The following is a 144,179-nucleotide window of genomic DNA, read 5'->3' as shown; positions in this document are numbered from 1 at the left end:
AAATGCTCTCCCACTGAGAAATCTGACACCTGACCAGGTTCATTTCCCAATACCAAATCAAGGACAGCCTCTCCTCTTGCAGGCTTATCTACATATTGTGTCAAGAAACCTTCCTGAATGCATCTAACAAACTCCACCCCATCTAAACCCTTTGCTCCAGGGAGATTCCAATCTATGTTTGGGAAATTAAAATCTCCCATCATGATAACTCTGTTATTATTACACCTTTCCAGGATCCATTTCCCTATCTGCTGCTCGATATCCCTGTTACTATTGGGCGGCCTACAGAAAACACCCAGTAAAGTTATTGACCCCTTCCTGTTCCTAACCTCCACCCGCAGAGACTCCGGAGACAATCCCTCCATGGTGTCCACCTTTTCTGCAGCTGTGACACTATCTCTGATCAACACTGCCATGTCCCCACCTCCTTTGCCTCCCTCCCTGTTATTGCTGAAACATCTAAAACCTGGCGCTTGAAGTAACCATTCCTGTCCCTGAGCCATCCAAGTCTCTGTAATGGCCACCACATCATATTCCCAAGTACTGATCCATGCTCTAAGCTCATCTGCTTTCTTTACAACACTTCTTGTGTTAAAATAGATACATCCCAAGCCTTCGGTCTGAGCGCATCCCTTCTCTATCACCCGCCTATCCTCCTTCACACTCCGTTTCCTATCTTTCTCTATTTGAGAGCCAGATGCCTCTTCCCCAGTCTCTTCAGTTTGGCACCTGAGAACATTTCTATTAAATACCAACCTTTGATTTCTGTCCACACAAGCAGTCCTCACATGACCTTTATCCTCCTCCACCTCATCATCTGCTCTAACACTCCAGTTCCCCTCCCCCTGCAAATCTGCCTCATGGGGTAGCACTAGCTAACTTACCCACAAGCATGTTAGTCCCCTTCCAGTTCAGGTGCAAACCGTCCCATTGGAGAAGATCCCACCTTCCCTGGAACAAAGTCCAATTGTCCAGAAACATGAAGCCCTCCCTCCTGCACCAACTCCTTAGCCACATATTTAGCTGCATTATCTTCCTATTTCTAGCCTCACTAGCACGTGGCACGAGGAACAATCTTGAGACTGCAACCCTGGCAGTCTTGTCCTTCAACTTTGCACCTAACTCCCTAAGCTCTCTTTGCAGGACCTCCTCCTTCTTCCTATCCACATCATTGGTCCCTACAACATGGACCACGACATCTGGCTGCTCACCCTCCTTCCTGAGAATACTGAGAACTTGATCCGAGATATCGCAGACCCTGGCACTAGGGAGGCAACAGACTATCCGAGATTCTCGATCTCTCCCACAGAACTTATTATCTGTCCTCCTAACTATCGAATCCCCTATCACTACTGCTCTTCCCTTTTCCCTCCTTCCTACTACAATTCCATTATCTTCAAAATAGATATGGATAAAGATAGAACAGGTCTACAGATTAAAGTCCTAACCTGGAGCAGTGCTAACTTAGAGGGCATCGGGCAAAATCTATCTGGGGTCAATTGGGTGACTCTATTTGAATGCAATAGAACAGTTGACAAGTTGGAATCTTTTAAAAGAGTTGTGTCAGGATTCCAGGGGCAGCAATTTCCTGTTAGGATGAAAGATAGACATACCAAGAGCAGAAAACCCTGGCTGTTGAGAGATATCAAGGCTCTATTTAGGTAGCTGGGTATGAATGAATGCATCAAAAAATATAAATAAAGTTTAACAGCAAGATTAAGAGGGGATAATAAATGTATTTTCAGGCAGTATTAAATATAATCCTAAGAGGTCCTTCAGTTATATTAACAGTAAAAAGATTAATAGAAAAAGTGTAGGTCCTCCTAAAGACTATCAGGGTCATCTATGTGAGGAACTACATGAGATGGCTGAAATTTTTAATAACTGTTTCTCCTCAATGATCACTAAAGGGATATCATGGATGCCAAAAAAATGAGGTTAGTAAATGGTGAAGTCTTCTTATTATAAGAAGGTATTTGCAGACCTGAAGCACATTAAGACAGGTAAATCTGAAGGGCCTGACAAAGTGCATCCTTTGGGCCTTATGGGATGTCAGTGAAGAAATCATGGGGGCCTCTTGTAAGTACATTTGCTTTATTGTTAGCCACTGGCTCAGTTCCAGAAGACAGGAGAGTGGCTGTTGTTTGTACTATGTTTCACGAAGGGAAGTAAAGGAGACCTGGCAAGCCTGACTTCAGTTGTGGGGAAGTTTTTGGAGGGAGTTTAGAGGGGCTAAGACCAACCAGTACTTGGAGGGCCTTGGCTGTCTCTAATTCTTCTGGAAGAGAATAGATCATTCAGAATAGATATGGTGATGAGGAAGAAGATGGTAAATGGTTATAGTTCTATTCTCTGGCTGGAGGCCTATGATCAGTGTGACACCCCTGGACTCAGTAGTGAGACATTAATGGATAGTAGCTTTTCTTTATGTATGTAAGTAATTTGATTATGAATGCACATGGCAAGATCAGTAAGTATGCTGATGATATTAACTTGGTGGGGGAGTGGGGTGTTGTTGGTAGTAAAGAAGGTTACAAAGAGATGGTGATCAGCTAGGGAGATGGGCTAAGGAACGAAAAATGGATTTTAACTTAGATAAGTGTGAAGTCATACATACTAGACATACAAACCAGAGAAGCACTTATACAGTGAACAGCAGAGCCCTGACAAGTCTTGTGGAACAGGGATACTGAGGAGTGCAAGTGCACAGTTTGCTGAAAGTGGCCAAGAGTAGATAAGGTGTTGAAGAAGGCACTTAGCATGTTGGTCTTCATCAATCAGAGAGCTTACAGGTAACTACATTATGCTCAGTGGCCACATTATTAGGTACACCTGTACACCTGCTTGTTCATGGAAATATCTAATCAGTCGGTCATGTCAAAGTCAGAATCAGGTTTAATATCACTGGCATGAAATTTGTTGACTTTACTGCCGGAGTAAAATGCAATACATAATAATAGAGCAAAAAACTGCATCACATTAAGTAAATATACATTAAATAGATAAATTAAATAAGTATTGCAAAAATGGAAATAAGAAAGGTAGCCAGGTAGTGTCCATGGGTTCAATATCCGTTAAAAATAAGATGGCAGACTAGAAGAAGCTGTTCCTGAATCATCGAGTGTGTGGCTTCACCCTTCCTGATGCTAATAATAAGAACAAGGCATGACCTGGGTGATGGGGGTCCTTAATGATGGACGCTGCCTTTTGAAGGCATTACTCCTTGACGATGTTTTAGATATTACGGAGGTTAGTGTTCATGATGGAGCTGACTAAGCTAACAACTAAGTTTAGCAACTCAAATCATAAAAGCATGCAGACATGGTCAGGAGGTTCAGTTGTACAGATCAACCATAAGAATGGGGAACAAGAGCAATCTAAGTGACTTTGACCATGGAATGATAATTGGTGCCAGATGGGGTAGGTTGAGTATCTTGGAAACTGCTGATCTTCTGTGATTTTCATGCACAATAATCTCTAGAGTTTACAAACAATGATGTGATAAACAAATCTGTGGACTGCTGTGGATTGAGAGAGGTCAAGGGTTGAAGATGACAGGAAGGCAACAATAACTGTGTGTTACAATAGTGTAGCATGCTGTAAGGTTTCACTGCTAATATAATGTTTTTTCTGTAGCAGCAATGTTTGCGTTGAGTCGAGATAGCAGGGTTTTGGAATGTGGGGCTATCCAAAGACAGAAACTTTGTTCTTTCTTGTGAGTCCGGAAGAGAGGTTTTCAGGTCTTTTGCCAAGGAGAGATGAGGAGAGAAGACACAAATGGAAAGAGTTGGTAGGCTGATAGATGAAGTGGACTTGGAGCGAGGGCCTGAAGGTCAGTGACAATCGGAGGAGGTTGATGGTGGATGACTGGCTTATCAGTGAGCTCCAACATTGCGCATTAGACTGTTTCATGAGAATGGGCCCTTTTTCTTTTTTGAATTTTCTTTACTAACCAGATAGTCAAATTAAGAAACATAAAGCTCAATTGCTTAATGGCATATTGTGAACTGTTTGTTATCTCGGGGGACTGATTTGTAACAGGGGACACATTGCACAGCATCCACCCCAACAAGATTTCTTAAGTTTGGCCAGGCCGGGGGCTATCACCGTCGCTAACCAAAGCGAGAGTTACAATTGTGGGGGCTATGTTCAGGATTGATTCTGTTGGATGCTGTATGATTATCCTGAACAACGAACCAGTGGAGTCGATACTTGTACTCCGGATGAATTGTTAATTCATCAGTTAAATACTGTTAAGCTTGCGATTGTGGGCGGAGGTTTGATAAAATGACTGAAGCAGCTCTTGTTTTAATGCAGACCAGCGCTGAGGTAGCGGTAGCTGGAGTTGGAGATTTCAAAGACAGGTTCTATCATCTCTGAGGAATGAGGGGAAGGAGTTGTCAGATTTGGAATGTCTAATTAGTCCACGTCCCCCAATGAAGAGTGAAAATTCTGATTTAATATCCTCCCTTACTTCTCTGGCAAATAAATGGAAAAATCAGATTCAAAGTCTCAGCTACGGCAGGCTCTGCCTACTCTCCGGAATAACGCACACTCCTAAAGGGGAAGAGGAGTATGAGACTTGGGCAGAGTGGACCTCTCAGTTGTTAGACGAGTGGCAGTGCTCTGATATTGTAAAGTGACAGAGACTGGTTGAAAGCTTGAATGGGCAGGGTGCTGAGAGTTATGAAAGTCATCAGGTTACAGTATCCCATAGCAACAGCTGTCAATTACATGTGAGCACTGGACAATGCTTTTGGCCCGACTGGAAGCACAAAGAAGCTCGTGGTCGGGTTTCCGAACATGCGTCAGGCGAAGGGGGAGAAACTTTCTGCTTTTATTTTTTGGCTAGAAAGGCAGCTAAACTGCTTGTGGCACAGAGGGGTCAGTCAGGCAGCTGAGGTGGATCAGTTAAGAATGGACCAGATAGCCAGGGGTGCCCAGTCCCATGACCGGATTGTGTGGGGTCTCTAACAGTCTCGTAAGTTGCGCCCCCCTCCATCTTTTGTTGAGCTGATCAGAGAGGTGCGGGAAGAGGAGAATGTGTTGGAGGTATGGTGGGGCTTTGTCAGCCGGGTACAGTCCTCGGTAGTGGTCCCCTGTGGTGAAGTGACCACAGATAGCCTACCCCAGGGAGCGGTAGAGGAGACTGTGACAGTGTGGCAGAGCTCAGTACGGAGTTATGTCGGCTGTTATCAGCGGGTGTTAGCCACCCCCACCCCCAATATGATGGAGCTGATGGGGGGTGCAGAGTCCTCAAGGGGATGGACAATGCGGAGGGCTGCTGGCAGCAGGTGTCACGCCAGAAGGAAAGTGAGTCCCCGGGTATCTCAGCATTGGGAAAACCTAGAGGAGACCCAGCAAGGGAATGACCTGGTGTCTCTGGGGGAACACATTCCCAGCTATGTACCAAGGAACCCCTAAAAGCGAAAGGCCCAGTTCCTGAAGGCTTAGTGGGTCCATGCTCCAGTGTGTTGCTACGGATAGAGGGTATTTAGGCTAAAACCATACTCAACACTGGGTCGCACATCATGTTGGTGTACTGTTCATTTTACAGCCAATATCTGAAGCATTTACCATTGACACCATTCAGTAGACTAGAGATCTGGAGGCTTAGTGCTAGTGATTATCCATACGATGGTTATTGTCAGTGAAGCTGGAGTTCTCAGAGGCTGATGTGGGAGTGTCTGAGGTCCTCGTTACATTAGTGCTGGTTTGTCCGGACCCTGTTGAGAAGGGCAGCATTTAATTTCTATTGGGGGCCAATACCCCTCTTGTAAAGAGGCTCATGGGGGCCTGCAGGGAGAAGGCTGGCGGGAGCTTTCTGGGAACATTGCCCGTGCGCCCGGTGTTTCGAGCTGCTTTTGAGTAAGTGTGTGGCCCCACTGGGCCTGATACCAAATTTAAACGACGGACTGCATGGTTCGCCCAGTCGAAGCCAATGGTAGTATGGCCTGGGGAAGTAGTGAGAATGATGGAGACCCCCAAATTTCCCAGATTGCCTGAGGGTGAGGCCCTCTTAGTTGACGCTCTGGAAGACCACAAGGGGGAGTAGTGATATTTCCTGCCAGGGTACTGGTGAGGCCTGAAATGCAGAAGCCGTTGGTTGTAAAGGCAAGCAGGAAGGCAGTGATTGTCAGGAACTCTACAAAGAGGGAGGTCACCTTCAAGCGGGCGATGCCCCTGGTGCATTTATTCCCAGTGACGGTAATGTCTAGTGACCCTGTAAGACATGCCAGGGAGAAACTATTGGAAGAGGGGTGGAAGTTGACTGCTGAGTCATTCAACTTCGGGGTCTCCCCGGTTCCTGCGGGTTGGAAGAAGAGGTTGGTAGAGAAGATGTTGAAGCTGGAAGGTGTCTTTTCCACTGACACGTTTGATGTGGGTTGTTCCAAGAGCACTCGTCACACTATCCAGTTGACTGAGGATACCTCATTCAGAGAAAGGTTGCGGTGACAGGCCCCTGCAGAGGTGGAGGATGTTTGGCAGTACTTGTGTAAGTTGAAGGAAGCTGGGATCATCATCGAGTCTTGAAGCCCCTATGCTTCCCCAATAGTAGTGGCCCAAAAGAAAAATGGGAAGTTATGGATGTGTGTGGACTGAAGGACTCAGAACAGGCACGCCATCCCTGACCAGTATACTGTCCCGAGGATTGAAGATGTGCTGGCCTGTCTGAGTGGTGTGAAGGGGTTCAGTGTGCTGGACTCGAGGAGTGGATATTACCAGATCCCGATGAGTGAGGCCAACAAAGAGAAAATGGCACTTATATGTCCCCCTGGGATCTTTCCAGTTCGATAGGATGCCCCAGGGCAGCTCGGGACCTCCTGCAAAATTCCAGCGAACATGGAGAAGACAGTTGGGGATATGAACTTGCTTGAGGTATTGGTGTATCTGGATGACCTCATTGTATTTGGATCCACCTTGGAGGAACATGAAGTGAGGCTGCTGAAGGTGCTGGGCCACCTGAAAGCTGTCGGGTTAAAACTTTCCCTGGACATTTGTCAGTTCTGCCAAGCGTCTGTTAGCTATGTTGGGCACATAGTGTCACGATATGGGGTAGCTACGGACCCAGCTAAGATCGAGGCAGTTACCACTTGGCCAAGACCCCAGACTGTGAGTGCTCTGCACTCATCCCTCGGGTTCTGTGGTTCCTATCGGAGGTTTGTGAAATGCTACGTGAAAGTGAGTCACCCGGTGAATCAGCTTCTGTGTGGTTACCCTCTCTTGGGGAAGAAAGGGAGGGGTAAAAAGGACAGGAGGGTGGGGAGTACCTTAGCCCGTCGGAGCCCTTTGGGCCGAGGTGGGATGCAAAATGTGAGGAGGCCTTTCAGTCGCTGAAGGAGCTGCTGACCCAGGCGCCGCTGATGGCTTTTGTGGACCCCCGATTAACACATTTACTGCTCATAGGTGCATCCCGAGAGGGTTTGGAGGGGGCGACCTGTATTAGGATCAGGGCTGCAGGTTGAGGCCCATTGCACTTGTCAGCTGGAGTCTGTTGCCCTCCAAGGAAAACTAACCCATGCACAGGTTGGAATTTGTGACGTTGAAATGGATACTGGTGGATAAGCTGAGTGACTAGCTTTATAGGACCAAGTTTGAGGTGAGAATGGACAACAACCCCCTAACTTATATCCTGACCTCGGCAAAACTGGGTGCCACAGGCCATCGGTGGTTGGCAGCGTTGTCTGCCTATGATTTCAGCCTGAAGTACTGGCCGGGAAGCAGGAACATTGATGCGGATGCTTTGTCCCAACGGGCGCATGAGGGACTGGACAGGGACAAGGAGTGGGAGAGCATTCCTGCCCCTGGGCTGAAGGCCTTGTGTCAGTTTGTCATCACCATGAAGGCAGAGGAAAAGGAGGGGCAGAGGCGAGCGGTGGATCAATTGGGGGCTTCAAATGACGCCGTCCCCCAAGTTTATTGTAACCTGACTGCTCTGAAGACAAATCAGCTGCTGAACTGAGTTCTGGGGAAGTGGCAGCTGCTCAGCGAGATGCTCTGGGCATTGGGACCATTTCGGTAGCGGTTGAAAAGGGAGACGTGGCTCAGGCGGACAGGACAAAACACGAGTTGGTGCCTCCACTACTATGAGAATGGCCTCATTGGAGTTGAAGAAACAGATCTTATACCAGGTCACGTCACCCCCAGACCGACCCCTGCGTTGCCAGCTGGTTCTGCCCAAGAAGAATAGGAGGACAGCGTTCAAATCACTTCATGATGGTTCTGGACATTTGAGGGTGGAAAAGGCCTATGGATTGCTCAGAGACCGGTTTTACTGGCCCCAAATAAAGTCAGAGGTCAAAGAATACTGCAAGTTGTGCATTCACTGCATATGGTGGAAGACACTGGCTATGCGGGCAGCTCCCTTGTCCCACCTGCAGAGTGTGGGGCCTCTGGACCTGGTGTGTATGGATTTCCTGTCCATAGAACCCGATGCCAGCAACACAGTGAACGTCTTAGTCATCACAGACCACCACACCAGATATGCTCAGGCTTTTCCTACTGAAGACCAGAGGACATCTATGGTGGCAAAGGTGTTATGGGAGAAGTATTTCATTTATTATGGCCTTCCCAGGTGGATACATAGTGATCAGGGATGGGCTTTCGAGAGCAGACTCATCCATGAGTTACTGGGCATGCTTGAAGTTGAGAAGTCGAGTACATGCCCTATCACCCACAGGGTGATCCCCAGTTTAACCGGACCTTGCTAGACATGCTCGAGACCCTGGAGGTCAGCAAGAAGCACAGGTGGAGTCAACATATTGCGTATCTGGTTCACTGTTATAACTGTACACAAAATGAAGCTACTGGGTACTCACCATATTATCTGATGTCGGGCATGAGGCAAGGTTGCGTATTGACCTTTGTTTTGGGACTGACGAGGGTGACTTACCACCGAGGACTTATCTGAAGTATGAGTCTGGCATGAGAAGAGAGTTGAGAAGGGCTTATGAATTAGTCGGGGTCGTTGCTGCCAAGCAGAATTTGTTAGGTACAGGAGTTACCCTAATAAAGTGGCCACTGAGTGTATATGAAAATATTGAAATACAAAATGCTCATCTTACTGCCTACCCTTATAGCTCCAATATTTATATGGGTGGCCCAGTTATATATTTGATCAATAGTAATCCTTAGAAGATTGATAACAGGCTGCTTAGTGACGATAATAGTGTTAAATGTTAAACTGAGCTAATTAGACATTCTGCCTGGCGCTTGTAAGGTATGGATGTTACTTGCCCCAGAGCCTATGCAGGCACATTTTTCCAGTTTAGATGCCTGCAGCTACAACTTCACTGCTAAGTTACAAATGGAACCAAGCATAACCATTAGCGAGGTGTAATCATACCAAAGATTATTCTCTCACAATAATGATCTTCCCATTTTGTAGAGCTCATCAAGACTGTGCTAAGCTCAGTATCAGTACAAATAATGGGATAAACAACATAAAGAAAGGGAATAAATATCTTATTATAATGATGATGCACTTTATGTAAGCTAATTATGTAAAAGAATGGTGATAATTAAATTCTGGTAACAGCTCTTTTTTATATTGCTCTTTAGGGTTCATATAGAACATTTCATGATACATCAGTGTTTGGTAAAAAGCAAGCTTCTGTGGAGGAGATCTATATACATTAGATAATATAATTTGTGGCTCTGGGGATACATTATAACAAATTACTTTTGGTTTGAACTGCATTCGTTGCTCAGATCTTTGTCTTTTTTACATCACTGAATGCGGACATTTTACAAAGCTATTTGTATAAACGATGTAAGCAGATTGTTGGACACCGGTGATCAGTCATAGGCTTCATGTCATGATGAAGCAACTCCTGCCTGTTGAAGTTCTGAGCTTTTTCTGGCTGTTGACATATTAACCCAGTGCAAGATTTAAAGACACCTATGTTAGACTATTGCTTATTGACAAGTAGTAGTAATGCAATTACTCAAGTTGAGTGTAATATTCTCCTGAGGTGATATTCCCTTCTTAGAGAACACTTGTGTATTACTTTGTTTAACATGGGAAGGCTGGTGTATAGACAGCTTCCACGTGGTCCTAGACAGATCAAGGTCAGGGTCCAGAGGCATGGCATGCAAGACATCTAGGGACCCCTCACTACTGCAGCCTTCTTCCTCTTTCACTGCTGTTGTAATACATCATCATCTTTCACTAGCTTCACCGCTGGGGTCCTGGTTGGATTGCTGTTTGTCTGGAACCCCCTCCCTCCTCCTTGACCTTACTGCCATGGGTGACACAGCCAGGAGCTGAGCTCTAAAGGGCATCACTCTCAGGATCGCAGGAATTCTCAAGCCTCTTCACTACAAGGTTACAGTCCCTGGTGAAATTTAATGACTGCAGCTCTGTCTTCAATACAATAATTTCAAGCAAACTCCTAAACCTGGGATTCAAAACCACCCTTCACAACTTGATCCTCAACTTCCTGACCAACAGCCCACAATCAGCAAGGTTAGGCAGCAATGTTTCTGCCGCAATTATTCTCAGCACTGAGGCTCCACAATTGACCACTAATTGATTCCGTAATCATTCACTATTGCATGTTCAGATTCTGCTGTAACTCCAGCCATCATTTTGCAGAGCATGACCTCTGTAGAACTGAGTCAGAAGGAAATGGAGAACGCACTAAGATGATGTCAGAAGAACAAATGTTAGCAAAGCTAAAGAGCTGGTCACTAATTAAGGAAGGGGGTGGCACACATATGCATCTCCTGACATCAATAAGGCTAAGCTGGATAGAGTTGAAAGTTTCAAATTCCTAGAAGTGACCTGTTCTTGTCCAAACACATTGATACCATGGCCAAGAAAGTTCACCAATGCCTTTAATTCTTTGGGAGAGTGTGGTGAACTACATATACCTGTCTGGACACGCCCCCTGCTGACTGCTCCTGTGGCTCCTCCCACAGACCCCTGTATAAAGGCGATCTGAGGCCTGAGCCCGGCCTCTCAGTCTCCAGGATGTAGTATGGTGGTCACTCACTGCTTGTTCCTTCTTCCAGTCAATAAAAGCCGATATCTCGCCTTACGTCTCAGAGTGAGTTATTGATGGTGCATCAGAGAGTCATATGGGGTTATAGATTATTGTCAGTCAAAAGCCACTTCTGCTATGGCAGTCACTGATTGGCCTGTTTGAAGGAAGCAGCTCTTTCCCTTTGGTAGCCTTGTGTGCTATGGAACTGGTGTCTGGTTTCAGACACCTCTGGGGTATAAAAATAGCACATGCCAGAGGCTCACCTCATTTCTTTAATCCCTGGGGTCTGCTTCACACTGAGGTGGCGATCAGTGTTGAGGAGCCATTGGGAATGTATACTGCAGATATAGGAGGGCTTAGAGAAGTACCTGTTTGTTGAATGTTAGTTTTGCAGTTTGTGTAACTTGGGGGGACTTAGATGTTTGGTTGAATCTTTTACTGTTTGAAAATAAATGACTAATGTGCTTATTCATGATCAGTGTCTTCTGCCTCACTTACCAAACTTGTGCACCTGCTTCTTGGTAACAAGGAACCTAAAGAAATTTTGCATGCCTCCATCAATCCTTACCAATTTCTTTCAATGAACCATAGAAAGCATTCTATCTGGATGCATCACAGTTGTGTCATATGTGACCACAAGAAGCCACAGAGGATTGTGAACACAATTCAGCACGTCAGAAAAACTGGCCTCTCTTTCATGGACTGTGTCTATAATTCTTGCTGCCTCGATAAAGCAGCTAACATAATCAAGGACCACAGCCACCACGAACATTCTCTCTTCACTCCACTCTCACTGGGCAGAAGATACAAAAGTTTGAAAGCATGCAATGTCAGGCAGACAGCTTCTACTCCGCTGTGACAGGATTATGAAATGGTTCTCTAGCATGATAAGGTGGACTCTTGACCTCACAATCAACTTTATTACGATCTTGCATCTTGTCTATTTGCAATACACTTACTCTGTAGCTGTTACACCTAATCCTATACTCTGGGGAAAGGTTCCTTAAGGATTTTCCCAACCTAGTGTTGCAACATGAATGCTGATTTGTCCAAGGTGTGCCAGAGAGCAATTGTTTCTGGGAAACTTGATCAAATGACTCTTGGCAATGCACCCAATGAAACTTGGTGCAGGGGATATTGTTGGCATTGTGACAAAGTAATTCAGTCTGAAAAATATGATGTCCAATTTGCAGAATGATACACAGAGCCCTAAAATAGTCGTGATCAGTTTTTTTTCCTGGGTGGATCTTTGAAGAATGAGTATTTCAGAAAGAAACAACTTTATGTAATCAAATTTTTAGCCCTATGTTCAAAGTTCAAAGTAAATTTATTATCAAAATATGAATGTATATCTAACCATGTACTATCTTGAGATTCACTATTTTCTTGCAGGTATTCATTCACAGCTGGAACAAATAAATACGATAGATATAATGAAAAACACTACACACAAAGACTGTCAACAACCAATGTGCAAAAGAAGACAAACTGCAACTAAAAACAATCAGTAAATAAATAAATAAATAAATAAATAAATAGATAGATAAATAAATAAATAAATAAACAGACAGACAAACGGACAGACAGACAAATAAATAAATAAATACATACATACATAGATAGATGGATAAATAGATAAATGGATGGATGGATAGATAAATAAATAAATAAATAAATAAATAAATAGATAGATAGATAGATAGATAGATAGATAGATAGATAGATAGATAGATAGATAGATAGATAGATAGATAGATAGATAGATACTACTGAGAATGTGAGTTGTAGAGTCATTGGAAGTGAGTCCTCAGGTTGTGGAATCAGTACAGAGTTGTGATGAGTAGAGTTATCCATGCTGGTGAAGAGCTTGATGGATGAAGGGTTCATGAACTTGATGGTGTGAGACCTATGGTTGGCAGCTGCAAGAAGACAGCATGGCTTAGATGGTGGGGGGTCCTTAACAATGGATGCTGCTTTCTTGCGATAATGCTCCCTGTAGATGTGCTCAATGGTGGGGAGGGTTTTTTCCTGTGGTAAGCTAACAGAACAAGTCAAATCAGATATTTGTCCTCCAGTTTATGTTGGATTATTGATATTAGGTGATAATTAGAAATCAGTTAATTTAGTCAGCTGCAGAATAGCAGCCCAGCTGGGAAACATGTGTGATAGAACAGTGGTTAAGTTATGGGTCAGTAACCTGAGTTATCAACAATTGATTCACAAGGGTAGGCCCACATCCTATCATGGCTGCTGACAAATTTAAAGTAATTAAATCAGTCCAGAAATTGTTTTAACAGAAATCTGCTCTAAACATGAAGTTCTCAGACTGTTATAAAAACTCATGTGGTTTACTGACACCCACCTGCTGGTTGCCTTCCTTGTTTGGGCCATTGAGTAATTGAGTCACTTTGCAATTGTATAACACTTTGGGTTATGCTGCACTTGGAGATTACATGCAATTCTGGTCATCACATTATGGGAGTGATGTGGAGGCTAGGAAGAGGGTACAAAAAGGCTTATCTGCCTGGATTAGAAGTTTTGATCTATCAGGAGAGGTTGAACTGTCTTTTTCTTGTACATTGGAGGCTCAGAGAAGACTTGATAGAAGTTCAACTGCCATAAAGAGGATACAATCTGAATCTGAACTAGAAAGGTCAACTATAAAAGACAGCTTTACATTGAAAGTGGGTAATAGAAGATGCGATTTTTTTTTTACATAGAGGGTGGTAGGTGCCTGGTGCACACTGCTGGTGATTATGATGGAAGTAGATGCAATATTTGAGAGGCTTTTTTAGACATGCACATGAACATGCAGGAAATAGAGGGATATGGCCATGTGCAGGTAGAAAATATTTCTAAATGTTTAATTCAAATTGGCATCATGAGTGGCACAAAGGTTTGTGGGCAGAAGGGCCTGTTCCTGTGTTGGATTGTTTTATGTTTTAAAGAGAAAGACATTTGCTAGGTTTACTCAGTGTGGCCAAAGTGTGATTTCAGACCTATTAACATAATTGGATCAATTAATTTCTCAGCTGAGAAGTAACCAGGAATGGTCAATCTGTGAAAACAGCACCCTTATCCAGAGTATTAATAAATAAAATTTCAGCAAATCCTATAAATCATCCAGCTCTATCATCTCCCTTTAGTAAGATTTGGTCCTTTTTAATGTCAAGTTGAGTTTATTGTCAAGTGCACAAGTATAATGAGTTACAGGTACAATGAAAATTTGTGTCACAGGCATGTAGATTCACTCAAGTCACTAGTTCAACAGATGAGCTATGGTAATTAATGCTTCCCAAACATGTCTTATCACTCTTAGTTTGGAGTTCAGAAGCAGATTGGCAACCTTAATCAGACTATATCCCATGCATATTATCATAGATAGTCTATCAGTTGACCAACTAATGTGAAGTTATTGCATTACTGTATGGAATAGCCACTGCACAGAATTGGAAAAGGCTGCAGAGGGTTATAAACCCTAAAGGGAGACACTAGCCTCCCCAGTTTTAAGGACATCTTCAAAAGGTGATCCCCCAAAAAAGTCAGCATCCATCATTAAGAACCCCCACCACTCAGGATTTGCTCTCTTCTCATTACAAAGATCGGAGAGGAGGTACAGGAGCATGAAGACATACTCTCAACATTTCTTCTTTTCTTCTATCAAATTTCTGAATTGGCAATGAACCCATGAACACTACCTCACTACTTTGGCTCTTTTTGCACTACTTACTTAATTTTTTTAAATGTGTATTTATTTTAATTTATAGAATATTTTATGTATTATACTGTAGTGTTGCCACAGAACAACAAATTTCACTACATAGGTTAGTGGTAATAAACCTGATTCTCATTCAGATTCTTATTCAACCCACAAATCCATTTAAAAGTTGCAGAATTTTTTAAATTTTAAATTAAGAGCCCTCATATCCAAATTGCGTATGATTTGTTGCCTTTTAAATTCAGTAGAAAATAACATTATACTCTTTTCTCTGCACATCATCCTGATTTCTGTTGTTGCAATGCTGTTAACATCTTGTAGTGTATTATAGAGTAAATTGAATGACTGACAGAAGTAAATTTGACATCAATGCGGATTCTTTTCAAGGATTATTGTAAAACTGACTAAGATTGACATCATGTACAATAGCAAGAAATGCCATTTATAAAGAGGGTTATCAGGTTTCTGAATGTCCCACTGCTATGCATGCAATGAATATGTTTTGAATTACAGCCAGCGATGATCTGTAGACACTTTTGCCATCGAGTGGCTGCTTCCAAAATAACATGCACTGGATGGCAGTGGGACAAAATTGCTTTCCCCTTTGAATCCTTCTGTGTTCAGTTCAGCAAAAGAGCTTTTCCACTATATGTACAGTATGTAGCTATCAATCTTCTAGATTTGCCATTAAAAGCACATCAGTCAGTTTGTCTGACAATCAAACATTCAATCAGTTGATGGAACTGTTATCTGGGTAAAAGAGTGCCTTAAATGGCTATCTATTGTTTTATTTTCCATGGGTATCATTGCTTATATTAATATGCAGTCATACCCTCTTGTCTGTGTTTCATTAGAGCAATTGTTAATGTGCTTTTGTTGAACAGCTGCCAACAAAGTAATAGAGATCTGAGAGAGTTCACTGATTAGTTAAATCAGAATAATTGGTCTTACAGTCAGTGGCCACTTTATTAGGTATCTCCTGTACCTAATTAAGTGGCCACCGAGTGTACTTTCGTAACCCTCTGCTGCTGTAGCTCATCCATCTCAAGATTCAGCATGTGCATTCTGAGATGGTCTTTTCACACCACTATTGTAACATGTGGTTATTAGAGTTACTGTCACCTTCCTGTCAGCTTGAATCAGTCCAACCATTCTCCGCTGACATCTCTCATCAGCAAGGCTTTTTTTTCACAGAACTACTACTCACCGGATGTTTTTTCGTTTGTCACACCATTCTCAGTAAACTCTAGAGACTGTTATGAGTGAAAATTTCAGATCAGTTTCTGAAATACTCAAACTGCCCTGTCTGGCATAAACAATCATTCGACAGTCAAAGTCACTTAGATCACATACCTTCCCTCCTCTGATGCTTGGTCTGAGCAACAACTAAACCTCTTGACCACATCTTCATGCTTTTATGCATTGAATTTTAATATATTAAATATTTGCATTAACAAGCTGAAGTACAGGTCAACCTAACAAAGTGGCTGCTAAGTGTATATCCATAGGAGTTTAAAGGAATGAGAAGGAACATTGAAACTTTGTGATGGGACAGGACAAAACTGATGCAAGAGAGATGTTCTTGATGGTAGAAAAATCCTGAACCAGAGGTCAAGTCAAGTGTAGTTCATTGTCAGTTGTACAAGTACGGTGAGCTATTGGAAAAATGAAAACTTTCTTGCAGCGGTGTGCAGCCGTGTAGATTCAGATAACAGAGAATGTAAGATGCATATAAATTACACAGGTGACTGAAGGAAAATACTGCAAGACACTTGAGAAAACACACAATTAGAAATGTCCCTGGCAGTGTGTGAGATGGTCTGAGAGAACTGAGACAGAGTTAGAGTTTGTAGGTCAGTTCAAGAACCTGATGGTTGTACGAAAGTGGCTGTTCCTGAACCTGGTGGTGTGGGACCTGAGATTACTGTACTCCATGCCTGATGGTAATAGCGAAAATATGCTTTCCCTAATGGTGGAAACCCTTGATGATGGATGCCTCCTACTTGTAGCAGTGTCTCACACGGATGATTTTGTTGGTGGTTCACATCCTAAGGATGCAGTGTAGGCTATTTTGAAATAAGATGAAGAATTACTCACCCTGTGGGAAGTGAACTGGTGGAATCCTCCACCATAGAATGTAGTTGAGGCCAAATCATTAAACATATTCATTAAATATTATGAATGAAAGGAAAATGGAATGCTATGTGAGTGGAATGGTTTCATTCGATATTCGTACAGGTTAAAAGGTCAGCACAATTTCATGGGCCAAAGGGCATGAACTGTGCTGCAGTATTCTATATTCTATGTTCTATGTGCTAGGGGTTAGACAAGCAGTAATGATCAAAGAGATCAAGGGATTCAAGGGGGTTAAAAAACAGCAACTGGTCATTCAGTTCAGGTTATTATCCATTAACATGTTGAAAGGCCAAACAGGTTTCAAGGTGCAGGAGACCTACTCCTATTCCAAATGTCTATGTTTCCATGTTTCTAAGGCAATTTTTTGTTACCAGAGTTGGGCATGGGGTGAAAGGTGTGACTGAGGTTATAATAGCTCATTTATTGTACCAGAGATAGTAGAATTTTGTTCAGAAATCAAGATTATTTAAAGTGCGGATGCAATATCTCCCAGGGCAGTTCCCCAAGAAATGCTAAATATTAAATTCACAACGTAAAAGATAAGCTTTTCCTCTTGTAGCCTCTTTCCTTCCACCCCCATCATTTTAAAACCATGGCTCTTGGTCCAAAAATGTTTCTCTTTTTGCTTTTTTTAAACCAACCGTGATCTTTATCAAGTCTTCCCAAACTCCTTTGCTCCAGTCTAATTAATGAGCTGAAATCCTTCATCTCTTGAACCATTCTGGTGAATCATTTGGAAGCAGTCCCGAAGACATTCACAGCTTTAGGCTGTGAATTAACCAGAAATGGACCAAAACTTCACACAGTTTGTGGTGAACTACGTATACCTGTCTGGACATGCCCCCCCCCCCCCCCACTGCTGACTGCTCCTGTGGCTCCTCCCACTGACCATGGCTCCTCCCATGGACCCTGGAATAAAGGCGATTGGAGACACAGCCCCGGCCTCAGTCTCCAGGATGTAGTGTGTGGTCAATTGTTGCTTGTTCTTTCTTCCAGCCAATAAAAGCCTATATCTCACCCCACGTCTCCGAGAGTTATTGATGGTGCATCACAGTTCCAATATTTCTTTTTTACTTTTGAGGTTACAACCTTTGTGACGTTAAAGGAGTAAAATTTGGATTTTGAAGATTCTCAGGATGATTCTGCTATCCTGCAAGTTCATTTCAAGTGATTGGGATAAAGTCTTAGACAATAATATTTCAAGTTATACAGAAACTGTCTGGCATTTTGTAGGACCTAAAACAGAGTTGTCATATTATAAGTTAATAATCAATATTTCTCACAAAATGTAAATCATTCAATACTATCTATCTTTTAGTTACGTTGTAATTTGTTTTGAAGATATATATATATATGTGTGTGTGTGTGTGTGTGTGTGTGTGTGTGTGTGTGTGTGTGTGTGTGTGTGTGCATATATATCCAACAAAAGTTGTTTTACTACCCATCCCAAAGAAAGATCTTGCATCTGAAAAGATAATTCTTTGTCATTCTCCACAGAAGTTGCCTGACCTGCTGAGTGCTTCCACTATTTTCTCTTTAAAGTTCAGATTTCCACCTGGCCTTTCTGAAATTGAAGAATCAATCAAGTGTCACATTTGAACCAGACCAAGGAAGGATGGCAAATTTCCTTTCCTGGAGGATATTAGTCAAGCACCTTCACTCCATCGACTTCAGGCAGGACTTCCTGACAGCCAACTACTTTAATTCCAATCCCCATTCTCATTCTGACAAGTCGATCAATGACCTCCTCTACTGCCATGATGAGGCCACTCTCAGGTTGGAGAAGTAACGCATCATATTTAGTCTTGGTAGCCTCCAACCTGAAGGCATGAACTTTGATTTCTCTATCTTCTAGTTTTCCCTTCTCTCTTTTTCCTTTCCCCATTCTAGCTCCCCTCATGCCTGTTCTCTCCTCCTCACTTGCCTACTAATTCTCTCTAGTGCTTTTCCTCCTTCCCTTTTTCCCATGTTCCACTTTCATCTGCTGTCAGATTTCTTCCTCTTCATCCCCTTACTTTTTCTACCTATCACTTCCCAGCTTCTCACTTCATCCCCTCTTACCCACCCACCTACTGTTTCCTTCATCTGGCTTTACCTATCACCTTCCAGCTTGTACTGTTCCACCTCTCATACCTTCTTTTTCTGGCCTTATCCCCCTTCATTTCCAGTCCTTGTGAAGGGTCTTAGCTCAAAACATCAACACTTTATTGCTTTCCATATATGCTACTTGACCTGAGTTCCTCCAGTGTTTTGTATGTATTACTCTGGATTTCCAACATCTGCAGAATCTCTCAGATTAATAAATTAAATGCATTGTTTTATGACAATCCAATAGGTCATATTACTTAAATTAGCTTTAATTACAGTATTAAGTTCAACACTCCCCAACTTCTTTGCGGAGATTTGAACTCTCTTCTCCAAAACAACACTCTTCAATCCGTTCTGCTAGTCCTTTCACTTGACAGTTATACTATCCACATGCTTCATACAGTTGGATTAAATCAGGTTGAATTATTATTTGTCTGTCATCGTACACAGTTGCTGCAAGGATGAAGGGTCTCAGCATGAAATGTCAGCTGTTTATTTCTCTCCTTAGATGCTGCATGACCTGCTGAGTTACTCTAGCATTTAATATGTGTTGCTCTGCATTTACAGCAACTTCAGAAACTCCTGTGTTTATGAGTTACTGCAAGGCAGGGTTCCCGACCTTTTTTATGCCATGGACCAATGCCATAAGGCAAGGGGTCCATGGACCCCAGAATGAGAACCCTTGCTGTAAGGAGTACGTGGAACAACAGTAACCAGTGTTCACACTTGTACTGCATGTAGAAATGTGGATTTACAAAAAAACTTTATGTAAAGGAATAACAATCATTTCTACTTGGATGGCTATCAGTTTCTCCCATTAACGTCAGAGTAGCATTACCTCTGCACAACATACTGTGTGGACTGTGCATTTAGATATATTCACAAGGAACGGCAGACTTCCCACACTGATCTGGTATTCTAACTTACTGCTATCATCACCAGCAGATCCCTGTTGTCCAGCTGTAGTTCCCACTGTCTTGTAACCATCCAACCATTGGGAACCTCATGCCCCTGGATTGGATTTAGGGTTGGGTTGAGGCTTAGATGGTAGAGTGGTGCAGCTAGTAGAATTGTTACCTTGGAACACCAGTGACCTGGGTTCAATTCTGACTTCTGATACTGTCTATGCGGAGTTTTCCCATTCCCTCTGTGACCTTGTGGGATTCTTCAAGGTGCTTCAATTTGCTCACACTTGCCAGAAATATATGGATTAGTGTAAGGGTTCCCAAACATTTTTATGACATGGTCCCCTGGCATTAACCAAGGGGTACATTGCGCCCAGGTTAAGAACCCCTGGGTTAGTGTGTTAATTGGCCACTGTGAATTTTCTTTAATGTGCAGGTGAGTGTAGAACCAGAGGTGAGTTAATTGGAATGTGGGGAGAATAAAATGAATGAGATTAATATCAGTGTAAAATGGGATTTAATAGTCGAAAAAGACAGTGTGCTAAAGGATGTTTCTGTATCCCTCATGTTACTCTGATGGTTCTATCCGCCTGTTTAGACATTGAAATTGGCGTATTATCATCACACATTCTGAGATACAGTAAAAAGATTGTTTTGCATTCTGTTCACACAGATAAATCATTGTTCAGTGCATTGAGGTAGCACAAGGTAAAGCAGTAACAATGCAGTGTAAAGAGAAAGAGTAGTGCAAGTAAATGATAAGGTATGAGATCATAATGAGTTAGATAGGGAGATCACACAGGATTTAGATTTGCAGATAGATTGGAATCAGGTTTCAGATGGAAGTCATTAATTAGCTCAAGGAATAGTTAAACTAGTGTAGGACTGAAGACTGCAGTATATGGAGTTAGAAATCAGTGATCGGTGAAATATATCAGGGAGAGCTTTTCACTCGAAGATGGTGCAGGTATGGAACAAGCTGCCATCTGAAGAGATGAATGAGGGTTTGTTTGTGATACTTAAGGGAAGTTTGGATAAATACATGAATGAGAGAGATATGGACGGCTTTGGCCTAAGTGCGGGTCAATAGGGCAAGGCAGAAACACTAGATGGACCTGCATCTGTGCTGTAGTGCTCTATGACTACATCTGTCTGCTTGGTATCTGCTAACTTTAGAAGGACAGCATGTGCTGACCTGTACTGTTATAAAAACAACGTAGGACAGATGTTCAGTAGTTCCACTTAATGTCAGAGAAATGTATGATATACATCCTGAAATTCTTTTTCCTCACATCCTCACAACATCATAAATACATCTATTTTGTATGACTATTATACATATAACTCTCTCTTCTCTTTTACTTATCCCTAGAGAGAATTTGTAGAAGAATTTGATTGAGGATTGAGAAGGGTTTAGGTGAAGCTTTGATTTTAGGTCATGATGGGATCTAGTTAACTTTCTTCAAAATGACTCAGCGTCTCTGACGTAAATTATTCAACAGATGAGGCCTCCTAAACAAAGACCGGCCCTCAGTGGGAATTTGCTTAAAAGGAACAAATGTTCCTCTGCTACCTTTGATGTTATTTTATGCTTCCCACAGCCCTTTCAACCGCTATTCCATGGTGTCAGAAGGAAATAACCAGAAGTTATACAATGGACAATATAACACTCAGTGAACAGGAATGCTCCAAGCTCAGGAGAAACGTGAGTCTAAACAAATTAACTCCTTTTTTAATTACAGTTGTTTGAAACTATTGTAATGTAATTCTGTCCTTCTTGTCTTTAGAACAGTGAGATGACTAAACACTTGCCACAGGTCTGAACAAAATTTCAAATGAGAACCAATATCTCATTAATTGTCCAACAATACAACTCTTCAGGCCCAAAGTGCATCATTATAAACAACTGAGGCTATGAGGAATCAGAATCAGGTTTATTATCGTATGTTGTGAAATTAGTGGCAGCGCTACAGTATAAGACATAAAATTACCATAAATTACAATAATAAATAGATAAATAAATAAATAATGTGAGAGGAGAATAGAGTTTCAGATCCTGACAGCAGACAGGAAGAAGCAGTTCCTCTGACTGTGAACACTCTTGACCCTCTTCCCTGATGATACAAATGAGAAGAAAAAGAGATAAAGATTTTAAAGGTTAGCTTTATTTGACACATCAAGGCATACAGTAAAACGCATCATTTATGTGATATTAAATCAACAAGGGTTGTGCTGGGCAGCCCACAAGTGTCACTATGCATCCACTGCCAACTTAGCGTGTTCACAATTTACCTCTGGAAATGGGAGGAAACCCTTACAGTCAAGAGGAGAACTTATAAACTCCTTACAGACAGCAGCAGGAATTGAACCCCTATCGATGATCGTTAGCTCTGTAAAGTAATTGCACTAACTACTACACCACCATGGCACATTATAGATACCTACAGAAGAGGGTATTATATAAATGCATGTCTTCCTTTTTAGTCAAAGCAACCCACAGGAATATCAAAAGTTGCAAGTCAACTCAATGATCAAACCAACATAATGTCACCCAGTTTAGACATTGAGACTGTAGCTAACATTCAAGTTTAGAACCAGTCAGATACAAGCACTTCTTTTCTTGCTGCACCAATGCGATACTTAGTACCTACATTTCCTAGGGTGGTTTTTATCTTCCAGGCTGACCAGGCTCCAGAGTAGGACTGGGGGGCTTGCAAATGGACCATGCAGCTTTTATAAGGGATCCCCAGGCTCATGGACGGCTAAGTGTGTGGTGAAGCAAAGGAACAAACTCATATGTCCAGGAGCTGGCTTTGGCTAAGACCCAAGAACTGGGCCAACATTATGGATTGTCCCCAGCATCAGGCAGCAAGGAAAGAGAAATCAATTATTTAATGCTATCTGACAACAAGCCAAGTTCACGATCTAAAACAAAGACATCTATTCTATCTGATCTATGATGGATGGTTGGAAATGAAATGCAGGGTATCAGGAAGTATGTTGAGAGTTGGACATTCTTTAAGGACATTAAAGAAGTTTGCAAATTAAGATTCATTCATTATTTTGGATAATTGTCTTTTTCATCTATCTTAGAGGACCTGTACTGGACCCATCATTTTATTGCAAAGAAAGCATGACAGTGTCTGTATTTCCTCAGGAGTCTATGGAGATCGGCATTTCATCAAAGACTTTGGCAAACTTCTATAGATGTGTGGTGGGAAGTGTGCTGACTGACTGCATAATGGCCTGCTATGGGGACACCAAAGCCTTTGAGCAGAAAATCCTACAAAAGGTAGTGGATTCGGCCCAGTACATAATTGGTAAAGCCGTCCAAACCATTGAGCGCATCCACATGAAACATTGCTATAAAAAAGGAGAATCCATCATTAAAGATCCTCACTACCCAGGCCATGGTCTTTCCTTGCTGCTGCTATCACGTAGAAGTTACAAGTGCTTCAGGACTCGCTCTACCAGGTTCAAGAACAGTTGCTACCCTACAACCATCAGGCTCTTGAACAAAACGGAATAACTAAACTCATTCTATTTCTGGTGTTCCCGCAACCAATGGTCTCGCTTTAAGGACCCTTTATTTTGTTATTTCATGCTCTTGTCATTTATTGCTGTTTATTTATATTTGCCTTTGCAGTGAATTGTTCATTGATCCTGCTTACAGTTACTGTTCTATAGATTTGCCGAGTATGACCGCAGGAAAAAGAATCTCAGGGTTGTATGTGATGACGTGTATGTACTCTGATAATAAATTTTAATTTGACTTTGAACTTTTCTGCAGACTAGGCAGAACAATTTCCAATGTGTTTTTCTTATGTACTGCATATCAAAGCCATGTGAGCTGTCACGCCGAACATCAGGGTGTTCTTTGTCCCAGGCTCCGAAACACTGAGCAAAGAATCTGCTGTTTAGTGCTGTTCCTACTTTGGACTTGGGATGAAATGGCCTATGGCAGACACACCCATACAGAGACAGCTCCCTGTGTAGCTGATGCCAGCCAGCAATGTGATTCCAACACATACACACTCACACTCATTCAGGTGTACATACAACTATTCAGTCTGTGCAGGATTGACTGCCGTGAGCTGAGGTATGGTTTCAAGTCTAATCCTAGCATAGCACTAAGTTGTGGGCTTTTAGCTCAGTGTATGCGAACTCAGAGCAAAGATCACCCAGTTGTTTAGTCATACGCACGCACGCACTCACACTTGCGCGCACACACGAAGAGACTCACTTATATTCTCCCTCATAAACAGAGAATTGGAATCAAGTTTTATTATCAACATGATGTGTGATTTGTTGTTTTGTAGCAGTGCAGCGCAAAGATATAAAATTACTATAAATTACAAAATAATAGTGCAACTAAAGGAATGACAATTTCATGGGTTTGTGGACAATTTAGAAATGTGATGTTAGAGTGGAAGAAGCCATTCTTAAATCATCAAGCGTGGCTCTTCAGGCTCCTGTATCTCTTCCTTGATGGTAGTAACGAGAAGAGGACATGTGCTGGATGGTGAGGGTCTTTCATGATAGATACCACCTTCTTGAAGCAACACCTCTTGATGTTAGGAGAGTTCTGCCTGTGAAGGAACTGTCAGAGTCTACAACCCTCCACAGCTTCTTGTGATCTGCACATTGGAGTCTTCATTCCAGTCTGTGATGCACTGGACATCTGTAGAAAATTTCTTTGGTAGCGTACCAGATCGCCTCATACTCCTAATGAAGTAGAGCCACTGGAATGGTTTCTTCATGACTGTATCTATATGTTGGGTTCAGGATAGATCCTTCAAGAACTTGCTCACCCTTTCCACCGCTGACCCCTCAAAGAGGACTAATGCATCTTCTCCAGATTTCCTCTTCCTGAAGTACAAAGCCAGTTCCCTCATCTTGTTGATGTTGAGGGCAAAATTGCTGTGACACCAATCAACCAAATGATCTATTTTCTTCCTGTATGCCTCCTCTTTACTATTTGAGATTTTACCAACAACAGTGGTGACACTGGTAAATCTATAGATGGCATTTGAGCTGTGCTAGCCACACAGTCAGGAGTATAGAGAGTAGAGCAGAGGTCTAAGCATGCAACCTGGAGGTGTGTCTGTGTTGATTGTCAGCAAGGATGAGATGTTATTTGCAATCTGTACTCACTGTTATCTCCTGATGAGGAAACTAAGAATCCAGTTAGAAATGTTTAGCTTGGTGATTAATTTTGAGGGGATAATAGTATTGACACCAGAACCATGACTAATAAATACCAGCCTGACATATGTCTTGCTGTTGTCCAGAAGCTCCAAAGTAGAATGGAAAGCCAGCGAGATTGTGTCTACTATAAACCTATTGTGACAGTAGGCAAAATGCGGTGGGTCTAGGTCTTGGCTCAGGCACAAGTTAATTTCAGCCATGACCAGCCTTTTGAAACACTTTGTAATGTTAGATGTGGATGCCCCCAGTCCATATTCATCAAGACATCTCACCCTGCTACCCTGCTCTTCTTGATCCATGTATCAATGCTAACATACATATGCATATGGACACACACGTACATACTTGCATATCCCGACATGTAGATGCATGTATACAAACATGTAAGCACACACAGAGTCCATGAACGTGCTACATTATCAACCGAGCAAATGCAAAGCAAGCAATATCAATTTCCAATGATTTCCATTCTTTAACACCAGGAGCCAATATCAAAGCAGGCTCCAGCAGGTACCAAAGAGCATGAAATTATATTGTTCAGATGATTCAAAAATGCATTAGAAATCTTATATTTACAGTAATGGTGCAATTTACTGCAACTTAATGTTTTGAAAAGCCTGCCATTTATGCCAGCTCTTCCCTGCATATTACATAATAATGAGATATTAGGACGACCTGTTTGAGTGATTATGTTATTAACTGGCCTTTTTCAATCCAAAATAGAGTCATTAATCCAGACTTTTCATACGTTGTGGACACAATCTGGAAATTAATGGATTCCAATGATAACGATTATTTTATATAAAGCACTAGATTGTCCACTTGTCTTTTAAGAGTTTGATGAAGTTGCATAGGTGAATGTCAGTAAGCATCAAACAGGCTATCAGACAGCCTCCACCCTGAGATTTTCCAGTTAAAAGTGGGCATTCATCACTCTGCGTGATTCTTCAATGAGTTATCATTTTTGGAAATAGCTCTATTTCTAACTTTTAAACTCCTTTTCTTACCTTTTCAAAGTTTTTTTGAAGACCCTGATCTAGAGTTACACCCTGACTTCGATCCTTTGCAGGAATGGGACACGGTCTCAGGGCCTCACAACTGGCTGCTTTTGATATCCCAAGGATACAGCCTGGAAGACTAGGCAAATCTGTTGCAGTTGTCTATTGTGTCCAGTGCTCCATCTTCTATATTGGTGAGATGATTTGTAAATTGGGGGACCACTTCATTGAGCACCTCTACTCCATCAGCCAAAAGTGGATCTTCCCAATGGCCGAATATTTCGATCCCCATTCCCATTCCAACAGGTCGGTCCATGGTGTCCTCTTGTGCCAAGATGAGGCCACCCTCAGGATGGATAAACAACATCTTGTTGTCTGGGTAGCCTTCAACCTGATGGCATGAATATCGATTTCTCCTTCTGGTAATTATTTTTCTCCTTCCTCCTCCCCTTTTCTTCTATTCCCCACTCTGGCCTCTTACCTCTTCCCACTTGTCTATCACCTTCCCCTGGGTCCCCTCCTCCTTCCATTTCTCATATAGTCTATTCTTCTCCAATCCTTTACCTTTCCCACCCACTTGGCTTCACCTATCACTTCCTAGCTAGCCTCATTCCCTCTTCCCCCCCCACCTTTTTATTCTAGCATCTTCCCCGTTCCGTTTTGATGTTGCCTGACCTGCTGAGAATTTTGTATGTGCTGTTTAAAACTTGAGGAAAGCTTGACTTTAATGTCACAGTCTGTAAGCTGAACTTGAAATTAACGCATTGTTTGAAATACTTTCCTCCACTGGACCGTGTCCCAAATTAAAGTCAAATCTGAAGGATGACACATCTGACTGCAGCTGCTCATCAGGATATATGGGCAGGAAGGGCATTCAGATCAAAATCAGAATGGGACAAAATAGAAATCTCAGCAATGACAGGTTGCATCTGTGGGAAGAGAAACAGGATTACCCATTCAGCTTGATGACTCTTCATCAGAGCTGATGTCACAACTGTTCTGACAAAGAATCTTCAAATTGAAATGTTATCTCAGGCTCTCTTCCCACACACACTATCTGGAATACTGAGCATTTCCTCTTTTCATTTTAGATCTGGCAATTAAATGCTTAATTTAAACTAATCCCTTCTGACCATATAATGTCCATATTACTCTATTTTCTGCAATTTTTGTGCCTATCTTAAGAAATTCTTAGATGCCTCTGTTGTATTTACCTCCATCAGTGCATTTTGGACACCCCCCCATTCCCTGTCCTGACTGAAATATCCAGATAAATAAGAGATCTTTCTTTTAAAGACAAGCCTAGCAAGTCACTAACAGCCGAAATTGTAACTCATTGTTTGATTAGTTGTTTTTTTCTAGCCTCTTCCCAGACCTGAGCTAACAGGTCACTCAGGGGCACTCCTCATCACTAGAACTCCTGTTCGATCCTGTGTGGAGATTGCACGCTCTCAGGGATTTCGTCCGGGTGCTCTGACTTCCTCCCACTTCGCAAAGGCATGCAGGTGGTATAGCTGGCCACTGCAAATTGCCCTGAGTGCCGAGGTGAGTGATAGAGTTACGGAGGGACTGAGAAGAATGTAGGGGAGAATGAAACTGAGGATGGATGTAGGATTAGTGTAAGTGGTGGTTGATGGTCGGCACTGGAGTTAGTGAGTTCAAAGTCCTGCTTCGGTGTTTAATCTCTCTCTGATCTAGTCCTTTATTTATTTATTGAGATGCAGCATGAAATAAAACCTTCCAGTCCTTCGAACCCCACCTCATAGAAATCCCCTGATTTAATCTTAACCTATTCACAGGACAATTTACAATGACCAGTTAACCTCCCAACCGGTACAGCCTTGGAATGTGGGAGGAAACCGGGGCACCCAAAGGACACCCACACAGTCACGGGAGAATGTACGTTCTCCTCACAGAGAGCAGTGGGAAATGAAACCAAGCCACTTGTACTGTAAAGCATTAAGCAAACCACTATGCCATAGTGCACCCAAATCCTCTCCTTTACCCCTCTCCTGTCTGATTAATGGTCAGAGAAACCCATCTGGCACTTTACCAGTGTATTTCAAAGGACAGCATTTGCTGTCATTACTCAGTCTGACCTATACGAGACTCCAGACTGCGAGTAAATATTCAGATGCAGTTAGGAATGAGAAATAAATATTGGTTTCACCAGGGAAGCTCAAGATTTGAAAGATTTATTTTAAAAAGCTAGTATGCACAGTACTGCTACCTGCTGGCTGTGCACGGAGAGCATTCTTTGGGAAAGTGGAATGCCTAATCCCAAGAAAAATTTGTGACGTACATCTATTACCTTCTCTGCATTATATTTAGAAGAACGATTCAGGGGTTAATTGCTCCTTTCCATCCAAATCACTACTGTGTACATATCTAATAGGAGAGGACAGTGGACCACGGATGAAACGGAAGCAGGAGGGGAACCAGAGGGAAGTGAGAGGCAGGGAAAGAGAAGAGAAGGGGTGAAAGAGCGATCAGAATGAGAAATGGAAACAGAGAGTGGGAAGGTAGAAATTATCAGAAGTTAGTGGAAATAAACTGAATTACTTGTATGATCTGGCATTTTTGCAGTGTGTGCTGGTGTCTCTCTCGGGCAGGATGTTTGCGGCATGTCTGGGCCAGAGATGATGGAACAGATTTGGACGCAATTTGATCCAGGGGAGTCGAGGTGAAGTTAAGGAAATATCCCAGGTTTTGATCAATTTCAGGCTGAATTGGTGGGGTCAGAGACTGGCTGAATCGAGGCATCAGAGCCTGAGCCCAAGGGCTTTTTGAAGTAGCAGAGCCCAAGTCCGAAAGTGAGGAACGACCCAAGGTTTGGACGTTTTAAGCACTGAACCAGATTGAAATGGTCATGGTGTTGGGGTCAGAGGTGAGGGATGGTCCAGTTCAGCTTCCTGCTCCACAGGATTTGTTCATCTCTCTGCTAGACTGATGCAGTGGCTTGCAACTGGTAGGATTTCTGATCAGCTGCAGTGACACACTTCAGCTCTGAATGCTGTTTGATTGATTTTATTGTTTCCACACTGGGTGTTTGACAGTCTTCTTTTGTTTATAATGGGTTCTACTGGGTTTTGTTGTTCCATGTCTACCTGTAAGGAAACAAATCTCAAGGTTGTATAAAGTGTACATATTTTGATAATAAATGCACTTTGAACTGTGATGTTCATGCAATCAGGTTAGAGGCTACCCTAATGGACTACAAGTTGTTGCACCTCAAGCATTCTGATTCTCCTCTCACCCCTTCTCTTCTCCACATCTGCCAATCACTTCCCTCTGGTTCCCCTCCTCCTTCCCTTTCTCCCATAGTCCACTATCCTTTCCTATGATACCCCTTTTATTTTAAATGCCTTTTATTTCTTCCACCTATCCTCTCCAAGTTTCTTACTTCATCCCCACCCCCCCCCCATGTATTCACCTTCCCCTTCACCTGCTCTCCCCTCTCACCTGCCAGCTCGTACTCCTCCCATTCTTTCTTAATCTGGCTTCTCATTCCTTCCTTTCTAGTCCTGATGTGTCTCAACCTGGAGTGTCAACTGTTTATTCCCCTTCATAGATGATTCCTGAATTACTGAATTCCTCAGGCATCTTGTATGTATTGCTCAAGGTTTCCAGCATCTGCAGAATCTCTTGAGCTTGTGAGGGAGAGTACAACTGGTTTCTGCAATTAGTCAAGGCACAGCAAGGAGAGTGAGAAAAAAGTACACAGCTAGAACTGGATCTGCTGTTCTTGGCTCACATCGTTTTGGGAAATTTGTTAAAGACTGCTCCAAACCACCAGTCTATGAGGGCTGAGTAATACTGAGGATGCTTCATTCAATGTCACCTGCCAATAAGAATTGGCCTACATGCATCACTTTTAATGACTGTATCATTGGCATCTGTTAGAACAAGACCATAGCAGTGAGATTATTGATTGACATTCTCAAGCAATAACTGAGCACTGATTAAAGGGTCACCAACTACTGAAACGGTTGTAATCAAAAGCCTTTCCTCTGAATTATTATTAACTATCAATCTTCAAACGTGTTAAGAAAGCAGATGCCCATGAAATATCAAACCTCTACAGATGTACTGATGGAAGTGTCCTGACCGGTTGCATCATGGTTTGCTGCAACAGTTCCAATGCACAGGAAACCAGGAAGCTGCAGGAAGGAGTGGACCAAACCCCATCCATCAGACACAGCCCACTGCCCCACTGATAGCACCTACGTGAACCACTGCCCCAAGAAGGCAGTATCTGTCATAGAGGATCCTCACCATCTGGGCCTTGCGCTCTTCTCGCAATTATCAACAGGAGCCTGGACTCATGAAGTCATTAAGAGTCACAATTAAACTATTATCCACTACTTCCATAGGCAGCTTCTTCCACAGTCACAACATCTTCTGAGTAAAGAAATTTCCCCTCAGGTTCCCCTCAAGTATTTCACCTTTCATCGATGAACTATGATCACTGGTCCTAGTCTCATGCAACTTCAGTGGAAAAAGCCAGCTTGCATTTACCATATCTATATCCTTCATAATTTTAAATAGCTCTCATTCTCCTACACTTCAGGGAATAACATCCTAACCTATTCAACTCTTTCCCTATAACTTAGATCCTCAAGTACTGGCAGCGTCCTTATAAATTTTCTCTGTAAATCTTTCAATCTGTAAACCTTTCAATCTTATTGACGTCTTTCCTGTCAGTCAGTGATCAAATCTGTACATAAAACTCAAAGTTTGGCCTCATCTACATCTTATTACAACCTCAACATAATGCCCCTACCCCTGTATTCAGTACTTTGATTTTTGAGGGTTAATGTGGCACAAGCTGACTTTGCGATCCTTTCTACCTGTGACAGTATTTTCTAAGTATTATGGATCTGTGTTCCTAGTTCCCTTCATTTTACCTCACTCCTCAGTGCTCTTCTGGGTATGTCCAACCCTGGTTTATCTTCACAAATGAAATACCTCACACTTGTCTGCATTAAAACTCATCTGACATTTTTCAGTTCATTTTTCCAGTCAGTACAGATCCCACTGCAAACTTTGATAGTCTTCCTCACTGTCCACTATGACCCCAGTCTTGATGTCATCCACAAATTTTCATGTCCAATTTACCACATTATCACCCAAATCATTAAATAGATAACAAACCTCAACAGTCCCAACACTGATACCCGCAGTTTACCAGTAGCCACAGATCTTCAGTCAGAGAGACAACCATCTACTACCACTCTGTCTTTTCCCATTAAGCCAACGTTGAATAAAATTTACTACCTCATGGTGAATGCTAAGTGACTGAAACTGCTGCACCAGCCTCCCATGCAAGACTTCATCAAAGGACTTGCCAATATCCACGTAGAGAACACCCACTGTCTTTTCCTTCATTCGTTTTCCTGGTAACATTCTCAGAAGTCCAAAGTCCTGCTCCTCCAGGTTCAGGAACAGCCACTTTCCTACAGCTATCATGTTTTTGAACGGACCGGTACAACCCTAACCCTAATTCCTTTTGAACTATTATCTTCTTTTAGAATCATGGAGTCATAGGAAAGAGCAGTACAAAAACAGTCCCTTTGACTGAGCCAATATACTTCAGGCTGAGTCATTTCCACTGCCTACTCCCATCAACCTGCACTAGGATCCTCCATACCCCTACAATCCATATACCTATCCAAACTTCTCTTGAACTTTGAAGTTGAGCTCGCATGCACCACTTGCAGCTCGTTCCACATTCTCACAATCACAGTCATACGGTCTTTTTCTTCCTTCACTATCCTGCATCATTTATATATAAATTATGTTCAGCCTATGTTATGTGTGCTTTATCTGCCTGCTGCAAGCAAGTTTTTTTTTTAATGTAACTATACCACACCATACCTTTACAATAAACTGGCAATAAACTTGACTTAACTTGGCTCTTTCACCAAAATGACAAATGGCTCAGTCATTGGAGGAGACTGAGAGGAGACGGAATGAGAGCCTGAATCTCATCAATATCTCAGTCACTGCTCCTCTACAACCTTGACATTTTCCATCTTCTTTGGCATTTCCTCTAGTTGTATACAGAGATGATGGTCCTCCTAGTTGGAGTTTTAGAACCAGCGGTTCTTTTCACAAGGCATTTAAAACTCTGCTGAGGTTAACTTCCTTCTGCTACACAGGCTGTTGAGGTCTGGCTATACATATAATAAGAAATAAAAATCAATAGTTTCAGATCAAAGGTGGTTTGTCACATGTGTGTCCCAGTCTCTCTACTCCTGGTCCTCCTGCACACAGCCAAACTCAACCCCAACCTCCACTCCCCCAGTCCTTATCACCTTGTTTCTTTCCCCCCATCTACCTACTTGTTCCTTCCCACCGCTGTTCCCAACTCCCTACTCCACTTCCCTTAGTTGGTTCCAGGCTCCACCTTATTTTCCTACCAGATTCCATCATCAGCTGTGTTTTATCCCCTCTACTTATCAGCCTGCAGACTTTTTCTCAAAGTCCTTCCTCCCCTCTTCCATCTGCCTATCACCCATCCTCACATTGATCCACCTTTCACTTGTTAAATCACGTCCCACATTTCATACCAGCTATCTCTTCTTTACACTTTCAGTGTAGATGAGAAGTCTTGACCCAAATTGTTAACTCTCTGATTCCCTCCATAAATGTTTCCTGACCCACTCAGCTCTACCAGCGTAATTTGTTTCCCACCTGAAGCATTGATTTGGTTTTGTTCCATGGATGCTGCTTGATGTGCGAGAATTTCCATCACTTCTCTATTTTATTTCAGATCTCCAACATCTGTAACATTTTTTAAATTGTCATATTTAAGACAGGAATAGATTTCTGTACACAAATGGGCTTTGAGAGAGAGAAGGAGTATGAGAATGAGATAGAGGATCAACAGTGATCATATTTAACGGTGAAGCAGTTGACACAACCTTCCTCCAATTTCCTGAGTTTCTCTAAATGGTAACAGCAAAGTGGGGAAACTGAATAACAACAAGCAGCAAGCTACTATAAACAAGTTTATTACAAAGACTAGGTCATTTAGGGGTGTTGGAAAAGGGATAAATATTGGTTGGATCATCAGAAATGAACACTCCTATTTGGAGCATTATTATAGGTCCTTTTACGGCCACCTTAGATGCCAGGTATGGGCTCAGTTTAATAATTCATATGAAAGATGATACCTCTAACAGTGCAGCAGTCCATCAACACTGCAATAGAGTGTGTCCTCAGCTTTACCTTCATTTCTGTCCATTGTGAATGCAAACTTCATCCAAGTGCAAGTCTGTGACAGCAAACGCCAAAAAGTAAACCTTTTACTTAAAGGGATTGGCAAAGAAAAATGAAAAGAGACAGCTTTATAACAGACAAATAAGTCCCTTCTTGAACAGTTTGACTTTAAACATTACAATGGCGATTGATGTAACAAGCAGCCACCTTCCTATTTTAAGCATGACATACGTTATCTAATAGTTAACTGAGTAAATGGAATTTTATTTACCGCTATGGAACTTGGTGTGCAGTGTCAGTACATTACAATCAGTATATTTTATTGACTGTGAGACCTGATAAGCACAAAGAGAATCCTCTTGATATGGTTGTCCAAATCCAACAGATTGTCTATTATTGCTTGGGAAGTATCTGTATTCACTATGTTAAAGACTTGTCTTATCTTTGGTAGAGATGTGAGATAAGGCAGCAAAATAGTGAAGTTATTCAAAGAACTCAGCTGTGGACTGGAGTGAGGGGCTTCAATCCCCTTATGACAATTAATGCACATAAATTTGAGTGATTACTGTAAATAAACCTTGAATCAAAAGGTAATGGAGAACAAAATAAAGAGTGTATTATGATAAGACCCACTTGGTTCACCAGCATCTTTAGAGAAAGGAAATTGTTTCACACCTCCAGCAAATCAGGTTCAATCCTGATCTCCAGTGCTATCTGGGAGGAGATAGATTAATTTCTAACCCTCAACTATTGATGTGCACAAAGGAGTCAGCTGCTAGAATCACCTCCAAGTCTTTGGTTGCAAGGAGGAGCAATCAGTAGAGATGGGCATGCACAGTGAGTGAATTCTGCATGATGATGGACTGTGACCATGTGGGTTTTTTTCAAGACCTCTGGCTTCCTCCTACATAGACATAGAATTCCAAAGAATGGGAACAGGTCCTTGAACCTAGCTCACCCATGCCAAGTATGATGTTTATCCACGGTAGTCTCATTTGCTTGCACTTAGCCTATATAACACTAAATCTTTTCTTTCATGTACTTGTGTAAATTTCTTAATCATTGTAATTGTACCCACCTCGACAGCTTTAGGTTGCTCCCTCCATATACCCACCACACTCTATGTTAGAAGGTTTCTCCTCAGACCCCTTTTAATCTTTTCCCCTCTCACCTTAGATCTATATCCTCTGGTTTACCCTGGAAAAGGTCTATGGCCTCCGACCTTATCTACACCCTTCATTATTTTAGAAACTTCTAGGAGTTCAACATCCAGCCTGGCATTCTCCAGGAAAAACTGTCCCAGCCTATCCAGCTTCTTCTTAAAGGATGAGCCCTCGAGTCCCGGTAATATACTTGTGAATCTTACCTGGAGCTTAAAGACACCATTCCTATAGCTGGGCGAACAAAACTGCACACAGTACTCCAAGTGTGCTATCGATAACTTGCACAGTTCCAGACACGAGTGATAGGTTAATTTGCCATCAGTGTGAAGCAGGGTAGTAGAAATGAGAATGGGATGCAGGAGTACTTTCTGTAAGGAGTTTGTATGGTTTCCCCATGACTGGATGGGTTTCCTTCAGTTGGTCCAGTTTCCTCCCTTATCCGAAACATGTCTGGTTAAGGTTAGTAAGTTATGGCATGCTATATCTGCCATGGAAGCATGGGAACACTTGCCCAGCACAAACCTTGCTGATTTGATTTGGCTGTCATGTTTTGATGTACATGTGACAAGCAAAGGTAATGAAGTTAATCTTTAAATGCACCAATAACAAGGCAGAGTACAGCAGGGAAATAGAGAACCGAGTGACATGGTGTCAAGACAAGACGGCAATGACCTCCTTAATGTCAGCAAAACAAACAAGCTTGTCATTGATTTCGGGAAGTGGGGCAAAATACATTGCCCTCTGTGTATCAGCACTAAAGCCTAGGAAGTACATCAGTGTGTCTGCTTCTTTAGAAGTTAAGGAAATCTGACACGTTCCCCATGACCCTCACAATTTTTTACAGATATGTTACAGATGCACCATAGAGTACACTCTATCTCGATGTATCACTGCTTGGTATGGCAACATCTTTGGCCAAAACTGCAAGAAATTGCAAGGAGTTGTAAGCACAGTCAATACATCATGGAAATCTAACTTTCTTCCATTGACTCTTTCTGCAGTTCCCACTGCCTTGAGAAAGCAATCAAGGATCCCAATTGCACAGGTACCACATCCTCATCCACCTCATCAATGCTAGAGATCTGCCACCAAACTTATATCCCTCTTACCCACTTCCTACCCAAGATCCACAGACCTGACTGTCTGGACAGGCCCATTGTGTCTTCCTGCTCCTGTCCCACTAAACTCGCGTCCACATACCTTTTTATCCAGCACAGTGCAGTGTCTTCCAGCCTACATTTGTGACTCTTCACATGCTCTTGATCTCTTCAAAAACTTTCAATTGCGTAGCCCTGCTTGCCTTATTTTCATTGTGGATGTGCTGTCCCTATATACTTCTATCCCCCATCAGGTAGGCCACTTCTTTCACAACAACAAACCCAACCAGATCCCTTCCACCACCATTCTTCTCCTAATGGCGGAACTGGTCCTCACACTCACCAATTTCTCTTTGGGCTCCTCCCACTTTCTTCTAACCCCAAGTGTAGCCATGGGTATCTACATGGGCCCCAGCTATCCCTGCTTTTTCATTGGCTATGTAGAGCAGTCCATGTCCCAAACTTCGCCAGTAATGTTCCTCAACTCTTTCTGCACCACATTGAGAACTACACTGGTGCTGTTTCATGCACATTTGCTGAGCTCATTAATTTCATCAACTTTGCCTCCAACTTCCACTTTGCTTTAAATTTACAGTCCATCTCTGGCATCTCTCTCCTCTTGATCTCTCTGTCTCCATCTCTGGGGATAAACTATCGTCTGATATCTTTATTAAACCTAGCTGCTTTCACAGTGAGTGAAGAAGTATATCCTTGAATATACCTCTTCACTCTCTGTCACCTGTAAAGATGCCATTCCCTTTCCTCATTTATTTTGTATCCACCGCATCTGTTCCCAGGATGAAGCTTTCCATTGCCGAAAATCAAGGATGTCTACCTTCTTCAAAGACTGGGCTTCCCTTCATTCACCATTGATGTGGTATTCATCCACATCTCCATTTCTCAGACATCCATCCTCACCATCTCTTTCCACTGCCTTAACAGGGATAATGTTCCTCTTGCCCTTATCTACCACCCCATGAGCCTCCCAGCACGTCATTCTCCACAACATCAGCAATCTTTAAAGGTATCTTACCACCAAACACATCTTTACCTCCCCCCACTCTCCACTCTCTTTGTGATTCCCTTATCCATTCGTCCTTCCCCACTAACCTGCCTCCTGGCACCTACTCCTGCAAGCTGAAGAAGTGTGACAACTGTTCATTCACCTTCTCTCTCACCTCCATTCAGGGTCCTAAACAATCTTCCTAGGTAAGGCAACACTACACCTGCAAATATGTTGGGGCCGTCTATCGTATGCAATACACCCGATATAGCTTCCTCAGCATTAGTAAGACCTGACATAGTTTGGAGGACAGCTTTGTCAAGCACCTTCACTCTATCTTCAAAAAGCAGGATTTCCCATTTGCTAAATGTTTTATTTTCAAACCCCCTCTCCCATTCTGACATGTTGGTTCACAGTCCCCTCTACTGCCACGATGAGGCCACTCTCAGGTTGGAGGAGCAACACCTCAAATTCTGTCTGAGTAACATCCAACCTGATGGTGTGAACATTAACTTCTCAATTTTGTGGTTATTTCTTCCTCCCCCTTCCCTCTCCATCCATTCTCCACTCTGACACAGCTCTTACCTCTTCTCTTCCCCTCACCTACTTATCACCTCCCCTTCATGCCCCTCCCCTTCCTCCCGTATTCTACTGTCCTGTCAGATTCCTCCTTTATCAGCACTTTCCCTTTTCCACCTATCACCTTCCAACTTTGTACTTCATCACCCCTTCCCCCCCACAACTGGCTTCACCTATCTACTTCCCCTCCCCCCTCCCTTCTTATTCTGGCTTCTTCCCACTTCCTTTCCAGTCTTGATGAATGGTCTCGTCCCAAAACCTCAAATGTTCATTCATTTCTATAGATATTGCTCGACCTGCTGAGTTCCTCCAGCATTTTGTATGAGTCACTCCTTCCTGCCTCAGTCAATCTTATTTCTCTCTCTTTCCATCAGGCAGAAGATACAAAAGCTTGAAATGATGTACCACCAGCCTCAAGAGCAGCTTTTATCCAGATGTTATAAGGATCTTGAAAGAACCTCATAACATAAAGATGAACTTGATTTCTAAATATTCCTCTTCATCTCACTTGCACCTTATTTGCCTACAGGAATTGTAACATTATATTCTATATTCTGTTGTTGCTTTTCCTTTTGTACCTTTGTATCATAGGGGAATTCAGGATGATGAGGAAAGGACAGGTAAGTGGAGCTGAGTCTTTGACCGGATCAGCCATGAACTTATTGAATTGCAGAGTAGGGTCAATAACCCAGATGGCTGATTCCTGCACCTATTTATATGTACCGTGTTCTTATGCACAATCTCGATTAATTTATGTTTGCATTTATCTGTCTTGATGGCATACAAAACAAAGTCTTTCACTCTTTCTTGGTATGTATGACAACAACAAACCCAATCACTACCTACTAGAGGATTAGTGCAAATGTGTATGTAGTATGATGAATGGTACATGGGAGCCAGATGTTGATGGGTGTGACAGAAGAGAAATGAATGCAGTTGCTATTACAAGAGAGAGGAAAGATCTAAGGGTACGTAAGTCACCCAAACCAGGTGCACCCTAGGGTTCTGAAAGTGATAGCAGTAGAAATTGTGGAAGCATTAGTAATGATCTTTCAAAAATCATTGGACTCTGGCATGGTGCCTGAGGACTGGAAAATAGCAAACATCACCCCATTCTTTAAGAATGGAGGGAGACAGCAGAAAGGAAACTATAGACAAGTTAGCCTGACCTTAGTGGTTGGGAAGATGTTGGAATCAATTGTTAAAGATGAGGTGATGGAGTATTTGGTGACACAAGACAAGATAGGAAAAAGTCAGTATGGTTTCCTTAAGGGAAAATCTTGTCTGATGAACCTGTTGGAATTCTTTGAGATTAAAAGGCGTGTAGTAGATGTTGTATATTTAGACTTTCAGAAGGGCTTTGACAAGGTGCTTCACATGCTTACCAAGTTAAGAGCCCATGGTAGTACAGAAAAGTTACTAACATGGTTAAAGCATTGGCTGATTGGTAGGAGAGATTGAGTGGGAATAGACTGATCTTTTTCTGGTTGGCTGCCAGTGACTAGTGATGTTCCGCAGGGATTGGTATTGGGACCATTTCTTTTTATGCTGTATGTCAACGATTTAGCTGATGGAATAGATGGCATTTTTGCCAAGTTTGCAGATGATATAAAGATTTGTGGAGGAGCAGGTAGTGTTGAGGAAACAGGTAGGCTGCAGAAGGATTTAGACAGATTAGAAGAATGGCAAGAAAGTGGCAAATAAAATACGATATTGGAAAAAGCATGGTCAAGATATTAGGAATCTATGACAAGACGTAGATAATTTGGGTAGGTAGAAAATAACTTGGCATGGATTTTAGTGTGACATTTTGCTGAAAGAAATCTCAAGGGACACTATTATCTAGATGGAGAAGACTGCTGACAAATCCAAGAGGGGTCCGGGTGTTCTTGTGCACAAATCTCAAAAGGTTAGATGCAGAAGCAGCAATTGACTAGGATTGTTCAAATTCCGATTTATTTACTAATGCACATTGAAACATAGAGTGAAATGGGTCATTTCAATAGACTTCAATAGGTACATTTAATGTCAGAGAAATTTATACAATATACATCCTGGAATTCTTCTTCTTCACAAACATCCACAAAAGAGAAGTGCCCCAAAGAATGAATGACAGTTAAATGTTAGAACCTCAAAGCCCCCACAGCTTACCCCTCCCACGCATAAGCAGCAGCAAAGCAATGACCACCCCCACCACTAGCAAAAAAAGCAATGGCAACCCCCACCGAGCACTCAAGCATGCAGCAAAGCATCAATAAAGACACAGACTTGCAGTATCCCCAAAGACTACTCGTTCACCCGGTATTTGACATACCACAGGCTCTCTCTCTCCTTAATAAGACCATAAGACCATGAGATAAAGGAGCAGAAGTTGGCCATTCGACCCATCGTCTGCTCCGCCATTTCATCATGAGCTGATCCAATCTCCCCGTTAGTCCCATTCCCCCACCTTCTCACCATAACCTTTGATGCCCTGACTACTCAGATACCTATCAATCTCTGCCTTAATTACGCCCATTGACTTGGCCTCCACTGCCTCCCATGGCAACAAATTCCATAGATTCAGCACCCTCTGGCTAAAAATTTTTTTTTGCATCTCTGTTCTAAATGGGCGCCCTGCAATCCTTAAGTCATGTCCTCTTGTACTAGACTCCCCACTATGGGAATCAACTTTGCCATATCCACTCTGTCCATACCTTTCAACATTCGAAATGTTTCTATGAGGTCCCCCCCCCCCATTCTTCTAAACTCCAAGGAGTACAGTCCAAGAGCGGTCAAACGTTCCTCATACGCTAACCCTCTCATTCCCGGAATCATTCTAGTGAATCTTCTCTGAACTCTCTCCAATGTCAACACATCCTTTCTTAGATAAGGAGCCCAAAACTGCACACAGTATTCCAAGTGAGGTCTTCCCAGTGCCTTATAGAGCCTCAACATCACATCCCTGCTCCTATACTCTATTCCTCTAGAAATGAATGCCAACATTGCATTCGCCTTCTTCACTACCGACTCAACCTGGAGGTTAACCTTAATGGTGTCCTTCACGAGGACTCCCAAGTCCCGTTGCATCTCAGAACTTTGAATTCTCTCCCAATTTAAATAATAGTCTGCCTGTTTATTTCTTCTACCAAAGTGCATGACCATACACTTTCTGACACTATAATTCATTTGCCACTTCTTCGCCCATTCCCCCAATCTATCCAAGTCTCTCTGCAGACTCTCTGTTTCCTCAGCACTACCAGCCCCTTCACCTATATTTGTATCATCAGCAAACGTAGCCACAAAGCCATCTATTCCATAATCCAAATCATTGATATACAACGTAAAAAGAAGCAGCCCCAACACGGACCCCTGTGGAACACCACTGGGTAACCGGCAGCCAACCAGAATGGGATCCCTTTATTCTCAGACTCTGTTTCCTGCCAATCAACCAACGCTCTATCCACGTATGTAACTTTCCTGTAATTCCATGGGCTCTTAACTTGTTTAGCAGCCTCATGTGCGGCACCTTGTCAAAGACCTTCTGAAAATAAGGGAAAAAGAGGTGACCCCATTTAACAGTGAGGGGGAGACATAGCAAAAGACTCGCTGATTTATGGATTAACAACCAACACACCTAAAGATGTACTGTTGATTGCTCAGAAGAGTCACCATAATTGCAGCCCACAATTCAGCATAACAGCACAAAGTACCCAAACAACCTCAAAACAAGGTCCTTTCTCACCTATTGGTAAAGCAAGCTGTCAGCTATCCTAAAGAGGCTAATTCCAAGGATGTGAAGGTTGCCCTGTCATTAGCAGTTAAAGAAAGTAATCTTCTGGTGCTTAGAAAATTAAGGGATGATCTTACTGAAACATATAAGATCATTAGGGTCTAGTCAGAGTCGATGTTGGGATGATGCCAAGGGAGGGAGGATCTGCAAAGTGTGGACCATGATTAGAGGGTTGATTGCCAGGGTCAAAACTGAACATGGTGAATCAGCTTTCAGTTCCTATGCTCCACATATCTGGAATAACCTTCCAGAGAATCTGAAGTCTGCCTCAACTTTAAGCTCTTTTAAGTCAAGACCTAAAACTTTTCTTTTTGCTGTGGCTTTAAATTAGAGTATCCTGTACTCTAATTATCATATCTATTTTTGTGTGATTTTACTCACTGATATTTTGTCTGAAATTTGATGTTTGATTTTTATATCTTGTTTTATGTACAGCACTTTGAACTGCCTTGTGGTTATAACAAGCTATACAAATAAACTTGCTTAAACTGAAATGTGTAGGAATTCTAGCAGAAGGTATTGAATCTCTCCAATTCTACATTCCAGAGGTATTTAGAGGGTAATTCTTTGAAGGATTTATAAAGGACCAAATAAATATTTGAAAAATCAAGGAAGTAAGGGCAATGAAGAACTGACAGAAAAAAGCAGATGAGGCCTGAGGTAGATCAGCCATGATTAGTGAAGCAGATTTGAGAGGCTGAGTGGACTATTGTTGTTCCTGTTTTCCTATATTGTCAGACATGGCGCTTATCTATCAGAGTCAAAGGAAGTTCCAAAATATGCCTCTATAGTAGAAGGAGCAAAACAGAGAGAAAAAAAGTTGTGAGACTAGTACGGTTTCCACTTAAGACCATTCAATGCAAGAAGCTGTTTGACTTCTATCAGTGACAAAGAATTTTAATAATGATTACATACCATTTTATTCTCAGAAGTATTATTGCAGCTAAAGGGGAAGGGCACAATCCACCTGAGCAAAATACATGCAGTAAAGCTAAAGAGTGAACACTTGATGAAGATAAATGAGAGAAGCATTGTGTAACCAATAAACTCTAGCATCGGATGGCTGGGCTGAGTAGCCTGTTAATATGCAAAATGACTTGCTTCATTTTCTGAAGATAATAATCCATGAAAAAGTTATCATGTGGGGAAGAACAATGTTGCAGTTAACTTTAAGACATACACAATTCTCAGGAGTAGAGAAGGCAGATCCCTCTGAAAAAAGAAGACCATAAGACATAGGAGCAGAACTAGGATATTTAGACCAGTGACTCTGCTCTGACATTCCATCATGGCTGATTTATTCTCCTCCTCAACACTATTCTTCTACCTTCTCCCCGTAACCTTTGATGCCCTTAATAATCAAGAATCTATCAACCTCCTCTTTAAATATACTCAACAACTTGGTCTCCACAACTATCTTTGGCAATGAATTTCACAAATATACCACCCTCTGGCTAAATAAATTCTTCTTCATCCCTGTTCTAAAGGGACATCCCTCTTTTCTGAAGTTGTGCCCTCTGGTCCTAAACTCACCCAATACAGAAAACATCATCTCCTAATCCACTTTAGCTAAGCCACTCAATAATTTTTTTAAGAGATCACCCTCATTCTTCTAAACTCCAGCAAGCACAGACCAACAACCATCAAGCACTCTTCATATTATAACCCTTCCATTACTGGGCTCATTCTTGTGAACCTACTCTGGACCCTTTCCAATGCCAGCACCTCCTTCCTTATATAAGGGGCCCAAAACTGCTCATAACACTCTAAATGCTGTCTGACCAATGCCTTATAAATCCTCAATATTACATCATTGCTTTAATATTCTAGTCCTCTTTGAAAAAGAAAGCTAACATTGCAATTGTCTTCCTTACCACCAACTCAACGTGCAATTTATCCTTCAGGGAATCCTGCACAATGACTCTCTGGTCTTTTTGCACTCACCTCTGTCCTAATTGGATGCAACTTCATGACTCCTGATTCAAGACTCACTAAGAGGGAAAATATCCTCTCAGCATTAAACTTGTCAAGCCCCCGTCAGAATCTTTTATGATTGAAACAGCTGATGATTCTAAACTTTAATGACTATAAACACAATCTCTCCTCATTAGGCAGTACTTCCATCTTGCAAATTAATCAAGTGAACCTTCTGTACATCTCATCTAAGGTAACCATATCCTGACTGAAACATACTGTTCCAGGATTAGTCTCACAAAAACCTCTGAAAAGGTGTGAGTTCCACTTCTGTAGATTGTACTCTTTGCAACAATGGCTAATAATCCACTTCCTTCTAGTATTAATCAAAAGGTTAACAGTCACCATGATATGCTTGAACTGTGACAACATATGTCACACTCCGCCAAACCTTTTACCGAAAGAGATTTCTCCCAGTAACACTATTCATTTTTGCACAGGGAAAATCAACCTTTGTTCTGATTTGCTATTAACTATTAAACCATCTCACATATACCTGTGACATGATCGCAGCCAACTTGACCTAAATTTTGGTCAGACTGTAACTGGATTATTATGTACAGTTGTGGTCTATAAGACCATAAAGCATAGGGGCAGAATTATGTCTTTTGGCCCATCGAATCTGTTCCGCACTTCTATCATGGCTGATTTATTAGCCCTCTCAATCCCATTCTCTTGCCTTCTCCCTGTAATCTTTGACACACTGACTATCAACTTCTACTTTACATATACAGAAGTAATAAATGTATATATAAATATATAGGTATCAAAATGGTTGTTGTGATACATCTAGGTATAGTGGGTATTGCTTGTCACTCTCTCTTTCAGCTTCCACTGCTGGCTAGAAATCTTAGAAAAGGAGAGCTGAATGTGTTAAGTCTCTCCCTGTCAGTACATAGCCTCTCCAACAGCAAGCCTCATGTAGTGCCTCCTTGTTAGCAACACAAGGAAACTGAACTCCTTTCAGACTCAGGCTGAACTATAGAGGATGGGGAGGAGGTCTAGCCCCTGCACAAGTAGCACACAGGCCCACTGGTGTGTGGACATGCCCTGGTGCTTGCGAACCAGATCGCCAGCTATCGGTAAATAGCCCCACTGACATGTGAAGGCTACAGGAGTAAACCCAAACAGCAAATCTGGAGTGGAGCCCCTAAGGCGGCTGGCCATTATTGAATATCCTCCTGGCAACTCCTGCAGCCAAGCTGGTTTCAAACATATTGCTTCATAAGTTTTCCTTTGTACTACACTGGTGAGGCTGAGAAAAGGATCTTGACAACTGGGCATCTCAGGATCTCCATATCTACCACCCAGGCTTGAAGAACCATTGTTCTTCAAGACAGATCGAAACCAACCACCAAATATATATGTGATTGCCCTGTTATAAGATAGACATTATTAAACTGGAACTATTCTGGAAGACATTCACAAGTATGTTGAAGTGGTTGGGAAGACTAGGACTTAGGAGTCAGAGGGGTGTAAAAATGGAGAGGTATATAACATTGAGAAGGACATTGAGAAGGTGAACACAAAGTTTTTTTCTTAGGAAAGAGGAACTACAGGGCTTGGATTTAAGGTGAGGGGCAAAAGATTTAAAAGGGACCTGAGGGGTAAGGTAATTAACACAAGTGCAATAATAACATTCAAAAGGAATTTGGATAAATACATGGACAGGAAAGGTTTAGAGAGACATGGGCCAAATGCAGAACTAACTTGGTTGGTACAGAGTAAGCATGGATATGTCGGGCCGAAAGGTCTGCGTGCTTGCAGTTATTCTATAACTGTGACTAAACCAAATAATCTAATAGTTATAGAAACGGTCAGTGTCAAATGTCCTCCATTAGTATTCATTCTTCAGACTTTATCTGGGCGGCAGAGTGGTACAGTTGGTAGGGCTGCTGCCTCACATTACCAGAGAACTCTGTTCAAACCTGACCACGGTTGCTGTCTGTGTGGAGGTTGCATGTTCTCCCCGTGATCAAGTGGATATCCTCCAGGTGCTCCAATTTCTTCCCACATCCTAGTGTGGTGGTGGTGGTGGTGGTGGTGGTGGTGGTGGTGTGTGTGTGTGTGTGTGTGTGTGTGTGTGTGTGTGTGTGTGTGTGTGTGTGTGTGTGTGTGTGTGTGTGTGTGTGTGTGTGTGTGTGTGTGTGTGTTGGGGGGGTGGGGGATTGCGGCTAGAGCCATAGAGTCAGAGAGCAATACAGCACAGGAACGGGCACTCGGGCCCAACTAGTTCATACTGAACTGTTATTTTTCCTATAGCCCTCCATGCCTTGCTCATCCATGTAATTATCCAAACCTCTCTTAACTGTTACAATTGAACCTGCATCTACTACTTAAACTGGCAAGTCATTACACATTCTGTTCCACCTTCTGAGTGATGAAGCTTTCTCTTAGATTCCTCTTAAATATTGTATCATTCTTATTAAATATATAAACCTTAGTGCTAGTCTCACCCAACCTGAGAGGAGAAAGCTGCATGCATTCATCCTATCTGGAATCCATGTAAGGAGGTCAAGATTGATGACAATGTAGGGAAAATTAAAACAATAACTAATATAAGATTATAATAGATGGGTGTTTAATTATTAATACACAGTGACAGACCAAAAAGGCCAGTTACCTTTTCTGTATGTTTCTATAGCAATTCATTCTAAGCTGAGGCCAAAACTTTACAAGCTCTACTTCAAAAATAGTCAATTACTTTGGTATGAAAGGTAATGGATAGTGATTACGGGACCATAATGTAATCAAGGAGTTTGGATAATTTCTAAGCTCTGATAAAAAAGCTTGATTGCTTTATAAATGTCAGCTGCACCTTAGGATTCAACAGCAAACTTAAATGCACTGCCTTCAGTAGGGCTTATTATTTGCAATCTATTAAATGGTTTTACTTGTGACATTAGATTCTGCTTGCGAAATAAGACAAGGGAAGTAGTGGATGTATTTCACACTGAATACTAACAACAAATTTAAAGCTTTTGGGACTGAAGTTACCTTCTTCCAGATGGTAATCTTCATGGTCATTTTCTCTTATAATTGGAAAACCATGGGTGACATTTAGCTTGTTGGTTCACCGTCAGCAGAGACGCTGTTGAAGCCACGATAAGCATTGTAGTCCAACTAGTAGAGATCCTGTCGCACGTGGCAGTAATTCTTCCCTGACCTTTATGTCAAGTTTGTCAGATCTTGAGTGACTGTTACGGTTCCCCGTGGGTGCTCTGGTTTCTTGCTATGTTCCAAAGATATGAAGTTCAAGTTCAAATTCAGTTCATTGTTATTCAACCATACATATGTATACTACCAAACAAAAAAACATTCCTCCAGACTACTCACAAAACAAGAGAAAATCTGCAGATGCTGGAAATCCAAACAACGCACACACAGTACTGACGGAACTCAACAGGCCAGGCAGCATCTATGGAATAGAGTGCAGTCAACATTTCAGACTGAGACCCTTAATCAGAACCGGAGAAAAAAAGATGAGAAGTTAGAGTAAGTAGGTGAGGGGTAGAGGAGAGGAAGAAATATAAGGTAGTAGGTGATAGGCGAAACCGGGAGGGGGAGAGTGGTGAAGTAAAGAGCTGGGAAGTCGATTGGTGAAATAGCTAAAGGGCTGGAAAGTGGGAAATCTGACAGGCGAGGACAGAGGCCATGGAAGAAAGGGAAGGGGGAGGAGGACCAGAGGGAGGTGATGGGCAGGTAAGGAGATTAGGTGAGAGAGGGAAATGAAATGAGGAATGGGAACTAGCAACACCTTATAATCTGTCCTACTGTCACGATGGGGCCACACTCAAGTTGGAGGAGCAACACTTTATACTCCATCTGGGTGACCTACAACCTGATGGCATAAACATTGACCTCCTGAACTTCAAGTCATGGTCACCCCCTCTTCCTCACCATTTCCCATTCCTACATCATAACAATGGCTGCAGATAGATAGGCTGCAGCTAGGTGTGGATCATTAAATGTATGATAACAGTGAGAGTCTTACCTTTATAACAGTTGCTGCAATCGTTTCTGAGGCAAAGGTCTCAGTGAGGGTCTGACAGGCTTTGAGATAACCCTGAATAATACTAACTTTTCCTCAAGCAGCATATGGCATGCTTCTGGAACTCAATGGGTCAAGCAGCACCTGTGGAAGGAAATAGACAGACTGTAAACAGGAGAAAATCTGAAGATGCTTGAAATCCAGCCAACACACACAAAATGCTGAAGGAACTCAGCACCCTTTATGAGAACTCAGCCCGAAACATTGACAGTACTGTTTTCCATAGATGCTGCCTGGCCTGATGTGTTCCTCCAGCATTTTGCATGTGTTGCCTAAGGCTATGTTTTGGATCACTCACCTAGGCAGATTATACTCCCAGCAATATACAAGCTGCCCAGTATGGAGCTTACCTCTCTTTTTCATTGGGGCATGAGTAATTCTGGAGCTAGTAAATAGGAATAGAACATATGGGTACTGATGGTTAGCTTGGGCAGAGTGGGCCAACGAGCCCTTTCCTGTGTTATTTGGCTCTCTGACTATGGGCAATACTGCATAGGCTCCCTGTAGTTATATGAGCTAGCCTCACTCATTGCCGCAAAAGGGTGGCCTGAAATTGGTGGTTTCAGAAAGCAGGTTCACGAAATAGAAAACAGAGGTAGAATTTATGTCCGTCAGGATCAACTTCGTTCCATCCTAAATCGAGAATCCAATATTCAGTGGTCAATGGCTTTATACATCTAGCAAGAGGTAGAAAGAGTACAGTGGATATTTAAAGGACTTGAGTTATAAGGAAAGATTAAGCAGATTGGCTCATTTTTCAGTGGAGAATAGGAGAATCTTAAAGAGCTCATGAGGGGCATAGATGGGGTGACAGTCTTTTTCCCCATTTGAAGATATAATCATTTCAGAAATCTGCCCTGTGCCAGGCACAAAATGTTCCAAAGCCAGGAGATAATCATGTACCTCCTTATACATGCAGCCTTTTTCATGTAATATTCATTACCCTCTTCTAACTGGCTTGACACCTGAAATTATTCATTGCTACTCAGCTGTACACTTCACAATACTTTTTCTCTCATAGAGGAATAGATCTTGCTTCCCTCTACCCTGGAAAATAATGGCACCTAATGCTAGGTTTTCAACTTATTTCTCATGATTGTCCTCATGCATTGTCTCAGCAAATGAACCTAACATGTGCAAGAAGATTGGGGCTCTCAATCTTGCACAATGGAAAGAATCCTGACAGCTCACACCTTAGCACCATGTGGACATTGCTCAGCTTGGTACTCTGTAGAGAGGGGTAAAAACTGCTCAGTCCTTCAAAGACTCATCACATCCTTCCATCTTTACTGTTGGATGCATAATAGTATCATCATGGAAGCCTGCCACCATGGACACTCCCTTTTCTCTTCTTTCACAAGGGAGAGGAGCTTGAAAGCCCAGATGCCCAGACTCAGGAACAGCTTCTTTCCCACTGTTATTGGACCTGAACCAAACATCTCTGTCCCACCCCTTTCCTACTGGTGCTGCCATGTTCTGTTATGATAGGGCAACTATGAATATAGAATTGAGTCGAGTTCTATAAACAAATAAACATTTACTAAACACTGCCCAATAAAAATGAGAAGTAAACAAACGACTAACTTAACCGGAAGTTAACTGCTATACGGCAACTCGAACAGTTCTTAAAGCAATAAATATGAACACAGTTCTTAAAGTGGTAAATGCAAAAGTCCAAGTGGTTTATACAGTCAATTAGGAGAGACTTTCCTGAAGTAACAAATTCCTCAACGACATGACATTACTACTGATCTCAGCTGAAATATGTCTTGCTCAAAGGATTTACGATGAAGGAAATAAAAAATGGCTTAAAGGAACTGACATTTTCCTTGGTGAATAACCCTTTCTGCGCCCAACCCTTTCTGTTCTTATAGCAGGGATTATCTCGGATGCAGGTCACTAATTCCTTGAACAAAGATTCAATAAGGTTGATCCTGTATTACTGCTGACAACACCAACTTTACTTGAGCCTTTGGGTTCCCGTACTTTGGTAAATCTTCACTCTCCAATAATTAGACTTTAAAATTAAATCAAAGATACATCAAACATTATTGGCAGTGATTTTAAATACTGCCGGCACAACTTACAGTAGAAAGTAAAACGCCACTTTAAAAAAAAAATGAGATGAATACGCAGCATAACGGAGTAACTGACGAATTAAACAACAAACTAACCTGCGTCACAGCAAGCTTTCCCATTTTATACCTGTTGGAACAGGCCATCACATGACCTTCCACTGGCAGGAAAATTACATCTTGTGACCTCACACTGGCAGGAAATTGCATCACCCCACCATCACAAGACCATTGCATCATGCTCACTGGATATTCAATTACATCATGGTCATAAGACAGTCACAAGATACCCACGGAGTATGTAACAGTTCTCAAACCCTTAATTCTTATTTTCTGTTATTATTACTTCAGCATTTCTTCTTACACTATCTCAGTGTCCAATACTATACTTTGCTTCATTCCATTATTCTGTGTTTGTCTCTCTATTTATTGTTGTATTTACTGTTGTTTACTTGTAGAGCTTCACACAGGCAAGGAATTTCATTGCACAAAGAAAGAAATCTGAAAACAAATCTAAAAAAATTCAATACACAATTGTATATTTAATATTTCAATAATATCTGAGTAACCTTTTATATATATGTATAGGTTCATTAAGCATTGTTGTTCATTTTAAAAATGAATTACAAGTTATATGCAAAATATGTTAGTTGCATATGTTATCACACTACCTCATGATATGGGCACGTCTCGCTTAAAGTGAAAGACGAAGTTAAACCTGAATTCCCGGACTCCTGTGTCTTTCCTTTAACTAGTGTAATATTTTGAAGTTACGAAACATAACACCGCTTAAGCTGTATAGTTGAGCATTTTCTTCATCTAAAAGTTCTAGCTACTCAAGATCTTTCATTATAATATCATGGAACAGATATAGAATGGAATTGATTAAAATGTAAATGGTGTAGAGAGAAGGTGGCTATTTCAAGTAGTTAAAGGGTGTGGAAGCAGAAAATGAAGTACATTTTCAGAAAGTCAACCAGCATCTGTGGAAAGAGAAACAGAGTTAATGTTTCAGGTCTGAAAGACTCCATCAGAACTGAGATAGATACTTGTTGAGCGGTGTTATGGATATAAAATTAAATATAATATTACAAAAATAAAGAAAATCTATCAAAATATTTCTGCAGTGGGATTGCATTCTGTACTAATGTCTGTTGCAATTGGACCATAGAATCCCTGTCACCTCCAGATTCAATGTTATCAATATCAGCAACCAATCAAACTAATAATAATTCAAGCCAAGAAACAAAGAGGATTTTTTTTCAACTCTATTCATTTTTGAGAGAGTCACATAAAATAATTAAAGCTGTTCAGACAAGGAATACATTTCAGAACTAATAATTTCCTAATGTTACATTGTAACTTTCTTTAGACTTCTAAGCTCCAGAGAATACAAACTTCATCTACATAAGCTCCCCTCACATGACAAACCCACCACCCACAGACCAGTCTGGTAAATTTTCATTGGCCTCCTTTTTTAGATAAGAAGACCAAAACTTCACACAAGAATGCTGGTATCAAGGCAACTGTGTAAACTGTGAAATTCCCCTGAGATGACATCAAGAAGCAAACACGACATTTTTTAATTAATTCTTTAGCACTTAAGAGATTGGCAAGTAAGGAATATATTGACTAAGATAGTGCCTAGGGTATCATAAATAAATATGTTAGGAATACTAAACATGTTCTTAAATATTCTGTAATATTATTGTAATGAAAAAATGGTTATGACACACATTAACTCCAGCCTTCCACAAGGCCTTAACCTGTTGGACGACACCTACCACCGAAACAGGTCTACACTCATCTCTAAATAATATTAGCTGACTACAGCTCCATTGTCAATACTATAATTCCAAGCAAACTCACCTCCTATCTCCTAACCTGGGACTCAAAGCCTCCCTTTGCAACTGGATACCTTCAGATGCAGTCTATGTTCCAACTTACTACAGATTAAACCTCCTGTACTCAAAGGATGGAAAGAATTTGCTAAAGGATCAGAAGGATATCAATGATCAATGAAAAGAGCACATTCCTGAACTTCTTAACCACAACAATCAGATGCTGCTAACCAAATCCTCTAGAGACCTGTGAGAGAAAATATGGGACTCCCGCTTATTATGAAAGAGGTCCATGATGCCATTAGCATGCTGAACAGTAACAAAACAATTAGTCCTAATGGGATCCAGGCAGATATCCTTAAAGAAGGTGGACCAACACTCCTTCACTACATACATGACTTGTTCCTGAAGGTCTGGGAAAAGGAACAACTGCCCTCAGAGCTCAGGAATGCTCTGATAGTGACCATATTCAAAAAGGGAGACAAGGCAGATTGTGCCAGTCCCAGAGGCATCTCTCTCGTGTGAACAGCAGGCAAAGTGCTTGCACATATCCTCATCAACAGACCCCCTTCCACTATCTGAAGAAGTATTCCTTGCATCACAGTGTAGCTTTTGTCCATCCAAAGGCTTCACAGCACATGAATGCTGTGAACAAAGGCAACTCTTGGCTTTCATAGAGTTCACAAAGGCATTTGGTGCAGCACACTGCCAAACTTTCTGGAGTATACTATCAAGCCATGGCAGTCCTGACAAGTACTTACGGATACTGAGGCTACTGGATGATGGCATGTCAACCACAGTACTTCGTAATTGGGGAACTGAATCAGGACCCTTCACTGTCAAGACAGGATTCAAACAGGGCTCTGTCATTGTGTCCACCCTATTTGCCATCTTTATTTCTGCCATCTTTCACTTCATTGGGAAAGCCCTGTCACCGGGAATCCCGATTTTGTATAGAATGGACAACAGGCTATTCTACCTCAACTGGTTCAAGGTCAAGAACAAGGTCAGCACTACCACTGTCATGAGCTGCCATGGATGACAATGCCATTGCAGCACACTCTGAAGAAGACCTGCAGTGTACCCTGAACGTATTTGCCAAGGCATCTAGAGCCCTGAGTCTTGTTTTGAATACAAGAAAGACAGGTCCTATATCAACCACTGCCCAAACTGCCCAAACATCCAGCCCTCCATTAAAGTTGATATCGCTCTTGAAGATGTAGATCACTTCCCCTACTTTGGCAGCACTGTTCCCTCTAAAGCAGACAATGACTCAGAGATCAACCACCTGAGTAATGCTAGCGGAGCCAATGCCAGATTAAGGAAAAGAACCTTCGAAGACCGCGACACATAGGCCCAAACAAAACTTTTGGTCTATAGGGTGGCCATCCTTCCTACATCACTGTATGGAATTGAATCATGGCCACCAAGAGAGGCCAACATGAATAGCATCTCCAACACAATAAAGCAATACCAACTCCAATAGATAGGTCATGTCATCCAGATGTTGAACTCATGTCTCCCCAAATAGATCCTTTACTCTCAGTTGAAAGAATGATAGTGAGTCACTGGTGGGCAAGGGAAACACTTCAAAAATAATATTAAAATTCAGCCTGAAGATATTCAACATTACATCTAAAAACTGGGAAGGCATTGCCCTCAATGGGTGCACCTGGAGGAAATCTGTTCAAGAAGGAGCTGTGCTACATAAGAGTGACCTCTGCTGTGCCACAGAGAGCAAGCAGCAGCTGTGAAAGGAGAGAATGAAGAACTCAGAGACCTGACCGTTAACCACAGCCACCATTTACTCGTGTCCATACTGCACTAAAATATGTGAAACCGGGATCATTCTGAGTACCACCAATCGGCAATTCCCCAGGAGAACATTTCACTCAGTGATCAACTACTATAAATCCTTGACTTCCTGACCAACAGACCACAAATATTAAGGACAAGTGGCAACACCTCTGCCATGATTATTCTCAACACTGGTGTCCCATAAGGCTGCATCCTCAGCCCCAGCTGAAGTTTTATGCCAATCCCATTGATTAAAACAGTGTGGAGTAGACTCAATGAAGCCTCTCTTCCATAATTGATGTAAAGTGAAAAGGGAAAAAGAAAACCAATGGAAGTGAGATTTGTCAGCCTAGACAATCTTGCCTAAAGCCACGTCCCTGTGCTGAAATATGCTCCTTTCTACTCCCCATATACTCACACCTGGATAGCAGATTCTGCTCTATCTCCATCTACAAGATTCAGATAACACCACCCTCATGGTGCGAGGGGGGGTGTTATCAGTGTATAGGAAAGATAGGAAGGTAGGTAAAGGGAGTGGTGTGGCCCTGATGGTAAGCAATGACATCAAATCACTAGAAAGAAGGGATAAAAAGAGGTAGAATCCTTATGGGTCAAGTTAAGAAATGGCAAGGGTAAAAAGACAGTAACAGCAGTTATATACCGGTCTCCAAACAACAGCCGGGATGTGGACTACAAGTTACAGCTGGAAATAGAAAAGCGTGTCAGAAGGAAAATGTCAAGGTAATTATGGGGGATTTTAATATGAAAGTGAATTGGGAAAGTCAGGAAGATTCTGGATCTCAGGAAAGGGAGTTTGTAGAATGCCTACGGGATGGCTTTTGGAGCAGCTTGTCCATAAGCCCACCAGAGGATCAGCTGTTTAGGACTGGGTGCTGTGTAATGAACCTGAGGTGATTAGGGAGCTAGAGGTATGGAACCCCTTGGCATAATATGATTCAGTTCAGTTTCAAATTTGAAAAGGAGAAGCTGGTAGCAGGTGTATCAATATTTCAGTGGAACAAAGGAAATTACAGTGGTATGAGAGGGGAACTGGCCCAAGTCGATTGGAAAAGTAAGCTAGATGGAGGGACGGTAGAACAGAATTGGATGAAATTCCTACAAGAAGTAAGGAGAGTGCAAGAAAAATATATTCCAAGAGAAAAGAATATCATGAATGGAAAAATGGCACAAATGTGGCTAACAAGAAAGGTTAAGACTAAAATAAAAGCAAAAGAGACGGCATACAAAGAAGCAAAAATTAGTTGGAAAACTGAGGACTGGACGACTTTTAAAAACTTACAGAAGGAAATTAAGAAAGTTAATTAGGAAAGAAAAGATGAATTATGAAAGGAAGTTGGCAATTAGCATAAAAAGGATACTAAGAGATTTTTTTAAATATATGAAGCGTAAAAGAGTGACACGGGTAGATATAGGACCAATTGAAAATGATGCTGGAGAAATTATAAAGGGTAACAAAGAGATGGTAGAGGAACTAAATGAGTATTTTGCATCAGTCTTCACAGTGGAAGACATTAGCAACATACCTGATAGCCAGGGGTCTCAGGGAATAGAATTAGGTACAGTCAAGATTACTAGAGAGAAAGTGCTTGGGAAGCTAAATGGACTAAGGATAGATAAGTCTCCCGGACCGGATGAGGTGCGCCCACGGGTTCTGAAGGAGGTGGCTTTGGAGATTGTAGAGGCATTGGAAATGATCTTCCAGGAATTAATAGACCCTGGGATGGTTCCGGCGGACTGGAAAGTCACAAATGTAGTTCCGCTGTTTAAGACAGGAGGGAGACAGCAAAAAGAAAATTACTGATCTATTAGTCTGACATCGGTAGTTGGAAAGTTATTGGAATCGAACCTCAAGGACGAGGTTATGAAATACCTCCAGGTGCACAACAAGATAGGCCCAAGCCAGCATGGTTGCATGAAGGGAAGATCCTGCCTCACCAACCTATTGAAATTTTTTGAGATAATCTCAAATAAGATTGACAAGGGAGAGGCTGTGGATGTTGTGTATTTGGATTTTCAAAAGGCCTTCGATAAGGTGCCACATAAGAGGCTGCTTAGTAAGATGAGAACCCATGGAATTACAGGAAAGATATTGGAATGGGTAGAGGATTGGCTAATAGGCAGAAAGCAAAGGGTGGAAATAAAGGGATCCTATTCTGGTTGGTTGCCAGTTACTAGTGGTGTTCCACAGGGATCAGTGTTGGGGCCGCTTCTTTTTACACTGCATATCGACGATTTAGATAAATGGTTTTGTGGTTAAGTTTGCAGATGACACCGAGATAGGTGGAAGAGCAGGAAGTGTTGAAGAAACAGAAAGGATGCAGAAAGACTTGGTCAATGTAGGAGAGTGGGTAAAGAAATGGTAGATGAGATACAATGTTGAGAAATGTACAGTTGTACATTCTGGAAGAAGAAATAATTGGGCAGATTATTATTTAGATGGGGAGAAAATTCAAAAGTCGGAAGTGCAAAGGGACTTGAGGGTCCTCGTGCAGGACACCCTAAAGGTTAACGACCAGGTTGAACCAGCAGTAAGGAAAGCAAATGCTATGTTGGCATTCATTTCAAGAGGAATAGTGTATAAGAGTAAGGAGGTGTTGATAAGGCTCTATGGGGCACTGGTGAGACCTCATTTGGAATACTGTGTACAGTCTTGGGCCCCCTATCTTAGAAGGGATGTACTCATGTTGGAGAGAGTTCAAAGAAGATTTACGAGGATGATTCCTGGAATGCAGGGGCTAATATATGAGGAGTGTTTGTCGGCTCTTGGACTGTATTCATTAGAGTGTAGAAGAATGAGAGGGGATCCCATAGAAACATTTCAAATGTTAAAAGGGTTGGACAGAGTAGATGTGGAAAGGCAGTTTCCCTTGGTGGGTGAGTCCAGGAAAACAGGCCACAGTCTTAGAATTAGAGGGCACCCTTTTAAAACAGACATGAGGAGAATTTTTTTTTACCAGAGAGTTGTGGATTTATGCAATTCATTGCCACATACAGCTGTGGAGGCCCAATCATTGAGGGTGTTTAAGGAGGAGATTGATAGGTGTCTAATTAGTCAGGGTATCAAGGGAGATGGGGAAAAAGCTGGAAATTGGAACTAGATGGGAGAATAGTTTAGCTCATGGTGGAGTGGTGGAGCAGACTCGATGGGCCGAATAGCCTACTTCTGCTCCTTTATCTTGTGATCTTGAGATCTTTTGATCTCAAATAACAATCAAGTGGAGCAAAGAACAGAGATAGAGAGCCTACTGATATGTTATCATGACAGTAACCTTTCCCTCAGTGTCGGCAAAACAAACAAGCTGATTATTAGTGTCAGGAAGGAGGGGGGATGCACATCAAAGCTGAAGTTGAGAGGGTTGTGATTTTTAGGTTCCTTGGAGTGAACATCACCAATAGCCTGTCCTGGTCCAAGCCAAGAAAGCTCACCAGCACCTCCAGTTCCACAAGAAGTCAGTGAAATTTGGCATGTCCCCTTTGACTCTCTCCAATTTTTATTGACACACCATGGAAAGATCCTAGCCAGGTGCATCTCAGTTTGGTATCACAACTGCTCTGCCTGTAACCACTAGAAACTTTAGAGTTGTGGACACAGCTCAGCACGTCATGAGAAACAGCTTCCCCTACATGGATGCTGTCAAAACTTCTCATTGCCTCTGTAAAACAGGAAGAATAATGAAAGATTCCACCCTCCCTGGATAGACTTTTTTTCCATTCTGAAATCAAGTACTACCAGACTCAAGCACCGCATCTATCCTGCTGTCATAAAACCATGGAATAGCTCCCTAGTACCATAAGATAAACTCTTAACCTCATCATCTAACTCATTGTGACCTTGCACCTTATTGTCTACCTGTCCTGCACTTTTTCTGTTCTGGAACACTTTATTCTGCAGTCGATTATTGTTTTATCACTTAGCAACTCAATTTACTGTTGTATTGAACCGATCTGTATGAATGGTATGCAAAACAAGTTCTTCAATGTACCTTGATGTATGTGACAATAATTAATCGATCTACAATCTTCTTGCCTCATTAAAATTTTGAGTAATTTGTTTAAAATCTTACATTGCACTTTAGCATCAGTGTTGGGGGCCAGCTAAAGTTTTATGCCCATCTTGTTGATTCAAACTGTGTGGAGTAGACTCAGTGAAGCAGCTCTTCAATAATTGATGAAAAGTGAGAAGGGACGGAGAAAACCAGTGGGAGTGAGATTTGCCAGCTTAGACAATCATACCTAAAGCCACTTCCTTGTGCTTAAATATGTTCCTTTCAATTGCTACATAGCAAGGAAACAGCTATGTAATCAGCAAAGTTCAAGTGTGATTTAACTGCAATCAAGACATTTTCAGGAATTAGAAGAAGTAGGTATTCATTCACTTTTTCTCTTCACAAGGTGAAATCTATTTCTCTTCAAACCAGTGGAGCAGGAGTACCTCTGCTTCAGGAGTACAAAATGAATGGAGTGGAGATTCAGAACCAGCTTGGTCATGGAGATTTGTGAGGGAATAATAGGAAGAAGAGTTGGTGTCAGATTAACCAACATCAGGAATTGATTATTGACCACAAGAGGAAGGAACTGGATGTCTATGAGTCAGTGCTCAACAAGAGATCAGAGGTGGAGAGGGTCAGTAACTTTAAGTTCCTTGCATTATCATTTCAAAGGACCAGCATATAAGTGTCATTACAGAGAAAGCATGGCAGTGCCTCTACACTCCTGGAAGTCTGTTTAGATGTCATCTAACCATGAGAAATCTGTGCCAACTTTGACAAACTTCTACAGACGTATAGTGCAGAGTATCCTCACTGGTTGCATCATGGTCTGATATGGAAACACCAATAGCTACGAACAGAAAAGCCGACAAAAAATAATTTGTACAGCCCAATCCATCACAAGGAAAGCTCTCCACACAACTCAGGAGCGTTTCCACAGGAAAGCAGTATCCATCAGCAAGGACCACGCCATCCAGGCCATACTTCCTTCACACTACTACCATCACTTCGGAGGTACGGAAACCTTAAGCCCCACACCACCAGGTTCAGGAACAGTTATTACACTTCAGCCATCGGGCTCCAGAACCAGCGTGGATTACTTCAGCCACCTCAACTCTGAACTGATTCCACAACATCTGGGCTCAACTTCAAGGACTCTACAACACATGTTCTCAATATTTATTTGTTTGTTTGTCATTTTCAATAGTTCTATGTTTTGCCATCTTTTGCACATTGGTTGCTTGTCTGTCTTTGTGTATAGTTTTCCACTGATCCCATTGTGCTTTTTTGTATCAAATGTGAATGCCCACAAGAAAATTGTGATATAAATGTACTTCGATAATAAACCTACATTGAGCTTTTAAACTTTGAAGAGTAATATTTGATGGTAATATTGCAACTCTATATAACCCTGGTTGGACCACATTTAGAATATTACGTTCAGTTCTAGTCACTTTGTATTGGAAGGACATTGAAGCTTTAGAGAGGATGCAGAAAAGACTAACTAATATGTTGCCTGGACTAGAGAGCATGTCCTATGAAGATAGGACATGTTGAGTGAGGTAGGGCTTTTCTCTCTGGAGTGAAGGAGGATGAGAGGCGACTTGATAGAGGTGTACAGAATGTTAAGTGCTATAGATTGAGCAGATAGCCAAAGACTTTCTCCCAGTGTAGAAAATATGATAAACATGTAAATTCCCACCTGAGAAGCAAGTTGGATCCATCAATGGCTCTTCACTCAACCCTGGAACATCAGGACAACAAAGATGCATACATCAGGATGTTCTTTATCGACTACAGCACAACATTAAATGTTGTCATTCCCTCAAAACTAATCAATAAGCTTCAAGATTTTGATCATAATACCTCCTTGTGCAATTGGATCCTTGATTTACTGATTTGCAGACCCCAGTGAGTTCAGATTATCAACAACATCTCTTCCATGATCTCCATCAGTACAGGTGTACCACATGACTGTACCTAGCACCCTGCTCTACTCGCTTTACACTTACGAATGAGTGATGAAGCACAACTCCAATTCCATATTCAAGTTTGCTGACAACACCACTGTCGCTGGTGAATTCAAAAGTGGTGATGAATCAGCATATAGGAGGGTGATTGAATTTCTAGCTGAGTGGTGCCATAACAACAGGTCAGGTCACTGGTCTGAGTGCTACTGGTACCATGTAACCCAGTACTACCTGTCGCATGGCTGGGTGGTCAGCGACTAAACCGGCTCGCCCACTAGGCTTGCCTGGTGAGGAGGGTGGCTAAACACCCTGCAGGACGAAAAACAAGACCAGTCAAAGGGCAGGTGATCCCTCTCGTAGGGTCAATGGCCATCTAGCAAACACATGCCATGAAGTGTGAAGAGGGCATCCCTTGCATCGAAGCTTGGTCTGGCCATTCACTGCAACAGAGCTTCCCCCAGCCATCTTGGACCCCTCCATGCTGCTGGCTCCGGGAAGCAATGTCGAGAGGGTGGGCCTGGACCTGTGCGACGCCCTACTCACCTAAAATCCATTCATGCACATGCTGTTCCTTTCTGAGTCAAGTCCTGTAGCGACAAACAAGTGGCAAAGCAGTATGTTCGACCAGCTGGGAGCGGTAGTCACAAGTCCGCATGCAGGCGGCAGGGGCAAAGTGGTTGCAGATAGATTACAGAGTGGAGATCCGGTGAGGCAGCACCCGCTGCATCTGAGCAGCCCTGTTAGGGAGGCCCTGCTCACCCTACAATTAGGGGAGGGCCTAGAAAAGGTGGCTCAAACAAAGCCCGCTCACACCAACCTGGCCAGTCTGCCAGCAGTAAGAATCACAAGCACAACCTGATCATCTCCTCATGGAACAAATGAAACCTGTTGGACAATGCTAACTCTGATCACCCAGAGAGACGCACTGCACTTGTTGCTCATGTGCTCAAGGACTACAACATGGACATCTCCAGGAATCCCGACTCGCTGGAGAGGGTGCACTTTGTGAAAAGAAAGGAGGGTACAAATTCTTCTGGTCTGGCAGGCCTGAAGAAGAATGAAGAGAATCTGGTGTGTGCCTGGCTATCAAGAACTGCCTCACAGCAAAGCTACCAACCCTGCCTGTTGCTGTAAATGACCGAATCCAGACCTTGCGTACACCTCTGCAAGGAAAGCATCACCTCAACATAGTCAATGTTTACGCCCCAACTCTGACTAATCCCAGTGAAGTCATGGAGGCATTCTACAGTGAGCTGAAAACCATCAGTAGGGTGGCAACTTCTGGTAGGCTGCTGTTTCTGGGAGACTGTAATGCTGGGGTTGGCAAAGAGTCCATTGTGTGGCCTAGTGTGATTGGACGCCAAGGGGTTGGCAACGGTAACGGTCTACTGCTCCTCTGGATGTGCACAGAATTCATACTGTGCATTACGAACACACTGTTCAGATTGCCAGACAAGCTCAAATGCACATGGATGCATTCACGATCTAAAAGCTGGCATCTCATTAACTATGTCATCACCCGACAACGAGACATCTCTGATGTTCGTATCACCAGAGTTAAGCATGGAGCTAAGTGCTCAACTGATCATCAAATGGTGTGGTCGGATCTATGTCTATCGATCAATCCTCCACGCAGACTGAATGCTGCCAAGCTACCTAAAAAGCTGAACACCACCAATCTGAAACACCATGAGTGTGCTGATGCCCTAAAATCCTCTATGCAAACTGCTCTAAGCAGACTGCTTGAGAATCCACCAGAAGATATTACTGAGCACTGGAATGCCTTCAAAGAAACGGTCTACAGCACTGCCCAGGACACCTTGGGGAAAGTCAAGCACAAGCATCAGGACTGGTTTGATGAGAGCAACCAATCTGTGCAAGACCTTCTAAGAGCTAAGGCAGCTGCACACCAGGCTCTTCTTCCACACCCAAACTCAAGTTCTAATAAACGTGCCTTTTTGAGTGCAAAATCAACTTTGCAGAGGCAGCTCAGAGCTACGAAAGACCAGTGGTGGGTGAGCAAGACGAAGGAGTTACAAGCCTTTGCTGAATGCAATGACTCAAGAGGCTTCTATGAAGCAGTCAAGGTTGTGTAGGGTCCATCAAAACAAGACACGGCACAACTCCTGAGAGAGGACAGTACACTGAGAAATCAGAGCACATGAAAAGATGGCAAGAACACTTCCATGAGCTGCTGAACAGACCAGGAACCATCACCAATGAAGCACTGGGCAGAGTACACCCTCGACCCATACTGTTCGAGCTAGATGCTCCCCCTACTCTTTATGAGGTCATCAAAGCCATTGAACAGCTAAAACCCAACAAAGCACCAGGGTCTGACGGTATCGCAGCCGAGATCTACCAATATGGTGGTAACACACTGACTTCATGCCAGCACCAGCTGTTCACAAAGTTGTGGGGAGCTGCAGATCTACCACAAGACTTCAAAGACACATCAATTGTGACCATCTACAAGAACAAGGGAGACAAGAGAGATTGCAACAATTACCGTGGCATCTCTCTTCCGACAGTTGCGGGGAAGTGCTTTGCAAAGGTCATCCTTAGACGCTTGGTGTCCAACATCAGAAAGCCAGTGTGGTTTTCAAACAGGCCGTAGTACAGTGGACATGATCTTCTCACTGAGGCAGCTCCGAGAGAAATGTGTTGAGCAGCAGAGAAGTCTCTATGTCACGTTTGTTGATCTAACCAAAGCGTTTGACTCTGTTGGTAGACATGGCCTGTGGAAGCTCCTATCAAAATTTGGTTGCCCCCCACGCCTAACCAACATCATCCATCAGTTCCACGAAGGCATGGAAGGCCACATCAACATGCGTGGTGAGTTGACAGACCCATTTCCCATCGGCAACAGCGCACAACAGGGTTGTGTTTTGGCTCCGACTCTGTTTGGACTATTCTTCACTGCTGTTCTTCAGGATGCCACATTAGGCCTGAAGTCAGGGGTCTTCCTACAAACGAGAGCTGATGGCAGGCTCCTCAACCTCGCAAGACTGAGAGCAGAAACAAAAGTCAGGGACACTGAGGCGCATGCGCTACAGTTTGCTGATGACTGTGCACTGGTCGCCCACTCTCTTGAAGACTTATAAGAGATCACCAGTCACTTTGCCAGTGCAGCCAAAAGCTTCGGACTGACAATCGGTCTGAAAAAGACGGAAGTTTTGTACCAACCGGCTCCTGTCTCAAGCTACAAAGAACCAACTGCCCTCATTGATGATACTCACCTCAATGCTGTCAACAAGTTTTGCTACTTGGGCAGCATAATAACGTCCTCAGCTTCTCTGGATGTAGAGATTGAGTCAAGAAACAGAAAAGCCTGCTTTGCCTTTGGTCAGCTGAAAGATCGAGTTTGGTCACAGAACATCAGGATGGACACCAAGTGCAAGGTATATAGGGCCATTGTCATATCAGCCTTGCTATACAGATGTGAGATGTGGTGCCCATATCAGAGTCACTTAAGCCAGCTTGACCAACTGCAGCAGCATCACCTACGTTCTCTGATGAAGATCACCTGGCGAGACAAGGTCTCCAATACCGAGGTCCTCTCTCGAGCCAGAATGCCCTCAGTTTCAACCTTGGTGATGTCAGCCCAATTGTGCTGGGCAGGACATGTTGTCAGAATGCCTGGAGGAAGACTGCCCAAGGACATCTTGTACGGTCAACCGTCCAGTGGTACCCAGAAATGAGGAGGTCAGTGACTACGGTACAAGGATATTCTGCACAGGAGCCTCAAGAAAGCTGACATTGCCCCATAAACATGGGAGGACTTGGCTCAAGATCACTCACAGTGGAGGGACGCCATCAGGAAAGGTGTGGACGCTGCTGAAAACAAGCTCATAGAGGCAACAAAGGAATGGTACAGGAAGTGCCATAACAGAGCTTCTGCCCCTGCTGCCCCTCCAGGCCTCACCTGCCAAGTATGTGGCAAGCAGTACCTGTCAAGGATTGGCCTGTGCAGCCATTCCAGAACGCACATATCAAATCCCACTAACTGACTGAAAGGAACCATCATCATCTTATAGGATGGATAGCCCGAGAGAGAGCCATAACAACAACTTCTTAGTATCAGCAAGACCAAAGAGCTCATCAGAGGATCAGAAGTGGAGAGGGTGAGCAATTTTAAATTCCTCAGTGTTATTACTTTGGAGAACCTGTCCTGGGCCTAGAATGTAAGTGCAATTACAAAGAAAGCACAGCAGTGCCTCTACTTCTTAGGAGTTTTCAAAGTTTTGGTGTGACAGCTAAAACTTTAACAAACTTCTATAGATATGAAGTGAAGAGTATATTTACTGTCTGCATCACAGCCTCGTATCAAAACACCAATGCCTTGAATGGAAAGTCCTATGAAAATAGTGGATCCATCACACATAGAGCCCTCCCCACCTTTGAGCACATCTACCTGAAACACTGTCACAGAAAAGCAGCATCCACCATCAGGTACGCCCACCATCCAGGACATGCTCCCTTCTCACTCTTGCCATCAGGAAGAAGGTACAGAAGCCTTAGGATTCACACCACCAGGTTCAGGAACAGTTATTAGCCCTCAACCATCAGGCTCTTGAAACAAAGAAGATAACTTCACTCGACTTCACTTACCCCATCATTGAAATGTTCCCGTAACCAATGGACTCACTTTGAAGGACTCTTCATCTCTTGTCCTCAATATCCATTGCCTATTTATTATTATTATTATTATTATTATTATTATTATTATTATTATTATTATTATTATTATTATTATTATTATTATTATTTTTGTATTTGCACTGTTTATTGTCTTTTGCACGTTGTTTGAACGCCCATGTTGGTGCAATCTTTCAATGATTCTATTATATTTATTATTGTATTACTGAATTCATTGAGTATGCCCACAAGAAAATGAATCTCAGGTTTGTATATGCTGACATATATATACTTTGATAATAAGTTTTCTTTAAATGTTGAACTATGAACTTTGAAAAGGCTGGTACAAGGGGGCATAATTTTAAAGTAATTGGATGAAACTATAGGGAGAGATGTCAGAGTTATGTTCTTGACATAGAAATTGATGAGTTGATTGTATGCCCTGCCAGGGTAGATACAAATACATTAGGAGGGCTTAAGAAACTCTTACATAGACACATGGATAATAGTAAAATAGAGGACTATGTGGGAGGAAAGGGTCATATTGTTCTTAGAGGAGGATAAAAGGTTGGCACAGCATTGTGGGCAAAAGGGCCTATATTAGGCTGTAACGTTTTATATTCTATGCTCAAAAAAAACCTCGTTGGGTTAGGCAGCATCTGAGAATAGAAATGGACAATCGATGTTTTAGGTTGAGGGTCTTCATCTGGATTGAAAGTCAGGAGGAGATAGCCAGTGTAAAGCAATGAAGGGAAGGGAAAGACAAAGAGCTGGTAGGTGATAGGTGAATCCAGGTGAGGAGAAATAATAGGCAGATGAAAGAGGGGTGAGCGGAAATATTGACAAAGCTGGGAAAGGTGACAGTGCATGGGGAGAAGGCAGCAAAGGGCTGTAAATAATGGAATCAGATAGGATTGTAGCCTTTATGTTGGTAATTACTCACACACTGCTGTTCAATAAATGAAGTTCAGCATGCTGTTTCTTTATTATCCAACAAATAACTCCATATGTTCATAATACTGTGTTCATAAAGAGCATTCTACAACAAACCTGCTACGTGACCTTCTCAACAAATTAATTTCCGCTGTGCACTTGTCAGAAATTGCTGCTTAATTTGATTTGTAATAATTGATTATTCTCATTAATTCAAAATCCAGCATTATTTTAGGTTGATTCTCTTAACTTAAGCTCCAATAAATAGGAAGTATCTTCACTTGCTTGCTTGGAAGTATCTCAGCCGATAAACAGCTCCTCCCATTAACTCACCCCACCACCCCCTACCACCACTACAGACACATCAGCCACTCCTCTACATAGCCCTCATCAATCTTCACCCCCATGCACTGAGTTTTTCATTTACACTTCACACCTCATACCTATTCTGATATAGGCACTAACCTACAACATGTCATATGTCCTGCTGCTACCTGGAAGAGTTTCTCTCATCAAGGGTCATTTTGTCACTTCATCATTTCCTATCAGTTCACCTAACATCACTTTATCTACATAAAATCAGTCTTTGTATACCATATAAGCTAATGTGAAGAATATACAGCCATACTCAAACAATTACTGGTACATTGTGTTTGCTGGATTGCTTTTATATTTATATTTATTGTAGGATTTTTGGTGTTTTTAATTATATTCTTTATAATTAAGCTGCAACAGATCCCGACTAACAATAATTCCTTTCTGCTTTACACTCGGGTACTGAAGAATGACAATAAACAATCTTTAATCTCAAATCTCAGATTTCTGAAGCATGATCTTAATTGAAAACTAAGCCCCAAAGCCCCTTGTTACACCACCATATTTATTGAGTTGGTCTCATGCTCTCTCCTGAGGTTAGTGTAGTATGAAAAGGACTAGCCTTGCCGACAATCAGAAAAAAACTGCAGATGCTGGAAATCTGAAACAAAGTCAGGAAACACTCAGCAGGACAGGCAGCATCTGTGAAAAGAGAAACTAATGTTCCAGGTAGCTAACATTTTGACTCTTTGTAAGAACTAGGCGACAAAGAATACAAACTAGCTTTAAATTGTAAAGAAGGTGGGAGAGCGATGGATAGGACAATGAGAATTCTTCTGATAGGGTAAGACTAGGCCTGAAAGGAAGATGAAGTCAGCCAATTGATAGGTTAACAAAGGAATATAAAAGTTACTAAACGTAGGAAGTAGAGATTGAGAACACAAGCGAAGGAAAGATTCAAAGTACACTTATTATCTAAGTATGTATCCAGAATAACACTGAGATTCGTCCTCCCACAAGCAGCCATGAAACAAAGAAACACCATGGATCCCGTTCAAGAAGACATCAAACACCCGATGTATGAAAAAGAAGAATCAAACTGCACAAGTGGCGAAAATAGTGAACAAGATTTAACATCAAGCCAGCAGTATTCAGCTTAGTGTTGTTCAGCACCATTGCACTATCCAATACATGCCTCAATCTGTTTCACTCAAGACAGACAGACAGACATACTTTATTGATTCTGAGGGAAACTAGGTTTTGTTACAGTCGCACCAACCAAGAATAGTGTACAAATATAACAATAGAAAACCATAAATAATTAAATGATAATAAGTAAATTATGCCAAGTGGAAATGTCCAGGACCAACCTATTGGCTCAGGGTGTCTGACACTCCGAGGGAGGAGTTGTAAAGTTTGATGGCCACAGGCAGGAAATCAAAGCAGCAAGAGTCATCAGAAACCAGAAGAGTAAAAATCTTCAATCTTCAGAGTGGTAAAAGCACCTGTAGGCCTTACAGAGTAACAGAAAGAGAAAAACTGGCACAATAATACTGATGGAACAGCCTACAGCAAGGATAGTGTTCCCTAGGTCTTCATCTTGCACCCCACCACGTCAATAGGCATTCTGCCAGTGTTTGCAGAAGAAATAGCAACATTTAAAAGATACTTGATCAGGCACATGGATAGGAAAATTTTTGAGGTATATGGACTAAATGAGGACAAATGGGAGTAGCTTAGCTAGGCATTTTGGCAAGCAGTTGGGCTGAAGAATCTAGTTACATGAATTTCTGTCAGCTTCAAAGAGATTCCAGCACCCGACACATCTTCACATCCTCTCTCAGCATTCTGGATGGACAGTCCCCTCGGTAACCCCTGACCCTGCAACAGCAAACAATTACCCTTCTTGCTGCCTCTTCCCATGCAATCACAGGAGGTACAACATCTTAATTTTTCCCCCCTTTCCTTACCACAATCCCAGGACCCAGTCGCTCCACATGAAGTAGCAACTCACTTGCTTTTCTTCCAGTCTTGTGCACTGCATTCAGTGTTGCCACTGCAGCCTCTTCTGCACCACTGAAATTAAACACAGACGGGTTGAGAGCTTTGTGAGCACCTGTGTTCAGGTCACAATGAATTTCCTGTTGCCTCGCTGTCTGTTGATGGCCTCCTGTGTGTGCTTAACAAGTTACAATGTAAGCCTGAGAAACAACATCTCAAGTTTCATTTGTGCATTTTGTAGCCAGACTTCATATCAAGTTCCACAGCTGCAGGTAGCTTACTTTCCCTATCAAAAACAACTTTTTCTGCCGTAAGTCATCCTTCTGTGATGTTGGCTCGGGTTTTCTCTCACCATTCACGCAGCCTAGCCTGCTTACATGTCAAACTGTCTTACATTCCCCAACTATTAGCACTCAATTATTCTTTTGACATCTACCCCAATTAACCCATTAATCAGATGATCTCTATAATTTATCCCCAGGGGATCTCTTGCCCCATTATAGTGGTTTCCTATGTCTTATCCTCCTCTACCCCATCCTATCTGCAACTTAAAACCAACTTGCCTTCTCTCTTCACAGACAAGAGGAAATCTGCAGATGCTGGAAATCCAAGCAACACACACAAAAGGCCCGAAACATCAACTGTACTATTTTCCATTGACGCTGGCTGGCCTGCAAAGTTCCTCCAGCATTTTGAGTGTGTTTCTTGCCTTCTCTCTTTCTCTCACTCCTGACAAAGGGTCTTTGGCCTAAAACATTAACACCACTTTTCTTTCCACAGGGGCAGCCTGACCTTCTGGGCATTTGCGTTATCTTCTGCTTTTCTTTTATATATCCATTCCATTCCTATCACACTGCACACCTTATCAGTTTGAAAAATTGACCGCAAATTACATTGACTGCTGTTGAAAGACTGAAACCAAAGCTTCGCTGGAGTGAAATGCTCATTTTGAAACATGTATTATTATTTGCCAAGGTACTGAAAGATAATAATTCAATTTTCTCATGTTACATAATCTGAAACAAAGCAATCTACAGCTTCTCAATAACATTCATCTTAGATCTTGTTCAAGCAGTGTATGGATGTTCCTTGCTCTTCTGAATCGGTGGTTCTCCCTCTAGTGTTGGAAGAGACACTTGCTGCTGCATTAAAGTCAGTCACTGTGCATAGAGGAGGATTAATCATTTCCATTTTGCCCTCTGCTGCTGCTGTCCCGTAAATATGATGGAGTTCTGCAGAAGTGTAAAGCAAGCATGGCGTTGCTCCGGAGGAAATGGAAAGAAGAAGGAAGAAAGAAAGAGAAAAGAAAAAGGGAGAAAAAGATAGGAGAGAGAATGAGATAAAGGAAGAATAGCTGCAGAGAAGAGAAAAGAGTGAAAAACCAGAAGAGAGAAGGAAAGGATTGCATTTCTGCCGTGTCTTTCTGCTCTGCAGTGCACTCCAAAATATCTTACTGCCACGTACAGTATTTTAAGTGGAGCCAAAGTTGGTGTTTGGAGAGAGAGCTTTGGTAGAAATGAAACTTCACCGTGAAGGCCAGACAATAAGATCTACCGAGAAGCTGCAGCCATTGGAATTGAACCAACATTGCAGTGTAAGCCGAGCTTTATGTCACGGTGTAGCACCCAGCGTTGCAAGATGGTGCGGAGGAAGAGACGTCAAAGTGGCAATAACAGCACGGCAGTAAAACCGGGCTCGCAAAGCTAGTAATGTGTGCTGCCAGCAGCGCACCGAGTCAGACACTCGGAGTTGACAGCTGACAATTGGTCACTGTCCTTTGGGCAAACGGTATGGTGGGGCTGGTGTGCTGTACTTGGCAAAAAGTTGGGATCTCAAATCCCAGACCATTGACTTGAGCCCAAAGCCCATTTCAGTCCTGAGAGAGTGCTGTACTGTCAAAAGAGCACAGTTAGGGTGAAAAGATAAGCTTAAATCTGTTAAGCAGGTTCCTGGGTTGGGGAAGGGAAATGTTGTTCTGTGAAGCTAATATTCTCTTGATCAGATTGTTGTGTATTTAATATTTCAGTAATATTTGAGTAATCATATAAATATGTTCTTGATTAAGCATTGATGTTTGTTTAAAATAATTCATGATCTAATAATAAATAATTACATGTATAATTATACATATAAATCTATATGTATAATTATAAATATGTATAGTTATACATGTAAATAATTATATGTATAAATACATGAATTACGTAGGTCATAACACTTCCTCGTGGTAAGTGTATGCATCACTTAAAGTGAACTTGAAATTAGATCCGCATTCTTGAACTCTCATATCTTCCTTTGACTTAGTTTAATGACTTGAAGTTTCAAAATATTACACAGATCAGATCAGGTTAGTTTATTCTTATACACCACAGAGAAATAAAATTTGTTGCTTGTATGAAACTCACAAGAGTGCACATGTTGCACAATAGTAATAAATGTAACAATAAATACAGTGACAAGTGCAGAAGAATGGAATGGTACTAAGTGCAGTTCTACAATCTGAAATAGTGTAAAAAGAAAGGCTAAAGTATCAATAATGGAGGAGGTAGGTTTTGAGATGTGACGGCACCACTGAAATAGGGGAGATTGCGTCAGAAGTCTAACAGCAGTTGGGAAGTAACTGATCCTGAGTCTGGTCATCCAGGCTTTCAAGCTGCTGTATGTTCCCCTGGAAGGTAGAAAAGAGAAAAGTGAATGGTGGGTTGCCAGGTGTTATTGCCAATACTATCAGCCTTCCTGAAGCAACACACTGTGAAGGTGGAATGAGTGGAAGACAGTGATGAATGTGCAATGGACTGGGCAGGTCAAAAGAATAAGAGAACAATTTCACAAATTGTAAAAAGTCCTGATGGGATCTGGTAGGTTAGATTTCAGTTTCAAGTTTAGATACATTGAAACATAAAATGAAATATGACTTTTGCGTTAACAACCAACACAACCAAGGTTCCGACACCAACATGACATGCACACTATGCTCGTCAGAACACAGAACACAACAAAACGGACCCTACCAAGCAAGCCCCCTTACTTGTCCCCACACATTTACACAATTTTCTGAGGTGATGGCGGTAACATCTGGGGTGCCTGAATGCAGGAGTCACAGTCTGAGACTAACAGATCCAGCAATCTGATCAGGGATGAGGAGAAAAGTCTTCATACTGAAGGTGATGATTTTTCAGAAATCTCAACCCAAGAGACTGTTGAAGTTCAGTCAAAAACATACAGGACAAAGATCGACATATTTTTGGGTGTTAGTACAATCAAGGGATATGGGATTTGTGCAAAAAAAGCAGCACTGCCATAAAAGATTAGACAGGATGGTATTGAAAAATGGAGAAGAAACAATGGGCTGAAGGTCTTTGCCAACAATTCTAATTCTACTAATGTCTGCTCCTTCAGTGAGTGTAAAAGATCCCACAACATTGGGTTATCCCAAGGAGGATATATACTCTCCCTTCATCTTGTTTAGAACAAAGTTACTATCACATTATTACTTAAATGAGCTGGTTCTGTGCATGTTGGATGTCCTGCTTTCTACCACAATTCAAGATCACATCATTGGTTGCACACTGTCCTGCATTCTCCTGAAAAGAATGTGATAGCGGTTAGATAAATGTGAGCACTTCTATTTGACAGCTTGCACTTTATTCTGTTTTATACACAGTCAATGGAAGCAGCATTTCAACCTCAATCCATTACCAATAATGCCAGATTCATTGCCAAAACAGTTCACTCCTTTTTAATGGGATCTTCCTATTCTCCAAGAATGTGCCATGGTTGCCGATGTAATAACAGCTGCTGTTGACTAATGGAAGCTATTGTTTACAAAAAACCTCAAGATGCTCGCAGACTGAATTTACACCCTAAACTTTTCAGAAAGATATCCCACTCCAATGTTTCCAGTCATTGCTTGTGTAATAGTAAGGAGCCATAGAGCATAGGACTGTAAACCTGACATTGTCTTCCATTTGTAGAGTGCCTATATAAACATTCCATGAGGATATTTTCAAACTAACCTTGATGGTGAGACACATTTTAGGCCAATTGACAAAAAGGAGCAGATAATAAGGAATATTTTGTCAGAAGAAAGGTGGAATAAAAGTGGAATGGAAGGGTAGAGAGATGGAGAGATAGTGAGAGGGATTGGTGCAGAGGTGGAGAGGCAATGAGATGGAGAAGTGGAGAGATGGCGAGGTGGTGAGGTGGAGAGAGGAAGAGGTGCAGAGAGGGAGAGTTGGAGAGATGGAAAGATACACGGCTGATGAAATGGTGAGGTGGTGAGATGGAGAAATGAAATGGTCCATGGAAGGAAGTTTGGAGCATGAGGCCTGCTAACAGAACAGCTATTATTCATGGAGCAATGCTCTGGAGGCCAGAAATGGGAGAGCACATCAACCCATTGGGATTGTAGAGATGGAGAGTATCATAGGCAAAAATGCAATGATTAAAAGAACAATTGGACCCAGTGCTAGAAGCAAAATACTAGGTGAATGTAGTTGGGCCCAATGGCTTTCATTAGACATGGGGGTCTGGGGAATTTAAAAACAAAATGAGTGCCCTTACAAATTACTACATTTACAAGACATAACCCTCACTTCTGTAGCTGCCTGTTCAAGTAACTAAAAAGTCACACTGTGCAAAATGCACCAGCTTCTTGTGGGTTGTTTTTCTCCCAGATTTTTATATTTAGAAATATTTCAGACATTTCATATTTCTATATAAAAAGCTTTTAAAAGTAGTTTGCCGATCATTCCTCATTCTGATTCTGCATGTGCAGGAGACAAATGATGAAGCACAGGTGCTTCAGTCTGGTCTGATTAGGATCAACTTTTATCTGGCTGTATTTGTCTCCAAGCAGTTGCTGCATCTTTCTTTTTAATCATTATTTTCTGACATTTTAGAGCAACATTCGCTTCCTTCCCACCCTCAGTCACTTTTATTTTCTTTGTGACAACAGAACCTAGAAATTCACTCATATCTACTGGTATTCCAGCAAAATAGCCATCTAATCCAAGTATCCAGGGGGGATTACAGCCCTATGGTTGTAAGTTATACTCAGCAAGAGCCAAGGTTGGACAGCCTTCACTAGGTATCAACATGCTCATTTGTAAAGACATAAGACTGTAAGACCATAAGATATAAGAGCAGAACTAGTCCATAAGGCCCATTGAATCTGCTCTGTCATTTCATCATGGCTGATCCAATCTTCCTCTTAGCCTCAATCTCCTGCCTTCTCACCATATTCCTTCATGCCCTGATTAATCCAGAATCTATTAAGCTCTGTCTTAAAATACATAAAGTCTTGGTCTCCACAGCTTCCTGGGGAATAAAATTTCACAGATTCACCAGCCTCTGGCTAAAGAAATTCCTTCTCATCTCTATTCTGAAAGGACTCCGCTTTCTTCTGAGGCTGTGTCCTCTGGTCTTAGCCTATCCCACCATAGGAAACATCCTCTCCACATGCACTTTATCAAGGCCTTTCACCATTTAATATATTTCAATGAGATTACCCCTCATTCTTCTGAATTTTAGTGAATACGGGCCCAGAACCATCAGATGCTTTTCATATGACAAGTCATTCAATCCTGGAGTCATTTTCATGAGCCTTCTTTGAACCCTCTCCAGTTTCAGCACACCCTTTTTATGATGAGGGGCCCAATCCGGAGCCGATCATCTGTTATTTATGAAGCGGGGTGCCATGCGCAATCATAATCGGATGAAAAACAGACGTGGGAGCACGGAGGAACATCTGGAAATCTCCAGGAAGGCCCTCTTCGTTGCTGCTGCTGCTGTGGAGTCCAGGTCTCTGCTGAGAAGAACAGGGCCCCAGTCCTCAGGGTCACGTTGCCGATGGCCATAGGTGGGGGCGTTTTAATACACTCGTCAGAGGATGGTGCTCGGAGAAGCTGTGCCGGAGGGGATGGTCTGAGGCTCGACGGACTTGGAGTCTGCTGCGGTCAGAGCGCTTTCACCGTGTGCTGTGTCTGCGAGGCTGGGTTCAACAAAGCTTTCACTGTGTGCTGCGTCTGCGAGGCTGAGTCGGGCGGTGCCGTGGAAGTCCATAGCAGGGGTATTCCCTTCTGCCGCCGACGTGGGATGACGAGTCTATCGGGACCCTGAGGACTTGTGGAAACTGTTTGGTGGTTTCTTTTGAACTTATAGTCTTTTAACATCTTTGGACTATTTTTACTGTGCCCATGGTCTGTTTTTTTTCCAATTATGCTATTGTTTGCACTGTTGTAACTATATGTTGTAACTATGTGGCTTTGTGCAGGTCTTGTAGCTTTAGTTTTTGGTTTTGTTTGTCTGGTGGATTTGGAGCTCCTTTCCGGTAGCGCGATATTAATACGCAGCAGCCTCTCCGGACTCTGGATTAGGGATTGCCAAACGTTATGTGGATTTTCTGGTGTAGTCTGTTTTGTTATGTGCTTTTGTGATATCATTCTGGAGAAACATTGTCTCATTTTTTTAACTGCATTGCATTTGTGGTTTTTAAATGACAATAAACTGAATCTGAATCTGAATCTGAAACCTGTTCACAATACTCCAAGTGAGGCCTCACCAGTACTCAGAGTCAAAATCAGAATCCAAGTCAGGTTTATTATCACCGGCATGTGACGTGAAATTTGTTAACTGAGCAGCAGCAATTCAATGCAATACATAATCTAGCAGAGAGAGAAAAAAATAATAAAAATAATAAAACATAGTAATAAATAAACAAGTGAATCAATTACATATATTGAATAGATGATTTAAAAATGTGCAAAAACAGAAATACTGTATATTAAAAAATGTGAGGTAGTGTCCAAAGCTTCGAAGTCCATTTAAGAATCAGATGGCAGAGGGGAAGAAGCTGTTCCTGAATTGCTGAGTGTGTGCCTTCAGGCTTCTGTATCTCCTACCTGATGGTAACAGTGAGAAAAGGTCATGCCCTGGGTGCTGGAGGTACTTAATGGACGCTGCATTTCTGAGACACCATTCCCTAAAGATGTCCTGGGTACTTTGTAGTCTAGTGTCCAAGATGGAACTGTCTAGATTTACAACCTTCTGCAGCTTCTTTTGGTCCTGTGCAGTAGCCCCTCCATAGCAGACAGAGATGCAGCCTGTCAGAATGCTCTCCACGGTATATAATCTTTGAGTGTAATCGTTGACATGCCAAATTGCTTCAAGCTCCTAATAAAGTACAGCAGCTGTCTTGCCTTCTTCATGACTACATCAATATGTTGGGACCAGTTTAGATCCTCAGTGATCTTGACACCCAGGAACTTGAAGCTGCTCACTCTCTCCACTTCTAATCCCTCTATGAGAATTGGTATGTTTTCCTTCATCTTAGCCTTCCTGAAGTCCACTATCAGCTCTTTCATCTTACTGACGTTGAGTGCCAGGTTGTTGCTCCAGCACTATTCCACTAGTTACCATATCTCACTCCTGTATGCACTCTCGTCACCAACTGAGATTGTACCAACAATGGGTGTATCGTCAGCAAATTTGCAGATGTTATTTGAACTATGCCTAGCCACACAGTCATGTGTATACAGAGAGTAGAGCAGTGGGCTAAGCACACACCCCTGAGGTGCACCACTATTGATCTTTATAAAGTTTCAACATTACATCCTTGCTTTTATATACTAGTCCTCTTGAAATGAATGCTAATATTGCATTTGCGTTCATCACCACAGAGTCAAATCGCAAATTAACTTTTAGAGAACCCTGAACAAGGACTCCCAAGTCCCTTTGCATCTCAGTTTTTTGAATTTTCTTTCCATTTAGAAAGTAGTCAACCCTTTCATTTCTTCTACCAAAGTGCATGAACATACAATTCCTGACATTGTATTCCATCTGCCATTTCTTAGCCTATTCTCCTAATCTCTCTAAGTCCTTCTATAGCCTCTATAGTTCCTCAAAACTACCTGCCCCTCCACCTTTCTTCATATTGTCTGGAAACTTTGCAACAAAGCCATCAATTCTACCATTCAAATCATTAACATATAACATAAAAAGAATCGGTCCCAACACAGACCCCTGTGGAACACCACTAGTCACTGGCAGCCAGTCACTCTTTACTTCCTGCCAATCAGCCACTGCTTTATCCACTCTAGAATCTTTTCTGTAACACCATGCGCTCATAATTTGTTAAGCAGCCTTATGTGTGACACCTTGTCAAGGCATTCTGTAAATCCAAGTACACAACATCAACCAATTACCCTTTGCCTATCCTGCTTGTTATTTCTTCAAAGATTCCAACAGATTTGTCAGACAAGATTTTCTCTTGACGAAACTATGCTGATTATGGCCTACTTTATCCTGTGTCTCCAAGTACCCTGAGACCTCATCCTTAATGATCAACTCCAACATCTTCCCAGCCACTAAGGTCAGACTAACTGGCCTATAGTTTTCTTTCTTCTGTCTATCTCCCTTCCTGAATAGTGGAATGACACTTGCTATTTTCCTGTCTTCTAGAACCATGCCAAAATATAGTGATTCTTGAAAGATCATTACTAATGCCTCCATGATCTCTTCATCCACCTCTTTCAGATCCCTAGGGTGTACACATGTCACGTCTGGTCCGCTAACTACTCATTTCAGTTAATTTCCTTTTCCCCGTGTTCCACTGGGCCCCTTGATGGGGGCACCTGATCCTCATTCGAACCGGCAGCATATAAACTCTGGCTTACATCTACCTGCTGCTGGTTCGTCACCTCAGAAGTGTGGTTATGCTCTTTCTGAGCTGCCAAGAATAAGAGACCTTCTTCCGAGACCCAGTCCAAGTCCTGGCTCTGAGACCCAGTCCAGTCCAAGTTCTGGCTCCAAGTCAACGTTCAAGACCATGTAAGAATCCTAACCCGCTCTCCGTGCCTGTGTCCTGTACTTGGGTTTATTCCTGTCGCTCATTGTAACAACACTATCTGGTCCAGGTAACTTATCTACCTTCAGACCTTTCAGTTTCCCAAGAACCTTCTCCCTAGTTATGGTAACTTCATGCTCCCTGGCACCTTGAACTTCCACCATACTTCTAGTGTCTTCCATAGTGAAGAATGTGCAGAATACTTTTTCGGTTTGTTGCTATTTTGTTGTCCCCCATTACTACCTCTCCAGTATTGTTTTCCAGCAGTCCCTTAACACTCTTGCCTTTCTTTAACACTTTATGTATCTTGAGAAAATTTTGGTATCCACTTTAATATTATTGGCTAGCTTACTTTTGTATTCCATCTGTAAAGGGGATTTCTTCTTTTTCTTTGTTACTGTGTATGTAATCCAAAATGGCTTCTTTGTTTTGTTAAAAGCAGGAATGCTTCTTTGTTGCAAGAGAGTGCTGGAAGCTTGTTTGGGTTAAAATTTACTGATAACAAGAATTGTATTCCTTTGTAAACCAATTGGGATTAATGTTGTTCTTTCTTCTGAGTCTGTAAGCTATTGTTGGCGGGCTTTTGGGGAGATCGGCACGAGGGGGTGAGAAAGAAAGGATGCGATGCTGTAAACTGGGCGAGGAACGGACCCAAAGCGGGGGTCTGAGGCCAGGAGGTACTCCGAGGAGAGGAGATGAAGTTAGATGTGCTTGGTTGACCACATCAGATGGTCCTAAGCTGCAAGTCGTGGAGTTCGGAGGGGATCAAATGGTGGCCAGAAGACTTCAGTAATTGAGCTCCAATGGTTGTGCATGAAGTGGTTTGGACTTTGATAAGTTTGGCACCTTTTCTTTATTTTTTTCTTCATATATACTGTATCATTATTAATCTCTTAGTTATAGTAACCTTTATAAATTGTACTCATATAATTGCATATGGTGTACTGTCTGTTTTTGGGCGAGGCGGGGACATCACACAGCATCCACACCAGCTGATTACTCAGTTTGGCGGGGCCGAAGGCTGCTCCCCCTAGACGGGAACAAGCTGAGCGAGCCTGAGGCAACCCAGGGGGTTACACATCTTTAACTTCTTTATAACTTCTTAGTTGCCTTCTATTGGTTTTTAAAAGCTTCCCAATCCTCTAGCTTACCACTAAACTTAGCTCTATTATATGCCCTCTCTTTGGGTGAAGAGCAAGGCTCATACATGGACTGAGTGGTGGAGAGCATCAGATTCCGTCTGTTGGTGGACACAGGGTCAACCATCACCATCATCTGCCTGCATGTCCTTCACAACATGGTCCAGCCAATCCTGCCTGGTTGGACAACAACAGCGGTCCATCTAGCTACGGTCAATGCCAACTGTGCAGAGACTGTGCAAGAGGGAAGAGGTGCCTGCCTGCACATTGCAGTAGGGAGAAACAGAGTGGAGCACAAGGTATGGCGGGCTGACATCCAGGCGTCTTGCATCACTGGCCTGGACCTGCTGTCCTGCTGGAAGATCCACGTGGATGCACCAGGAGAACACCTTAACTTGGCATTGAAGCCATAGCACTCCAGCAGGGAAGCTCCAGGAAGCAGACACAGCAGGGGTGGCAACGGCCACCACTACTCTCAAAGCAGCTCACCGCAGTGCAGCACACCCTGCAGCAGCCCCATGCAGCACAGAGGAACCAGAGAGAAGGATCAGTGGCATCACTTCAGGTGGCAGCCTGCAGCGAGGTAGATGTCCCCACCATTGACTAGCATCTGTGCATCAGGCAGCTGAGTGATCCCGTGATGAGGTTATGGCTGAGCTTGGGGCAGCGGCCGGAGTGGGCAGAGGTCTCCGGCCTGGATCCACAGACCAAAGCCCTAGGCGCTCTTTGGGGAGTGCTGGTTGTGTGCGATGAGTTGCTGTTTTGGCAGTGCCATTTTTCCAATGACGACAGACATTTCCTGCAGCTTGTGGTCCCCTGGGGGACTCTGTGCCAAGGTGCTGCAGTCGGTTCACGGGCTGGTGGCAGCTGCCCATTTTGAGGTCAGGTTGAGCAACCTGCACAAACACTTCTACTAGTGGGGGCAGTGTGGCACTCCGGGGGAGGGCATAGTCAACAGCCCGCCACAGCACTTCTAATGACCAGCGTTAATTATCATTCTTCCGTTGAAATTTTTTTGTGAGAGTATGGTGGGATGTTCAAGTTCATTTATTGTAACATTTTAGCTTGGGTTATACAGTTATTCACATGTGTGTTTGTGGGTCACCCTGACTGTAACTGGGGTGTGCAATAATCACCTCCCCATCTGTATGTGACTAAGTGCTTTCCCTCCCCGGGTCATAGTGCCCAGTCTATTTTTGAGCTTGTCACAATGAGAACGGCTGTTGAGTTAAATGAGCTTTTCTCATCTGTCATCATAAACCAAATGCTTACCACAGTATTAAAAATAAGGCTTTAGACATCAGACTATATCACAATGTTTTTTCACCCCCTCTCCTCCCAGCCCAAGTAAGGATTCCCAAGCAAAGGCTCTCTGTTCTGTCACTTTCCACCCCTACAATCTCCAGTTTACAGCCGATCATCCTTCACAATTTCCATTGCCTTTAATGAGGTTCCACTCTTCTACTCTCCCCTCCTCTGAAAGGCCAATACAGTTTGCAGCACCCTGATTCATTCTTCCATTACCATCAAATCCCTCTCCCCTTCCCATGGAATCACAGAAGATAATTTGTAACTTCTTCCCACCATCCAAGTATCCCATCCGTCTCAGGCAAAACAAGGGTTCACTTTCTCTTCTTCCAATCCAAAATTTTGAGTCCTCATGATTGAGTCCCCTCTGCAGTGAAGTCCAACACAGATTCAGTGACCACTTTGCAGAGACCACAGTTTAGTCCACAACCATAACCCTGAGCCTTTTAGAGTCTTAGAAAAATACAGCAGGGAAATCTATGGCCCAGCCACCCTACACTGCTATCAACTATCCATTTACACAAACCCAACCTTAATCCTGTTTTCTATACTTCCCACATTCTCATCAACTCCTCTCAGATTCTACCACTCATCTACAAGCTAGAGGCAATTTACAGCAGCCAATTAACCTACAGATGACTTATCTTCCAAATAATTCACTCTCCTTTTTTGTATCTGACCATGCCAGTTCACAGTTCTTTCTATCTCCACAGACACCACTGATCTTTTTAGTATTTCCAACAACCCTCTTTCTGTTTCTTAATTCAAGCAGCAGCTGTAACCTACTACCACATCTTTCATGTGTCCTCTTATTTGTTCTTTCTCTTTCTCTCTCTCTCTCTTGGACACCACCACACTTTTTTAATATATAGTATTTCTGTTCTTTGCACAATTTGTAATCTATACAATGTACATGTACTGTACTTGATTTAGTTATTCATTATTATTATTTTATTTTGTTTTTTCTTCTATGTTATGTACAGCATTGTATTGCTGCTGTTAATAAATTTCACCTCACATGCCACTGATAATAAACCTGATTCTGATTCTCTCTCTCTCTTTTTCTTTCTCTCTCTTAACCGCCTTCACTATCTATCAACCAGATAGCAATATACACCAAAGAAATATCTCACGAATCTCAGTGATACTGGGTTCATCCTAGTAATAATATCCACATTTTCCTACCTTCCCCTCAATTACTCTGTCTGCAGCTTCAAACCAACTAAGATTCCCACTTTTCCAGTCCTGGTGAAAGGTCTTTGACCTCCAGTTTTAACTCTACTTCCCACGCATTCTGCCTGACCTGCTGAGTATTTGAAGTGTTTTCTGTTTTAATGTCAGTTCTATTAGTCTTATCCCTCCATGTCCCAGAGAAAGGGCATAGAAATTTAGAAGGATGAGAGGGGATCTGATTGAATCATATAAGATTATTAAGGGATTGGACACACTGGAGGCAGGAAGCATGTTCCTGCTGATGGGTGAGTCCAGAACTAGAGGCCACAGTTTAAGAATAAGGGGTAGCCATTTACAACAGAGATGCAGAAAAACTTTTTCATCCAGAGAGTGGTGGATATGTGGAATGCTCTGCCCCAGAAGGCAGTGGAGGCCAAGTCTCTGGATGCATTCAAGAGAGAGTTAGATAGATCTCTTATAGATAGCGGGGTCAAGGGATATGGGGAGAGGGCAGGAATGGCGTACTGATTGTGTATGATCAGCCATGTTCATAGTGAATGGCGGTGCTGGCTAGAAGGGCCAAATGGCCTACTCCTGCACCTACTGTCTATTGTCTATTATCCCTCAATGACAGTGGATATAAAACCTGAAAGATGCAACTTGCAGTGAGATAGCTGCCATTAGGATTTGGAAGCATCTGATACACTGATTTGATAGAGTCATAGAAATGTACAGCACAGAAATGGTACCTTTGGCCCATCTAGTCATTGCCGAACTATTTAAACAGCCTACTCCTAAACTGGGTCACAAGACAGGAAAAGCAGCAGCATGGGCTTTGGAGGCAAGGACACAGGCCACGTGAATCATTTTATGTTTTCATGCAAATATTGTCAGATAGCCTACCAAATCTATGCTTATTATTATTCCATCAGTCCAATTTGTTTGTCTGCAACCTGTTCTCTCAATTTATATCACAAACAAGAGAATATTTGCAGATGTTGGAAGTGCAAACAACACACACAAAATGTTGGAAGAACTCAGCAGGCCAGACATCCTACTCCTCCACCCCCCTCCACTCCCGCCGCCCCACTTTCTGCATTCCGCAGGGATCTCCCTCCCAGCACTTACTCTTGCAAATGCTACATCTGCCCTACACCTCCTCCCTCATTACCATTCAGGGGCCCAAACAGTCCTTCCAGGTGAGGCAACGCTTCACCTGTGAGTCTGTTGGGGTCATATACGGTGTCCGGTGCTCCTGGTGTGGCCTCCTGTATTTCAGTAAGACCCGACGTAGATTGGGAGCCCACTTCTGTCCACCAGAAAAGGTGGGATCTCGCAGTGGCCATACATTTTAACTCCACTTCCCATTCCCATTCTGCTATGTCAATCCAGGGATTCCTCTACTGTAGCAATGAGGCCACACTCAGTTTGGAGGAGCAACACCTTGTATTCTCTCTGGGTAGCCTCAAACCTGATGGCACAAACATCAATTTCTCAGACATCTGGCAATGCCCCCCCCCCCCTTCACCATTCCCCATTCTCATTTCCCTCTCTCCCTACCAGCCCATCACCTCCCTCTGGTAAACCTCTCCCCTTTCTTTCTCCATGGTCTCTGTCCTCTCCTATTGGACTCCCCCTTCTCCAGCCCTGTATCTCTTTCACCAACCAACTTCCGAGCTCTTTTCTTCACCCCTCCCAGTTCCAGCTATCACCTTGTATTCCGATCTCCACTCCCCCACCTTCTTACACTAACTCCTCATCCTTCTTTCTCTAGTCCTGATGAAGGTTCTCGGCCTGAAACGTCGACTGTACTCCTTTTCATCGATGCTGCCTGGCCTGCTGAGTTCCTCCAGTATTCTTGTGTGTATTGCTCTCAATTTATATCTCTGAGGCATAGATAGAGTGGACAGCCAGCACCTTTTCACAGAGTAGCAATGACCAGTACCAGAGGATGTCCATTTTAGTGAGAGGTGGGTGCCTGGAACATACTGCCAAGGGCAGTGGTAGAGACTGATACAATAGGACATTCAAGAGACTTGTAGATATGCTCCATGGATGTAAGAAAAATGGAGAGTTATAAGCTGTGTAGGGGTGAAAGCACCCTTCTCACCCCTTCTCTTCTTGCCTGCATATCACCTCCCTCTGGTGCCTCTCCTCTTTCCCTTTCTCTCATGGTCCACTCCTTTCCTATCAGATTCCTTCTTCATCAGCCCTTTACCTTTTCAACCAATCACTTCCCAGCTTCTCACTTCATCCCACTTTCCTCACCCACTTACCCTCCCCCTCACCTGGCTTCACCTATCATCTGCCAGCTTTTACCTCTTCCCTTCCCATTGACTTCTGCCCTTTTCCTTTTCAGTTCTGATGAAGGGTCTCTGCCTAAAACGTTGATCATTTATTCTTCTCTATAGATGCTGCCTGCACTGCTGAGTTCCTCCAGCATTTTGTGTCTGTTACTGAGGGCTAGATCAATCCTGAAATAAATATTAGTCGACCCAGCATCTTAGGCCAAAGGACCTGTAGTGTTCTGTATTTTTCCATGCTTGATGCCAATTCAAGTGTCCCTGATTCTACCAATAGTATCCCGCAGTAACCAATTTAGTTTTGGGGAGGAATTCTCATATCGGATTTCTACCTCCCAATGAGATTAATAAGAATCTCTGAAGCTGGTGTTGAAAGCATCATCAAATTTGAGCAACAGCATTCCCACTCTTCATGAACCTGGGCATTCTTTCCCAGACAAGAACTTCCATGACAGCATGTTACACACTGAGATTTATGAGTTTAAATTTTAGGTACAGTATTTAAAGCACCGACTCCAAGGCATCGCACCAATAGGTTTGCCAGCCAGGGTTAAATTCATTGGCATTGTTGTCTTCTTGTGCCAATCTTTTACCACCATTTTCCTTGACTAAGGTACCATAAGGATAGCAAAAAGCATTCAGTCTCTCTATTTCATTGTTCAGCGGGAACTTGAATGATCTGAATTGAAGCTCTATCTATCCCCTTTGGTCTATCAACAGGATTACAGTAAATAAGCACAACAAAATGCACACTCAAAGTGAATGGAAGAGTGTTGTTAAGTGGCTCAAAAACCTGATACATAAATAGCATCAATTTCAGTTTTGATATTCTCAATTGATTTGCAGAACTCAGCTCATTTTATGAGAATTCCTCTACCATGCTAAATGGAAAAAATAAATATATAACTCCGCACAGATACTTCAGATTTTGGTTCTTTCCATTGTGACCTTGGAATAGCACAGTTAATGATTGGCTTTAATTTGTGTTCAGTGTCACTGGGAAAACCAGGACTACAGTAGCCAAGTGGTTAATTCATTCCACTGGGTTATCCAGGTTTTGAATCCCACTATGTAGACTGAGCCAAAGAGATTCAAGTAAAGTAAATTTGGAATTAATAGTTAGCACAAGCAATGGTGACCATCAAACTCCCAGATTGTCATGAAACTCATCTGGCCTGTGAAGGTCATTCAGGAAGAGAAAAATTCCAGTGTTTCTTGGCTGATAAGTGACTCAAGGCAAAAGCTATAGGGCTGACAACTCGCCATAATGCGAAGACAAACCCAATTGGAGAGAGGCTCCTGAAATGGACCAGCAAGCCTTGGGTTGAGAGGCATTTAGGAGTGGCCAATAAATGCCAGTAGAGGGTGCATGCCATCATTGAGTGAAAGTAAAAGTGAGAAACATGGTGACACAGCTAGTACAGCCGCAGCCATAGTGAACTGAGTTCATTCCTGACCTTGGATGCTCTCCATGTAGAGTTTGCATGTGTTCCCTGTAACCACATGGATTTCCTTTAAGGGCTCCTGTTTCTGCGCAGATCTCAAAGTCATGTGAGCTGGTAGTTTAACTGGCCACTGTAAGTTGCCCCCATGTTTTGGTGAAAGACAACTCCTAAGAGGAGTTGATGGAAGAATAGGTTAGAAGGAAAATTAATGGGAGAATGGAGTTGTTCAATAGGCTAACATAGACTTGATGGACAGAATGGCCTTCTAGATTGTCAGGAAATACAGAAAGTATCCTCAAAAGCTGAAGCTAAACCACAGTCTCAAATACTGTTATCATTATTGGCTTGGTCGACTATAAAGAAGTATCTTTTCATGCAAACAGAAAAATGGTTAGGCCAAAGTTTATCCCTCAAATGAAAATGCAAGAGCTAGGTATTTATCTCACTGAGACTTGTGGAAGCTTGTAGTGCAATGTTCGATATGTTGTAACAGAATTCAAGCTGCTGGTATATGTGATAAAAACCATAAAGCCAAGACACCATACTGGGTGTATGGAAACACTCAGCAAGTTGCATGACTTTTGAACCCATTGAGCTTGAAACATCCCACGTGGGTAGCCTCCAACCTGATGGCATGAATAATTTAAATAATTTCCCTTCCCCTCCCCTTTTCTTCTGTTCAACACACTCCGGCCTCTCACCTCTTCTCACCTGCCTATCACCTCCCCCTGGGTTCCCTCCTCCTTCCCTTTCTCCTGTGGTCTACTCTCCTCTCCTATTAGATTCATTCATCTTCAGCCCTTTACCTTTCCCACCCACCTGGCTTTACCTATCATCTTTTAGCTAGTCCTCCTTCCCCTCTCCCCACCTTATTATTCTGCAATTCTCCTTCTTTCCCACTTCTAAAGAAAGATCTCAGCCCAAAACGACAACTGTTTGTTCATGTCCATGGATGCTGCCTGACCTGCTGAGTTCCTCCAGAATTTTGTGTATGCTGCGTTGAATTTGATGTATTGTCTGTTTCTCCTTCCACTGATGCAGCCTGACCTGCCAAGTGTTTCCAGCCTTTTCTGTTTTATCTTATGTTCCCAGCATCAGCAAGGCTTTTTGACATTCATAAAATATGTATTTTTTTAAAGAAGCAGGTAACCTTGACTATGCAACAGCTTCTCCAAGTTATCAGTTCTTGTATCCAGAATCTCATTTGCTCAGATAATCACACTCTAACAAGTGCTGATTTGAAATGCTTGAGAAGTCATACATTGCCAGTGAGCTGCCGAGCCTTAGGACAAGGAAATTGTCGCCACTTTCATATGGAATCTTTAGTATTTCCACAGAAAATCCTGGCCAACTTGTCAAGAATACTTTACAGTTCATATGGTAAGGGTTTTATTTTTAATTCAGTAACAGGCACCAATAAACAAAGTGGGAAGATACCCAATGATGTTCTGAGAAAAATGTGCAAATATAATGCTGTAAATGGCATCTTCACAACCGGTGTCCAAGGTGATGGTGAGTGATCAGTGTTGTGCACCCTGCTGAACATATCATCAAACGCTGACAGCAAAGGGGTGATTTGCACTTCATTTGATATATGAAGGACTTTAAAACACACACAGATCATAAATGCAAGTACTGTCCTGCTGCAAGCTAGGGATTACATTGGACCACAATAAACATGCAGAAAATCACACACCGGAACCTGTTGTAAGTGTGGAACAATCTGTGGCCTGCTATAGAGTCTGGATCAGTGCACATTAATCACTTACTCACAGATCTGAGGGCAATTCCCAATGGCCAGTTGAATCAGGAGCAAGAAAGGAAGCAACTCACAAGTCCGTGAATGAGATTCAAAAGGAGCATTCATAGGCTTTTGGCATGTTTCCAGTGGCCCAATCAAACTGGGAGCAAGAGAGGTCTGTGAGTGAGATTTAAAAAGGAGTGTTCACAGGATTTTGGTGGCCCAGTCAAATAGTGATTAATTAGCAAGGGCAAATAAAAATAAGGCAGGGACAAGTGGAGTGGATCGGACTCAGAGTGAGGAGGCTTTGGCTCATCAGGCTTGAGCGAGGTCAAGGATGTGTTAGTTCAGGTCCAAGGCATTCAAAAGGGGGAAGGTGAGAAGTCAGAAGTTTTGGTACATATTGGCACCAATAACATAGGCAGGTAAAGGGAAGAGGTCCTGATGAAAGAATTAAGGGAGCTAGGTAGAGGGCTGAAAAGCAATATTTCCTTGGTATTAATAACTTGATTTCTATCTGTGCCATGAGCCAGTGAGGGTAAGAATTGATCATTTGCAGATGAATGCGTGGCTGAGGAATTGGTGCGAGGGACAGGGTTTCAGATTTCTGGATCATTTGGATTTCTCTGGAGAAGATATGACCTGTACAAAAGAGATGGATTACACCTGAATCTGAGGGGAACCAATATCGTTGAGGGCTGGTTTTTCAGACCAGTTGGGGAGAGTTTCAATGAAACTGGCAGAGGGATGGGAAACTGAGTGATAGGGCTGAGGATGAGGCATTTGGTATACAAGCAGAGTAGTGAGACTGTGAGGAAAGACAGGCGGATGATGGGGCAAAATTGAGTTGCAGAGTAACAGGGGGACAAAATCAAAAAGGGTGATAAATACAGGAGTGAAGGTGTTACATCCCAAAGAGGAAGATGCCTAACAACCATGGCTAACAGAAGTCAAAGCCAACATGAAAGCCAAAAAAAAAAGACATATAATCGAGCAAAAAATAGTGGGAAGTTAGAGGATTAGGAAGCTTTTAAAAACCAGCAGAAGGCAATTAAAAAGTCATTCAGAAGATAAGGATGGAGTACAAAAGTAAGCTGGCTAATAATATTTAAGAGAATACCAAAAGTTTTTTCAGATACAAAAAGTGTAAAAGAGAGACAAGAGTGGATATCAGACCATTGGGAAACAATGCTGGAGATATAGTAAAGGGGGACAAGCAAATAGCGGTCAAACTGAATAAGCATTTTGCATCATTCTTCACTGTGGAAGACACAAGCAGCATGGTGAAAGTTCCAGAGTATCAGGGGTCAGTTGTGTGTGAAATTGCCATTACTAGGGAAAAGGCTATTGAGAAACTGAAAGGTCTGAGGGTTGATAAGTCATCTGGACAAGATGGTATACACCCCAGGGTTCTGAAAGGGGTGGCTAAAGAGATTGTGGAAGCATTATTATTGATCGTTCAAGAATTACTAGATTCTGAAATGGTTCCAGAAGACTAGGAAGTTGCAAATATCACCACTCTTCAAGAAGGAAGAGTGGCAGAAGAAAGGAAATCATAGGCTAGTTAGTCTGATCTCAGTGGTTGGGACGATGTTGCAGTTGATTATTAAGCATGTGGTTTCAGCGTTCTTGGAGGCACATGATAAAATAGCTTGTACTCAGCATGGTTTCCTTAAGGGAAAATCTTGCCCGACAAAACTGTTGGATTTCTTTGAAGAAATAACGATAGACAACTAGACTCGGTTGATGGTGTTTTTTTTTTTTTGGTTTTCAGAAGGCCTTTGACAAGTTGCCACCCATGCGGCTGCTTGTGTGGAGAGTGGATGTGGAGAGGATATTTCCTATGGCGGAAGAGTCTAGGACCAGAGGATACATCTACAGAACAGAGGGGCATCCATTTAGAATGGAGATGAGGAGGAATTTCTTCAGCTAGAGAGTGGTGAATCTGTGAAATTCATTTCCACAGGCAGCTGTGAAGGCTAAGGCTTTATGTATACATAACGTAGAGGCTGATAGATTCTTGGTTGGTCAGGGCATGGAAGAATAAGGGAGAATACAGGAGGTTGGGGCTGAGCAGAAAATTGGATCAGCCATGATGAAATGCCAGAGCAGATTCAATGGGCCAAATAGCCTAATACTGCTCCTATATCTTATGCTCTTATGGTTTTATTTGAATGCACACATATTTGGAATAAGGCAGATGACTTTGTAGCGCATTTACAGATTGGCAGGTATGACTTTGCAGGCATCGCTGAGTCATGGCTGAAAGAAGATTACAGTTGGGAGCTTAACATCCAAGGATACTTCTTGCATTGAAATGACAGGAAGGCAGGCAGTGGGGGTGGGGTGACTCTGTTGGTAAAAAATGTAATCAAGTCCTTAGAAAGAGCTGAAATTGGATCAGAAGATGTAAATTATTGTGGGTAAAGTTAAGGAACTGCAAGGGTAAAAAGACCCTGATGGGAATTATATACAGGCCTCCAAATGGTAGCCAGGATGTGACCACAAATTGCAATGGAAGATAGAAAATACAGGTCAAAGGGATAATGTTACAATTATCACAGGGATTTCTGCATGCAGATAGACTGGGGAAAATCACGTTGGTGCTGATATTGGATTCCACGAGAGAGAATTTGTAGAGTGCTTACAGGAGGCTTTTTAGAGCCTTAAGCCCACAAGCAGATCAACTATTCTGGATTGGGTGCTGTGCAATGAACCAGAAATGGTTAGAGAGCTTATGGTAATGAAACCTTTAGGAAATACTGGTCATAATATGATAGTATTAATTTTGCAATTTGAGAGGGAAAGCTAAAGTAAGATGTATCAGTATTACAGTGGTATAAAGGGAATTACAGAGGCATGAGAGACGGGCTGGCCAAAGTTGATTGGAAGTAGCCTCTAGCAGGGATGACAGCAAAGTAGCGATGGCTGGAATTTCTAGGAACAATTCAGGAGGGGCAGGATAGATACATCCAGAAGAAGAAGTATCTTAAAGGGAAGATGATGCAACTGTAGCTGACATGGGAAGTCCATGATAACATAACAGCAAAAATAAGGGCATATAATAAAGTAAAAATTGGTCAGAAGTCAAAGGATTGGGACGCTTTTAAAAACCAACAGAAGACAACTAAAAAGCCATAAAAAGGGAAAGATAAAATAGGAAGGTAAACTAATCAACAATATCAAAAGGATACCAAAAGTTTTCCAAATACTGTACATAAGGAATAAAATTGTACACTCTTTTCTGAACAGGAAGAAAGTTCAGAAATCCGAGGTGCAAAGGGACTTGGGACTCCTCGTGCGTGATACCCTGAAGGTCAGCTTTCAGGTCAAGAAAGGCAAATGCAATGTTAGCATTCATTTCAAGAGGACTAGAATATAAAAATAAGATGTAGTGCTGAGGCTTTATAAGGCACTGGTGAGGCTTCACATGGAGAAATGTGAGGAGTTCTGGGCCCCTTACCTAAGAAAGGATGTGTTGACATTGGAGAGAGTTTGAAGAAGTTCACGATATGATTCCAGTAATGAAAAGTTTATCATATGAGGAGTGCTTGATTGCTCTGTGCCTGTTCTTGCTGGAATTTAGAAGAATAAGGGGGGGATCTCATTGAAACCTATCAAATGTTGAAAGGGCTAAATAGAGCATGCGTGGAGAGAGCATTTCCTATAGTGGAAGAGTCTATGACCAGAGAGTCTAGACAATCTCAGAACAGAGGGACACCCATTTAGAACAGAGATGAGGTTGGTGAATCTGTGGAATTCTTTGCCATGGGTGGCGGTAGGTATCATTGGGTGTACTTAAAGTAGAGTTTGATGGATTCTCGATGTCAGGGCTTGAAAGGTTATGGGGAGAAGGCAGAAGAATGGGTTTGAGAGGGAAATGGATCTGCCATGATCAAATGATGGAGTAGACTCGATGTGCTGAATAGCCTAATTTTGCTCCTATGTCTTATGATCTTGTGGTTTTATAATAGCTCAACATCTTGTATGAATTAGAATTGGTCCTGACACCAGCCAAGTATTTCATGCAGATTGTTAATTGAATTGACGTGGTTATATACTGCAATGCTCTTTAATGTAGAGGTCAGAAATGTAACAGTCGGTAAACAGCCAGCATAATCAAAGACCCACCCACCCCAAACGTTCTCTCTACTTCCCTCTCCCACTGGTAAGCCTGAAAGTACATACCACCAGGCTCAAGGACAGTTTCCACCCCTTTATTAAATAGTTCCCTGCATGATAAGATGCATGCTCAACCTCACAACCTACCTAATGAACCTTCACCTCATTGTTTACGTGCATGGTGCTTTATCTATAGCTGTTACACCTTATTCTGCATTATCATTGCTTTATCTTGTTCTATCTCAATACGCTGTGCAATGATCCGATCTGTATGAAGAGTATGCAAGACAAGGTTTTGACTGTATGTGAAAATAATAAAACAATTCAAATTCAAAATTCCAGTCGGGAAGAGTTGAGCCACCAAATTCAGTTGCCAATGCTTATTGGAATCAGAATTCAGAAGGTCAAGAATTAATTGAGTGGAAAGCAGCAAGGCATAAATTTAGTTTCTATTGCCTGAACGAATGCATAAAGCTCAATATGCATATGCAGCAACATTGCACATGTAAGAAGGAACAAAATTTCTGCTCCAATGGCTGGGGCTGTGAACATTCCTGGTGAGATAAGGGATGATCACATAGCACAGTTGTTGCAAATGCCTTCAATACTATGACAATGTTGGCACATTTAATACAGACCCTATGTATGAAATAAACAGATGGTTATGCAAATGTGCATCAATCATTTCTACAAAATATTCAGACAGCAGCCTGACTCAGTTGTACTAACAGAATCTTCAGTCAGAGATGACATACCAGCCTTCATCATCATAAACACAGGAGATGTCCTGTCACCATACCAGCAGGTTAGACCCAGCTGTAAAGTTTAGCATGGGGCTAACCCTGGGATTCTCCAACACCGTGTCTCATGGCATCAGGCCAAACACAGGCCTCCTTATTAATACACACAAAATACTGGAGGAAAATCAGCAGGTCATGCAGCATCTATGGAAAGAAATAAGAATCGACATTTCAGCTGAGACCCCTCATCAGGACTCTTCAAAGATGAAGGGTCCCTTTAATCTTAGATGAAGGTTCTTTTCACCTTTGATAAAGGGATGCTTCATCAAAGTAACCTCTTTCTGATTTTCACTTAACAACTACCTGCAAGTGCTAAATCAGTGGAAGCGCTCAAGGTAATGAAGGAACAGTGTGCTCTAGGTCAGAGAATTTAATGTTGATTGCCAAGAGGCAGATGGTGGCACCACTATTGAATGGGCAAGGTTGGGCCTGTGGCAATTAGTGAGTTAGCCAGTATGAGAGATAAAAATGTTAACCGTTGTCCTCACAATCTATCCATGGCTAAAATACTTGTCCATGTCAGCACTTTTTTGTTCTGATCATTTCACAGTCCTCGTTCTCCCACTGAGAATACTACCCATCGTGTGAAGTGGATAGACCCAAAACAGATCTGGTAGCTCAAAACCAAATCAAAGTCAAGTTTATTGTTATATATCCAAGTATACAGTATACACGCACAGGCGCAACAAAAACTTTCTTATAGCAGTATCACAAGCCCATGATATTTGATACATGTTAACAAAATAACATAAATTATGCAAAATTGTGTCCAAAGCTGTACAATTAGAACAAAAACTAATGAAGTCCATTAGAGTATAAAGTCACCTTATACTGAGGCAGTAGTTGCAGCTGCACAGATGGGTTCAAGACCTGAGCTGTTCCTGAACCTGGTGTTGAAGGGACATGGATGTTCCTGAACCTGGTGTTGAAGGGACATGGATGTTCCTGAACCTGGTGTTGAAGAGATGTCACTGTTCTTGAACCTGTACTGTATCATTGCTACGTTAAGAGATGTCAGGCATCTGCAGCTCCTTCCTACTGGTAGGTGTGAGATGAGGGTGGAGACCTTTCATGATATTTGTTGCCTTTCTCTGGTAGCACCTCCTGTAGATACAACTGAAGGTGAGGAGAAATGTGCCTGTGATGTGCTGGGTAGAGCCCTGTACCCTTTGCAACTTTTTATGTTTCTGTGCATTCAGATTTCCATACCAGACCATGATGCAACCAGTCAGGAGAGTTCCAACAATACATCTATCAAAGTTTCTTAGGGAGTCCAGTGATATGCTCAACCTCCTATTGTAACCTCATAGTGTACAATATTATGATCTTGCATTTTATTGTTTACATGCACTGCACTTTCTCTACAGCTGTTACACTTTATTCTACATTGTCATTGGTTTACCTTATTCTAGACAATTCTCTGTGTTGTAATCTGATCTGCATGAACAGTATGCAAGACAAGTTTTTTACTCTATCTGGATACATGCTACAATAGTAAACTGAATCCAAAAAAACATCCAAAGAAGTAGACACTGGTTATCGTGAGACCCTGTAGACCATCAGCAAACACAATACACCCCCACAGTCTGCAAACTAATGTTACGAAGGATGAACAGCTCTGATGGGTAGAAGGGTACAGAGTTGCCCATATTCCCCCACCCCCCCCCCCCCCCGGGAGATCACAAACTGTTATTGTTACCATGCTCATGAGAGAGAAAGAGAGACAAAGGGAAAACATACTGGGACTGGAACATCTGCTTCAGACAAGGGAGAGATAACACCGGGAGAGAGAGACCTGTTGACCGACCATATTATGACTCCTGAAAGGCTTATGGCTCCGGAGATGGCTGTTCACTTGGTACTATTCTGTTCATTAAAAATCCTCAGTGGACAGCCGGAGTGGGCTTTTTTGATGGTCTAAACCATTCAAAACTGATTGACACCTGAGACCCTGTGAGTGGGGATAAAAGTGAGGTCTGGGGAAACACCCCTCAGACACACCAGGAGACGCACTGGTGAGCACTACTTGAGTGTTGGAACCCACATGAAGGTGTGGGGCATCAGGGACCGAACAAGGGATCGGTCAGTTTAACTCACAGTGTTATAGCAGGGCCAGTGGGGGTTTGTGTGTGTGTCCACCCTTGCCTGGGTGACAAGTCCACCACAGAAGAACGGTCTAGCTGAAGGATAGAGGGGTCATACCTGAATGGCCACAACAACACATCAACGGATCAAGAACGTAAAGGAAGGTTTGCCTGGCTGTAGCTGTTACTGTTTGCTCACTTGCTCTCTCTCTCCAACGAATAAAACACAAGAACCAACAACTACCTCAGCACATATGAACTGAACTGAACTTTATATTCACATACGACAATTCATTATCCCCTAGACATCGATAGAGCTTGTTTATTATTGATTATTATTATACCCACACTTTTAGGTTTAGTATTGCTAACGTGTATTATCTATATATTTGCATTGTTGATATTGATTTGTATATTTTACTAATAAACACTGTTTGAAAATAGTACCACCAGACTCCAACGGATTCTTCTATCTTTGCTGGTTAGACACCCAGTTATGGGGTACGTAACATTAATGACCCTACAGTTCCCTTACTCTACCATTACTATAAAGACAGGAAATCAATCAAATTCAATGAGGCACGCAAGAGAAGAGCCTGACATACCTGGAGTTGCCACCCTGATAGAATTAGAACTGCACAAACTTCATACAATGGACAAGAGCTAAGGAAACAGATCAAATTTCCACAGTCTGTGATGTAGAGTTGAAAGTGGTGGTGGACTGTTTAAGGATCAGATGGAGGAAAGGCTCCAAGAACATTCCTATCCTCCACAATGACAGCGCAGTATGTTGGTGCTAAAGACCAGGATGAACCTTAGCAACAAAGTTCAATCAGAAATCAGCAGGTCAGGCAGCATCTATAAGGAGAAGCACTTTCGACATTTCTGGCTGACGAAGGGTCTTGGCTCAAAACGTCGACAGCACTTCTCCTTATAGATGCTGCCTGGCCTGCTGTGTTCCACCAGCATTTTGGGTGTGTTGTTTGAATTTCAAGCATCTGCAGATTTCCTCGTGTTTATTCAATCAGAAATGTTAAATGAAATCCATCTTGGCTTCTGAGATCCCACCAACACAGAAATTGGACTTCAGCCTATGTGATATCAGGGAGCAACTAAGGGTAAGAAGTTCATTAAAGGCTTTGGGACCAGACAACATCCCACGAAGAGCACTGAAGACTTGCCCTGGGAAGCCCCAATAGAAAGGCTGTTCTATTGCAATAACAGCATCCAAAAATATGTAAGTTGCCCAGGTGTAAAATGTTCATACAAAAAAATTTAGTTTGGCAGATGATTGCCATTACAGTCTACTCAGTGATCAGTAAGGTAATGGAAGCTGCTGTTGACAGAGTTAACAAGTGACACCTACTCACCAGTAACCTGCTCTCTGATGACCCAAATTTGGTTTTTACTAAGAATACTCAGCTCTAGACTTAATCACAGTCAAAGTCTTCAGGTTAAGTGAGAATGAGTGTTCTTAACACAAAAGCAACACTTCATAACGTGTAGTCAATGAACTTCACAGCAAAACTGCACCAGTATTTGGAGTTGTAACTCACATGAACAACAAGGGGTTTGGTTGTTGGAAGTCAATTATCCCAGTTCTAACACATCACTCCAAAAATTCATCAGGCAGTGTCCTCAACTCAACTACCATTAGCTGTTTCATTGGTGATCTTACATTGTAATGTTAGAAGTTGAATGTTTGCTGACAATTCCACAATGTTCATCTCCAATTATTAACAAATAATAATCAACTGTACACAATCAAGATCCAATGATAATAAAGCATGGACTCATAATTAACAAGAAATATTCATTCAACATTAGTGCCTGGCATTCACCATCTCCAACAGAAAGGATCTAATTACATAGCCTTCAATTTCCTTGTTTCCATTCACTTCAATGAAGCATCTACTATCAACTTCCTGGGTTTCACCATTGACCAGAACCTTAGATGAACTAGTCACATGAATCATGTGACCACTCAGACAGGTCAGAGCCTAGATATCTTGAAATCACTGACCGATCTCATGACACATTGAAACCTTTCCTCCATCCGCAAATTGGAATTAAGGAGTGGGGATGTTCTCAACTTGCTTAGATGGGCTCAGCTCTATTGACTCTCAAGAAGCTTCATATCATCCAGAACTAAGCCCATCTACAATTCTAAATATTCAAACCCTCCACCACCAGCATTCAAGTTACTCTGACACCTTCCAAGCCAATGGTCTCCTTCAGTAAGGACAAGTGCTTCAGGTGGTCGGGAAGATCATGAGCTGTAAGTTTCGCTGCAAGTTGCTGACCACCCACACTTGAAAATTTGTAGTCAGCCCTTCATTTTAAGTGTTTTAAACTGTGGAGTAGCAATGTGTTAACCTTTTCACCAGAGGAACTGTGGAGCTTCAAGGAGATGGTTCACCACTAACTTCTCAACAGCAATAAGAAAATGGCAATAAATATTAACTACGCCTGTGTCATACTGACCCTGAAAATGAATAAATAATAAAATGAATTATATGATATCTAAGTTTAATTCTCAAGAAAAGCAGCATTCATTGATCCTCCATGATTAATTTTGATTCCACTAAATTGCTCACCTGTACTTTATTATAAAGTGAAAATATTAATATCAAAACTCCATGGAAGGAACTGAAAGAATCAATTTAGAAATGGTTTGATGCTAATGATGTATGGAATGCAATAAAGCTGCAATTTATTCAATCAATTCATCATGGTGCTTTAAAATTTATTATGGTTTCCTTCTGTTGTTGCAAAGTTATGAATCTAGAAATCTCCCTGTTGATCTTGTGTATTATACATGATAGTGAAGAAAGATATTATTTTGGAATAAATTGAGTAATAATACTTGAATTTACACTGAGATTGTGAAAACCTCAAGTTCATTAACTGTGTTTATGAATCAAATTTATCACAGTTAATATTTTATGCTTGCCCAGCCTTTCTTTTACTAAGTTTTTCTTGATTATGCTTTCACTGTGATGCTATTGTTTACTTTACACTGATACCATTCAAAGCACCACTGAGATTAATGGTGAAAACTATAAAAATTCCTTGGAATTACTTCTACAAATATATTTGATCACCTTTCTATTCACATGAGCTTTTTTTTCTGTGAGTGAAGCTGTGATTAGCTTTGATCCCAAGTTTCTTTCCCAACAGCCTTTGATAAAGTATCACAACTCACACTGCCTTCTGTGGACCTGTCTTCTCAGTTACTTTAACTGTGCTGACTGAAGTTACCTTACTTGTGAGAAGCCTTACTTGTTTTCATATGCATTATATTCTCTGATGGCTCTGCAATAGTTAGATGTATAAAGGGAGGATGGGAGGATGAATACAGGGCCCTGGTGGAGGTCTTTGTCAAATGGTGCAAGCTGAATCATCTGCAGCTCAACATTAGAAAGACACAGGAGATGGTGATGGACTTTAGGAAGGTTAAGACTACACAGCTCCTTGTTACAATTGATGGTGGGAATATAGATATGGTGAGGACCTACAAGTACCTGTTTGACAGACTTGAGTAGAGCACCAACACAGAGGTTGTGTACATGACGGAGCAGAATTGCCTCTACTTCCTGAGGAGACTGAGGCCCTTAGGAGTATGCGGGCTTCGCCTTCATATGTTCTACCTGTCTGTTGTCACCAGTATAATCTCCTATGGGGTGGTGTGCTGGGGCAATGGCATCAGCACAGGTGATGCCAGCAGACTCAATAAACTGATTAGAAAGGCTGGCTTGGTTATAGAAGTCAAACTGGACACACTGGAGTCTGGTAGAGTAAAGGTCCCGACAGAAATTCCTGGCAATTCTGGACAATTTTTCTCACTCTCTGCAAGCCAATTTGGCTGAACAGAGGAGCATTTTTACTAATAGATTAAGCCAAATGCACTGCTCCAAAGAGACCATATGAGATCATTCTTACCCTTGTCCATTAGGTTCTATAATGAGCCAACCTATAGACGGGGAAATGATGGCCCCCTCCTGTTGGACTTTTTGAGGTAACTTACTTTTTTTTATTCTTTCTTACTTCTCTTCTAACATTTGTATATCTGTGCAGTTGTAATGCTACAGTGTCACTATAATTTCCTTTGGAATCAATAAAGGATCTATCCATCTAACTACTTATCGATCATACTGACACCCATAGCTCTCGCTCATTGCCTGAGGTAATGTTAATGACAATTCTTCTTCTGCTGAAGAGACAGAAGAATTGTCCCATTTGTAATTGGCAATCAGAATCAGATGATGGAAAGCTAAACTTCTGAGGCTGAGGAGGGTTTGTAACGTTATTAGATAAGGAAGGTAATTTTTCCCAAGGTAGAAATGTCAAATACTAGATGGCATTGTTTTAAGGTGAGAGGGCTACATTCAATAGAGATGTGCGGGTTAAAATCTTATACATAGAGTAATAGAGGTGGTAGTGGAAGAAAATGTGATAGTGACATTTAACAGACATTTGTTAGATAAATTTCCATGTCTCCCTATTTCTTTCTTTGCACTATTTATTTTTCTTTGTATTTTAAAGTACTTTTTGTCCTTGCACTGTTATGAAGGTACAAAACAACTAATTTCACATCATCAAAGACAATGATAATAAACCTAATTCTGATTCTGAAGGAGTGTGGATCGTGTGCAAGCAGATATATTTAGTTTAATTTTTTGGCACTGGTGAAGCCAAGGGACCACTCATCGGCAGTAAACAAAACAAAGAATACAAGTAAACACTTTATTAATAATACTCCTTCTGGAAGCATTTCTGGTAATTGATCACCGCAAACAATGGAGGGGCAAACCAGAGACAAAGTGAGTGTGTGCAAGGCAGAGTCGGGTGACATTGAGGCAGAGGTGAGGTGAACAGGGTTGAGGCAAGTGGAGGCGAGGCTCATCCATGAAAGCTGAGAATGAGGAAAGACCTGCTGTTTGATTGATTAATCAAAGTGCCAGGCCGAGTTGGAAAGGACTTGTTATGGGGGGAGCAGGGTCCAGGCCCTGAGTCTATTGAAGCAACAGGGCACAGGTCCGAGAGTGAGGAATGACCCAATATATGGATGATTTGAACGCTTGACCAGATTGAAAAGGCAGGGTGTCAGAACCAGAGGCGAGGTTAGGGGTAGTTCTGCTTGCTGTTCTGTGACATTTACTTGGCTCTGCGCTGAACTGATTCTGCAGCCTGCTCCGCTTGCAGAGATGCCCAACTTTGTATCTGAAGACTGACTTTCATTCTGAATGCTATTTGCTTACTTTTATTGTTGGCACAATTTGTTTTCTTTTCTCTCTTCACACTGGGTGTTTAACCATCTATTTTTAATGGGTTCTTTTGGGCCTCTTTGTTTTGTGGCTGCCTGTAAGGGAACGAATCTCAAAGATGTATAATGTATACACACATTGATATCAAATGTACTCAAACTTTGAATTTTGATGTAATTGTTGGCACAGACATCATGGGCCGTCGGGCCTGTTCCAGTGTGATACTGATCTGTGTCCTAGATTTAAACATTAGATCAAAAAAAAAACATACATCTCTCTGTCGTCAGGGTTGGACATTGTGTCTTGAATCTACATGTTTAAATTAGTTAGGATCATTACACTGAGACAGATTTAAGTGAGCAAGTTGATTTCAGGATTGATACAAGTATTTATTTCGGGTAGAAATGCATTAGCCACTGCCATTCATTTGCTCAGGGAAGGTCACTCCTATTTCAGAAGGAATTTGTGTTAATTAACCAATCTAAAGTTCTTCATTGTCAACCGACCCATCCAGTGAGAGAATCGGGTAATACTCTCTGCAGTATCATTGACAATTACAAATGGTTTACAGTTGTGAGCTAATTAAGACTAATTTAATTACTGTGTGCTATAGCTTTCCCACTTTGCAGAATCATCTAATTTCTTTTCAATTCATTGATTCCATAATGCATATTCCTTTTGTTAGAAGCGGAATTAAGTTCAATAGTGCATATTCCATTCATTGCTATCGTCCGACAATTCATTGTGGAATATTATGTTTTGGGGGCACAAATGAGAGCAGTATCAACAACAGAAGCAAGTCAGTAACACTGAGCCTCCGTAACACCCTGGGTCAACCATCATTGGAAAATTTGGTCCCACACAACCATTGATGGCAGTATTATAGATGGTGATGAGGAGGTGTACAGGAGAAATATCGATCAGCTGGTTGAAGAGTGCTGCAGCAACATCCTTACACTCAACGTCAGTAAGACCGAGGAGTTTATCGTGGAGTTCAGGAAGGGGAATTCAAGGGAACACACACCAGTCCTCATCGAGGGATCAGAGGGGAAATGATGAGCAGTTTCAAGTTCCTGGATATCAACATCTCCAAGGATCTATCTTGGGCCCAATGTATTGATGTAATTACAGAGAAGGCGCTATAGTGGATATATTTTATTAGGAGTTTGAGAAGAATTGGTATATCACCAAAGACACTCGCAAATTTTGACAGATGCACTGTGGAGAGCATTTTGATTTTCATAACCAGCTGTTAGTTATGAGAAGCAGATACAATGAAGCAAGGGGCACAAACACTCTTTTACATCATGATTCCCCCACTTGCTACCTTAAGAATTCTTCAGAGGGAGTGTTGTGATTTCTTCCTCTCCCATTTTAGCTCCTATAATTAGATTGTCAATGCGTCTGCAGAAAGAACTGTCAACATTGCTCTGTCAGTGCCCACTGGGGGGGGTCAGTCTATTTTGGAGTGGTTTTTGAATTCACATTCTGTCAGTTTTGAAGTTCAAAGTAAATTTATTATCAAAGTAGATACAGGTTGTTATATACAACCTTGAGATTCATTTTCTTGAAGACACCCACAGGAAATCAGAGAATCCATTAAAAAACACACATAGAAAAGACTGACAAACATCCAGTGTACAAATAATTTAAAAAGTAAGCAAATTATACATTGAACGTGAGCTGCAGACTCCATTGGCTACAGAGTCAGTTCAGTGCTGAGCTGAGTGAAGCCAGGCTAGGAGCCTGATGGCTGCTGGGCAACAATTGCTCCCTAACCCTCAGGCGAGGGACTTAAGATTCCTGCACCTTCTGCCCCATAGTGGTAGAGGGAAGAGAGGGAGATGGGTCAAACGCAGGCAGACAGGACAGGTTCTGGTGGGGATCTTGGCTGGCACAGGGTAGTAGAGCTGAACACCAGCTCATTTTCCACTCTCGGACCTCAACGCTTTAATCTGGCTTGAAGTCTGTCCCAGCCAAATCTTCCGTCGATAATGATGAACTTCATCTGCTTCAAGGCAGAAGCATTTTAAGTTTAAGGGAAATCGTAACAACTCCTTTATTGTCAACCAAATGCAGGACATAAAGCACAGTAAAAATTTTCGCATCATTACGTCATCACATCATCACGTCAGACCAGCCTCCCAACTCAAAGTCGGTGGTTGTGAATTATGCCATTACATTACCCTACATTGTACCTATAGTCCTGAGAGTCAAGTTTATATCTCAATGAGCCAATAAATGGAAGACGATGAAACATTTCTCAATGGTATGAATATTTACACAGTATCCTGTCAGCCAGCCAGCAACCATGGGAAATGAAGGACACCAAATGCAAGGATGCTACTTGCTTGAGAATTGGTCAAAACAAACCATTACTGTAGATTGCTCATTACTAACTCCACATAAACCTGTAAATTAATTACTTCCTTACCCTTTAAATAACAATGTTTTGCAATTCAGTTCTATATTTTAAGACTAAACAATATTAATGTAATATACAGCAAAAGTAAGTCAAATGAATAATTGTAGTCATGATAACATGAAGTGCTAAATCTTCACGGAAGATGTTGTTTTTAATCAGCCGTTAACTGTACTGCCCTTATGTATAATTAAAAATGGCTTTTCACACTTACTTCGCATAACTCTTGAAATAAAATTCACTGTTCGAGCTTATTTTCATAAAAATGAAATTGTTTAACATTCTTCAAAATTTGTGCTGTTTTCATGGGAATTATAGATGCATTAACACTGGATAAATGAAAATTACTTTAGTCAGTGCTGAAACCTGATGGGTCAGACTTGGACAATGCGGCAGATTACCTCAAAATTAATCCCGCTGAATATTGTCTTATGTGTTGCACAATTGTGCCTGATATGTTATGAAATTCATGTCTAATAGCTTCAATATTTCATGAATATACATAGAATATAGCACAGGAACAGGCCCTTCAGGCCATGATATTGTGCTGGTCTAATTTAACTATTAATTAAACTCTTAACTAACTTCATCACATTTGCTTGCACAGTGTCTATATTCCTCTACTCTCTGCACATTCATGTACCTATCTAAGAGCCTCTTAAATTCCTTGGTCACCCTTGCCCCCACTACCACCCTTGACAGCACCTACCACCCCCTGTGTAAAAAAACTTGCACTGCACACCTTCCTTATCAAATTTATTTTGACTAATGGGGAATGAGTTTCCAAATAAATGAACTGATTGCATTACTTTTGGGTTTCCCTAGGTCCATTGTGGGCTGAAGGGCCTGCATTGTGCTGTAGGTTTTTTTTCTTAGCACAGTAAAACAAACCTGCAAACACCACAAAACAAGTCTACTGATGCACTACAAACTTTGGATCATTCACCTGTTTTGCACTCATCATTGTATTTACTGTTGTTTTTTTTTAATTATCATGTACAGTATACTGTTTACTCTGAGAGCCGCATTCAATCAAGGAGTTTCATTGCATGCCGAGGTATCTGATAAAAACTAATCTGATCTGATCCTTGGTTTAAAAATGCTAATGGCTCCATTTACCCTTTATCGGCTGAATACTCCCTTACTGCACCAAGGGTCAAATTATCTATTACACAAAGGCGTGCATTTAAGGTGAGGGGGTAAAGTTAAAGTGAGATGAAAAGGGTAGGTTTTTACATGGAAAGTGGTAAGGGCCTGGACTGTACTGCCAAGGATGAGGTAGAGGCAGATATGACAGAAATATTTAAGGGGATCTTAGATAGCTTAGATAGATACATGAATATGCAGAGAATGGAGAGATATGGACCATGCGCAAGTCGAAAGGATTAGCCATCATTAGTCTGGTACAACTGAAGGGCCTCTTCCTGAGCTGGACTGTTCTGTGTTTTGTGTCACAAACAAGAGGAAGTCTGCAGATGCTGGAAATCCAATCAACACACACAAAATGCTGGAGGAACTCAGCAGGCCAAGCAGCATCTATGGAAAAGAGAACAGTTGACGTTTGTGTTCTGTGTTCTATGTTCTAGGTTCTGTGTTCTGTTTTCTGTCCTATGATCCATATTCTATGTTCTCTATCAGCATTTGCTAAGGCCAGGCATTTATTACCCCTGAGTTTAAGGGGTAAGAGTTTGTCTGTTGGTCTAACCATGTCAGATTGTTCACTGTCTGCTACCTTGCACAGACTGAATCCACTCCCTCCCCCAATCCTTTTCCAGTGCAGTCATGGCCTTAATTTCAAAGTCTAAATCTATCCATCTGCTTCTGTTCTTTAAATCCATGTGAAATTATTGGTATGTTTGTTGAATATTTCTTTTATCATTTTGCTTAAGAAACTGGAACCTTCATATATTCTCACTCCAAGATCAAATCTGGTACAAGATCTCTGATAGATAGAAGCCTGCTTCCATACAGTAGCTCGGTCTTGCAATTTAATATGATGTACTCCCTGCTCTAGAATCCCAAGAGAAGACGATCAAATCAGTGTTATGAAAATCAAAGTTTATTAAATGTTTCCTCGGTGCTTAAGCAGCTTCATTCTGGTCAATGTCACCATGGGATAAAAACGTGTGAAGAACTGGGATATGAGCAGGAGTAGACTGTATAATTTCTTTGCAGAATCAGCTTTGTTACGCTGCCAATTCAAAGGATCTACAGGTTGAAACGTTAAAACGGATTCAAAGCTCAAAGATCAAAGTTCAAAGTTATGATTCTGATGGAGCTTGATAAGGTAGATGTTGAGAAGATGGAAGATTATCAATCCCACTGTTAGCTTCATCCATTACCCACGACTTTGTCGGTCAGAGGCTATTCCTTTTTTCCTTCCGTTCTCATAAAATCCTTTCCCTCCTTCATGAAGTGATCAAGTTAAACAGCATAGTTTAATACCATTTGGCCCAGCTCATGCATACTGACTACCTATGCTAGACCCATTTGCCTGCACTTGGCCAATATCACACCTGGGAAAGCCTGATCCTGGCTGTCATCATACAGGCAGAGACTAAAGACCGCAGCACCAGTGGTGAGGACCAAGATGGTATGGTCATGGGAACACACACAAAAGAGTATGGGGAGAAGGCAGCAGAGTGAGGATGACTGGAAGAATTGGATCAGCCCATGATTGAATGATGGAGCAGTCTTGATGGGCTGAATGGCCTACTTCTGCTCCTATACCTTATGGTTTTATCTAAAATGCCAGAGAAACTCAGCAGGACAGGCAGCATCTATGGAAAACAGCATAGTCGACGATTGGGCTGAGACCCTCCATCATATAAAGGAAGATAGCAAAAACCTTTTTAGGTATGTGAAGTGCAAGAAGATAGTTAGGAACAATGTTGGGCCCTTGAAGAATGAATTGGGTGAAATTGTTATGGGAAACAGAGAAATGGCGGAAGAATTTAATGAGTACTTTAAATCTGTTTTCACTAAGGAAGACACAAGCAATCTCCCAGATGCATGGATGGGCCAAGGGAAATAGAGGAAATGAAACAGATTGACATTAGGAAGGAAACGGTGATGAGAAGACTGATGGGACTGAAGGCTGACAAATCCCCAGGTCCGGATGGTCTGCATCCTAGGGTACTAAAAGAGGTGGCCCTGGAAATTGCGGATGCATTGGTAATCATTTTCCGATGTTCCTTAGATTCAGGATCAGTTCCTGAGGATTGGAGAATGGCTAATGTTATCCCACTTTTTAAAAAAGGAGGGAGGGAGAAAACAGAGAACTATCGACCTGTCAGCCTGACATCAATGGTGGGGAAGATGCTAGAGTCCATTATTAAGGTTGAAATAGTGGCATACCTAGATAGCAGTGATAGGATTGGGCCGAGCCAGCATGGATTTACCAAGGGTAAATCATGCTTGACTAATCTGTTGGAGTTTTTCGAGGATGTAACCAGGAAGTTAGACGGATGAGATCCAGTGGATGTAGTGTACCCCGATTTTCAGAAGGCATTTGATAAGGTCCCACATAGGAGATTGGTGGGTAAAATCAAAGCTCAGGGCATCAGGGGGAAGACATTGACATGGATAGAAAACTGGTTGGCAGATAGATAGCAAAGGGTAGCGGTGAATGGGTGTTTCTCAGAATGGCAGGTGGTGACTAGTGGGATGCCACAGGGCTCGGTATTGGGACCACAGCTGTTTACAATTTATGTCAACGATTTGGATGAAGGCATTGAAAATAACATCAGCAAATTTGCTGATGATACTAAGCTGGGTGGCAGTGTGACATGTGATGAGGATGTTGGGAGAACTCAGGGTGACTTGGATAGGCTGGGTGAATGGGCAGATACTTGGCAGATGGTATTTAATGTGAATAAGTATGAGATTATCCACTTTGGGAGTAAGAACAGGAAGGCAGATTATTATCTGAACGGTGTAGAGTTAGGTAAGGGAGAAATACAAAGAGATCTAGGAGTCCTTGTTCATCGGTCACTGAAGGTGAATGAGCAAGTGCAGCAGGCTGTGAAGAAGGCTAATGGAATGTTGGCCTTTATTACAAAGGGAATTGAGAACAAGAGCAAGGAAATCCTCTTGCATTTGTACAGAGCCCTGGTGAGACCACACCTGGTGTATTGTGTACAGTTTTGTTATCCAGGGTTAAGGAAGGACATCCTGGCTGCAGAGGAAGTGCAGCGTAGATTCACGAGGTTAATTTCTGGGATGTCTGGACTGTCTTATGCAGAGGGGTTAGAGAGACTGGGCTTGTACACGCTGGAATTAAGGAGATTGAGAGGAGATCTGATTGAAACATATAAGATTATTAAGGGATTGGACACGATAGAGGCAGGAACTATGTTCCAGATGCTGGGAGAGTCCAGTACCAGAGGGCATAGTTTGAGAATAAGGGGTAAGTCATTTAGGACAGATTTAAGGAAAAACTTCTTCTCCCAGAAAGTTGTGGGGGTCTGGAATGCACTGCCTCGGAAGGTAGTGGAGGCCAATTCTCTGGATGTTTTCAAGAAGGAGCTAGATAGGTATCTTATGGATAGGGGAATCAAGGGATATGGGGACAAGGCAGGAACCGGGTATTGATAGTAGTTGATCAGCCATGATCTCAAAATGGCAGTGCAGGCTCAAAGGGCTGAATGGTCTACTTCTGCACCTATCGTCTATTGTCTATATGAGGTAGAGGAACACTTACAGGACTGCTTTGAGTCGATGGACTGGACTATATTCAGGGATTCATCTGCAAGTCTGGAAGAAGATGCCTCAGTTGTCATTGACTTCCTCAAGACCTGTGTGAATGAGTGTGTGCCTTTGCGTACCTACTTGACACACCCAAACCAAAAGCCATAGATGGACCAGAAGGTTAGTAGCCTGCTGACGGTTAGATCTGATCCTCCAGAGTAAGATGGCGCCGGTGAAACCCAGTGATGGTTTATCGGTGACAAATCAAACAAGGAATATGACTAAATACTTTATTACTAACACTTGCTGGTAAAAAATTCTGGTAACCGGCACAAACAATGGAAAGACTAGCAGAAGCAAGGCGGAGTTGAGAGTTGAGGCAAGAGGAGAGGCAGGGTTGGGGCAAGGCCCATCCACCAAAATCGAAATCAAGGGAAGACCCAAATTTTGAACAAACTAAGCACCAGTCTGATTTGGGAAGGTCGAGTATGGGCCAAAACATGGCAACGGAGTCCAGATCCAGAACATATAGAAATGACAAGGCCTGGGTCCCAGGCCGAGGAACAACACGATGTTCGGACGATTTAAATGCCGGGCCAGATTGAAACGGCAGGGTGTCAGGACAATAGGTGTGGATCAAGCTGTTTCTGCTTGCTGGTTCGCTACTTTTACTTCGCTCTGGGCTGAACTGAGGCTGTGCCCTGCTCCGGCTGCTCCGGGCTTCGTGTCTGTTGGCTTTCTTTCATTCTGGATGTTATTTACTTATTTTATTGCTTGCACAATTTGTTTTTTTTATTCTGTCTGCACATTGGGTGTTTGACCGTCTTTCTTAATGGGTTCTTTTGGGTTTCTTTGTGTTGTGGCTCTCTGTAAGGAGTTGAATCTCAAGGTTGTATAATATATACATACTTTGATGATAAGTGTACTTTGTACTTTGATCCAGAACTATACAACAAATCCAGATACAACCTAAAGAAGGCTATTTTAAGTACAAAATGAACAATTCTGATTGAGCTTAGATACAAAATTAGATGCATATTAGGTTTTGGCAGGATTGGCAGGCCATTTCTTCCTCCAAAGAGAAAACTTATATCATGTATGGCTGTGGTGCTTCACTCCCAGATGAGCTCAATGACTTTTATGTACACTTTGAAATGGAGAATAAAGCTATACCTTTGCAAATATCTGAAGAGAGGTTCTCACCTGCTTCAACAGGATCAGGGTTCAAAAGGTTAAGATGGTGCCATTAAGGGGCAACTGTTTGCATGCAGCTCCAATGGAAGTTATCAAATATTCCTATTTAAGACTTATGCAGATGAAATCCAGCAATAGCCATGTAAGCAGCATCATTTTAAGATGTTTAAAAAAATCTATTGATAATCAATATCAACAAATATTGCCCTCAGAGGGCAGACTCAGGTCACAAGTGCAGTTTCCTTTTAAAAAAGGAGTAACCGTGCGCTGTTCAAGTACAATGGAAACACAAAGGCTTTAAACCCCCACTCCCCACTATCCTGCTGGCAAACGTACAGCCTACAGAAAATAAAATTGAAGACCTTCAAGCAAGATTGCTGTAGCAGAGAGACATCAGGGACTACTGTGTACTTTGCTTCACAGAAAAATAACTATCACCCACAATTTCACACTCAGAATTGCAGCTTGATGGCTTCATAATTCTCCACAGAGACCGGACAGCTAAGTCTTTTAAAGGCAGAGGGCGTGGATTATGTTTCACGATTAACTCATCATGATGCACAGATATAGCAGTTCTGTCTCAGTCCTAATCATCTTACCTGGAAAATCGAGTTGTCAGGTGTCATCCATTTTATCTGCTAGGGGAGTTTTCTGACATCATCCTGGTTGCAGTGTATATTCCACCTCAGGCCAGCGTCAGGCAGGCTCTGGAAGAAATGAGCTCCATAATCAGCAGGCATGAGACAGCGTAGCCTGATGCCTTCCCTGTCCTTTTGGGAGATTTCAACCAGACCAGCTTGAAGAAGTCTCTGAATAACTACCACCAACATATCATCTCTGGATCCGGAGGAGCCAACGCACTTGACCACTGTTATACCACAATCCATTACATCCCATGCCCACACTTTGGAAAGTTCAATCGGCTAGCTGTACCTCTACTCCCAATGTATAGGCAAGAGACTAAAGACAACAGGCATTAGTGTTGAGGACCATGAAGGTATGGTCAAGGGAGACAGAGGAGCACTTACAGGGCTGCTTTGAGTTGGATGGCTGGTCTATTCAAGGATTCATCATCGAATCTGAAAGAATACACCACAGTTGTCACTAACTTCATTAAGACCAATGAGAACATACTAGACATAAACAAATCAAAGAGCCATGGTTGAATCAGGAGATATGTCATCTGCTGAGGGCTAGACCAGTGATCCAGAAATATGCAGGAAGTCCAGGTACAACCACAAAAAGGCTACTTCAACGGTGAAAAAAACCATTCTGACTGAGGTTAGAGACGGAATCTGATGCACATTAATGGGTTTGCAGGCCATTACTTCCTAAAAAATGAGACGTAGCATCACGAATGGCTGTGATGCTTCATTCTCAGATGATCTCAATGCCTTTTATGCATGATTTGAAAGGGAGAATAAGTGTGTGAATCCCTGCAGCTTCTGGTGACTCTTATGATCTCTGACTTGGAGGCCAATGTCAGAATATCTTTCAAGAGGGTAAACTCTTACAAGGCGTCAGGCTCTGATGGTGTAACTGGTAGGGGTTTGGAAACCTGTGCCAACCAACTAGTCTGTGAGCCAGTAGGGTTGGTCGGTACCATCTGAGGGGAATAATGCTCATGGTGATTTTTGGCAAGGTATACATCTCTAGAGTTAGGAAGTATGTGATAGCATTGCACCAGTGGTAGCTTTATGTGTCTATCGTGCATTTTATAATACTAACCTAAGATAAACATTTCTGAAAAGTGGCCAATATAAAGTGCAACATATATATTCAACCTAGAGATATTTCATCATCAGTGATCCTTCAACATTGAAATTTGTCACAGTGATTGCTGAGTTCAAGCACTTTTCATCAAATGTTGTTATAAAATTCTACATTGAAAACCATGTCATTGGTTGCACTTGCTTTGCTGTACAGTGCCCAATTTCAGTAGAGTGAATGATTTTATTTTTAGAAAAATATTTAGCTGCTGTTTATTTTGGAAAAGTCGATAAAAACCCTAGGACATATTTAATCACATGGATTTCGAGAGAATTTATTCAGGAATTCAAATAAGTAATCACTTTTTGTATATAGTCCATATTAACATCAGTACAACAGAAAATGTTACCCCACCCAAAATGTAAAAAACCTCATTTGGACAGATTTCTGGGGTTTTATCAATGTCATGATATTTTCCCTATTGTTGTATCAAATCAAAGCAATCTTAAGCTTTTGTCATAGCATAGAGAATTACAGTACAATAATTCAAATGTGAGGTTCCACATGGCCATAACCTAGGCCCCATTTGGTTGTAAAATGAATATATTTAATCTAAGACTGCTTTCCATACTTTCATAACCTATTAATAATCATAATAATTTTCCAAACCTTTCACGTCTTCCACATCTTCATCGGAACTTTCCACACTCTGGAAACTTTCCACTTTCTCACAGTCTGCTAGTCTACACATGTCAGTACACCTGAGGCCATTTACAACACACATAGATCTTGGGAGTGAACATTTTTTTGGACAGTTACAGGCCAGTAGATCCAGGACGGCATTGGGTGTTGGCTGGCCTTCCATCCAGTGCACCAGCAACTGTTCAGCTCTCCATTGTTGTGACGGAGGTGTTCCAGAAAGTTTGTCCACAGGGTTATCAGCTCAGCTAAGAGTGAACTTTGCAGCAGATTGTTCAACTTCTGTTGGTTCAAGTCACTGGCCATGCCATTCACATGCTCTAAGAAAGATATGATCATCCAACTCCTCTCTGGGACATTGTCCTCAACCCACGGTGTGAACTCTGCCTATGCGAGTCTCATCAGTGCTTCATAGATGTACTTGTGGACCCTGACATCACGATTGTAGTGTTTGCCATCAAGGAATCCATTGATGGACCCCTCTGCGACAATTCCAGCCTCTATGCATATGTTCTTTAGACAGACATCCCAAAATCGCTTTCCTAGGATGGCTAAGGCATTACATATGGTATGGAATGTCCTCATCCTGAGAAGAATGTTGGAGAAGTGCTCTTTGTGCTTCCAGGCAATTTCAGTGGCTTTTGCATAGAGTGGTTGATCCATGATTACCACAATTGTTTCTAGATGAAGTTCCTTCCTGATTAGCTTTGATTGGTTCAGTATTTCAAATACTGTGGTCAACTCTGTGGCTGGTGAATTGATGGTTGGCAGATACCTAACAAAATCTTCTGAGATTGGTTCCTGGTCCCTGGCGCTGATATTAAAACCAGTCCAGCTTGTGATTGTCTGATTATCTGGATCTGTTTGCCTTGCAAGCGTCCACACTAGGTTCTTCTTGCAGGCATGAAGAGAAGCTTCCTTTGTTTCCTGGACCCATTGTTCCCTAGTTGGGAGCTGTGGGCCCACACTTACTCCTGCCACATATACTTTCAGTTCCTGGTCCTCAATGGTGACTGATCTCTCCTTCAGTTTCTCAATGTGTGGAAACTCAGATCTTGGCGGATGTGGTCCATAGACATTGGCCTGTACCACTATGCCATTGACTCTATTGATGTACCTATTCCAGTGAAAGTTTCCTCAGGTCTATCAATATTGTCCTATGCAAGATTGGTCAAGACGTGAGGCTTGATGGAGGCTGGAAGTACAACTCTCTGGTTGGAGGCTGTTGCTAGCTTTTGGCGACACAGAGCAGTGTCGTTCTCTTCAAGTTGGGAGTGAGACACCCCATGCCCAAGCCTGTTCAGTGTTTGGATGAGCTGCGTTATCCGTCAGTGTTTTTACTGCATAAGGAAGTAGAAGGTGCTTCGGTGGTTTATGTTGACCACATGTCACAGCATATATTATGTCCTGACTAACTGACTGAACCAGAGCAGAGAACCTCTGTGTTTGAGTTTGGTGTCAGGATTTCCAGTGAGCAGTCCACCAAGAAGCTACTCTAGTTGATCCGGTATGGAGGTATGAGCATCATCGTTCACCTCAGATGGAGGGAATGGCCAGGGAGTCACAGTCATCTCCTGTCTAATGATTGATCTGATATGTGATGAAGTCTATGATCTTGTCTAAATTGGTTGCCTTGGCCCTCCAAACTTTGAGTTCCCTCTGTAGAGTTTGATTTTCCAAGACAATGTCCCTTAATGATACACTTTCAGGAACCATTAACAATTTTCCTTTGCTATCTGGAAATATATCCACTGAATTGCCCAGTTCAGATTACAGTTTCCTACAAATGTGCTTCTTTGTAGAATCTTGCAGCGCATGAAAGATTCAAGTTTTGTGACCAAAAAAGTGACTTGTACAATCTTCTTGTTGAATATGATATCAGTTCTAATATACACAGGAAGCTGCCACTGCTGCAATGCTATCACATATTTTCTATCACTAGGGATGTATACCTTACCAAAAATCACTATAAGAATTATTCCCCCCAGATGGTACTGGTGGCCCAAATTTGGGTCCTGGATAATGGACTAAACTGGCAGGAGTGTTGAAGGACACCTTCAATCTCTCACTGCTGCAGTCAGTTCCCACCTGCTTCAAAAGGGCGACAATCATACCAATGCCCAAGAAGAGCTGAGTGAGCTGTCTCAATGGCTATCACGCACTGGTACTCACATCTACTGTGATGAAGGGCTTTGAGAGTTTGGTCATTACTTGAGTTGCCTAAGCATTACCTAGGCAAGGACCTGGACCCACTGCAATTTGCCTGTCACCACAATAGGTCTACAGCAGATGCAATTTCACTGGATCGCTGCATGGCCTTGGATCACCTGGAGAATAGCAATACCTACATCAAGCAGTTGGTTGTTGACAAAAAGTCAGCATTCAACACAATCATACCCTGTTCCAATCAACAAGCTCCAAAAACAGGACCTCTGTACTTTCTCTGCAATTGGATCTTTGACTTCTTCTCTAGAAGGTACAATCTGTGCAGATTGGAAATAACATTTCTCCACACTGATGGTCATCACTGGCACACCTCATGGATGTGTGTTTAACCCACTGCTCTACTCTCTCTACACCCACAATTGTGTGGCTAAGCACAGCTCAAACGCCATCCAAAAGTTTGCTGTTGACACAACTATTGCTGGCAGAATTTCAGATGGTGACAAGAAGGAGCACAAGAGTGATCAGCTGTTTCAATGGTGTCAGAACAACAACCTTGTACTCAATGTCAGTAAGACCAAAGAATTGATTGTGGACTACAGGAAGGGGAAGTCGAGGGAACACACACCAGTCCTCATCGAATAATCTGTAGTGGAAGGGGAGAGCAGTTTCAAATTTCTACTTGTCTACATCTCTGAAGATCTATTCCGGCTCAACATTCTGATGCATTTATAATGAGAACATTTCAGCGGCTATATTTCATTAGAGGTTTGAGGAGAATTCACATGTCATCAAAGACACTCGCAAATTTCTATGGCGGTAACAATGTAAAGAGCATTCTAACTGTTTGCACCAGCATCTGGTACATAGGGGCCACTCCACATGTTCAGCAAAGCTCTATCATGGGCACCAGCCTCCTCTACATCCAGGTCACCTTGAAAAGGTGATGCCTCGAAAAGGTCATCAGAGTGGCAGAACAAATTTATGATTGTGTTAAACGGCAACTCGTTTGCTTGCATCTTCAAAAACAGCTCTATTTCTACCTTTGATATCTCTTTTTCTCCTTTCTCAATGTTTCTTTGAAGACCCTGACCTAGAGTTACACTCTGACTTTGGTACTTTGCAGGAATGGGACCCGTTCTCAGGGCCTCACGACCGGCCGCTTTTTGATATCCCAAGGACACGGACTGGAAGACTAGAGCGCCTTCAGGGTGCAGGATTTTTGTGCCTCTGGAGACATGCTGATTCTTGGCCAGTGCCCCTGACTGAAACATCGTGGGAGAACATGGAACATCAGGAGCAGCAGGTTAGCTGCCGAGAGTTGTGTGTTCTGGGGCCGACTCTCTGGGCACAGAGCTCGGAAAAAGTAACACAACAAACTTTTAACATTGTAACTCAGTGAGCTGTTTGTTGTATCTCCCCTCTTGCTGTGAAATGTGGACACCTCTTTTTCACGTGTTAGAGAGAGAGAGAACCTGTGGTATGTCGAATCACTGGGTGAATGAGTAGTCTTTGGGGTACCGCAAGTCTGTGTCTTTATTGATGCTTGATGCACGCTTGAGCACTCAGTGGAAGGTGTGGATGCTTTTTTTGTTGGTGGGGGTGGAGTTGTTCCCTTGCTGCTGCTTGTGTGTGGGAGGGGGTACCTGGGGGGGGTGGCACTTTGGGGTTCTAACATATATCTGTCTTTCATTCTTTGGGGCACTCCTTTGTTTTTGTGAATGTTTGCAAAGAAACATAATTTCAGGATGTATATTGTATGCATTTCTCTGACATTAAATGTAGCTATTGAAACCTATTGAAAAGGTGACATCCATCATTAAGGACCCTCATCACTCAGGACATGCCTTATCCTATACATCTCCACCAATTACATTACCCTCACCATCTTCTCATTGGTACCATCAAGGAGGCTGTACAGGAGTCTGAAGACACACACTCTACACTCAATGTTTTAGGAACAGTTTCTTCCCCTCCACTATTAGATTTCTGAATGGACATTGAACCCTGTACACTATTCAGCATCTTTTTCTCCTCTCTTTATGCACTACTTACTTAATTTAATTTTCTTTTATTTATACTTGTTATAATTTATAGTTATTATTATTATGCATTGCAATGTACTGCTGCTGTAAAACAACAAATTGCACGTCATACTATATGTCAGTGATAGTAAATGATTCTGAATCCGATTCTGAAAAGGGCAACAACCATACCAGTGCCCAAGAATAGGAAAGTGAGCTGCCTCAATGACTATCACCCAGTGGCACCCACATCTATTGTGACAAAGTGCTTTAAGAGATTGATCATGGCATGAATCAATTCCTACCTAAGCAAGGACCTGACCTGCTGTGATTTGCCAATTGACACAATAGATCTACAGCAGATGTCATCTCACCAGCTTTCCACTTGGCCTTGGATCACCTGGATAATAGTAATACCTACGTTTGGCTTCTGTTTATTGACTCCAGTCCAGTGTTCAGCACAATCATAGCCTCAGTTCTAATCAACAAGCTCCAAACCCTGGGTCTCTGTAACTCCCTTTCCAACTGGATCCTTGACTTCCTCACTGATTCTGAATTCTTTCAACATTCTCACCACCCTCTCAGTGAAGCAGTAATCCTTCATGCTGCCCTTAAACATTTCACTTTTAACCCTGAACTGATGACCTCTAGTTCTGCTTTCACCCAACCTCAGTGGAAAATGAACTGATCAGCTTGTTCATGTTCAAAGTGGCTTCAGGATCCTTATATGCAAGTCACTGGCAGCCAAGATGCAGGTGGAGCAGTGGATTAGGAAGGTAAATGGTACCGTGAATCTTCTTTGCATAGAGACTCAAATACAGGAGTACTGCAATGGCATAGGTTCTCAGTGAGATTGTAACCAGAACACTTTTAGTCTCCATATCAGGAGAGAAGCATGAAGAAGTTATCATCATACAGCACAGAAGAAGACACCCTGGCCCAACTGGTCCATGCTGACCACAGCATCCTCCCTGCTAGTCCCAGTTGCCCATGTTCGTCCCATAACCTTCCAAGCCCCTCACCTTCCATGTACCTATCCAAGTGCCTCTTAAATATTGTAATTATACCTGCCTTGACCACTTCCTCCAACAGCTCATATCAGGTACTCACTACTCACTATGTAAGAAGCTGACTCAGGTCTCTTTTAAATCTCTCCCCTCTTAACCTGAGTCTGTGCCCTATAGTCTTGAACTCACCAGCCCTGGAGAAAAGGCTGTAACCATACACTTTATTCAAAATTTTCATGATTTGATAAACTCCCATGAAGTCACCTATCATACTCTTGCACTCCATGGAATAAATGCCCAGTGTGGCCAACCTCCCCCTTTAGCTCAGGCCCTCTAGTCCTGGCAGCATCCTCATAAATCTCTTTCCAAAGGCTAGTGTTTTTCGGAAAATCTACAGTTTTATGAGATCATCTCTGAGGCTGGGGGTAACCTGAGACCAACAACTGATATGAGCTGGCTCGAAGTGATCTAAATCAACCAGACTTCAAGAAAAGCAATGGAAGAGAAGGGAGGCAGAGCAGGGGTGAAACGCTGCCTGTAGCCATGGGCTAGATCCAGTGGTGTGTAAGCACAGGCTAGCCTGATAAGACAGCAACAGAAAAGTCAAAACACAAGGATGCTTAACTGATAAGAATAGAAACAGTATAATTCTGGTGTATAAGCTGAGGAAACTCTGAAGACCAAAATTGTAGAACTTGATGACCCTACCTCTGAGACGTAGAGATTACATCAAAATCAAGAAGGCTGCTTGGCCAGAGATAACTCATTATTCTCAGCTATGACCATAAGACCATGAGAGAAAAGAGCAGATTTAGGCCATTCAGCCAATCAAGTCTGCTCTGACATTTAATTATGGCTGATTTATTTTCCCTTTTAACTCCATTCTCCCGCCGTCTTCCCGAAACCTTTGATGCCCTTAACTAATCAAGAACATATCAAGCTTCATTTTCAGCATACCCAATTGCTTGACCTCCACAGATGTCTGTGGCAATGAATTCCACAGTTTCACCACCCACTGGCTAAAGAAATTCCACCTTGGCAGTGTTTTAAAGAGATTCTGAGTCTGTATTCTCTGACCTTAGACTCTCCCACTGTTAGAAACATAATAGCCAAACTAGTCTGATTGACTGTTTGAGAAGTGTTAAGGAAACCTAGTAGACATGTGTACAGATAGTTAATGTCCTGTGATTTTAACTGAACTGATAGATAACTAATAATAAATGCATATTCTCCCTGAGACTAACCGATCAATGTTACTGATGGCTGAAACTTGCAACGCTAATCTCAGTAGCAGTGACATCAAACCTATTGACTTCTCACCTGTAATGTGCTGTATTATTCTATGTTCCTAACTTCTGGTAATTTGTCCCCCTTCCCCTTCTTTCTTTTTCAATTGCCCATTCTGGCTCCCCTCTTACCTCTTCTCTTCTCCTCAACTGCTCACCACCTCCTTCCCTTTCTCCCATGATTCACTGTCCTCTTCTATCAGATTCCTTCATCTTCAGCTCTTTATCTTTTCCACACATCATCTCCAGGCTTTTCACTTCAACCCCACCCCCTGGCCAACCCCCCACCACTTCCTCGCCTAGCTTTAACTATCACCTACAAGCTTGTACTCCTCCTGCTCTCCTCATCTCCTTATTTTGGATTCTTCCCCATTTCTGTGTGGTCCTGATGAAAAGACCCAGCCCGAAACCTAAACTGTTTGTTACATCCATAGATGCTGCCCAACATGCTGGGTTTCTCCAGCAATTTCTGTGTCGCTCCATCTGAACTTCCAGCATCTGCAGAATCTCTTGAATTTATCGGTTGTAATTAATTTGACGTACTTCTCTATCCAATTTGACCGGCTTGGGACTGCAGAACCACTAACGTGGTTGAACATTAACTGTCTCCTCAACGGGCAATCCATAATGGACAATGAATGTGGTCATTTCCAATGAAGCCCAATGAATAAATAAGCTAGTGTCATATACATAAAAATATGTTGAAGCAAGATGTATAAATGGAAGGCATTGTGTTAGCAAGGGGTGGAAAATTCACAAGAGCAGGAGGGAGTGGAGACCATAGGCATACGAACAAAATTATGCCATTCGGCTCACTGAGTCTGCTCCATTATGCCCATTTATTATCTCTCTCAACCCATGCTGCTGACTTAATTAGTTAATTATTGAGATACCGCGGATTGTAGACTCTCGCAGTCTATTTGAGCCACCCCGACCACAATCCTCAATTTGACCCCAGCCTAAACACAGGGCAATTCACAATGACCAATTAACCTACCATTCAGTATGTCTTTGGACTGTGTAAGAAACTAGAGAACCTGGAGGAAACTCTCGAGGTCACAAGGTTAACGTACAAATTCTTTACAGACAGTGGCAGGGAACCTTCTCCCTGTAACCTTTGACACTCTGACTATTCAAGAATCTATCTACATCCACTTTAAATATACCCAGTGGCCCGACCTCCACAGCTGCATGTGGCAATGAATTTCACAGATTCACTACCATCTGGCTAAATAACTTCCTCCTTATCACTGTTCCAAAGTGATTCCAGCACTGTGCCCTCTGTTCTTGGACTCTCCCACGATAAGAATAACCTTTCCACATCTGCTCTATATAGGCCTTTTAATATTCAATAGGTAGATCCTAGAGTTCACTCAGTAATTCAGGCTTCTGTGCCTGAACTGGCAGTATGCTCTTGTTCATGGGAAAATCCAGTGTGACATAGTTCCTCAGAGTAGAATCTATAAATATGCACATAAAATAGCTTTCTCTTTATCCAGAGCAAGCAGCCTTCACCCCAGTCTCCACTGGAAGTTGTTCATAGCATTTGAAAATCAATTATTATGTCATGAATAGAACATGTGACCCCTGATGTCCTCAACACCAGCAGAGTACACAGAAAATGCATCCAGCCTTTTCTGAGACCATTATCTCTGGAGCAGAATGTGTTTACAGATAAGACTTTCTGAAAGCTTATACCTTCTGATAGACACTTTGTTTGCAAGTCCTTTAATAAGGTGAAATCCTGTCGCCATAGGAACAATCTTCCTTGTAAGTTTCATCTGTTTCTTATTCACTGAAATTCAGTCAAGTATTTCTGAACAGCTTCTCTGAGGGAACCACACAGGAATTTATCAATCAATAGTCACCTCATGCCTGTAATCGCCAAGAATATTTCTGACCTGCATTTCCTATGCAACAATTAATGGTGTTTCTCCAGCCGTGGTTTCATGGTTAACATCATGTCCACTGTTTGGAGTCAATCTTTCACCCAGTTGTTCCATGGGCATTGTGGTAATACTGTAATTAATGCTGCCGCTTCACTGTTCTAACACCATGAGTTGAACCCTGACATTGGGTGCACTCTGTATGGAGCTTGCACCTTCTCCCTGTGACTATGTGGAATTCCTCTGGGTGAGCTGGTCTCTAGTCCCTACAATGTACAGGTTGTTTATGTATTTATTTATTTAGATATACAGCATAGAACAAGACTTTCGAGCCCAATGAGCCACACTGCCCAGCAACCCACCTATTTGACCCTAGCCTTATCAAAGGACAACTTACAAAGAACAATTAATATACTGACTGGTAAATCTTTGGACTGCGGGTGGAAACTGGAGCAAATGGGGGAAACCTATGACTTTACGGGGAAGATATACAAATTTGTTACAGACAGTGTCGGAACTGAGTTCCAACCTTCAATGCCCCAAGCTGTAATCGTGTTGCACTGACCATTACGTTGCTGTGCTGCCTATTGGTTAACTGCCCACTATAAATTATCACTAGTATTCAGGGATAAGGGAGTGAGTTGATGGGAGTGTGTGTAGTATTGCTGTTTGTAGAGCTAAGAACAAGAGATTCTGCAGATGCTGAAAATCTTCATCAACACACATAAACTGCTGGAGGAACTCAGCGAGTCATGCTGCATCTACTGAGGGAAAAAAACAGTCAATGTTTCGGACTGAGACTTTTCATCAAGACTGGAAAGGACGGGGGAAGATGCCAGAATAAGAAGGTGGATGGTAGGAAAGGAGTACAGGTGAGACCAGGTGAGAGGAAGGTGGATGGTTTGTGGGAGGAGGTGTGAAGGAAGAAGCAGGGAGGTGATAAGTAGAGACAGTAAAGGGCTAAAGAGGAAAGAAACCAACAGGAGAGGGCAGTGGTCTATGGACTAAAGTGACGGAGGAGTAAATGGATGGTTGATGGTCACAGATAAAGAATGAATGCCCTGTAGAATATTACCTGGCAGCAAGCTGAAGATAGACTGTCCATGACTCTGCCTCTCTAGCAATGGTGGTGAACATTGTCCTTCAACATGCCCAGGATTTCCTTGCGCTTGGTCTCAGCTACACTGATGGTAGCTTACTTGGGATAGTAACTATTACAAATTTCCTGGAGAACAAGTGATACCAAAGCATTTCCTTGACAAATGAGATTAAACTACATCTGAAGAGACGGTTTGCATCTATTAATTGAAACTCTGAAAGGAGGACCAGAGCTATTCACACTGACTTCTGATACAGACAAAGAAGAATGACAGACATTTGCAGCAGAGGTATGCTAGGTTAATTTATCATTGTAAATGACCACAGGTAAGTTACTGAGAGGTAGAAACTTGGATTAGACAATATGGGAAGGATTAAAGGATTTTATAACATCCTAATGAGTAGCTCAGTGATCACTTCTGTTTGCTTATGCTTCTATCACCTCGCTTAAGAGTTAACTTCACTTTAAATAAATATGTAGACTGTTGTTAAGGCCATTGGAGAATTCTATGATACGTCACAATGGGAAAAATTGGAAGTGGAAAATGGCTTGAATGAATTTCAAGGACAGAGGTGGGAGGTATAGGATTTAGGAAACAGGTTCCAAAATTGTGGATTAAGATGGATGAAGATATGGAAGGCAAGAGCGAGTTCATATATGTGACAGGAGCAAAGGGTGTTGTGAATGATGATGATGGAGTGCCGTGGGAGGGGTGTGGGACAGATGGCAAAGAAGAAGCACCAGGGGTGGGGGGGGGGATGTTGTCCAGTTGTAGACACCCCAGCCCTGAAATACCAGGCAGAATCATTTGATTCCAAACAATTGGTTTATTGATCATTACAGAATGTCTCTCTGGTGCTTCCCTCCCTTCCTATTTTCCCAACGATAATTCCCTTCTCCTTGCACCTTCTCACTCTCACTCCGCAACAGAGACCCATATCAGAATCTGGTTTATCAGCACTAACATATGTTGTGAAATTAGTTCTTTTTTGTGGCTGTAGTACAATTCAATACATAAAATTACTATAGTACTATGCAAAACTACTAGGCACCTCAGCCATATATATATGTGTGTGTGTGTGTGTGTGTGTGTGTGTGTGTGTGTATGTGTGTGTGTGTGTGTGTGTGTGTGTGTGCCTAAGACTTTTGCACAGTATGTTGGAATTTAAATGCAAAGACCTAGTAATGTTATTACATAAAACAAGGTTTTGCCAGAGATGTTTCTCTACTTTACATCCTGCATTGGTAAATGGGTTTAGAATAAATAGATGAGGTGCCAGGCAGGGACATGATAGGCCTAAGGGAATGTTTCTGTCCCCTGTGATGCTATGATACTGAATTCCTTCTTTGTAATCCAAGACCCTGAATAGTTATTTCAGATGCCCAAAATCAGCTGCTCTTTTTCTTTGCAATGTTTATCTGAAAGAGGTTGAATTAGGAAGAGATGACTGAAATCTGAAATTAGCAAACAAGGAGAGGAAAAAAAGGCACTGGGGGATAGAAATATGAAATAGGCTGGAATGGTAGGTTATCTGAATGTGTGGAATCGGATATTGAGTGCAGAAAGCTGTAATGTGCCTGATGAGAAGATGATATTCCTTGAGCCTATACTGGAGTGTTTTTGAAAAGGTGTAGGTCACCAAGGACAGAGAGGTGGAAGAAGAACATTGAAAGAGTCACAAGAGATGACAGATGCTAGAATTGGAGGCAACACAGGATCTACTGAAAGAAAGTGGGTCAAGCTACATCACTCCTGATAAAGGGTTTTGACCCGAAGCATCAACAGTTCCTTTCCTCCTCCAGATTCTGCTTGACCTGCTGAGATCTTCCAGCAGATTGTTTGCTTCTGAAAAATTAATGTCAGACAACTGGATGGCACTTTGGTGTAGCTGGTGGTTCAGCTGCTTCAAAGTGTCAGAAGCTCTGGTTCAGTTATAATCTCCAGTGTTCTATATATGCACATTCTTTCTATGACTGCACAGGATTCTTCCAAGTGCTCAAGTTTCTTTGCATATTGAATATGAGGGGATTGGTAATTTAATCGGCCATCTTAAATTGCTCCTAGCATAGATGGTTGGCAGGATCTGGGAGAAATTTATGGAAAATAAAATGGCATTAGTGTAAATGGGTGCTCACTGTTTCAAGGGACCTGTTTCAAATCTGTATCCCCTTGTGTGTCTATGGAAGTGTATGGTTGTACATAGAAATTGTCTGCAACTTTGTTGGCAGAACAATGCCATGGAGAGATATGGGTCAGAGTATTGTATCTAGAAGTGGGAGATAGATGCAGAAAGAAAACAATCTCAGCTTTGTTTCCTGTGGGCAAATTATCATTCACAGCTTCTATAAATGCAGGTATTTATCAGCCCCAGTTCTATTTGCATCATTGGTAGTTTCCACTATGTTCCGAGAGTTTTGGTCTATTAAGCCATTCAGGGGAATAAAGGTTTTACAATAAATAATTAAAATCTTGATTTAAGCCAGTTGTGCACAAGGTTAGTGTTGAAGGAAGAAAAATAGTTGTTCTTTTTGGCGAGTGTAATTATTTACATGATACTCCCTATTCAAACAGTATAGTAGCATTGAGTAACAGTAAGACTCCTGCAATTTTGGGATCTCAGATTAATTAACCTTCACAGCATTTTATTTTTATTAGTGAGGCAATTCCATCTGCTTTTTGATGTTACAATGTCAATTGATACAAATTCAAATAACTCCTTCTGAATCTCCTAAATCTCAAAAATCGGACTTAATGTTTACAAACTCTCAACAATTGAAAACATAAAATAAAGTGTGAAACAACAGCTGACTAATCTATCCACAGACCACGTACTGTCCTCACTGACTCACACACCATCTCAAATATGGTGATCAGCAAGTGAGAAAAAATTTTTTTTGAGAAAATATCCTGTGGCAGGTAATGGAATCTCAGAAAAAGACCTTCAGGATTTACCGATTAAGCTTGTCTGCTAACACTATGGCATCCTGACTCCTTTAAGTGTTATTTGTGACTCACTAACTGAGATTTCAAAGAATCATGCTAATGATGTGAACACAAAACGAAGACTGACTCTGCAGTGCAATGTCAAAGAGAAGCTCCACAAATGGAGGTGGAATCTATCTCAGAAAAGGTATTAAAATGAAGCCTGACCCTTTTCCCATCATTCTTCTATGCTCCAGCAGGTACTGGCCGAGAGCCATCAAACACTTCTCATACATTAACCCTTCATTTCTTTTATTTCCTCTTCCTTTTCTGCTCTCTAAGTTTGGTAGAGAAGACCTTAATTCTATTATTAAATATACATTAAGAATTTGGTTTCAGTTTCGCAGATTTTTGTAATTAGATAATTTTGTCCTTTCTAGTAAAATATATCGTAACTATTTTTTAAAACCATCAATTTTAGATCAGGCTTTTTAAATCTGGAAAACAAAAGGAGTAGTAACTTTTCTGGATTTGCTTATAGGGGATTGTTTAATGTCTCTTACTCAGCTAGCGGAGAAATTTGATTTAACTAATGTACACTTTTTTAGATTTTTACAAATCAGGAATTTTTTTTAATACTTTGCTTCCAAATTATCCCTCTGCTTATCTATCTAATACAATAAATACCCTTTTCCAGGTTAAGCCACTCCAAAAAGGATTAATAGCTACAATTTATAAATGGTTGTTGAATTTATGAATAATACCTAACGATAAAATTAAAGCTGCCTGGGAATTGGAAATTCAGATTCAGATTCAGATTCAGTTTATTGTCATTTAGAAACCACAAATACAATGCAGTTAAAAAATGAGACAATGTTCCTCCAGAATGATATCACAAAAGCACATGACAAAACAGACTACACCAGAAAATCCACATAACGTTTGGCAATCCCCAATCCAGAGTCCAGAGAGGTTGCTGCGTATTAATATCACGCTACCATCTTTGCGCATTCCCTGGAAAGGAGCTCCAATCCCACCAGACAAACAAGACCAAAAACCAAAGCTACAAGACCTGCACAAAACCACATAGTTACAACATATAGTTACAAAGATGCAAACAATAGCATAATTGATAAAAAAAACAGACCATGGGCACAGTAAAATAGTTACTTTCAGATAATCAATGGAGTAAAATTTTTCATATGGTAAATACATCATGTATTTGTGCCCATCATTCCTTGATACAGTTTCATGTGACATCAGGCACACATGTCAAAAGATAAATTAGCCTGAATTTTTCCCAATATTAATCCTATTTGTGATAGATGTACTACTCAAGTGGCCATTTAAACTCAAATGTTTTGGTCTTGCATAAAGTTGGAGAATTTTTGGAAAGATGTTTTTGAAGCCTTATCAAAAGTGCTGGATCTGGATTACAACCAAACTTATTTACAGCTATTTTTGGGATTATTCCATCGGCAGCAGGATACACTCCTGCTTCTGCTCAGTGGATGATAACCTTTTCAACCTTATTGGCTAGAAAAACCATTTTACTTAAATGGAAGGACCCTAACCCTCCTACCGCCTTTTACTGGCTTTCCTCTATCGTGTCCTGTTTAAGCCTAGAGAAAATAAGAAGTCAGACTTTGGATACATCCTTTAAATTTGAAGAAATCTGGTGACCCTCTTATTCAATATTTTCATATGATCTGTTTTTTGTACTGATTCTTTTCCACCTAATTTTCAGAACCTTGGATTTGATCAGAGAGTCTCCCTTCTCTTGGTTCTTCTCTCAGGATGGACCGCCCAGTCCTTTTTTTTTCTGTTTAGAATAGTGTTTTTTTTCTCTTTTTTTTTCTATAAAAATTTCTAATAGTCCTTCCTTTCTTCATAAATTGATAAGAAAATTATACATTCTATATCAAATTTATACTTTGTAGATCAACACTATGTGTGATTCTGATATCGTTTATTTTACCTTCTGCATGTACTGCTGATGACACATATAGCAGAAATATTCTCCTCCTGTTTGTGTACACGTTTTTTTAAATCAATAAAAAGATTGAAAAAAGAAAGAGATGTATTTTCTTGCAGGCATTTACCACAAAATAAGGAAACACAGGGGAATTTATGAATAACTATAAATGTGTTAAACCAGAATAGAAGAATATCCAAAAACACTTCAATGCAATTCATATGGGTGTTGCTGAAACTGTTTTTAGATGCTACAGGAAGTCTCTCACCTCTTAAAAACAAATGGCCCATTTCTCTTCCAACATATAATATTCTTTGACTAGCGATGCTTAAAAATATATTATGATATAATGGAAAGTTGAGCCATGTAATAAAAGTTGTGTAGATTCAAATCCTTTATTGTTCTAAAGCGTTTTTTTTTAAGCAGCACAAAAGAATGTGTTCGACTGAATAACAGGGAGGACCATTTGCAGATTTGTGAAGTAATGCCTAGGAGACACTCGCCCCTCTCTGTCAAAGTAACTTGCCATTTAATTATTCATTACAATTTTGGTAAAACATTATTTCACATCCATTAATCAGACACGAAGGGGACTGGAGTTTGTTTGAGAGGAGACTGTCTAAATTTAATTCATCCCTATGCTTGCACCTGTCAGTTTGATGTTACAGTGCAGCAAATATGTGGATATCAAAATTAGACACACGGGTTGTCGGAACTGATGTCCATGTTTATTGTGTAACTAATCATGAGAACATGAATTTAATTCACTCATAGAACATAGATCAGTACAGTACAGACCCTTCAGCCCACAATGTTGTACCAACCCATATAAACCTACTCCATGATCATTCTAACTCTTTTCTCCTACACAGACCATATCCCTCCATTTTTTCTGCATCCATGTGCCTACCTAGGAGTCTCTTAAATGACTCTAACATATCAGCCCTGGCAGTGTACTGTAATATACTAATCCCTGTGTAAAAAAACATACTTCCTTCTACTCAACTTAAACTAATGCCCTTTGGTATTGGCCATTTCAAGTCCAGAGCTCAGACAGCATAAATAGATGACATTTCAGAAATGGTCTGCTCTATTAATCCAAAGTTGTCCAGTAACAACCTTTAACTGGAAAATTTCTCTCTTTTGCCAATGACATCTATTCCCTATCACAAAATGTAATGGGTGAGAGTCTAGCAGAGGTCCTATACTATATTTAAGTTTGCTGATGACACCACTGTCATTGGCCGAAACAAAGGTGGTAATGAGACAGCATATAGGAGGGAGATTGAAAATCTGACTGAATAATACCACAACAACTACCTTTCACTCAATGTCAGCGACCAAGAGCTGATTATTGACTTCAGGAAAAGAAAGCTGGAGGTCCATGATCCAGTCCTCATCAGGGGATCAGAGGTGGAGAGGGTCAGCAACTTGAAGTTCTTTATTGTTATCATTTCAGAGGATCTGTCGTCGGTCCAGCACATAAGCGCCATTATGAAGAAAGCAGGGCAGTAATTCTACTTTCTTAGAAGTTTATGAATAGTCGGCATAACATTTAAAACTTTGATAAACTTCTACAGATGTTTGGTGGAGGGTATATTGTCAGGTTGGAAACAACAGTGCCCCGGAACAGAAGGTCCAACAAATGGTGGTGGATATGGCCCAGTCAACAAGAAGCTCAAAGACCTCGGCTTTCACCCTGACTTGTGTAGCTGGATCCTGGACTTCCTGTTGGTTCACCAGCAGATGGTAAGAGTGGACTCCCTCACCTATGCCTCTCTGTCCCTCAATACAGATGCCCCTCAGTGCTGTGTACTAAACTGCCTCCTTTACTCTCTGGATACCCATGACTGTTAATAATAATCTGCTAATTAATTATTTCTGATGACGCTACATTAATTGGCCTAATCCCAAATAATAATGAGGCAGCCTACAGAGAGGTCATCACCCTGACATAGTGGTGTCAAGAAAGCAACCTCTCCCACAGTGTTACAAAAACAAAGGATCTGGTTGTGAACTACAGGAAAAATGGAGCCAGGCTAGCCCCTATTGGCATCAATGGATCTGGGGTTGAGATAGTGAACAGCTTTAATTTCCTCGGCATAAACATCACTGAGGAACTCACATTTACCGGAGGTGTGGTGAAAAAGACACAACAGCGCCTCTTTCACCTCAGACGGTTGAAGAAGTTTGGTATGGGTCCCCAAATCCTAAGAACTTTCTATAGGGGCACAATGGAGAGAATCCGTTTACAAAGGCAAGTGTGTAAAAAGGGTCCAAAGAATCTTTGGGGACCCGAGTTACCCCAACCACAATCTATTCCAGCTGCTTCTATCCAGGAAACCTTACCGCTGCATAAAAGCCAGGACCAACAGGCTCTGGGACAGCTGCTTCCACCAGGCAATCAGACTGATTAATTAACGCTGACACAACTGTATTTCAATGTTATATTGACTATCCTGTGCACATACTGTTTATTATAAATTACTATAAATTGCACATTGCACATTTAGATGGAGACATAGCATAAAGAGTTTTACTCATCATGTATTTGAAGGATGTAAGTAATAAACTCAATTCAAAGGTAAATCCCTCCCCACTGGTGAGAACGTCTACACTGAGTGCTGTCTCAAGACAGCAGCATTGATCATTGATCATGGACCTCCACCATCCAGATCATGCTTCCTTCTCGCTACTGACATAAGGAAGAATGTATAGGAGCATCAGAACCCACACCACCAAGTTCAGGAACAGTTACCGACCTTCATCCATCAGGCTCTTGTATTAGAAAGGATAACTTCACTCAACTTCACTTGCCACATCACTTAATTGTTTCCACTACCTTCAAGGGTTCTTCATTTCATGGTCTCGATCTCTATTGCATATTTATTTATTACTGTTATTTTTTTTATTTGAACAGTTTGGTGTCCTTCGTGTTGTTTTTTTGTCTGTCCAGTTGGATGCTGTCCTTCATTGATTCTATTGTGTTTCTTAGATTTACTGTGTATGCCCGCAAGAACATGCATCTCAGGGTTGTATATGATGAAGTATATTTACTTTGATAATAAATTTGGTTTGTACATTGGAAATTTGAATCATGAGCAGTGTAGGGATGTGGGTGAATGCCAACTTCTTTAGAAAACTAACAAAACACGCGTAACATGTTTATTTACTTACTTGCTCCACCTCTCACTTCATGTTCACATCATCACTTGCATCCTGTACTATACCACCTCCCTCTTTTTGAAAAAAAAGCGATTTACACAATCACATTACTTACATATTTGACATCTCCACAGGTTTTCTGAGTCCTTGTGATCATCCCAAGTATCAATGGCATTGTATCTTCTTCTTGGTTCCTGTTCTTTGATACATTTCAGTCAAATCCTGCCTCCTTTCTTCTAAGGTCTCCACTTATTCAATAATAGGACTATATGCAATCAGTTAACACTTCTATTGGACTTTGTGCATCTCTTGGAAGAGTTACATGATCTACACATTCTCTTCTGAATCAATATCTTGCTGACTAATACTTTGATACCACAGAAGTTGACAATTACTGTAACAGTCCATTTATAAATGTCAGAATTACACAGTTGTGTTAAAATTCAAACTCTATTATGTTGTTTAAACTGTCTTTCTTTGTGCCTTCAACTGTAATTTGGTTATTATCTCAATTGTCTCTTTTTCCACACTTCTCTACAGTCTTGGCTAAAATAAGCTTAACACATTAAATACAGAACATAGAATATTACAACATAGGTCAGACCAACTCTTTAACCTGCTCCAAAATGAGTCTAACCCTTTTCTCCCACATAACCCTTCATTTCTCTTTGCTCTACGTGCCTATTTAAAAGTATCTTAAGCATCCCTAATGCTTAATGTCTATCATCCAGTAGCTCTCACATTTACAGTGATAAAGTGCATTGAGATGTTGGTTATGGCTAGAATCAGCTCCTGCCTCAGCATGGACCAGGACCAATCTCCACAATAGGTCTATGGTGGAAGCAATCTCATTGGCTCTCCATTCATCCTTGGATCACCTGGACAATACAAGTACCTATGTCACATTGACTACAGCTCCACGTTATTCACCACCATTCTAACAATTATGATCGAAAATCTCCAGAACATGGGCCTTTCTACCTTTTTAACTGGATCCTCAACTTCCTAACTGGAAGACCAGAATCTGTGCAGACTGGGAATAACATCTCCACCTCACTGACAATCAACACTAGCACACCTCAGGAACGTGTGCTTAGCCCACTGCTCTACTCTCTCTACACCCATGTCTGTGTGGCTAGGCACAGCTCAAAAGTCATCTATAAATTTGTTGACAATACAACTATTGTTGGCTGAAAATCAGATGGTAACGAGAGGGTGCACAGGAGCAAGATATTCCAGCTAGTTGAGCAATGTCATAGCAACAACCTTGCACTCAGTGTCAGTTAGACCAAAGAACTGATTGTGAACTTCTAAAAGAATAAGACAAGCGAACAAACACCAGTCCTCATTGGAGGGTCAGATGTGGAAAGAGTGAGCAATATCAAGTTCTTGGATGTCAATGTCTGTGATGATCTAACCTGGACCCAACATACTGATGCAGTTACAAAGAAGGCAGTATTTCATTGGGAGTTTGAGGAGATTTCATATGTCACATAAAGCACTCAGAAATTTCTACAGATGTACCATGGAGAGCATTCTAACAAGGAACGGGCTTATATAAGCTACACAGAGTCGTAAACTTAGTCAGCTCCACCATGGGCACCAAGGAGCGATGACTCAAAAAGGCAGCATCCATCATTAAGGACCTCCTATTTCTCAGGGCAGGCCCTTTTGCACTGTTATCATCAGGAAGGGAGTACAAAAGTCTGAAGGTACACACTCACTGATTCAGGCCCAGTTTCTTCCCCTCTGCCATCAGATTTCCGAATGGACACTGAACCCATGAGCACTACCTCACTACAATTTTATTTGATTTTTTTGCACTACTTAATTAATTTTACTATATATTTTTAGTTAATGTAATTCACAATTCTTTTCTCTATGTGTGTATTCCATTGAACTGCAGCCAGGAAGTTAACAAATTTCACAACATATGCCGATGATATTAAACCCGATTCTGTGTCTATATCTTTTTCTACCTCCGTGGCAGCATATTCCATACACCACCACTCACTGTGTAAAAAAACCTACTTCTGAAATCAGCCCTATGCATTCTTCCAAACACTTTAAAATCATCTCTCTTTGTATTTGCCATTTCTGCCCTGTTCAAGTCACAGGCTGTCCACTCTATCAACATGCTCCTATCATCTTATACACCTTTATCAAATCATCTCTCATCCTCCTTTGTTCCAAAGAGAAGAGACCTAGCTCACCAACCTATCCACATAAGACATTCTCTCTAATATAGGCTGCATCCTGGTGAATCTCCCCTGCACCTTCATTAAAACTTCCACATCCTTTCTATGTTGAGGTTACCAGAACTGAAGATGATACTCCAAATGTGGTCTAATTGGAGTTTTATAGAGCCGCAATATTACTTCAAGGATCTTGAACTCAATCCCCCAATTAATAAATGCCAACACACCATACCCCTTCTTAAACACCCTATCAACTTGCAGGGCACCTCTTCTGGGAACTTTTAAGTATCTGTGGACATGGATCCCAAGATCTCTCTGCTCCTCCACACTGTTGAGAATCCTGCCAATAACCCTGTACTCTGCCTTCAAATTCAACCCTCATTCACTTCATAACTTTCCAGATTGAACATCACCTACCACTTCTCACCCCAGCTCCGCATCTCATCAATATCCTCATTGTAACCTATAGCAAGCGACCTTTTATCCTATCTACAACATCACCACCCTTCATGCCTAATCCATTCTTCCATTGCCTCATCCAAGTTATTGATAAAAACCACGAAGAGCAGGATTCCCAGAATGATTGCTGCTGAACACCACTGGTCACCAACCTCCAGGTAGAATACCACAGTCTGCCTTCTGTGGGCAAGTCAAACCTGAATCCATACAGCTAAATTTCCCTGGATTACACGCCTGAAGATTTTCTGGATTAGCCTACAAGGGAACCTGATACTTCTATGTAATAGCAGCAAGGATATAACCTGTTGAAGTAACTGATTTCATTTTATAGCTGAAAGAAAAAAAAATTGCTCACTTATGTCACATTATCAACCTTGAACACCCTGTGACACTTGGCTTTTTTGTCATAATTCCCTCTATCTCTCAACCGTACCATTTCATGTAATATGATGAAATAAGAGTGAGCTTAATACCATTTTGGTTCATAAAGTGCTCAAATAAGAATGAAGCTAAGGACTGTTGAGAGTGATTATCTTTTCTGAGAAGCCAAGAGACCATGAGCAGCTCTTAATCTTGCAATAACATGCTCTGTTCCAAAGATGAGAAGTTTTGATTCCTCTCCCACACAATGGTGTGGACTTGTTGGAAGAGCCCACTTAACCATTTCAAGCTCTGCAATCCTAACAAATCATACATTGCCTTTTCTTTCTTCAAGGGCTCTTCAAATGGGCCCTTGAAAAATGAATTGGGTGAAATTGTTATGGGAAACAGAGAAATGGCAGAAGAATTTAATGAGGACTTTAGATCTGGAGAGTCCAGTATCAGAGGGCATGGTTTGAGAATAAGGGGTAGGTCATTTAGGACAGAGTTAAGGAAAAACTTCTTCTCCCAGAGAGTTGTGGGGGTCTTGAATGCACTGCCTCGGAGGTAGTGGAGGCCAATTCTCTGGATGCTTTCAAGAAGGAGCTAGCTAGGTATCTTATGAATAGGGGAATCAAGGGATATGGGGACAAGGCAGGAACCGGGTATTGATAATAGATGATCAGCCAGGATCTCAAAATGGCGGTGCAGGCTCGAAGGGCCGAATGGTCTACTTCTGCACCTATTGTCTATTGTCTATCTGTCTTCAGGATCTCCTCATGTATTATATTTCTTGTGTTCTTTTTTTGGTGTCCACTCCATCATGACTATGAGGTTCTCTGAGAATCTTTATCTCTCACACTCCTCTGCCTATTGCAATACACACAAAATGTTGGAGGAACTCAACATTTATGCAGGGGAATAACAGTTGATGTTTTGGACCAAGATCCTTCATCAGGACTGGAAAGAAAGGGGGGAAATCCAGAATAAGACAGTGAGGAAGGGGAAGGAGTACACACTATCAGATGTTAGGTGAGACAAGTTGAGGGGAAGATGGGTAGGTGAGTGGGGTAGGAGAGATGAAGTCAAAAGCCATGAGGGTGTAAGAGGTAGAGGAAAAGAGCAGCAGGATATGAGGGGACAGTGGGCCATGGAAAAAAGGGAAGGAGGAGGGGAACCAAAGGCAGACAATGGGCAAATAAAGAGAAGGAGTGAAAAGGTAACCAAATGGGGAATTAAAAAAGAGCAAGTGGAAGAGTGAGTAATTGCTAGAAGTTAGGGAAGTTGATGCTCTGGCCACAATCCAGGCAGAATATGAAGTCTTGCTCTTCCAACCTGTGTGTAGTCTCATCATAGCAGTAGAGGAGGCTATGGGCAGACAGGTCAGAATAGGAATGGGATAGGTGGCCATCTAGACCCTCCTATTTCCCTGCAACCTATTCCTTCTCACGTCCATTAATTGCCCCGATTCTCAATCTACACACTAGGGAAAAGGTACAGTGGCCAATTAACCTATTATCTCATGAGTGGGAGATAAAAAGAAACAAGAACACTTGTGGGGAAACCAGCACAATCATAGGCTGAAAACGCAAACTCTGAGGTTGGCTTCAAACTCTGATGGATGAACCTGCGAAACAGCTATCCTTCTGTCTGCTGGAGATTTGACTGAAAAGTTCTACAAATACATAAAGATAAGGGATGGTTGACATCTCAAACCAAAACACAGACCATCCTTTCGCCATCACAGATGCTGTGTGACCTGCAAAGCTCTTCCACCTGCTAATTTTTGCTTCAGGTTCCCGTATCTGCAGTCTCTTCTGCTTCCAATATTACAAAAGTGTTCTGTGTAAGCAAATGGGTTATCAGGTCATAAGTTTCTCCTTCAGCTCCCGAACTGCATTATATTCCGCAATAGGCTGCACCTCCGCTATCTCACTGATGATCTGGAACATAAATGAGCCTTGTTCAGTCACATTTTGAGGGGCAAGTGGAAGTGGGGCAGAGAAGCAAAAACAATTCAAAACATGAGGAGTGACAGTTCAGACAAGGTGATAAAGTTCAGACTTTAATACCACCGAGTAAATCTGACTCCTAGAATCAAAATATTGAAACAATTATCAAATGTTGTAATATTAAAATACATTGCATTTGCATTAATCTTAATTTTGAGATAAACTTCTTTCATTTGAATGAATGCATGCCTGCTTCTTGTGAGCTCCACATTGTGACCATCATCCTCTGAACATCTGAACTCTAAAATGAGTCCCCTATAGCAGGGGAAGTGAAGAAACTTCTTGCTAGACTGTTTGTGATAACATATTTTTTTGTTCTTTCTATACATCTCTTTGAATAGTTTTACCTGTGCACTTGTAATGCTGCTGTGACACTAATTTCCTTTGGCATCAATAAAGTATCTACAGTGGCATGCAAAAGTTTGGGCACCCCTGGTCAGAAGGTTTTCTTCTGATGACTCTTCCATGAAGGTCATATTTGTGGAGGTGTCACTGCACAGTAGAACAGTGCACCACCACTCCAGAGTCTGCTAATCTTCCTGAAGGTCTTTTGGAGTCAAACAGGGGTTTTAATTTGCCTTTCTAGCAATCCTACAGGCAGTTCTCTTGGAAAGTTTTCTTGGTCTTCCAGACCTCATCTTGACCTCCACTGTTGCTGTTAACTGCCATTTCTTAATTACATTATGAACTGAGGAAAAGGCTACCTGAAAACGCTTTGCTATCTTCTTACAGCCTTCTCCTGCTTTGTGGGCATCATTTATTATAATTTTCAGAGTGCTAGGCAGCTGCTTAGAGAAGTTTCTGATTGTTGGGATAAGGTTTGAGGATTGAGGGTATTTATAAAGCTTTGAAATTTGCATCACCTGGCTTTTTCTAATGATGACTGTGAACAAACCATAGCCCTAACAAGCGAAGTAAGGTCTGAGACCTTGGTAAAAGTTACCTGAGAGGTCAAATCTCTTGGGGTGCCCAAACTTTCGCATGGTGCTCCTTTCCTTTTTTTCACTCTAAAATTTTGTACAAAACAAAAATAATACACTAATCTTGCTTAAAATGTTGAAAAGGATGTTTCATCTTTAACTTTATGACCTTTGGAGATCAGTTCATCCTCTACTCACTTAACTATTCACAGTAACAGAAATTTTGACCTGGGATGCCCAAACTTTTGCATGCCACTGTATATATCTATCTATCTATTTAAGTACTCAGGTATTCATTTCTCTATTTGGCTGTATGTCCTGGTCCAGCTTTGAGGATGCTGTGGCCAAGAAAAAATCTCAGTTTCTCTACTTCCTCAGAAGTTTAAGGAAATTTAATCTGTCTTTGATGACTGTTGCCAATATTTATAGGTACACTATAGAAACCATCTGAAGTTCAAAGTTCAAAGTAAATTTATTATCTAAGTACATATATGCTATGATATACAACTTTGAGATTCATTTTCTTACAGGTCTATTCAATAAATCCACAAAAGAATAATAATCATAATAAAATCAATGAAAGATCACACCAACTTGGGCACTCAACCAGTGGACAAAAGACAATGAACTTTGCAAGTACAAATAGAAAGAAATTATTATAATAAATAAATAAGCAATAAATATTGAGAACATGAGATGAAGAGTCCTTGAAAGTGAGTACATAGACTGTGAGAACATTTCAATAATGGGGCAGGTGAAATTGAATGAAGTCAGTCCCTTTGGTTCAAGGGGTAATAAATGTTCCTGAACCTGGTGGTGTGAGTCCTGAGGCTCCTGTGGCTTCTTCCTTATGGTAGCAGTGAGAAGAGAGCTTGACCTGGGTGGTGGGGGTACCCTGACGTTGGATGCTGCTTTCCTGCGATAACAACAACACCTCATGTAGATGCTCTCAATGGTGGGAAGGGCTTTACCAGTGATGGACCAGCCATATTCACTACTTCTTGTAAGATTTACCAATCAAGAGCATTGGTGTTTCCATACCAAGCTGTGATCCAGCCTGTCAATATATTCTTTACTACACGTCTATAGAAGTTTGTTAAAGTTTTAAATGTCATGTCGAACCTTCACCAGTTCCTAAGGAAATAAATGGTCTGCTGTGCTTTCATCATAATCGTATTTACATTCTATGCACAGGGCAGTTCCCCCAAAATAATTGCACTGAAACACTTAAATTGCCTACGCTCTCCACCTCTGATCCCCCAATGAGGACTGGATCATGGACCTCTGGTTTCCTTCCTCCTGAAGTCAATAATAATCTCATTGGTCATGTTGACATTGAGTGAAAGGTTGTTGTTGTGGCACCACTCAGACAGATTTTCAATCGGCCTCTTGTATACAGATTCATCACCACCTTTGATTCGGCCTCTGTCAGTGGTGTCATCAGCAAACTTACATACAGCCGTGGAGATGTGCTTAGCCACTCATAAATATGAAGTGCGTAGAGCAGCGGGATAAGCACACATCCTTGTCGTGCACCTGGGCTGACTGAGACCACGGAGGAGATGTTGTTGCCAATCCAAACTGACTGGGGTCTGCAAGTGATGAAAGGTAAAGATATTAATATAAATATTCAATTAATTTGCCACATGTACATTGAAGTACAGTACACAGTGATATGCGTCATTTGTGTCAACACAATCTGAGGGTTGTGCTGGGGGCAGCCCACAAGTTTCTCCATTATTCTGATGTCAGCACAGCATTCCCATAACTCACCAACCCTAACACTGACTGTATGTCTTTTACATAAGAACATAAGAGATAGGAGCAGGAGTAGGCCAATCGGCCCCTCAAGCCTGCTCCATCATTCAACAAGATCATGGCTGATCCAATCTTAACTCTAGTTTTCACTGAATCCCACAAGGCAACTGTGCCAACCAACAGGGCACCATGCCACCCATTTTATTTTATTATTCATCCCGCCCAAACCCGTGTGATCACCTGGGGAAAAAAAAAAGATTTGCCAATTGAGGAGAAATATTCTGGAAAATTCCTCTCCGACCCATCCAGGCTATCGAAAACTGGTCCAGGAGATCACATGGCTGATCTAAACCTAGCCTCATGTCCACCTACCTGCTCGCTCACCGTATCCCCAAATGCCATTTTTATCCAGGAAAATGTCTATCTCCGTTTTGAATTTATTGAGTGCAGTAGCTTCCACAGTTCTCTGGGGCAGTAAATTCCACAGCCCCACTACCCTCTGAGTGAAGAAATTTCTCCTCATCTCAGTCCTGGAACGGCATCCCCTTATTTTAAGATTATGCCCCCTAGACCTAGTTTCACCCATCATTGGGAACATTCACCCGATCAAGCCCCTTCACAATCTTATATGTTTCAATAAGATCGCCTCTCATTCTTCGGAACTCCAATGAGTAGAGTCCCAATCTACTCAACCTCTCATCATACATCAACCCACCTGTCCCCGGAATTAACCTAGTGAACCTTCTCTGCACTGCCTCGAGAGCCAGTATGTCCTTTCTTAAATATGGACACCAGAACTGCACGCAGTACTCCAGGTGTGGTCTCACCAATACCCGGTACAACTGCAGTAAGACCTCCCTGTTCTCATACTCCATCCCCCTAGCAATAAAAGCCAGCATTCCATTGGCCTTCTTGACCACCTGCTGCACTTGCATACTAACTTTTTGTGTTTCCTGCACCAGGACCCCCAGATCCCTTTGCACAGAAGCACTTTCCAGTTTCTCTCCATTTAGGTAATAACTTGCTCTATTATTTTTCCTGCCAAAGTGCAAGACCTCACTCTTGTCAGTATTATATTTCATCTGTCAAATGTCTGCCCAATCACTCAGCCTATCTATGTCCCTGCAGGGTTTCAATGTCCTCCGCACTCATTACACTCCCTCCCATCTTTGTGTCATCAGCAAACTTTGATACCTTGCACTTAGTCCCTTTCTCCAAATCATTAATATAGATTGTAAAGAGTTGGGGTCCCAACACCGACCCCTGCGGAACACCACTAGTCACCAACTGCCAGTCTGAGAATAAACCATTTATCCCAACTCTTTGTTTTCTGTTAGAAAGCCAATCCTCCACCCATGCCAGAATATTATCCCCAATCCCATGACTTTTTACTTTAAGTAATAATCTTTGGTGTGGCACCCTGTCAAATGCCTTTTGGAAGTCCAAATACATCACATCCACTGGTTCCCCTTTAGCTACCCTATATGTCATGTCCTCAAAGAACTCCAACAAATTTGTCAAACATGACTTTCCTTTTGTAAAGCCATGCTGACTTTGTCCTATTAAGCTATGTTTATCCAAATGCCCTGTTACTGTTTACTTAATTATCAATTCCAACATTTTGCCAACCACAGATGTTAGGCTAACTGGCCTATAATTCCCAGCCTTCTGTCTATTGTCCTTTTTAAATAAAGGAGTTACATTAGCATTTTTCCAATCTGCCAGGACCATTGCTGAGTCCAGTGAGTTTTGAAAAATTATCACTAATGCATCCACAATCCCGACCGCCACTTCCCTTAAGACCCTAGGATGCAAGCCATCCGGTCCAGGGGATTTATCCACCTTCAGTCCCATTAATTTATCAAGTACCATTTCCTTGGTGATTTGAATCATAGTTAGCTTCTCTCCCCCTAGAGCCCCCTGTTTATCCAGTGTTGGGATATTTTGAGTGTCCTCTACTGTAAAAACTGATACAAAATATTTGTTCAGCATTTCCGCTATCTCCATGTCCCCTACCATTAATTTCCCGGTCTCATCTTCTAGGGGACCAACATTTACTTTAGCTACCCTTTTTCTTTTTATATAACTATAAAAACTCTTACTATCTGCTTTTATGTTTTTTGCCAATTTACTTTCATAATCTATCTTCCCCTTCTTAATCAATCTTTTTGTTATTTGCTGCTGATCTTTAAAAGCTTCTCAATCTTCAATCTTCCCACTAGATTTAGCTACCTTATATAACTTTCTTTTCAGTCCTATACTTTGCTTTATTTCTTTACTTAGCCACGGATAACTATTTTTTTCTTTTACACCCTTTTTTCTTCAGTGGAATATATTTTTCTTGATAGTTGTAAAATAACTCTTTAAATATACACCACTGATCAAGTACCGATCTACCCTTTAATCTATTTTCCCAATCCATCTTAAGCAATTCCGCTCTCATACCATCATAGTCTCCTTTATTTAAGCTCAGTACGCTTGTTTGAGATCCAACCCTCTCATCCTCTAATTGAATATGGAATTCAACCATGTTATGGTCACTCATTCCAAGGGGATCCTTTACTAAGACATTTTTTATTAGTCCTGTCTCATTGCACAGGACCAGATCTAAGACTGCTTGCCCCCTTGTCGGCTCAGTAAAGTATTGTTCAAGGAACCCATCCCGAATACACTCAATAAACTCTTCTTCAAGGCTGCCGTGTCCGACTTGATTAGTCCAATCAATATGAGAGTTAAAATCCCCCATAATTATAGCTGTTCCCTTATTACAAGCCCCAACTATTTCCTGATTTATGCTCTGACCACTGAGTTACAGCTGTTTGGAGGCCTATAGACTAATCCCACCACTGCTTTTTTCCCTTTACTATTTCTTATTTCGACCCAATTTCTTATTTCTACCCAAATTGTTTCGTTATCCTGATCCTTTGAGCCAATATCATTTCACTTTATTGCAGTGATTTCTTGCTTTATTAATATAGCCACCCCACCTCCTTTTCCTTCTTGCCTGTCTCTCCTAATTGTCGAATACCCTTGTATGTTTAATTCCCAGTCCTGGTCACCCTGCAGCCATGTTTCCGTAACTGCCACAATATCATAACCATACGTAATTATTTGTACCGTCAACTCATCAATTTTATTCCTAATACTACGTACATTCAAATAAAGGACTTTCAAATATGTTTGACACTTATTTCCTACCTTTTCCTTTTGTACAACTTTACTCTTATCTCCATACATTCTTTCCCCTCCTGACACACTCTGTCTTTTTATTCCTCCACTTTTACCTACATCCATTACCTTCTCCATTGTCTTTTTAATTATTTGCTCTCTAGAATCCTCCCCCTCCACTAGTTAGTTTAAAGGCCTCTCTGCAGCCCTAGTTATATGATTCACCAGGACACTAACCCCAGCCCAGTTCAGGTGAAGCCAGTCCTTCCGGAACAGTTCTCTCCTGTCCCAGTACTGGTGCCAGTGTCCCAAGAAGCAAAACCCACTTCTCCCACCCCAGTCTTTGAGCCACGCGTTTAACTCCCTAATTTTATTTAACCTAGCCAAATTTGCTTGTGGCTCAGGTAATAATCCAGAGATTATTACCCTTGAGGTTCTGTTTTTTAATTTGACCCCTAGCTGCTCATATTCCTGTAACAGAACCTTCTTCCTTGTCCTATCTATGTTATTAGTACTGACGTGTACTAAGACAACTGGATCCTCGCCCTCCCACTGCAAGTTTCTCTCCAGCCCAGAAGAGATGTCCTTAACCCTGGCACCAGGCAGGCAACATAGCCTTCGGGACTCTCGCTCTCGGTTGCAGAGAACCCTATCTATCCCCCTGACGATACTGTCCCCTATTACTACAACATTTCTATTGACTCCCCCCTCTGGAATGGCCCCCCACTCCATGGTGCTATGGGCAGGTTGCTCATCCTCCCCATAGTCCCTGCTCCTGCCCTCACAGGGATTTAAAGCCTCAAATCTGTTGGACAAGAGCAAGGCCTGCATCTCCTCCAGCCCTACCTCCTGGATTCCCCTACTTTCCTCACTCATAGCCACACCATCCTGTGCTTGACTGCAATCTACATTAGTTAATCTATTAAGTGTGGCTATCTCCTGGTACACAGAGTCCAGGTAACTCTCCCCCTCCCTGATGTGTCGCAGTGTCTGAAGCTCGGACTGCAGCTCATCAATATGAAGCTGGAGTTCCTCGAGCAACAAACACTTGCTGCAAATGTAGTCGCCGTGTCCCTCAATGGGGTCTACCAGTTCCCACATCTCGCAGCAGTAACACATCACCTGCTCCATGCTATATAGTTAATTTAATGTACTAGTATTAGTTATGCAAGAACCCTTTGCCCCAATACAGCTAACTATCACACTATTTAACAATACTTTTAAAGTTATAAGTATAAAAGGAAGCAGGACTACTTACCAAGCAACTAGCTGGGAGAGCCCTGCAGCTCCGGTCTTCCTCGCCTCACCCGGTTCCGCCGAAGCCCATTGAGCCAAAGACCTTAGGTCTCCACTCTACTCCCGGCTCACTCCACTGCCCGCAACGACGCAGCCCGGCTCACTCCACTGCCCGCAACGACGCTGCCCGGCTCACTCCACTGCCCGCAACGATGCTTGATGCCATTCAATTGATTTGGAAAAGTTACATATAAAAACGAACCTGAGCTTTTGCGTATTTCATCATACTTCAATTAAGTGTATTGGTTAAACCAATGGTTTTCAATGTGGCCCATGCCAGATTTGGTAGGGGCCGCATGTAAAATGACAAGAAACTGGGGTCACAGGACTTTCTGAATGGGCCATGATAAGTTTAGTGTTTTAATGAAATATTCCTCAAATATATAAGAAGAAATGAATGTTTGTAATTTATTAGGATTCCTGAATGAAATGAATGGGAAAATATGGTAGATGATGCAAATGAGGCAACAAACCAGCTTAGCGTGTGTGTGTGTGGCACCTCAGTCGTTAGCTCTACTCCTGTTTGGCCGTATGCAAATCACTATTCACACCTGCAGGACGGCCCGCTGAGCCCCTCTCCACATCCACCCCCAAATCACTGATTATACAGCGAGCAGCGGGGGTGACCAAACAGGATAATCTGCAACGTGCTGCACCAGTGAGTGATTATGATTACTTTGCTATTGATAATTGCATGTTAACATGGAACCATCTGCAATTAATTCTAACTGAAAGACTGTAAGAAGTTGACAGCCTCTCCATATCAAACACCTTATCAGAAGGGCATTAATATGGAAAGCCTGGCATGGCCTGTGTTGTAATTTAATTTAAACCATTATGAGTATCACAAATAAAGTGGAAATTGGGCAGGGCTGTCTGTAGCAAGGCTTATCAGCCACTATGCAGCAGGAGGCTTGTTTTGATCGTCTTCCACTGACTCGTGCGCGTTATAGTACTTTACAAAACGGGACACGAAGGCTGCATTTTCTGCAGTGGAGTCATCTGCCAGAAGTGGCTGAACTGCAGAGAGGTGAGAACACGCGAGGTCTACCGCTGCATCACTATCTAGCATCACAATTTCCAATAACTCCCTGACAATTAGCATATTTCGAAAGGAAGTTCAATTTGCTTTACTTGGCGAGTTTACACTCTTTATTACCACATAGAATTTGTGTACTGTATGTATATACTGTGTGTGTACATACACACACACACACACACTTCAAACAATATTTTTGACATGTATCCAAGGACTGCCAAAAAATTTGTTTTATTTTTACATGTTTATTCAATACTGATAGACTGCTAAGTCTGACATATTTTACCTGTCAGATATATTTGAAAAGCTGAATTTATTAAACAGGCATTTACAAGGAAAACTCTGCAATCTCATATCACGCAAAAAAAAGCTATTAACACTTCCCTTAGAAAACTCAAACTTTTCTGCAGCAATATTCAACGTAGCAGGTGTATGTAATTTCCTTCATCGGACACTCTTAAAATAGAATTGCAAGATGATGATTTGATTGTGTATCTTGATCATTTGAAACAACTGCACACTGATGTGGAATTTTGGTCCAGAGCCCTGATCGAGGTGCATATTCTAGATCGGGTGGTGGATCCATTTGGGGTGAATGTGAATGATATTGACACCACGTTGCAAGAATGTCTTATTGAGCTGCAGAGTAATGCAACAGCTCAAGCATAATTCAAACGCTGCAAGCAAAATTTCTGGATAACTAGCGATATTCAAAATAAGCTTCCACAGTTCCGGAAGTAAGCAAAGTTGTTTTTAGTTGGAATTCCCATCTCCTATCCTGTTGAATGTTGTTTCAGTCAAGCTGTTCACCTGCTGTCAAAAGCTTACAACCATCTTGATGTTGTGAAAAGAGGTGATCTTCGATTATCTTTAACCAAGTTGCAACCAGGTATTCAAAAATTCGCAAGTTTACATTAGTCACAAGAATTTCACTGAATATCTAAGGTAACAATATTAAGTGCTTTTACGGTGCAGATTTAAAGAATATTATATGCATTATAAATAGAGTATCCTATTCAGAGCTTTGAAATAGTTTTATTTTCAAATGAACCCCTAACATTATATTTAACATATAATAATAGTTATAACCTGATAAAACCTAAATATTAACTGCATATTCAATAATTAGTTGACCAAAAGAAACGTTAGCAACTAACAGATAATATGGAGGGTAAATGAAAGTCACAAGTGGGCCACAAGCAGAAAAAATGTTGAGAAGCACTGGATTAAACTGCAAACAAGTTAATGTCAACAAATGTCGAAAATGGAGGCAAATCTATCTACCCACTGGCAGTCTCACCTGAATCTGATTGCTGGTTTTAAGTTTGTAACTGTTCACAATTTCTAACAACTTTAAGACTGAGTTAGTCTTCTGGGTTCAGAAACAAAACAACCCTTTGCAAGACCTGTTAAAACAATATTTTCCTTGCACTTTTCTAGCATTGTTCTGTGCCTGTGAAATTTCAGCTAACTTCTGCGAGCTCTTTAGGGCATTTCTCCCTGCCCTAGAGATGAATTAAAATGTTCATGCACTTGTAAATCTGGAGATTGGTTCCGAGTAACCCGATTCATACAGCACAGAAAAAAAACCCTTAAGGTTTCATGCCTGTCAAACTCAGAATATCACACCAAATTTACCTGCTGTGCTTATTCAAGCCAATGCAGTAAGTTCATTAGCTTACTACATTGCCATTTATGATGTGATTCCTGTATTTTTAAAACCTCTGGGGATTTTTTTTTGTATGTGCTTGAAGTCACTTCCCTAGAGGCATTGTTTTGCTTTCCTGTACCAATCTTACCCATAGCTCTCTGTGATCTTTTTACTTCACACACCAGCCAGCAATGAGGTTGTTACTCTCTTCCACGTCCACATCAGCCACTGCGTGGAGAATGTTACCTAACGTGTTCACGCGCTCAAGGTTTTGAGCTGTAAAGGTAGCCATGATTGCAGCATCCAAAGTTTACTTGTTCCAATCTACAGCCAGTTTGTGCTGAATGTTTGCCTTACAATCTAACTGTGTGGTGTTCATTCGTTCATTTCATGTCATGTAGTATGTTATGGGCGATCATGCTCTTTCCGTGACCTAGATAGTCCTTGGCAAACGTTTTCTACAGAAGGGGTTTGCCATTGCCTTCTTCTGGGCAGTGTCTTTACAAGAAGGGTGACCTCAGCCATTATCAATACTCTTCAGAGATTGTCTGCCTGGTGTCAGCAGTTGTACAACCAGCACTTGTGGTATGCACCAGCAGCTCATACGACCATCCACCACCTGATACAATGGCTTCATATGACCCTTCATGTTAACAGGGGGTGGGGGTTGCTAAGCAATTACTACATCTTGCCCACGGGTGACCTGCAGACTAACGGAGGGAAGGAGAGCCTTAAACCTCATTCGGTAGAGACGTACCTCCACCCCACCACCCAAATAGTGTAGGGTTTGCTGAAGATGCCCGAAAGCACCGTCAAAGCATGCACAAATGATTAAATCACTCACCCTTGCCTTCACATATTCACACCTCTAATAACATTTAGACACAAACTACTGCAGATGCTGGACTCTGGAGCAAAAACAGAAAAAGGTACTGGAGGATCTCAGAGGGTCGACAGTCCATTTCCCTCTACAGGTGCTGCCTGGCCCATTGACTTCCTCCAGCATTCAGTGCATTACAGGGGAAAAGATTCTGCCATTTAAGGAACAATTATAATATGCTTAAAATTTAGAATTTGAATCAGAAGAATGAACAACAAAAAAATAAAGAAGCAAAAGGAAGAGAAAAGCAAGTAAGAAAAAGAAATAGGAAAGAATGAGATAAAGCAAAAAAAAAGGGAACATATATATATATATATATATATATATATGTTAGAGATACAGAAGGGGGGGTGATGCTGTTCATGGAGCTTGATCCAATCATAATGAAGTAATGGAAATGTGCACTGTTCTGATGAAAAGGTCTTTGACCAAAGCTGTTGACTCTGTTTCTCTCTTACAGTTGCTGCCTGAGCTGTTGAGGGTTCCTGACATTTTCTATTTTTATTCTAATTATACCATATTTTAACCATCCTAAGATGGTTCATAGATCTGCAATCAAATGATAAACTGTATTCAACTTGTAGAGAAGGGCTTAACCTTGCTGATTTATTCATGCAGCATGTTAGCGAAATGTGAAATTTCAGTTAATTATCTTTGCTGTGAATTCACTCTGACAATCACCTGTGAGTGATCTTTAAATACATTTTAGGAATAGGGCAGATTTAGCCTTGGTTTGGTACCCGTGCTTTCTTTTTCGTTCTCCCTGTTATAACAGCAGCAGTGATCCACAAGGAATGTGTTTATGTTTCTCGGGTTAGAATTCACATGCCAGTATTTCATCATCCATGTACTCTCTGATTGGGCCTTAATGTAGTGTGGTATCAAGATGGATGAGTTAAAGTAAAATAAAATACCTTCCCGGCCACAATCCGTGCATTTAGATTCATGCCCTCAATGTTTCTGTACTTTCCATCCTCATTTTCTGAGAAATGATGTGTAAAAACTATGGGGAATGTATTTATCTCAGCGTTGACCCTGTCAAACCTTATCAGAATGTTGTTTCAAGGACGTCACTCATCATTCTTCTAAATTCAAGAGAAGCTAGTATCTAGATGCAACACCTGGCACAAAGCATCCCTCCAGTTTGACAAACTTCAACCTGATCCTCAGCCTTAACAACGTATTCCACCCAGCTTCCTGGATTTTCATGGTGTTAATTCCACTCTTAAATATAATACATTCTTTGGGGCTGAGAATTGCAAAGTTTCACAAACTGTTGGGTAAAGTGTATACTCCCGTTTATTTACTTGAACTTATTTATTTCGAGATATAGCAAAAAACAGGTCACTCATGTCCAACGAGCCATGCCAACTAGCAACTCACCTGTATCTAACCCTAGCCTAATCACAGGACAATTTACAATGACCTATTAACCTACTAAGCAATACATCTTTGGACTGTGGGGGCGAAACCCACATGGTCATGGGGAGAATGTTCGAACTCCTTACAGACAGCACTAGAATTGACCACCAAGCCCTGACACTGAGCTGTAATGGCATTGCGCTAAACGCTATACTACCGTGGGGCCTCTGAGTTAAATACGGCCAACTATTGCTCTTAATATAAACCCATGTTACTCACTTCTCCTGATACTACATTCCAGGAGCCAATCTTGTTCAGCCCACAGTTGGCATATATCCTTCAGCAGATAAGAAGACAGGAACAATGCTTTGAATCCTGGTGTTGATTGAACAAGTGCACTTCATATTTGTAGCTTTTGCAACTTGGTGTTATTTCCTCTTGTGTGACTTTGCTAAGATCCTCAGTTACATTGGACGTGATTTGTTCCAGAAGAGACTGACTGGCAGACTCTCCCAATGCTGCTGGAAGTGGCAAGGCTCCTGCTGGGTCTAAAAAGGAAGTAGGAAGAGCAGGGGCATTACAGGTGCACTACTTGGCCAACAATAATCCTCTCTCCATCTTCCTTTAGAGTGGGGACCTGTGGGAAGAACAAAAAATAGAAAAACTTGTTAGATATACAGTAAAATTCTGATAAAGAGGTATGTTCAGTACTTTTGCACTGCCCAGTTAGTGAATTTTTTATACTATTGGATATTATTCAGGTATCAATATGCCGACATGTTTACATTTAAATTGTAAGATGTCAATAGTATGAATCAGAAATTTGGTTTATTATTGTTACATGTATGTGTATTATTGATGCCATTCATCAGAACATTTCATTACAGCATTGTGTGAAGTAGCACAATAGTGCTACAGTTACAGAGACAGTGTGGTGCAGGTAGACAATAGGATTGTGAAGGCACAACAATTGTGTGATCTTGACTCCAGTTTATTGCTCAAGCAGACCATTCAATAGTCTTACAACAGAGTAGATGCTGTCCTTGAGGCTGTTGGTGTATGATTTCAGACTTTTGTATGTTCTCCCCGATGGGAGTTGGGGTGAGAGAATGCCCGGATGAATGGGAATCTTTATTATGCCTGTTGCCCTACTGAGGTAGCAAGAAGTGCAGACAGAGTCTATGGAGGGCAGCATGGTTTCCAATATGTGCTGAGGTACATTCACAACTCTCTGCAGTTTCTTAGGCAGAGCAGTTACCATACCAAAGCCATCATGCACCTAGAAAAATTCAGGACCATATCGTAAAACAGTCAATATGCACCCCTCTCCCCACCTCTCTCTCTCTCTATATATATATATATATATATATCCCACTCTCCTTCCTTTCTCTCTCTCTCTCTCTCTCTCTCTCTCTATATATATATATATATATATATATCCCACTCTCCTTCCTTTCTCTCTCTCTCTCCCCTCCCCCCACTTCAGAACATGCCAGCAGCAGCTGGAAAGTCCATCCCATAGCTCGTGTGTGCATGCTAAACGTATGTCAGGTGCTCACAACAATGAGCGGTTTTGTAGCCAAGAATATTCCTCTCCTTCAGCTACTTATTCAGTTGAACAATAGAGTTGCTGGATCATGGAGGCCACAGACTGAAATGGGCCTTTTGACTCACTATGTCCATTCAAACTATTGTGCTTCTTTAGTCCATTTACATGCATCTGGCTCATAGCTTCACCAATTAAATTGCTTGTCTCAATGTTTTTTAAATGGTGTGAGACCCTCTGCCTTCACCAGCTCCTCAGGCAGTGCACTCCAGATTCCATCTACCCTCTAAAGGAATTTCATCCCCCTCAGATATCCTCTAAACCTTCTATCTCTCACTTCACAACTTTATTCTCCTACTTTAGGTACTCCAACGGTGGAAAATGGATCTACCCTATCTATTCCTCTCAAAATTTTGTATAACTCTAACAGGTCAGCCCCCACCCTGTGCCCCTCCCCTGCCTCCTCCTTTGAAAGGAAAATAATTTCAACCAATTCAGTTTCTCCTTAAAATGTAAATGATCCAACCCAAGCCAGATTCTGGCCAATCTTCTCTTCAGAATATCTTTTCCAGCATAA

This window comes from Hypanus sabinus, chromosome 21 (assembly GCF_030144855.1).
Source record: "Hypanus sabinus isolate sHypSab1 chromosome 21, sHypSab1.hap1, whole genome shotgun sequence".
Lineage (NCBI taxonomy): Eukaryota > Metazoa > Chordata > Chondrichthyes > Myliobatiformes > Dasyatidae > Hypanus > Hypanus sabinus.
The sequence above is the reverse complement of the archived record's forward strand: the minus strand, read 5'-3'. Positions refer to the sequence as shown.